Raw genomic sequence first — 144,179 nt, 5'->3', positions numbered from 1 at the left:
ACCTCAATTTGACCTTTCTAGATATTGGATTTTCAGGTTGTGTGAAACTTCTTTCCACAGTAGAACAATCACTTCTGAGAGAGAAGAGGTCATCTTCCTTACATATACTCCCTTAGCAAGGGAGCTCTAAAACAAACAAACAACAACAAAATAGTACTACGCACTGCCATGCTTAGAACTGTGTGGTATTGTCTTCAGCCTACCCTAGAAAGGTACCTGCAGCAGAAACCAATGGCCCAACTTATACCAAGCTTCCACCAACATCTACACAGTTTGTTTTATGCTCTGTGAGTTAGGGAGAGAATGCTTTCTAAGTGTCTCTTTGGAGTTCTCAGCTATCGGTACATGAAGTCAACCAAACTGAGTGCTGAACAATGAGAAAAATGTAAAGATTTATGGGACACTTTAGATAACAATCAGTTCAGCTAACAACCTGACCATTGTGACCTGACCATTCTTCTTCTAGCGTTTGCCCTTCTTCCGTAGCCAGTCAACAGCGTCAGGTTGAGCCTGATGTCTGCTTGTTGCTGGCTTTGAAAGTGACTGGGATCCATGTGGATTCAGTCGGCTAGGAAGGATCGTCAGTTTTCCCAATGAATGGGTACTCACGGGATGCACCACGAGAAGGTCGATCCAATGCATCCCATTATATGCATTCACGCACATTTATAGCACACACACAATACACAGAGATTTACATATACTAACAAAGACACACACACACACACTATTGATCATACATAACAATCACTATAGATCACACAAACACACACACATCAATCACTCATACAAATACATTAATATATCATATACATCACAAAGCAGTCACATTTACACACTCACACTACACTACACAGAATACACACTGATACTCATACACACACACACACACACACACACACACACATCCTCCCACCTACAGAACAGTCATATCAGGTCACTTAATAAGGATATATTCAAAGAAATTCATCATTAGGAGATTTGCCATTGTATGAATGTTACAGAGTGTACTTACAACATAAATGATATAACCTACCACACAAATGCACAGCATATAGGGACCACCATCTTATATATGATTCATCATAAACCTAAACATTGTTATGCAGAATGTGAATATTGCTGTGTAGACTATACTAGTTATGATAGTATAATGAAAGATTTGATATCATGAAAAAGAAGTATTAAAACACATAAAAATAATGTAACATTTACTACTACATATTATCCACAGACATAAATAGTTAATAAGTGCATGTATACTCCTTTACTAGCATAATCAAATATATTCATAATTAAAAGGAAGCTTTGCTCAGATAGACTGAATTCTACAAGGGATCTAGGAATAAAGCTCATTTCAGTAAATTATAGAAGTTTATGTGCACTACAAATTAAAGTGAACTCTAAAAAAGGGATTGGTGTAATTCTACTTAAAAGTAAATATTATATTTTGTTTAATAAAAGTAAAGCATATATTTTACATTTATGTGCATACATACTGCAGAGATAAGTTAATTTTCATAGGAGCAGATTTAATTAAGAAATAGCTTGGGTAATTTGCATAGTAAAATGCAAGGATTTTTTGTTGTTGTTGTTGTTGTTGTTTTAAATGTGTTGCCCTAGAATGAACTCTGAGCCTCCTGGACCCAGTTGCATATACTTTTGTTTTAGGGAGGGAACAGAAAGAACAAGAATGAAAGGACAGGCAATTCACATCACTCCACCATCTACAAAACTCCTCAGGGACAGTCCATGTTGTCCCTCTATTTGGTAGGGATTTGAACTCAGTGCTTCATATGGTAAAGCACATAACAGTTAATCTACCTCCTAGTCCCTAAATTTTAAGTTTTATAAAGTTTTATTCTAAGCCTTTTGATCAGAATAAAAAGAAAGTTTTACAATTTAGTAGAAACACAGCTATTTCCAGAGAGACACATTTACCACTGACATTGTGTAGAACTGCCTGTATATGTTGATAATGAATATCCTATAAGCAATGACTATTTGTCTATATCTGTTCTTACTATCCCAAACTTAGTCATGTGCTTCCCCTAACTGGAAAGCCTAGAATCACAAAATAGTGTTATTAAACTGCTTAGTTGACAGAGTTAACTTTCACATTATAGTTACTCCCATATTTGAATACTGTATAGGAAGTTCACATAAGAAAGAGAGTTGTGAGAACATCTTTCTATGGGAGATAAACATGTAATATCATTTTATTCTCAGACTGGATGAATCTGTCTGCAATGTGAGTTCACCAAGAGTAATGCCGAGGGCTCTAACACACACTTACATGATGTAGTTGGATCAGAGTGCACTGGAAACCTTCCTCTATATGACCTACTCAAGCTATAAAAGTTGTCCACATCAATCTCACTGTTAGGAATGTTTAGAGAACTCTTGAAGTGGCTTAATTTTATTCTATCTACTTATAAATTCTCCCCAAAATCTCCATGATAGTGGGGATATAATGCTATTTAATTCTCTTGGACAAACTGTACAAGAGACAACAAAGATGTTTTCTCTGTTAACATTTTATACTCTCAATAACCTTACGAAGAAGGCAGTCTGTACTTGATCCATTTGGAGTTGATTTTTGTTTCTGGTGAGATAAAGTTCTTCAGTTTCATTTTTTTGCATGTTTTAACCCGGTTTCCCCAGCACCATTTACTGAAGAGAGCTTCCTTTCTCCATTCAATACTTTGGGCCCCCTTAGCAAAGATTAGATGTCCATAGGTGTGGGGGTTTAGTTATGGGCTTTCAATTCTGTTCCCCTGGTCTGTGTGCCTATTTTTGTTCCAGTACCAGGCTGTTTTGATGATGATGGCCTTATAATATAGTTTGATATCTGGGAGTGTGATGCCTCCATTTATGTTTCTTTTCCTCAAGATGGTTTTGGCAATTCTAGGTGTTTTCTAGTTCCAGATAAATTATTGTAGTTTTTGTTCTATTCTCTTAAAGAAGCTTGGTGGGACTTTGACGGGTTTCAAGTTCAATTTATATATATCTCTGGGAAGAATATTCATTTATGTTAACTCTCTTTTCAGCCACCAGGTTCCAGGTGCTAGCAAGATGCCAACCAGACTTCCCTGAACAGACAACCCCACCAATATGTCCTGGAGCTCCTATTCCCTAGAACCCCACCTCACTAGGGAAAGAGAGAGGCAGGTTGGGAGTATGGATTGACCTGTCAATGCCCATGTTCAGTGGGGAAGCAATTACAGATGCCAGACTTCCACCTTCTGCATCCCATAATGACCTTGGGTCCATACTCCCAGAGGGTTAAAGAGTAGAAAAGCTATCAAGGGAGGAGATGAGATGCGGAGTTCTGGTGGTGGGAATTGTGTGTAGTTGTAACCCCCTTATCCTATGGTTTTGTCAGTGTTTCCTTTTTATAAATAAAATTAAAAAAAAAAGAAGGCACTCTGTATATTCCTTAAAAACAAAAAAACTGGGGCCAAGTGGGGTGCACCAGATTGAGTGCACCTCAATGCGCAAGGACCCAGGTTCAAACCTCCTGGTCCCCACCTGCAGAGGGAAACTTCACAAGTGGTGAAGCAGTGCTGCAGCTGTCTCTCTGTCTCTCTCCCTCTCTATTTACCCTCTCCCCTCTCAATTTCTGACTGTTTCTATCAAATAAATAAAGATAATTAAAACATTTAAAAAATCATTTAAAAAAAAACAAGAAAACTGACCAAAGGAGAAGTCAAATAGTTTGTGCAAGATTAGATAGCCAGGAAACTACTGATCCAGAATTCACTCCAGAGAGTCTGGCTCCAAAGTCTGTGTTCTTAACTAGCACACTCTACCACACACTTAGTGCCCTGTGGCTATTGCCAGAAACTTCCTTTACATGTCATATTGAGAAATTCCAGGGCCAGTATATAATCTCATGAAATAAAACATTGTACTTGCAGTTAAATCACTTACATTTGCTTATTTATTTTTAGCATCTGATTAAAAAGAATCACATTTTTCTGTATAGATGTTTTCCCAATGAGTTTTTTTTTTCCTTTTTAACATGTAGAAAAAGAAAAAGATATTTTCATTACCTACACTATAAGAACAGAAAGATTTACATGTCACTGGATGTAACTGTCATAACAATTTTGAAAGAGGTATTTTGAATGTTTTCTTTCCCACTAGAAATCTCGAAATTTAAAGAGAGTAAGCCATTTGATCAAGTTCCCTACAGTTATGAAAATTAGTAAATTCTCAGTAAAGTAAGCTCAGATATCAAAGGCAGATTCATAATATTTTGGTCCTGAAATCAAAAGACATAGGTTTAATGGATGAATTTCATACTAGCTATAGTCATAATTTTTCTCCACATATCTAGACATGGATCCAAATTTCCTACTCACAGCCTTCCCTTGAAATGATAAGCTACTATTTGAAGTATATATGGGGGGGGGGGTGAGGGGAAACAACATAATGATCACATCAAATATTCCCATGCCTGAGTCTCTGAGATTCCAGACTCAACCCCCAGCACCATCATAAATCAGAGCTGAGCAGTGCTCTGGTCTCTCTCTCTCTCTCACTCTGTGTGTGTGTGTGTGTGTGTGTGTGTGTGTGTGTGTGTGTGTGTGTGTGTGTGTGTGTCTTTCTCTATGTGTGTGTGTTTATATGTATGTGTTACTCTATGTATCTCTCTCATTAAAATAAAATATTAAAAAAAAGATTTAAAACATCACTTCTAAATGGACCACAGCTGAAGTGTCACTTTTAAGTAGTCCAGTTGCAGGCCACCAGGTGACCCAGGAAGGGCTCTAGCACAGAATCCTCTCACCTTTATGCTTGTTATGAATTAAATCAATCATATGGTGTTTCTGGAATATCAATGGGAAAAGTATACAGGAGAGACTTCAGTCATTCACAGGCATAGGCAAACAATGCATCCAGTAAGAGAGACTGAATGAAAAATGAGTGAGTGTGGGCTTGAGGGAAATCCAAAGGCAACAAGAATCCAAAATCATCTCCTGGTCCCTGATCCTACCCAGAGCTGCTCATTCATTCTCTTTGATGTTCAAAACACTTATGACTATTTTAAAGATTAATAAAATAGCAAGTCTTTGGTAATTTTTTAAGTCATTGATAATTTACACAATTATATGTCTCTGAAAGAATGTATTTAGAATCAGTTCTCAGTATCACCAGGTTCAACAAACTATAGTATATGAAAACATATACTTTGAGGAGGCTCAGAGTGGTGTACTTGATAGAATGAACACCTTTTAATTTTCTATTCTTTTAAATTAATTAATTAATTTTTATATTACAGAATTACATGTGGACAGGGGTTTGAATATTTTTAAACTCAATATCTGAGTTTAGGTTTCTAAACTTACTGTACCAATTACTTAAGAGAATAGCCTTAGGAACTGAATCTCTGCAACTCTTCTAACAAGAAAGGATACTATACATCTTTTAGAAGAACAGAAATGCAAGCAGGTGATGGCACAGCTGGTTAAGCACACAGGCTACAAGGTACAAGAACCCAGGTTCAAGCTCCTGGTCCCTACCTGCAGGGGGAAGCTTCATAAGTGGTGAAGCAGTAATGCACCTCTCTATCTTCTCTTTCTCTTTCAATTTCTGTGTTTTTAATCTAATAGATAAATTAAAAATACTCTACAAATGCTAAATGCTATCAAAATAAAAGTTTCCTTTATCATGTACAATAGAACAATTATAATTTTGCTATAAAAATTAGGCAAAGTGGTAGTGTAGAGGATCAGGTTCAGAAAGATGTGATTTAAAAATTAAAAGTTAAAAGATGAATGCTGGATATTTAAATAAAAAAAGGAGGTAGAAAGATAATTTCAGACACATGGGCAACACATATAAAAGGCCTGTCTGAAAACACTGGCATGGGAATTCAGCTAAAAGTGGCTTAAGAGAACTCATTATGAAATTTTAGGAAGCCAGGCAGTAAGCGCAGTGGATTAAGCACACATGGCACAAAGCACTAGGATCAGCTTAAGAATCCTAGTTTTAGAAGGCAATAGATAGTATTGCAATAATCACATTGTTTGGCAATTGGGTCAACTTTGAAAAATCCCTTTGTTAGGATTTGCTGTATGATACATACCCTTACCATATTTTATGTCTTTTGACATTATTTGCATATAGATATGCCATGGGTTGCTTTTGTTCTCCCTGGACTAAGCTTTTAAGAGAGTCAACATATCAAAGACTCAGCCTATGTATTAAAAAGACTCAGTCTGTGCTTTAAAAAGTTGGAGACATTCAATCAGTTTTTCCCCTCTCATATTACTTAAATAGTGATTTATGTGACTACAAATTAATAGGAGTGTACATAAACACCATGTTCAGTGGGGTTGCAATTACAGAAGCCAGACCTTCAACCTTCTGCATCCCACAATGATCTTGGGTCCATACTCCCAGAGGGTTAAAGAATAGGAAAGCTATCAGTGGAGGGGATGGTATATGGAGGTCTGGTGGTGGGAATTGTGTGAAGCTTTACCGTTCTTATCCTATGGTTTCAACAATGTTTCTTTTATTACCAGTCCCAGTTTGGGGTGCCAGATGCTGGATTAGCTTCATGGGTGGGAGAGAGACAACCAGGGACTCATGTTGAGCTGGGAATGCAGTTCAATCTTTATTGATGAGCAGGGATGCAGTTCAACAATATAATCTCTAATCACAGTTCTGTCCTATATATCTCCTGGGGGGGAAGTGTCAGGTCAGAAAAGGATGTACATAGGATGGGGGGGAAGGGAGGCAGAAGGAAAAAGTGCGCAAACCAGTGGGGGATTAAACCAGTGCGAACAAAACAGTGATTATGTAAATAGACCACAAGCAATGCAACAGAAGGGTCTTAGAAGCAGAATTTAGAAGCATACCAACATTTCCCCCTTTCTTTATAAGTAATGGCAATAGTATCAGGAGTGTGAGGTTAAAAGAAACCTATATAGTACAGGCATTTTCAAAAGAACTGGCATAAGACATGAAGGAACAAATAGGAGAGCATCAAGAACCAGTGTGATGCCAAGAGGATGCCTGAAGGGGCGTTTCCTGACTCAAAGGGCAAGGCCTATCAGGTGAAAGGCGTTTCTTGCCTCTGGGGGCATCTCTTGCCTCTGGGGGGTGTTTCATGCCTCAAAGGCTGTTTCCTGCCTCTTTGGGCAGGACCTAGTAAGGAGGGAGGTTTTCCTGCCTCTGGCAGCAGGTCCTGCAGGTGAGGGGGCATGGCCTATAGATTCCCAAGGCAGTTGGCTGCAAAGTCCATGGACTGCTGTGGTCAGTCTTTGAGAAACCCAGCAGCATAAAGGGAAGCTACTGTAAAGTTGTGTAAAGTGTCCAAGAGGTATACCAGTAAATCCGATAAAAATGTCAGTCCAAAGCAGATGACCATGGATGAAATGCCAGGGGACGAAAAGCTGCATGTCTGTCTCGATGGGGAAGGTCAGTCACCGGAATTCGCTTTTCTGTAGAGAGTGAGCTTTGGAGTCTGTGAATCTGTTTCTTCAGGTCGTGCCAGGTGACATCATTGGTTTCGGGGGCAGGGGGTGGGGGGGTTGCTGTAGTCATGCCATCTTGTGGGCGATGTCAGAGATCAGGGGTCCAAATGGATTTCTGGGGATTTCATTTGAGCAGATGCCTTTTCATGTGAAGACTTGACAGCTATAATTCACTTACTTGTCAAACAAAACTTGTAGCAGATTAGAAGTTTACTATAATTGATAACTCCATTATAATTGGAAGACCTTTATAGTATGATTTTAAGGTTATTTAAACAGTATAAACTCAATAAAAGAACCATGGTTAGAAGCCTCAGACATGAGAGTCATTAACATAACCATTGTGTTATCTACCCTGCCCATACTCCTACAGTTTTCAGGATTAAACATTTCCAAGACGTAAAAAATCAAAAGAGAAAAATAACAATTTTTTGGATTGTTTCTGGATGTCTCTAGAAATCATGGCTGCGTCCAACTTTTTTTTTTTTAGGTCAATGTCATAAAAAATTCAGTCATTCAAATCACTCTCTTACAAAATGCAACTGAAAGCAGACAGCAAACTTAAGATATTCAGATAGAACAAGGAGCAAGGAGCGGGGAATTGAGAGAATAGCAGTAGGCAGTTTTTGCTTCTTTCTCCTTGAACCAGATTATGCAGATCTCACCATGTAGTATCATGAGTCCCCGGAGGGCGTCCTAGTCCCAAAAGCTCCTCAAAATTCCATTTAGGGTGCTTCTGACGGTTCCTGCTGGATTGCTGTAGGCACCCATTTTTAAAAACATCTTCCCATCAAAGAAAGAATTGAATCAGAAGGGTAGAATTAACCATGTGTCTCCATTCTTGGGGACTTCCAGGGTACTGGAGAATGCTCTTCAAGTTAGAGTAGTCCTTCTCTGTGGGAAACATGTGAGAGGGAGTCTAGAAAGTCCCAGGGGAAATCTCTGTGTATCTCCCAAGTTCTACGATCACAGTCATAAGGAACCAAAGTTCCCAGTCAGGGAACCAAAGTGTGGCCCAGAGCAAAATGTTCCAGAGACAGAGAAACTCTCATGAAGAAAGAGTAGAGGCTTTGGGAAACCTCTTAATAAGTAGAAAGGTAGGCCGTGACAGATGGGTAGCCAAGTGGCTTTACTTATCTGGTCTTCTTAGGTCTGCTGTTTGTGTGTGGAGCCAAGGTTCATGCCCCACGTTGGGCGCCATATACCAGGGAGCCAGATGCCGATTAGCTTCACGGGTGGGATAGAGACGACTGAGGACTCATGGCTGAGCTGGGAACGCAGTTCAATCTTCATTGACGAGCGGGGATGCAGTTCAACAATCTAATCTCTAATCACAATTCTATCTTATATATCTCCTGAGACAGAAGTGTCAGGTTAGAAGAGTATGTATTTAGGATAGGGGGTGGGGAGAAGGAAAAAGCATGCAAACCAGTGGGGATTAAACCAGTGCAAACAAAGCAATGATTATGTAAATAGATCACAAGCAATGCAACAGAAGGGGTCTTAGAAGCAGAATTTAGAAGCAGACATTATTTATTTATTTTTTGCTTCAGGGTCATTGCTGGGGTTTAGTGCCTGCACCATGAATCCACTGCTTCTGGAGGCCATTTTCCCCCTTTTTGTTGCCCTTGTTGTTGTAGCCTTGTTATAGTTATTACTGTTATTGCTGATGCCTTTCCTTGCTCCATAGGACAGAGAGAAATTGAGAGAGGAGGGGAAGATGGAGAGGGGGAGAGAAAGACAGACATCTGCAGACCTGCTTCACTGCCTTTGAAGCCACTGCCCTGCAGGTGGGGAGCCAGGGGCTTGAACCAGTATCCCTAAGCAGATCCTTGGCTTTGTCCCACGTGTGCTTACAATGTTTCCTTTTTATAAATAAAAAATTAAAAAGAAAAAAAAAGAATCCCAGTTCGAGCCCTCTACTCCAGACAGACTGCTTCACAAGCACTGAAGCAGGTCTGCAGGAGTCTTTCTCTTACCTTCAATGTCTTCACCTCCTCACTCAATTTCTCTCTCCCTCTTTATCTCCTCCTCTCTCAATTTCTTTCTGCCCTATCTAAAAAAAAAAAAAAGAATAATACTCAAAATTCCACTATTATTTTTCTCTCTTTTCAGATATTTTTATTAGTGATTTAATGATGATTGATGAGATTTTTGGATAAGGTAGGTATAATTCCATACAGTTCCCACCACCAGAGTTCTGTATCCCACCCCAATTCCCCTAGAAGTTTCCATATTTTATCCCTCTGGACCAAAAATCTTTGTGGAGAGCATAGGGTAGAAGGTCTGGCTTCTGTAATTGCTTCTCCATAGGACATGGGCATTGATAGGTCAATCCATACCCCTCCCCAGCCTGTTTATGTCTTTCCCTAGTGGGGTAGAGCTCTAGAGAGGTGGGGTTTTAGGGTACATTGGTGAGGTGGTCTGGCCAGGGAAGTCAGGTTGGCATCATAGTAATAGCTGCAACTTGGTGGCTGAAAAGCCTTAAGGTATAAAGCAGAACAAGTTGATTAATAACCATAAACCTAAAGGTAAGAGTATAACAGATGAAATTTTGACTCACCATGTCGAAAAAGCTAGGAAATCTGTTTCAGGTAGATTTCTAATTTTTGCCTGAGCCCAACAGTTAGTCAACATGCAAGTCGGCTAAGAGTATTGTCTGGGAAGATGGTGCCAGAGTTGGGACTAGAACTAGAAAGCTGGGTCAGGGCAGAAATTAGTTCCCAAATATAGGAAAAGGATATAAATACCATTTACTGTAACCCCCATAGATCTGGCCTAGGGCCAATATCTATTCATATTTATCACAGGAGCCTGTGTGACCTCTGCATCCCTGTCAGTCTGAGTTTACATTCCATGGTCATAGCTAGGAACAGTCTAGGCTTCACTCATTCCAGGAATAGTCTTTCTCAAATGGCAGAGTGTGTTGACTCAGCTTCCCTTCAGAGAGTGGGACTATTTCTACCCCTGTTACTCTACATTGAAAGAAAGGTCCTGTAGAGGCCCACAAGAGAGGGATTATAACATTGTTCCTGATGGAGATGACCAGTGATAGTGGAGAGAAGGATCTGTTAGAGGTCTAGGGTTCTGTGTGTTTTTCATTATCTATGCACTTTAGATGATTTGCATCTCTGTCTTTGTACGGCTGAGGTACAGTATGATCAGTACTTTTTTTTTTTTCCAATCTTTCAATGGTGTTATATTGGCAGGATGAAATTAGTCACAATGAGAGTGTTTATACTGTGAAATAAATGAATTTAACAAATCATGGCTTGATTTATAATAAACATTTGAGAGTAAATTCATTACAGATTTAAGAAAGTGATGAAGAAAAAAATGTCCATGTGTATGACCCCACTAATCCTAGTAGACTCATTTTTTTCCCTTTTAATTTCAGATTGAGAAAAACAGACAAAGGCGAGGCACCATAGCAACATTCTCTACCTGTGAAGCTTCCACTGTGAGTGGTGTTCCTATGTGGGGCAAGGGGATCAAACCAATTTCTCTCTATCTTCTCAAAGCAAGAGAGAGAAAGAGAGAGGGAGGGAGGAGGAGGAGTGTTGGTATGCTTCTAATTCTGCTTCTAAAACCCCTTCTGTTTCACTGGTTTAACCCCCCCCTGCTTAACACTGTATTCTATTTACATAACCACTGTTAACTAAGCACTACCCTGCCTGCAGGGCATTGGTTTAATCCCCACTGGGTCATGATGTCTTTTTGCTCCGCCACTTCTCCTAGTACACCATGATTTCCACCAGTCTTTTTTCGCTCCAACCTCTCCATGTCACATCCTGTTTCCACCCTACTTGGAGAGTATATATAAGGACAGGATTGTGATTAGAGATACTTTAGCTTAGCTTAGATTGCGCTGCATTCCACATGAATAAAAAGATACTGCTTCCTAGCTCAGCCATGAGTCTCTGGTAGCCACTCTCTCCCACCTGTGGAGCTAGCCAGCAGAGGAGAGAGAAAGAGAGAGAGAAATAATGGCCACCATTAGAGGCAGATTCATCATGTAGGCAGATTCATCATGTAGGCACTGAGCACCAGCAATAACCATGGTGGAAATAAAAATATAAATTAATTAAAAAGTGAACATGCCTGTAGAAATTTGATTATAAAATACATACATAGAGGTTTGAGGTACTATTCAAATTAAATCATTTTGATAATTTAGAATTGTATCTGGCTCAAGAAAAAGTTTACTCATATTCTTGAGAATTCATTTGAGTTCCAGTAGACATATTTGGTTTTTTTTTTTTTTTTTTTTTTTTTTTTTTGCTGTCTAACTCTTTTTTTTTAATTTAAGAAAGAATAAATTAACAAAACCATAGGGTAGGAGGGGTACAACTCCAAACAATTCCCACCACCCAATCTCCATATCCCACCCCCTCCCCTGATAGCTTTCCCATTCTCTATCCCTCTGGGAGCATGGACCCAGGGTCATTGTGGGTTGTAGAAGGTGGAAGGTCTGGCTTCTGCAATTTCTTCCACACTGAACATGGGCATTGACTGGTTCATCCATACTCCAAGTCTGCCTCTCTCTTTCCCTAGTAGGGTGGGTCTCTGGGGAAGTGGAGCTCCAGGCCACATTGGTGGGGTGTTCAGTCCAGGGAAGCCTGGCCAGCATCCTAATGACATCTGGAACCTGGTGACTGAAAAGAGAGTTAACATACAAAGCCAAACAAATTAATGAGAAATCATGGCCCCAAAGCTTGGAATAGTGGAGAGGAAGTGTTAGGGGGAAACTAACTGCAACTCGAGTGTACTTCTGCTTTCAGGTATATATTTTGCAGTAGTTTATGGATACTTGTGAAGATATGCTCTGTCTCACAGACTGGTGTATATCTAGGTTTTGGGACTTTGTTAGAAAGTGAACAAACTGAGATGGAATTAGAGTATACTATTAAAATAAAGGTCTCACCTGAGTAATGAAGTAGAAGGGTTGTCATTCCACAAGTGAAGTCTCTGGACAGTCTGAAGTGAAGCATGTTGAGGTGGCCATCGTTGCCTTGATTAGGTTGTGATCGGCAGATGCAATATTATTTGATATGGATTGGGAGAGGCATACAGTAAAGTGGGCCCTATCCAAGGGTTCCAGGACTGGAGAAATAGAGGCTCTATAGTGGAAATGTGAGGTTCCTGCTGTCTTAGGGTTCCAAAAGACAATCGATAGTTAATGTTATCACATTATTTGGTAAGTGGGTTAACTTTGAAAAAGTCTTTTTGTTAGGGTTTGCTGTACAGTACCAAGTATCTTGTATATAGCTGTGCTATTGGTTGCTTCTGATCTACTTAGTCTAAGCTTTTGAGAGAGTCTGCCTATCAAATACACAGCCTATATATTGAAAAGATTCAGTCTGTGTTTTAAAAAACTTCGAGACATACAATCAATTACCCCCCTCTCATATTAATTAACTAGTGAATTCTGACTACATTTTACTAGGAGTGTACATAAACACCATTCCCACCACCAAAAGACTGTGACCCATCCCTCCCACTAACTCCCACCCTCCACTGGCCCAGGAAGCTGCATGTCTGCCCCTCAGAACAGGGCTTTTACTTTGGTGCCTAATTTACCATTTGGTCAGATCTTGCTTTTAGTTTCCCTTTCAGATCTTCTTCCTCAACTTTTGTTGATGTGTGGGATCATCCCATACTCATCTTTATCTTAATGACTTAACTCACTGAACATAATTCCTTCTAGCTCTGCCCAAGATGGGTCAGAGAAGGTGGGTTCATTGTTCTTGATAGCTGCATAGTATTCCATTGTGTGTATATACCACAGCTTTCTCAGCCACTCATCTGTTGTTGGGCACCTGGCTTGCTTCCAGGTTTTAGCTATTATGAATTGTGCTGCTATGAACATAGGAGTACACACCTCTTTTTGGTTGGGTATTATGGAGTCGTTGGGGTATAACCCCAGGAGAGGAATTACTGGATCATATTGAAGGTGCATGTCTAGCCTCTGAGAGTTTTCCAGACTGCTCTCCACAGAAGCTGGACCAATTTACATTCCCACCAGCAATGTAAAAGGCTTCCTGTGTCCCCACAACCTCTCCAGCATTTGTTGCTGCTGTCCTTTTTGATGTATGCCATTCTTACAGGAGTGAGGTGGTATCTTAGTCTTGTCTTAATTTGCATTTCTCTGACAATCAGTGACCTAGAGCAGTTTTTCACATGTTTGTTAGCCTTTTGGATCTCCTCTGAGGTGAATGTTTTGTTCATATCCTCTGCCCATTTTTGGATGGGGTCATTTGCTTTTTTGGTGCTAAGTTTGCTAAGCTCTTTATATATTTTGGTGATTAGTTTCTTGTCTGATATAAGGCCTGGGAAGATCTCCCATTCTGTGAGGGGTCTCTCTGTTTGTTTAATAGTTTCTTTGGATGTGCAGAAGCTTTTCAATTTGATGTAGTCCCATTGGTTTGTTTCTGCTTTAGTCTTCCTTGCAATTGGATTTGATTCATCAATGATGTCCTTAAGTGTAGGTGGGAAAGTGTTTTACCAATGTTTTCCCCTTAGTATTTGACTGTTTCTGGTCAGACATCTAGGTCTTTGATCCATTTGGAGTTGATTTTTGTTTCTGGTGAGATAAAGTGGTTCAATTTCATTCTTCTGCATGTTACAACCCAGTTTTCCCAGCAACATTTATTGAAGAGAGCCTACTTTTTCCATTTTATCATTTGGTTCCCCTTATCAAAGATTAGATGCCCATAGGTGTTGGGATTTATTTCTGGGCTTTCAATTCTGTTCCCCTTGTCTGTGTGCCTATTTTTGTTCCAGTACTATGCTGTTTTGATGATGATGGCTTTATAATATAGTTTAAGGTCTGGGAGTGTGATGCCTCCATTTCTGTTTCTTTTCCTCAGGATGATTTTGGCAATTCTAGGTGTTTTGAGGTTCCAGATAAATGATTGTAGTGTTTGTTCTATTCTCTTAAAGAAGCTTGGTGGAACTTTGATGGGTATTGCATTAAATTTGTATATGGCTCTGGGGAGAATATTCATTTTGATGATATTTATTCTTCCAATCCATGAGCATGGGATATCTTTCTGTTTCTTGGTATCAGTTTCTATTTCCTTGAGTAGCGACTCATAGTTTTCAGTATATAAGTCTTTTACTTCTTTGGTCAACTTTATTCCTAGGTATTTGATTGATTTTGCTGAAACAGTAAATGGGAGTGATTTATGGATGTCTTCTTCTTCAGATTTAGTGTTTGCATAAAGAAATGACACTGATTTTTGCACATTGATTTTGTAGCCTGATACCTTGCTATATTGCCTAATAACTTCCAGTAGTTTTCTGCTGGATTCTTTAGATTTTTCTATGTATACTATCATATCATCTGCAAAAGGTGAGAGCATGACTTCTTCCCTTCCAATCTGTATTCCTTTGATTTCTTTCTCTTGCCTTATTGCTATGGCAAGAACTTCCAATACTATGTTGAAGAGTAACGGTGACAGTGGACAGCCCTGTCTAGTCCCCGATCTGACGGGGAATGCTTTCAGCTTCTGTCCATTGAGTATGATGTTGGCTGTAGGTTTGCTATATATAGACTCCACTATATTGAGGGATTTCCATAGTCAATGACTGCCACCTCTCCAGATTCAAAGGAGGTCTCGAAACTTTACATCAGGCTCAACCTGATGCTGTTGACTGGCTACGGAAGAAGGGCAAATGCTAGAAGAAGAAGAAGAGGGACTTCCCATCTATTCCCATTTTTGTATAGTTTTGAGCATGAATGGGTGTTGGATTTTGTCAAAGGCTTTCTCTGCATCTATTGAGATAATCATATGGTTTCTAGCTTTGCTTTTATTGATGTGGTAAATGACATTGATTGACTTATGGATGTTGAGCCAGCCTTGCATTCCTGGGATGAATCCCACTTGGTCGTGATGAACAATCTTTTTGATATGTTGCTGTATCCAGATGGCCAAGATCTTGTTTAATATTTTGGCATCTATGTTCATCAGAGATATTGGTCTGTAATTTTTCTTTTTTGTTGTGTACCTATCAGCTGTTGGTATCAGGATGATTTTAGCTTCATAGAAGGTGGAAGGGAGTATTCCTGTTTCTTCAATCTTATGAAAAAGCTTCAGAAGTATGGGTATTAACTGTTTCCTGAAAGTTTTGTAGAATTCATTTGTGAAGCTATCTGGTCCAGGACTTTTGTTGTTGGGGAGATGCTTAATAATGGTTTCAATTTCTTTGTCTGTGATTGGTGCTTTTAGATTTTGTAGTTCATCTTGGTTCAGTTTTGGAAGGGAATATGCTTCTAGGAATTGGTCCATTTCTTCCAGATTCTCTAGCTTGGTGGCGTATACTTCTTCATAGAAGTGTCACAAGATTCTCTGGATTTCTTTGGTGTCATTTGTGATATCTCCTCCATCGTTTACAATTCTATTAATTTGAGTCTTCTCTATTTTTTTGTTTGGTGAGACTGGCTAGGGGTTTGTCAATTTTGTTTAATCTTTCTAAGAACCAACATTTGGCTTCATTGATCTTTTGTATGGTTCTTTTATTTTCGATGTTATTTATTTCTGCTCTAACTTTAGTGATTTCTGTTCTTCTTGTTGCTTTAGGGTTCCTTTGTTCCTCTTCCTCTAAGTCCTTGAGGTGTGCAGTAAGGTCGTTCATTTGAGCTTCTTCTTGGTGTTTAATATGTGATTGTATGGCTATAAGCGTCCCTCTCAGTACTGCTTTAGCTGTGTCCCAAATATTTTGATAGGTTGTGTTTTCATTTTCATTTGTTTCCAGGAACATTTGAATTTTCTGCTTGAGTGAGTCTCTGACCCAGTGATTCTTAAGGAGTATGTTGTTTAGTTTCCAAATTCTGTGTCTTTTAATAATTTTCTGTTTGTTGTTAAATGTTAGTTTTACTCCACTGTAGTCTGAGAAGATACTTGGGATGATTTCAATGCTCTTAAAATTATTGATGCTGTCTTTGTGGCCTAACATGTGGTCTATCCTTGAGTATGTGTTATGTGGTTTTTTAAAAAAAGGTGTATTCCAGTTTTTTGGGGTGAAGGACTCTGAAAATGTCCAAGAGGTCTAGTCTGTCAATCTCTTCATTCAATTCTCTTGTATCTTTGTTGGTTCTCTACTTTGAAGATCTGTCTAAGTGTGAGAGTGGGGCATTGAAGTCTCCCACTATTATTGTATTACTATTGATGTATTTTTGAAATTCGTTCAGTAGGTGCTTGACTTATTTAGATGGTCCCTCATTGGGTTCATAGATGTTAATAACTGTTAAGTCTTCTTGGCTGATTGATCCTCTAATAATTATGTAATGTCCTTGCCTATCTTTTATTACTTTATTTAATTTAAAATCTATCGTGTCTGAGATGAGAATGGCTGTTTCTGCCCTTTTTTGTGGTCTGTTAGCCTGTATGATAGTTTTCCATCCTTTCACTATAAGTCTGTGTTTATTTTGTTGTGACAGATGGGATTCTTGCAAGCAGCATATGGTTGGGTTATGTTTTCTGATCCATCCCCCCACCCTGTGCCTTTTGATGGGTGAGTTTAAGCCATTGATGTTTATTGATATTATAGATTTAATGTATTGTAGTGCTATTGTTCAAAAAATTTTTTTTGTTTGCTCTGATATATTGCAAGTATTATAGTGATGTTCTTGTTTATAAGAGGTCTTTTAGTACCTCTTTCTGTGCTGGCTTGGTGATGGTTGCCTCCTTTAACTGTTGTTTGTCTAAGAAGTTTTTGATACCTCCATCTTGTTTGAATGTAAGTCTAGCAGGATATATTATCCTTGTTTGAACCCTTTTTCATTCAGGGCTCGATAGATATCTTGCCATTCCCTTCTGGCTTTTAGAGTTTGATTGGAGAAGTCTGAAGATAATCTTATGGGTTTTCCCCTGTATGTGATTTTTTGTTTCTCTCTTGCAGCCTTTAGGATCCTTTCTTTATCCTTACTTCTTCTCATTGTGACTATGATGTATCTTGGTGTCTTAAGGTTTGGTTGATTCTGTTTGGAACTCTCTGGGCCTCTTGAATCTTTATGTCCTTTCTGTTATTCAGGTATGAGAAGTTTTCTTCTATTATTTCCTCTAGAATGTTTGCTTCCCCTTCCTCTCTTTCTTCCTCTGGTGGCCAATTATGTGAATGTTACTTCTTTTCAGATCATCCCATATGTCTCTGTTGTTGTTTTCAGTGTCTCTCAATCTCTTTTTAAGCTCTTTCACCTCTTTCTTAGTTTTCTATAACTCTTCTTCAGTCTGAGTAATTATATTTTCTGCTTCTGTTAGTCTGCTTTCCCTTGCCTCAGCTTCTTTCTTCATTACAGCTATTTCAGCTTTCAGTTCTCTAATTGCCTCAAGATAATCAGTATTTTCCTTGGGGGTCTCAACTGTTGTTTCTGTAATACTGCCATTCCTTTACTCCAATGTTGTTTTCATTTCTGTGATTAATAGGTTTATTATTGCTTGCATACTTTTCTTATCTATGGTTACTTCTGGCTGATTTGTAGTTTCTTCTGGGCTCTTGTCTTCATTCATTGGAGTAGCAGTTTTATTTGTTTTTGATCTACCCATTTTTTTTATTTATGTGTTTCTTTTTTATGCTCTGTTGTTCCTTAGTTTTGTGTCTTGAGTACAAGAAACACTGTACTAAATACCTTTATGACAATTGCACTCACCAACCTCAGGAATTACAGTAGCAACTGAAGCAAGTATTGAAGCAGTTTAATCTTTACCAGTTATCATACAATTTCTCAAGTTCATGAAAAAATAGTAACCAAATCCCAGTGAATAAGAAAGAGATAGGAAAGAAGGGATAGCAAGAATGCAAATCTACTATCCACTGTATATTCTAGGTGTAACAAGAGGGGAAAAGGAACTAGAGCAGAGATACACACATAGAGAGTCCACTCTGAGTCAGATTTCTTCCCCCAAATGAATCACAAATTCAGAAAGGCAAAGAAGAAGGAAGAAGTGTACGACAAGATAAGAAAAAAAAAAAAGAAAGAAATAAAAAGAAAGAAGAGACAAGATAGAGAAAGGGAAAGGATAAGAAAAAGCGCTGTAGTTAAAGAGCAGTGAAGGGAAAGGTTTTTTTATTGCCTTATTTTTAATTTAATTTTTTTGATTAGCTAGGAGGGCTGGAGGGGAGAGTCTGTAGAGAAGGTAGGATTAAGGATCAAGTTCCTCCCACAGTAGATAAGATGCCCATTACCCTAGCACTAAAATATATGCTAAGAGTTAATTCTGATCAACCTAAAGGGGGGAGAAGATATATGCCTTTATATAATATTAATATTAAAATAGAGCATTGTAAAAATAAAATAAAATAAAAACCCTGTCCCAGATTACCTCAAACCTGTGATCAGAGGCAGCTGATTGTTAAGAATGAGAAAAAAGAAGAAAATAACCTCAGGACTAGACAAGGATAGCTGAAATAGACAGTTGTGCAAATCTACTATCCACTGTATATTCTAGGGGTGGCTAAAGTAGGAAGGGAAGTTGAGCAGAGACACTCGCAGTGAGAGTCCACACTGAGTCAGAATTCTTCCCCAAAATAATTCCCAAATGTCTATCAGTGAATTCAAAAAAGCACACTGTTTGGTGATGTGGGGGCTGGGGGCTGTGGCTTTGGAAGCTGTAGGATTAAGGAAGAAAGGATGACAAGAATGAGAAAAAGAAAAAAAAAGAAAGAGAAAGAGAAAAAAAAGAAAAAGATAAGAAAAAGAACACTCATAAAAGAGCAGTGAAAGGAAAGCGTCTTTTTAATTTATTTATTTTTACTTAATTGGCTATGCGGAATGAGGTGGGGGGTTTGGCTACTTAGAAAGAAAATAGGCCAGATGTTTCAGAAGGGTATAGACTTAGAATGAATGATACTCCCTGTTGGGACAGGAATTTGGTAAAGAAAGAAGCTCCTAGCAGGGGAGCCTGCTAGGATCTGGTCCGGGGACTGGTGGGGGGTTCAGGGGGAGGAGGTATGCTTAAAAATTAAAAGGAAAAAAAATTTCCCCTTTTTCCTACTCTAATTCTTAACCCAAATTAAGTTATAGTCACCTCCTTGGTGTTACCACTAGGACCTCTTATTGACTGGCCTACTAAAGGCAGAAAATTCTACTGTTTCCAGGAGATGTGGTCAGAGCTCAAGCCACTAGCAGTTTCTCAGTCCGCCATCTTCTGAGAACCCTGAATTCTATAAAATCTTAAAAGAAGAAATAACATTTATTCTCTTCAAGCTATTCAGGAAAATTGAAGAAGAGCAAACAGTGGCAAATATATTCTATGAGGCAAACATCACTTTGATTCCCAAAGGAGGAAGGGATTCTATTAGTAAAGAAAACTATAGACCTATATGCATGACAAACATTGATGCAAATATCCTGAACAAGATCTTGGCAAATCTAATCTAACGACATATGAAGAAAATAATTCACCAAAACAAAGTGGTATTAATCCCAGGGAAACAGGCATGGTTCAACATCTGCAAATGAATCAATGCAATGCCTCATATAATAAAAAAGGATAAAAATCACATGGTTATATCAATTGATGCCAAAAAGGAATTTGACAAGATCCAACACCATTTATGATAAAGATCGTCCAAAAACTGGAAATAGAAGGACCATTCCTTAACATAATACAGACCATTTATGACAAACACACAGCTAAAATCATTCTCAATGGGAAAAAGCTGAAAAATTTCCCCTAAAATGAGGAACCAGATAAGGATGTCCACTAAGATCCACTGTTATTCAACATAGTTCTCAAGGTCCTTACCACTGTAATCAGACAAGAAAGAGATATCAAAAGCATACAGATTAGAAAAGAAAAAATAAAACTATAACTCTTTGTTGGAGATATGCTATGATACCTAGAAAACCTCAAAGACTCCACCAAAATAACTACTGGAAATAATACATTCAGTAGAGCAGCAAGATACAAAGTCAATATAATTAAGTCTGTATACAAACAAATAATCTGAGAAGAGAGACATAAACAGCTCAATCTCACTTACAATTGAACTTTAAAAGATAAAATATCTTGGGATGAATCTCATGAAGGAGGTAACAGATTGATACAATGAAAACTATAAGACATTGCTAAAAGAAACAGAGGACTCACAGAAATAGAAGAACATTCTAAAACTAATTTCTTTTTTTTTTTCAACATAAAACTGCTTTAATTTTTCTGGTTGCTTATTTGTATTTCAGCTATAATTTTTAAAAATTCTCAGGCTTTGCTTTTATAAATATTTATATGACTTTTTTTTATTTTTTTTATTTTTTTTTTATTTAAAAAAGGATTAATTAACAAAACCATAGGGTAGGAGGGGTAAAACTCCACACAATTCCCACCGCCCAATCTCCATATCCCACCCCCTTCCCCGATAGCTTTCCCATTCTCTATCCCTCTGGGAGCATGGACCCAGGGTCATTGAGGGTTGCAGAAGGTAGAAGGTCTGGCTTCTGTAATTGCTTCCTCGCTGAACATGGGCGTTGACTGGTCTGTCCATACTCCCAGTCTGCCTCTCTCTTTCCCTAGTAGGATGGGTCTCTGGGGAAGCTGAGCTCCAGGACACAGTGGTGGTGTCTTCAATCCAGGGAAGTCTGGCCGGCATCCTGATGACACCTGGAACCTGGTGACTGAAAAGAGAGTTAACATACAAAGCCAAAGAAATTGTTGAGCAATCATGGACCCAAAGCTTGGAAAAGTGGAGAGGAAGTATTAGGGAGGTACTCACTGCAAACTCTAGTATACTTCTGCTTTCTTACTTTGGTGCCATACTCCAAACTCAGTCAATTTCTGCTTTGCGTTTCTACTTCTTTTTTTTTTTTTTTACATGCATTACATTCCCCAGATTCCCATTTAGCAATACAACCCCCACTATTTCATTCATCATTTTTCATGGACCTGTATTCTAAAACTAATTTCTTTTTCAAGTATATTTAAAAGCAGCAGTTATATTTTTGTGTCAAATTTCTGCCAAGACAAAAATTTTGCTTCTGCTAGGTTTTCCTATATTCAAATTAAGAAAAAAAAAAGCAAAATTCTTTCAGACTATCATAGATGTTTGTACTTCTATAACAAAGTACCCATTAGTAGGTAGTTCATAAACAACATAAAGTTATTTTATTGTTGAGGAATTATACAGATGTAGTCTTTGCCCTCAGGTTTTGTCACTCCCTGCAATATCCTAGCAGTGCTCTTTTCAACCAATTCTGTCCTGACATGTCACTCCTGGTTGTTGCCCAATAAAGCCCTCCCACTTCCCCATGCGTTCTCTCTTTCTCCGGTGGTGAGGTAGCGGGGGACGGCCATTTTTTCGGCTGACTCCACATGGCCTGAGCCACCCTGTTTGATCCGTAATAAAGATTTGTGTACCCCATTTGCTCCGGATCTCCTCTCTCTCTTCTCTGCGGTGCAGCCCGACAATTTCTCATAGTTCCACAGTCTGGAAGTTCAAAAGCAAGGTCATAGTTTTTGGTGAGGACGCATTTGTGGTTCATAGATAACCATCATTTTCCAGTGTCCTATATGGTAGATAAATAAGGGAGCTCTCTGGAGGCTCTTTTATAATAATATTAATCGTGTTCATGGTGTTAAAGGGAAAGGGGAGAGGACAGCATCTGTCCTCCATTCTGAAGGTTCATTATACATTTTTCTTAGCAAAGAATTGGCAGAAAAGAATGAATTCCAGGTATAACAAACCTGTTTATTAGAAAACATATATACCTTATGGCATGAGAGGAAGAGAGAGAGTAGGGGAAGAGAGAAAGAGACTGACTTAGATTGTGATGATAACATGATCATCTGGAGAGAGAGTGAGAGAACAGAAGTTTCAGCCTTTTAAAACCAAAACCCCACGTACACCTTCTAAGCCACTCCTGTTTTCTGGTTGGTACCTTCTTGCTCAAAAATGGGAGCTTTACTTCAATCATACTCAAATTTTCCATTCCTATTACTGTCATTTTGAGAAGTAGGTTGCAAGATAGGTAGTAGTGGGATGGAGCATAAGCATTCAGTCTATAGCTAAGACTCTCAAAAATTTAAGGCTGTCGGAAAGCAATGGATTGAGATATAAATATCCTTTATCTATAGTTAGCCTCCACAAATTATTTTATTGCCTTGCTTCAAAAGCACCCCTCAGACAGCCAGTATATTGATTTGGGACTTAATAAAGTGTTCGAAGGAGTTGATCTTCAGTTTCTCTGATATTTCTAGGTACATGAAGCATGTATGATTTCATTGATGTTGTCCCAGGTGTTCTATAGGCACCTCTTAGAAAGGAGGGTAAGTTCCCAGAATGGTCAGGAGAAAATGAGAGCAGCTTCCAGAATGGAAAAAAAAAAACTGGCACAATTTTCACTCCATATGGGTGGTGTCACCCTTAGTGCTCCATTATTCATAGTGAACTTTGAGAAAGCTTGGAAGCCAGCTTTTTCTGGGAGCATGTTGTATCATCTTCTGATTCTGTAATTATATTCTGAAGTTTCCACATCTTTTGCCATTAAAGAAACATTACACCCTCTAACTGTGTCTGTTGGCTTCTTTCCATCAAACATATTACCATCCAAATGTGACAACCACACAGTTGATGCTATTGGGGACTGTTAGCAAAATATTTCCAAAGAGCTGGAGTTGAGTGCTTTGATGGAATTGTAACAGGCAGATGTTTTGGTTCACTGTCTTTGGTTTGTTTCACCTGTGAGTCAATCTTGTCTGTAGTTGGCATTTGCACCTTCACACTCAAATCACTCATTTCTTCTGTAAGCAACCCTACCTTCTTTGACATTTCTTAACATTTTGCAGCTAATACCTCTGCTTCTCTGAGAAGTATTAAATTCAGGGGTTACTGATGCATAAAGATATGCTGAGATGGCAAGAAGCAAATTGATTGCAAATGAGGTGCAGTCCAGGCAGAGTGAGTGTTATTTCATCCACAACAAAATCTAGTAAAGAGGCAGAGACACCCACCCAACCATATTTGCCTCATCTTGTGCATGGCCCTGACATATTGAAAAACAGGTTTTGTGTAGCAGAAAGAACACAAGACTTATAGTTGTGTTACTGACATAGAGTCCTTTGAAATATACAAAGTCAATTTCAGTTTGTTCATCCCATCTTTAAAATGGAAGGAATGCCGAGGGAAAAATAAAGCATCTGTACAACATCAAGTTAGTGTTTAAAATAACACTTTATGATTATTTTTGCTATAAACAAAAGAACATTTGCAATAACCTAAATTTGTTACCTAGCTGATATTTCTTTTTTACTTCAGACCTACTCTTCTCACTACTCATTATTGCTCACACCACAATAACACAATTCATATAACTAATACTTGAGAGAAAGTATCCTCATGCTGGTATGGAGAAAATCAAACAAGATCATAAACTCACCTGTGTTGTAGTTTTCTGATTCCAAATGTCTTGATATTTGTTGTTAGAAATTCTATTGATTTAACCTATAGCCTCCATGTTTACAAACCATGTCTAGTTGATTGTAAATAGGTGTCCAGTAAGTAAGAATCCAGGCATTTCTTTTTGTCACAACTCCCTCCCTATTAAGGCTGATTTCTGGAGAAATGTCAAGAATTGGAATAGTTAACCACAGGATTTAAGATTATGCAAAATGCATACCTGTAACTTTGACCTTTGGTTTCTTCCCTGAAAGATTTGGGATTCATACAAAATAGAGTGACCTGAATATTTCTTGAGGCATCAGAGAATTCCACCTGACTAATGAAATTCAGACAAAGACCATTGTAATCAAGGGTCAACAAGTTTTTGATGTCTCCCACACCTTGAAAGTAATTTGTACCTTGACAATAGTTCCTGAATGTTTTTTTTTTAATTTACAAAAATGAAACACTGACAAAAACATAGGGTAGGAGGGGTACATCTCCATACAATTCCTATCACCAGAACTCCATATTCCATTCCCTCCTCTGATAGCTTTCCTACTCTTTATCCCTCTGGGAGTACGGGTCCAGGGTCATTATGGGTTGCAGAAGGTGGAAGGTCCAGCTTCTGTAATTGGTTCCCCGCTAAATGTGGGCATTGACAGGTTGATCCATACTCCCAGCCTGTCTCTCTCTTTCTCTAGTGGGGCAGGGTTCAGGATTCTGGGGAAGCATGGCTCCAGGACACATGGTGGGACCATCTGTCCAGGGAAATCCGGTTGGTATCATGTTAGCACCTGGAACCTGGTGGCTGAAAAAGAGTTAACATATAAGTTTTTACCATCTTTTTTTTTTGCACCTTTGACCATTGATACTTTTCATGTGATATGATTTTATGATATAAATATTTTTCCTAGAGTTCTAACTACAAGTACATCTGACAGTCTCCTAATTCTTCTAGGTGCTGTCCTGCTACACTCTTCAGATAACTGTATGATGGTTGAAGTTATTTTCTCTCAACCCTGAGACACATTGTATCTCAGGGTCCTGGCTTCTGACTAAGATATATATATTCTGTGTGTATGTCATTCTGAAGCTCCTAGAGTTTTTGTAGCAGTTTCACTAAGATATACTGGATTTTTTAAATTTTATTTTGTTTATTTATTTATTCCCTTTTGTTGCCCTTGTTGTTTTATTGTTGTAGTACTTCTTACCATCATTGTTGGATAGGACAGAAAGAAATGGAGAGAGGAGGGGAAGACAGAGGGGGAGAGAAAGGTAGACACCTGCAGAACTGCTTGACCGCTTGTGAAGGGACTCCCCTTCAGGTGGGGAGCTAGGGGCTCGAACCGGGATCCTTACACTGGTCCTTGTGCTTTGCGCCACATGCGTTTCACCCGCTGCACTACTGCCTGACTCCCGACATACTGGATTTTTAAATGGTATGTCCTTTGAATGTTCTTAAAGGAACTGCTACTCAGTTCTTTTCCCAGAATGAGTATGAGGGTCTACTTCCTTTTGTGTTTTTTATTTTGTTTTGTTTTGCTTTTTACTCTTTTCTGTCCAAAAATTCCTCTCCTCTGTTCACTGATACTTTATAATCTTTATGATTATATTTCCTCATAGCTCATCAAATAAACATTCTCTCTTCTTCATTATAGCCTTTTCTAAGTATACTTTGCATTTTCACTTTCTGCTTTCACAAATAATATTATTCTCCCAACACCCAAGAATTTATTTTGAAATTGGTAATCTTATAAACCAAAGACTATCCTGATCAGTAATATAACTGCTAATCTAGAATGAGGTATGCATCTTTTAACTCTTTCAACTACAATGGAGGCTTCACGATAAAGGGCATATTAGCCTAAGTAACAAACATGGAACAAATTTAAGACAACAATTAATTTCTGTATAGACAGAATAGGGTTCCACTAAGGCATGTTACAAAATAAATGACATGTCTTCAAGTACTATATTGAAGTGGGCCTGAACAGAATCCTTTCTAAGGCTATTGAGCATAGTGCATATAATCTAGTATCTATTGCCTAACTCAGTCAAGATTTCTAGTTTCTAGATCTGTTTCAGAAAGGCATTTATATGTCTAGGTTATGTTTTTTCTGTAATAAAATAATGTAAGAAGGAGATAGGAGATGAAATACTTAATTATAACATTTATAACCAAACAATTCTCTGACACTATAAAAGCAATAAATTACATTTTTGATGAACACCTAAAGAACAAAGGCTGAAGCACATCCCCAGAGGGGCCTGTGACCTTCTTCAGAAGAGACTATAAAGCTTGGAAGACCAGGAGGTTCAAGGCATTTACCTTTCTCTCAGAGTCTGCATGCCTACATGGCTTCTACTTTCTTCTTTTCTGTTCATACTTTATCAAAGTAAATGCTTTCCCTGAAACATGACTGCACTCTTGCAGTTCTCCCATGTAGAAGTCAGTCTAACACCCCACAGGACACATTCCTTCAAGCAACATTCAGAATGAGGTGAAGAAGGTGAATTCACCATTTTTTAATAGATAAATTGTATTCCACTATGCACATGTACCACAAGTTGTTCAGTCATTCATCTGTTGTTGGACACTGGGTTGCTTCGAGGTTTTGGCTATTATAAATTGTGCTGCTATAGGTATAAAAAATCTTTTTGGATGGGTATGGTTGGTTCCTTAGGATATATGCCTATGAGAGGAATTACAGGGTCATAATGTAGATCTACTTCTAACCTTCTGAGTGTTCTCCAGACTGCTCTCCACAGGGGTTGGACCAACTGACTTTCCCACCAACAGTGAAGGAGGTTTCCTTTGTCCCCACAACCTCTCCAATATTTGTTGCTGCTAACTTTTCTGATGCATGACATTCTCACAGGAGTGAACTGGTATCTCAGTGTTGTTTTTTATTTGTATTACTCTGACAATCAATGATTTTGAGTATTATTCATCTGTTTGGTGGCTTTTCGGATCTCTTCTATGGTGAGTATTCTGTTCATGTCCTCTCCCCATTTGGGGATGTGTTCATTTGAGTTTGGTGAGCTCTTTATATAGTTTGGCTATTAGCTTGTTACCTGATGTATGGCATGTAAAGATCATCTGCAACTATGTGGGAGTTCTCTATGTTTGGGTATAGGTTTCTTTTGCTGTGTAGATTTTTTTTTTTGTAGTTCCATTCCATCATTTTTGTTTTAGTCTTATTCATAATTGGATATATATCATTGAAGATGTCTTTAAAATTTAGGAAAGAGTTCTGCCAATATTTTCCTCTAAGTATCTGGAAGTTTCTGGTCTAAGATCCAAGTCCTTGATCCACTTGGAATTTACTTTTGTGTTTGGTGAACTATAGTGGTTCAGTTTCATTCTTCTGCACGTTTCAACCCATTGTTTTTAACACCATTTGTTGAAGAGACTCTGCTTTCCCCATTCAATAGTCTGGGTACATTTGTCAAAGATTAGATGTCCATAGGTGTGGAGGCTTACTTATGGGATCTCAATACTAGTCCACTGGTCTGTGTGTCTATTTATGTTCCAGTACCAAGCAGTTTTGATTACAATGGTCCTATAATATAACTTGAGATTTGGGAGTGTGATGCCTCTAGTTCTGTTCTTTCTTCTCACGATTGTTTTGACAATTCTAGGTCTTCTCTGGTTCTAGAAATACATTTGTAGCACTTGTTCTATTCTCCTAAAAAATGTGGTTTGGATCTTGATAGGGATAGCATTAAACTTGTATATGGCTCTGGGTAGTATATTCATTTTGATGATGTTAATTCTTCCAATCCATGAACATGGAATAGCTTTCCACTTCTTTATTATTTTTCTATTTACTTGAATAGTGACTCATAATTCTCAATATAAAAGTCTGTCACTCCTTTCGTTAAGTTTATTTCTAGATTATTTATTGGTTTTGTTGCTATAGTAAAAAGGATTGATGTCTGGATTTCTTATTCTTAGTGTTTGCATAAAGCAATGCTACTGATTTATTTTTTGACCATGAATTGTATTGTTATTTCTTTTTCTTTTTTCTTTTTTTATTTATAAAAAGGAAACATTGACAAAACCATAGGATAAGAGGGGTACAACTCCATACAATTCCCACTATCAGAACTCTGTATCCCATCCCTTCCCCTCATAGCTTTCCTATCTTTAACCCTCTGGGAGTATGGACCCAAGATCATTGTGGGATGCAGAAGGTGGAAGGTCTGGCTTCTGTAATTGCTTCCCCTATGAATATGGGTGTTGACAGGATGATCCACACTCCCAGCCTGTCTCTCTCTTTCCCTAGTAGGGTGGGGATCTGGGGAAGAGGAGCTCCAGGACACATTGGTGGGGTTGTCTGTCCAGGGAAGTCTGGTTGGCATCATGCTAGCATCTGGAACCTGATGGCTGAAAAGAGAGTTAACATACAAAGCCAAACAAATTGTTGAACAATCATGAACCTAAAGGCTGGGATAGTTGCAGGTGAAGAGTTGGGGGGGTACCCTCCACTTTGTAGATAGCTAGTAGGCATATTTTAGTTATATGCTAAAGGGCCTGTGTCTATACTATTTTTTTTTTCCCCTGAGCCTGAAATCTGGTATGCAGGTGGATTCAAGTTATTGTCTGAGGAGATGATATCATGGCTGGAAAAGGAATGGAAAGCTAGATCAGGGAAGAGACTAGCTCCCTAATATGGGAAATGTGTATAAATATTGTTGACTGTAAACCTCATCGATTTGATTTGGTCTGGGGCTCATATTCAGGTTAGGAGCCTATGTGACCTCTGCATCCCTGTAGATCTGAGCTCACATTCTGTGGTCATGAGTAGGAATATTCCATGCTACCCCAGTATCGACCTATCTTCCTCAGATGTAGCATAGAGTATGTTGTCCAGCCTCTCTTCGGAGAATGGAACATTCTCTACCATTGTTAATCCAAGTTGAGGGCAAGGTCTTATGGGGGCGCCCACACAGGGGTCTATTTTGTTGTTCCTGATAGAGATGACCGGTAACAATGGAGAGAGGGATTTATTTGAGGTATAGGCCCATTATGTCTGTTTGGAAATCTCATTTTTGAATGTTAATTTTGTAGCCTGACGCCTTACTATATTTTCTGATAATTTCCAAAAGTTTCCTGCTGGATTTTTTGTTTTTCTATGTATACTATCATATCATCTGCAAATATAGAGAGTTTGACTTATCTTTTAATCTCTATTACTTTAATTCCTTGTTCCTACCTTATTGCTATGGCAAGAAATTACAACACTATGTTAAATAGTAATATTGATAGTGGGAAGCTATGTCTAGTACCTGATCTAATGGGGAACACTTCCATTTTTTCACCTTTTTTTTTTTTTTTGCAGTATATGGACTCCACTCTCTTGAGAAATTTTCCATCTATTTTCATTTTTTATAGTATTTTGATAATAAAGTAATTTTGGATTTTGTCAAAGACTTTATCTGCATCTACTAATATAATCATATGATTTTTTGGTCATGCTTTTATTGATGTGGTGGAACATGTTGATTGATTTACATATGTTAAATCAACCTGCATCCCTGAGAGAAACCCCACTTGGTCGTGATGAACAATCACTTTAATTTACTGCTGTATCTGGTTGGCTAGAATTTTATTCAATATTTTAGCATCTTTGTTCAGAAATATTGGTCTGTGGTTTTCTGTTTTTGTTATATGCCTATCTGCTTTATCAGAGTGATGTTGGCTTCATAGAAGCTGGGAGTATTGCTGCCTTCAGTCTTGGAAATCTTAAAAAAAGTTTTAATTCTTTCTTGAAGTTTCTGTAGAATTCATTTGTAACCTATCTGGTCAATGACTTTTATTTTTGGGAAGGTCTTGATAACAGTTTCATTTTTTTTTCTTTTGGCTTCTATTAGCCTGTTAACATTTTCTAGTTTTCTTCATTTAATTGTGTAAGTTTGTAGGTATCTAGAAACTCATCCATTTCTTCCAGGTGCTTTGGTGTCATATAGTTGTTCATAGAAGCCTTGATGATACTTTGCAATTCTATGGTGTCTGATGTGGTATCTTCTCTTTCATTTTCAATCCTGTTTATTAATTCTTCTCTTTTTTTAGTGAGTCTAGTTAAGGTTTTTTTTTATTCTTTTTATTTATTTTTTACTCTTTCAAAGAGCCAACATTTAGCTTTGCCAATCTTTTGAATGGTTCTCTTATTTTCAGTGTTATTTATTCTGTCTGATGTTATTTCATTCCACCTGGTTGCATTAGGGTTCCTTTGTTCCTCTTCTTCTAAATCTTTAAAGTGTGCAGTCAGGACTTTTACTTGAGCTTTTCCTTATTTCCTGATGTGTACTTGTATGACTATAAACTTCCCTCTCAATACTGCTTTAGAAATATTTTAATAGTTTGTATTTTCTTTTTTAAAATATTAGACACCAGCAGACCTACTTCACTGCCTGTGAAATTGGTCTTTGACATTTATTGATATTATTTATTTAAGATATTTTCTTGCCATTACTTTAAACATTAGAGTGTTCTGATATGTGTCATGTTTATGGTCATGTTGTGATTGTTCATAGGAGACCTTACAGAACTTCTTGCAGGTCAGGTTTGTTGATTCTTTCAGATGTTGTATGTCTGAGTTTTTTTGTTTGTTTGTTTTTCTTTTTTTTTATATTTATTTATTCTCCCTTTTGTTGTCCTTGTTGTTATTGATTGGTGTTGCTTGATAGGACAGAGAGAAATGGAGAGAGGGTGGGGAAGACAGAGGGGGAGAGAAAGACAGACACCTGCAGACCTGCTTTACCACTTATGAAGTGACTCCCCTGAAGGTGGGGACCGGGGGGCTCAAACCAGGATTCTAAGGCTGGTCTTTGTGCTTTGTGCCATGTGCACTTAACCCACTGCACCACCACCTGACTCCCATCTGAGAAGTTTTTTTTTTTTTTTTTTATGACAGCCTAGCATGATATAACAGCCTGGTTGAGAGCCTTTCTCAGTGAGCACTCACTATGTATTTTGCCATTCTCCTTTGGCCTTTACAGTTCTGATATGATTAGCTTGTTTAGCTATTTGTGCTCTTAATTCATCTATTTCAGCTTCCAGCTCTCTAATTAATTCAAGATAATTAGTGTTTTCTTTAATAGTCTCATTGTTTCCCCATTTCTGATGATATTACTTTCAAAAGTTTTCCTCACTCTTATAATTATTGCATCAGTTAATGTTTGGATGTTATCCTCATTCTTTTTTTCTTTTCTTTTCCTTTTATTCTTTTTTTAAATTTATTTATTTTATTTTTTTTTTATTTAAGAAAGGATTACTTAACAAAACCATAAGGTAAGAGGGGTACAACTCCACACAGTTCCCACCACACAATCTCCATAACCCACCCCCTCCCCTGATAGCTTTCCCATTCTCTATCCCTCTGGGAGCATGGATCCAGGGTCATTGAGGGTTGCAGAAGGTAGAAGGTCTGGCTTCTGTAATTGCTTCCCCGCTGAACATGGGCGTTGACTGGTTGGTCTATACTCCCAGTCTACCTCTCTCTTTCCCTAGTAGGGTGTGTCTCTGGGGAAGCTGAGCTCTGGACACATTGGTGGGGTCTTCAATCCAGAGAAGCCTGGCCAGCATCCTGGTGGCATCTGGAACCTGGTGATTGAAAAGAGAGTTAACACACAAAGCCAAACAAATTGTGGAGCAATCATAGCCCCAAAGCTTGGAATAGTGGGGAGGAAGTGTTAGGGAGGTACTCACTGCAAACTCTAGTGTACTTCTGTTTTCAGGTATATATTTTGCAGTAGTTTATGGATACGTGTGAACATATGGTCTCTCTCACAGAACCTGCTGTATATCTAGGTTATGGGACTTTGTTAGAAAGTGAACCACCTGAGATGAAATTAGAGTATACTATGAAAGGAAAGGTCTCACCCAAGTAATGAAGCTGAAGGGTTGTCATTCCACATGTGAAGTCTCTGGACACAGTCTGAAGTGAAGCATGTTGAGGTGGCAATTGTTGCGTTGATTAGGTTGTGATCGGCGGATGCAATATTATTTGGTATGGATTGGGAGAGGCATACGGGAAAGTGGGCCCTATCCAAGGGTTCCAGGATTGGGGGAAGTAGGGGCTCTATAGTGGAGATGTGAGGTTCCTGCTGTCTTAGGGTTCAAAAAGACAATTGATAGTTAATGTCATCATCACATTATTTGGTAATTGGGTTAACTTTGAAAAGTCCTTTTGTTTAGTTTCCTGTACAGTATCCAGTATCTTGTATATAGCTGTGGTATTGGATGCTTCTAATCTACTTGGTATAGGCTTTTGAGAGAGTCCGCATATCTAATACACAGCCTATATATTAAAAAGATTCAGTTTGTGTTTCGAGAAACTTTGAGACATACAATTGATTTTCCCCCTCTCATATTAATTACCTACTTATATATATGTCTACATTTTGCTGGGAGTGTACATAAACACTATTCCCACCACCCAAAGAGTGTGACCCATCCCTCCCACCCATTCCACCACCCACTGGCCCAGGAAGCTGCATGTCTACCCCTCACCACAGGGTTTTTACTTCGGTGCCCTACTTACAATTTGATCAGTTCCTGCTTTTAGTTTCCCTTTCAGATCTTCTTACTCAACTTCCCATACTCATATGTATTTTTCTGACTTAGTTCACTTAACATAATTCCTTCTAGCTCTGTCCAAGGTGGGTCAGAGAGGGTGGGTTCATTGTTCTTGATAGCTGCATAGTATTCCATTGTGTATATAGACAACAGCTTTCTCAGCCACTCATCTGTTGTTGGGTGCCTGGGTTGCTTCCAGGTTTTAGCTATTATGAATTGTGCTGCTATGAACATAGGAGTACACACCTCTTTTTGGTTGGGTGTTATGGAGTCCTTGGGGTATAACCCCAGGAGAGGAATTACTGGATCATATGGAAAGGTCCATGTCTAGCCTTCTGAGAGTTTTCCAGACTGCTCTCCACAGAAGCTGTACCAATTTACATTCCCACCAGCAATGTAAAAGGCTTCCTCTGTCCCCACAACCTCTCCAGCATTTGTTGCTGCTGTCCTTTTTGATGTATGCCATTCTTACAGGAGTGAGGTGGTATCTCAGTCTTGTCTTAATTTGCATTTCTCTGACAATCAGTGACCTAGAGCAGTTTTTCACATGTTTGTTAGCCTTTTGGATCTCCTCTGAGGTGAATATTTTGTTCATATCCTCTGGCCATTTTTGGATGGGGTCATTTGCTTTTTTGGTGCTAAGTTTGCTGAGCTCTTTATATATTTTGGTGATTAGTTTCTTGTCTGATGTAAGGCATGTGAAGATCTCCCATTCTGTGAGGGGTCTCTCTGTTTGTTTAATAGTTTCTTTGGATGTGCAGAAGCTTTTCAATTTGATGTAGTCCCATTGGTTTGTTTCTGCTTTAGTCTTCCTTGCAATTGGATTTGATTCATCAATGATGTCCTTAAGTGTAGGTGGGAAAGTGTTTTACCAATGTTTTCCTCTTAGTATTTGACTGTTTCTGGTCAGACATCTAGGTCTTTGATCCATTTGGAGTTGATTTTTGTTTCTGGTGAGATAAAGTGGTTCAATTTCATTCTTCTGCATGTTACAACCCAGTTTTCCCAGCAACATTTATTGAAGAGAGCCTACTTTTTCCATTTTATCATTTGGTTCCCCTTATCAAAGATTAGATGCCCATAGGTGTTGGGATTTATTTCTGGGCTTTCAATTCTGTTCCCCTTGTCTGTGTGCCTATTTTTGTTCCAGTACCATGCTGTTTTGATGATGATGGCTTTATAATATAGTTTAAGGTCTGGGAGTGTGATGCCTCCATTTCTGTTTCTTTTCCTCAAGATGATTTTGGCAATTCTAGGTGTTTTGAGGTTCCAGATAAATGATTGTAGTGTTTGTTCTATTCTCTTAAAGAAGCTTGGTGGAACTTTGATGGGTATTGCCTTAAATTTGTATATGGCTCTGGGGAGAATATTCATTTTGATGATATTTATTCTTCCAATCCATGAGCATGGGATATCTTTCTGTTTCTTGGTATCAGTTTCTATTTCCTTGAGTAGCGACTCATAGTTTTCAGCATACTAGTCTTTCACTTCTTTGGTCAACTTTATTCCTAGGTATTTGATTGATTTTGCTGAAACAGTAAATGGGAGTGATTTCTGGATGTCTTCTTCTTCAGATTTAGTGTTTGCATATAGAAATGCCACTGATTTTTGTACATTGATTTTGTAGCCTGATACCTTGCTATATTGCCTAATAACTTGCAGTAATTTTCTGCTGGATTCTTTAGGTCTTTCTATGTATACTATCATATCATCTGCAAATAGTGAGAGCTTGACTTCTTCCCTTCCAGTCTGTATTCCTTTGATTTCTTTCTCTTGCCTGATTGCTATGGCAAGAACTTCCAATACTATGTTGAAGAGTAACAGTGACAGTGGACAGCCCTGTCTAGTCCCCGATCTGAGGGGGAATGCTTTCAGCATCTGTCCATTGAGTATGATGTTGGCTGTAGGTTTGCTATATATAGACTCCACTATCTTGAGGAATTTCCCATCTATTCCCATATTTTGTAGAGTTTTGAGCATGAATGGGTGTTGGATTTTGTGAAAGGCTTTCTCTGTATCTATTGAGATAATCATGTGGTTTTTGGCTTTGCTTTTATTGATGTGTTGAATGACAGTGATTGACTTATGAATGTTGAACCAGCCTTTCATTCCTGGGATGAATCCCACTTGGTCGTGATGAACAATCTTTTTGATATGTTGCTGTATCCGGTTGACCAAGATCTTGTTTAATATTTTGGCATCTATGTTCATCAGAGATATTGGTCTGTAGTTTTCATTTTTTGTTCTGTCCCTATCAGCTTTTGGTATCAGGGTGATGTTGGCTTCATAGAAGGTGGAAGGGAGTATTCCGGTTTCATCAATCTTATGGAATAGCTTCAGAAGTATGAGTATTAACTGTTTCCTGAAAGTTTTGTAGAATTCGTTTGTGAAGCCATCTGGTCCAGGACTTTTGTTGTTGGGGAGATTCTTAATAACGGTTTCAATTTCTTTGTCTGTGATTGGTGCATTTAGATTTTGTAGTTCTTCTTGGTTCAGTTTTGGAAGGGCATATGTTTCTAGGAATTGTTCCATTTCTTCCAGAATCTCTAGCTTGGTGGCGTATAGTTCTTTATAGAAGTTTCGCAGGATTCTCTGGATTTCTGTGGTGTCAGTTGTGATATCTCCTGCATCGTTTACAATTCTATTAATTTTGAGTCTTCTCTATTTTTTGTTTGATGAGTTTGGCTAGGGGTTTGTCAATTTTGTTTAATCTTTCAAAGAACCAACATTTGGCTTCATTGATCTTTTGTACGGTTCTTTTATTTCGATGTTGTTTATTTCTGCTCTAGCTTTAGTAATTTCTGTCCTTCTGGTTGCTTTAGGTTTCTTTGTTCCTCTTCCTCTAAGTCCTTGATGTGTACAGTAAGGTCGTTCATTTGAGCTTCTTCTTGGTGTTTAATATGTGATTGTATGGCTATAAGTTTCCCTCCCAGTACTGCTTTAGCTGTGTCCCAAATATTTTGATAGGTTGTGTCTTCATTTTCATTTGTTTCCAGGAACATTTGAATTTCCTGCTTGAGTGAGTCTCTGACCCAGTGGTTCTTAAGGAGCATGTTGTTTAGTTTCCAAATTCTGTGTCTTTTAATAATTTCTGTTTGTTGTTAAATGTTAGTTTTACTCCACTGTGGTCTGAGAAGATACTTGGGATGATTTCAATGCTCTTGAATTTATTGATGCTGTCTTTGTGGCCTAACATGTGGTCTATCCTTGAGTATGTGTTATGTGTATTTGAAAAGAAGGTGTATTCCAGTTTTTTGGGGTGGAGGAGTCTGAAAATGTCCAAGAGGTCTAGTCTGTCGATCTCTTCATTCAATTCTCTTGTATCTTTATTGGTTCTCTGCTTTGTTGATCTGTCTAAGTGTGAGAGTGGGGTATTGAAATCTCCCACTATTATTGTATTACTATTGATGTATTTTTGAAATTCTTTCAGTAGGTGCTTAATGTATTTAGATGGTCCCTCATTGGGTGCATAGATGTTAATGATTGTTAAGTCTTCTTGTCTGATTGATCCTCTAATCATTATGTAATGTCCTTGCCTATCTTTTATTACTTTATTTAATTTAAAATATATCATGTCTGAGATGAGATTGGCTGTTCCTGCCCTTTTTTGTGGTCTGTTAGCCTGTATGATAGTTTTCCATCCTTTCACTATAAGTCTGTGTTTATTTTGTTGTGACAGATTGGATTCTTGCAAGCAGCATATGGTTGGGTTATGTTTTCTGATCCATCCCCCCACCCTGTGCCTTTTGATGGGTGAGTTTAAGCCATTGACATTTATTAGTATTATGGATTTAATATATTGTAGTGCCATTGTTCAAAATAATTTTTTTGTTTGCTCTAATATATTGCCAGTATTATAGTGATGTTCTTGTTTATAAGAGGTCTCTTAGAACCTCTTTCAGGGCCAGCTTGGTGTTGGTTGCCTCCTTTAACTGTTGTTTATCTAAGAAGGTTTTGATCCCTCCATCTTGTTTGAATGAAAGTCTAGCAGGATATATTTCCTTGGTTGGAACCCTTTTTCATTCAGGGCTTGATAGATATCTTTCCACTCCCTTCTGGCTTTTAGAGTTTGAGTGCAGAAGTCTGCAGATAATCTAATGGGTTTTCCCTTGTATGTGACTTTTTTTTTTCTCTCTTGCAGCCTTTAGGATCCTTTCTTCATCCTTACTCCTTTTCATTGTGACTATGATGTGTCTTGGTGTCTTCAGGTCTGGGTTGATTCTGTTTGGTACTCTCTGGGCCTCTTGAATCTTGATGTCATTTCTGTTATACAGGTCTGGGAAGTTTTCTTCTATTATTTCCTCTAGAATGTTTGCTTCTCCTTCCTCTCTTTCTTCCTCTGGCTGGCCAATTATGCGAATGTTACTTCTTTTTAGATCATCCCATATGTCTCTGTTGTTGTTTTCAGTGTCTCTCAATCTCTTTTTAAGCTCTTTTACCTCTTAGTTTTCTCTAACTCATCCTCTGTCTGACTAATTCTGTTTTCTGCTTCTGTTAGTCTGCTTTCCCTTGCCTCAGCTTCTTTCTTCATTACAGCTATTTCAGCTTTCAGTTCTCTAATTGCCTCAAGATAATCAGTATTTTCCTCGGGGATATCAACTGTTGTTTCCCTAATACTGCCATTCCTTTACTCCAATGTTGTTTTCATTTCTGTGATTAATAAGTTTATTATTGCTTGCATACTTTTCTTATCTATGGTTACTTCTGGCTGATTTGTAGTTTCTTCTGGGCTCTTGTCTTCATTCATTGGAGTAGCAGTTTTATTTGTTTTTGATCTACCCATTTTTTTAATTTATGTGTTTCTCTTTTTTTATGCTTTGTTGTTCCTCAGTTGTTGTGTCTTGAGTACAAGTAAGACTGTATTAAATACCTTTATGACAATTGCACTCACCAACCTCAGGAATTACAGTAGCAACTGAAGCAAGTATTGAAGTAGTTTAATCGTTACCAGTTAGCCAAACAATTTCTCCAATCCGTGAAAAACTAGTAACCAAATCCCAGTGAATAAGAAAGAGATAGGAAAGAAGGGATAGCAAGAATAGACAGTTATGCAAATCTACTATCGACTGTATATTCTAGGGGTAACATGAGGGCAAAGGGAACTAGAGCAGAGATACACACATAGAGAGTCCACTGTGAGTCAGATTTCTTCCCCAAAATAATTCACAAATTCAGAAAGGCAAAGAAGAAGGAAGAAGTGTATGACAAGATTAAAAAAATAGAGAGAGAGAGACAGACGAGAGAGAAAGAAAAGGGAAAAGATAAGAAAAAGAGCTGTAATTAAAGAGCAGTGAAAGGAAATTCCCAAATGTGTATCAGTGAATTCAAAAAAGCACACTGTGGTGTGGGGCCTGGGGGCTGTGACTTTGGAAGCTGTAGGATTAAGGTAGAAGGGATGACAGGGTCTTTTATTTGAGATTTTATCTTAGTTCATTTCTCCTATGTTTCTCCTTGGTTTAACCATTGTATCTGGTGTGTTATAAAGCCCCTCTATCACTACTTTTTAATCCTCTAGTCACCCTTGCCTGGATTTAATTGTGTCTAAGTAAGGTATTTAAGAGTTCAAAATTTAAAAAATTAACAGTTATTTCAATGTTATCTCAATCTCTGAGGTTAAACACATAGGCTGTTACATCTTATTATGATATTTATCATCCCTGCAGGGTATGGGAGCCTGGGAGCTTTTTAACTACAGATTTTTTTAGCTTAATCACTCACTTGTGACAAAGCAATTAAACTGGGTGATGTATAGATAGCATAGTGGATTTACAAAGAGTCTCCTATGTTCTGAAGTTCAAAAGTTCAGGTCCAAATCCCTGCTACACCACCAGTCAGAGCCTACCCAAGCAGCACTCTGTCACCCTGTGTTTCTGAGTAAACCCTGATTTATGAAGGAACTATTCATCCTTTTTTCTTAATTTATCAGGAGAATGTTGTGAAAAGGCTCCTCTTATCTAGCCACACCTCCAGACCACCAGGAGTGCAGATTTTCTTCTGAGTCACCTGGCTAGTTATGTGCCTTCCTGATGTCAGTATAAAGGTCCCCTGCCCCTAAGGGACAATAGCAATGGAGACCCACAGTTGTAAATTGGTTAGCTTTAAGTGATTTTCTCCTCCCGTCAGCAGTCTTTTTGTTGATAAAACACAGACTGGAGGAAGTACATCAACTGGCAAAGTCCCAGATTGGCATGAGCTGTTCCTGAGTAGGTATAGACTTTAGCCCCAAGAATTTCTCCTTAGCCCTTTTCTGTCCATGAGCCACATATGTTTGCATTCACCTCTGGCTTGGAGGGTTCGCAAAGTAATCCTAGCCCTATCTTGTTGCATTCTCAGGTTATCCTCTGTGCTATTCCTAGTTGATCAGGGGGAGCAAAACGCAGCTGCTGCTACTCCATAAACACACCTCCAGAAGTCCTTCCATATTTAAATTTCTAATGCTTTAAATGCATTCCACAAATTAATTTAAGAAGTCTGAACTTGTTATCAATCAAGAAAAAAAGCACTTCTAAATTGAGAAAGCTTTCTTAAATTACCAATCAGGACAGAAATCCATGCTAATTTAAGATCAGTATTCAAATAAGTAAGATAATCAGCATAAGGCTATGTCAATATGTATTAATCATCTTTTAAATTATGTTCTAAAAAGTGAGTATATTTGATATATGTGAAAATTATGTGCTATATACTGTTTATAATACCAATTTTATATTCAATTTGGTCAGCATAACCAACACATTTTATTTTCAATTTTAATAAAGAATATTTTAATAAAGAAAAGTCCAATATTAAGTATGTATAGTTAAAAAAAGAAATTTTAAGCATGGTTAAATTAAATATCATGAGATTTTCACTGTATTATATAAAAATTTGATTTATTAATTACATCATTGACATATTATGTCATTATAGGATGTGACTATTGAATTTTCAGACATGACAAAATTGTATAAACATTCAAAAAATACTGAAAGAAAAAGAAAAATTAATGTTTGCAATTTGTACTTACTTTATAGTTATTATATGCAAGATACTATTGTGGGTACTAGAGATGCAACAAGGAAATATAATTTTTTAAAAAAAATTTAAAAATTTATTTACTTATAAAATGGAAAAACTGACAAGATCATAGGATAAGAGGGGTACAGTTCCCACCACCAGAGCTCCGTATCCCATCCCCTCCGTTGATAGCTTTCCTATTCTTTATCCCTCTGGGAGTATGAACCCAGGGTCATTATAGGGTACAGAAGGTAGAAGGTCTGGCTTCTGTAATTACTTCCACACTGAACATGGTCACTGACAGGTTGATCCATATACCTATCCTGTCTCTTTCTTTCCCTAGTGGGCCAGGGCTCTGAGGAATCGGAGCTCTAGGACACACTGGTGGGGTCCTCTGTCTAAGGAAGTCCAGTTTGCATCATGGTAGCATCTGGAACCTGGAGGTTGAATAAGAGTTAACATATAAAGCCATACAAATTGTTGATTATTCATGAACCTAAAGGCTGGAATAGTGCAGATGAAGATTTGGGGTCTTCGTTTTGGAAATAGCTTGTAGGTCTATTTTAGGTATATTCCAAAAAGCCTATGACTTTATCAGTTTTTGCCTGAGCCTAGCATCTGATATTCAGGTGGACCCAGGTTATTGTCTGGGGAGATGATGTCATGGCTGGAAAAAGGGCTAGAAAGCTGGATCAGGGCAAAGTAGCTCCCAAATATGAGAAAAGTATATAAATATTGTTGACTATAAACCCCAGTGATTTGATCTGATCTGGGGCCCATATTCAACACAGGAGCCTATGCAGCCTCTACATCCTATAGGTCTGAACTTGCATTCTATGGTCATCAGTAGGAACATTCCCAGTTGCACCAATTTCAGGACCCATCTTCTTAGGTGGTAGATAAAGTATGTTATCCAACCTCCATTGGAGGATGGAAAATTATCTACCACTGTTGATCCACATTGAGAGAAAGGTCCTATGGTGACCCTTAAAAGGGTCCATTATGTTGTTCCTGATGGAAATGATCAGTGATAGTGGGAAGAGGGATCTATTCTAGGTCTAGGCTCATCATGTTTGTGTGAGAATGCCAGAACTCCCCAACTAGGGCCCCAGTTGATGGGGTGGCCTCATAGTGACTAAAGAGTCATCATTAAAGTATGCCAGTATCTTGTCCTTATTCAGTTTATGCAGTCCTTACTTTGATCAGGTTAGCTTTGGAGTGACTGTCAGAAGTGTAATAGGAAGTAGGTGAGGAGGGTATCTAGGTTTAAGTTGAACTATTTGATTAGGTACTTTAAGGTGTTTTTCTTAGGTCTTTCTTGCTTCATTTTTTGACTCACTGCAAACTATTGCGCACTTTTGCTTTTGGGTATACATTTTGCCCTAATTTATGGATACATGTGTACATATGCCCTATCTCATGGGACCTGGTCTATATCTAGGTTTTGAGGCTTAATTTTTAGGAAGTGGACTACCCAAAATGCAATTAAGGAGTCCTATGAGAATGAAAAGGTCTCATCTGAGTAATGATGCTGAAGGGTTGACATTCTACACTTGATGTCTCTGGACATATTCTGAAGTGAAGCATGCTAATGCATACTCATTGCATTGAATAGGTTGGGATCATCAGATGCAGTTATCAGTTGGTATGCATTGAAAGAAGCATGCTGGAAAGTGAGCTGCACTCTAGAGGCCCCAGGACTGGGGGAAATTTGGGCTTTATAGAGGAAGTGGGAGCTTCCTGCTATCTTATGGTTTAGTGATTTTTTTTTTTTTTTTTACCAGAGCACTGGCCAGCTCTGGATTTTGTTGATACAGGGGATTTAACCTGGGACTTTGGAAACTCAGGCATGAGAGTCTCTTTGCATAACCCTTATGCTATCTGTCCCCACCCAGGTTTAGTGATTTTTTTCATGAAGTATAGATTTGAGTGAGGGGGTCATGTCAAAAATGCTAAGGATATAAAAAAAAGTAGAATAAAGAAAATAAAAAGCAATATGGTAGAGTTTATATTTTGATATTTGCTTTTTACTTTTTAAAACTTTTTGTTCCTAGAGTTATCAATGGGATTTGGTGCGTGCACTAAAATTCAACACTTCCAGTGACTTTTTCCCTAGCTTTTCTTTTGCTAAAAGGTAAAAGACAAGAGGGATGGAGGGAAAGAGAAAGAGAGAGAGAGAGAGGGAGAGGGGGAGAGAGAGAGAGAGAGAGAGAGAAAGAGAAAGAAAGAGGGAGAGAAAAGGATAGTTACCTATAGTACTTCTCTATGACTCATTTGTTATGTTTCTCTCCTGCAACTGGGAACTGGGGTTTTAAGCCTGGGTCCTCACACATGTGATATCTATCAGGTGTGCCACCACTTGTTCCTGATTTTTTTTTAAATATATATAGTGCAAAATTTGACCAGAGACAATGAATTTTAAGTAAGAAGCCACTGGAATTTTGGAGAGGTGTTTTTTTTTTTTTTTTTTTTTTTGGTAGTATTGCACTGAAAACAGTAGTCAGGATGTAAATAAAAGAATGGGGTTTGGAGAGGGAGAGGGGAACTTTCGGACACTGATATGTTTACTTGATCTAGGAAAGAAAGGAAGTCATTGGTGTTTATTGAGAATAAAGTGCCATAAACTGTTTTCCCTTGACAATATCATTCTCAGGGAGGCAAAACTGGATGACAGGGGTCAGACGGTGGCACAACCATGTGTACATGTTACTATCTTCAAGGACATGGGTTGGAGCCCCAAGCTGCAAGGGGAATTGCTTCATGAGTGGTGAAGCAGGTCTGCAGGTGTTTCTCCCCCTATCATCCCTCTCCTCTCAATTTATCTCTGTCCTGTCAACAATAGAAAGGAAAATATCTGTGTGTGTTGGGGAGTGGGGGAGGAAATGGTTACCAGGAGTGGTGGATACCTAGTGCAGGCACCGATTCCCAACAATAACCCAGGTGAAAAAAAGAATGGATGAGAGTTCTGTAAATAGATGGTTATAATAGTTCTTGGATGGAGACATAGTGGTAAAGGAACTCAAACTTTAACATATCTTGGAGATAAATATATTGAAATACTTTGCTGACTATTTGCATACTTTAAATTTTTTAGATTGAAAGGAGTTAAGGCACCAAAATCACAGATCTGCTATCATGGAGTTCTGTTCCTTTTTGTCTTTGGTGCTCTTTGGTGGTGACAATGATTGAACTGAAGTCTTCATGGAAGATATGGGTTCCATTGCACCTATAATTTGCCACTTTGTTATTGTGTAAGTGAAGTGATAACATTGGGATTCCCTAAATGTGGGAATGGAAACTAGAGTTTCTATAGTTTCATCTTCTTTGATGTTAGCATGGTATAGGAATTTGTGAAGTGATAGCTCTAGCTTATTTGTGGCAAGGGGGATTTGAATTTGCCATATAAAACCATTGGACCTCAGGCTTGAAAGTTTTTTTTTTTCTTAACCTTTTTTTACCGTCTCAATGAACCCTAATATATGTACTGAGTATAATTCAATTAATGAATCAAGAGTGTTCTAAATTTCTAAAAAACCTCAGTGATGATAATTTATACAAGTGAATTATAGTCATAATAGAACATACAGCCATGAGTCTTCAATATCCACACTATGATAGCTTGTCTTTAAATATAAATGCATTTCCATAATTCTCTCATATAATGTTCATTATATAATGAGCAGTATTAGTTATATGAACTGTAAAATGCATTTATATCAATTTAATACTTATATAAATTAAATATACATGTTATTTAACTACCCATCTTCCTCAAGTGGTAGAGAATGTTGCCCAACCTCCCTCTAGAGAACGGAATAGTCCCTACCATTGTTGATCCACATGGAGGGCGAGGTCCTGTAGGGGCCCACAAAGGGATACATTATGTTGTTCCTGATGGAAATGACCAGAGTCAGTGGAGAGAGGGATCTGTTATATATCTAGGCCTATCATGTCTGTGTGGGAATTCCAGGACTCCCTGACTAAGGCCCTGGGTGATGGGGTGGCCTGGTGGTGACAAGAGAGTCATCATTAAAATATTCTAGTCTCTTGCCCTTATTCATCTTTTGTAACCCTTACTTTGTCTGACAAGGTTAGCCTTGGAGTGATGGAGGGGAGTGGAATAGGAAGTAGATGAGAAGGATGTCTAGGTCTAAGTGAAAACTAATTAGGTACTTTATGGTGTCTTTTTTTAGGTCTTTCTACTTGCTTTCTGCATGTATTGACTCATTGTAAATTATTGTGTGCTATTCTTCCCTGATCTAGCTTTCTAGTCTTTTTTCCAACTATGACGCCATCTCCCCAGACAATAGCTCAAGTCCACCTGTATGTTAGCTGTCAGACTGAGGCAAAAACTAGTAAAGTCATGGACCTTTTGGAATAGATCTAAAATAGACCTATGAGCTTTTTCCAAAATGGAGACCCCAAATTTTTAACTGCACTATGCTTACCTTTAGGTCTCTAATTATTAAACAGTTTGTGCTGCTTTATATCTTAAAGTTTTTCAGTCACCAAGTTGAAGATGCTAGTATGACACTAACCTGACTTCCCTGGGCAGATTACCCCAGCAATAGGAAAGAACCTTGCCTCCCCAGAGCCCTGCCCCACTAGAGAAAGAGAGAAAGAGAGGCTGGAACTATGGGTCGACCTGCCAAAGCCAATATTCACAGGGAAGCAATTACAGAAGCTGGATCTTCCACCTTCTGCACCCCACAATGATCCTGGCTCCATATTCCCAGAGGAATAAACAATAGAAAAGCTTTCAAAGGGGTAACCTCATGACCTCATCTAACCCTCTCTGCCCCCAACCCCAAATAAAATTTTAAAAAATAGAAATAAAAAAAGTGGACTGAGCCCTAGAGGCAAAAAGAAAGAAAGAAGAGAAGAGAAAAGAAAAGAGAAAAAGAAACAATAAAGTTGCTGGTCCAGAAACTTTGATCTATAAATTTCAGGTCTGTTTATGCCATTAACTGATTCTGTAGTCCATTAAATCACCACAGAGGCAGTCAAAGTTCGCTTTATTGATAGAATTTGAGGGGAAAAAAATCTTCATTGAATCAGTGAATGAAAAAAAAATACTATCAATTTTACAATCTTGAAGATTTTGTTTACGTCAAAGTGTTCTGTTATGATTTTAAGTGTGTAAAAAGTAAGTTACAGTGACTATCATTAAGAACAAGGGAATTGTATTACAGAACCAGTGTTTGGATTTTTTCTTTGTAGGTTTGACATTGGTTCCCTCAATATATTAACTCCTCTTATGAATAAAGAAATCATAGGTCAAAGGAGTGTTCTTGCTCTGTATAATCAAATTATTTTTCACTTTGTTGCAGGTGAAGCAGGTCATAGATGAATGTACTGGTGAAGAAGCACAGAGATACCATGAGACCTCAGGAAAAGCAAGCATTTATTGAAGTGAATTCAGAAATAGAAATAAGAGCGATAAATATATAGATACACCTAGGTCCTGAGAGTTAGAGGTACCTATGTTTCTGAGTCCATCTAGTTTTATAATGGGTTCAGTGTTTGGAACAAGTTACCATGAAAGGTGAGTTATTTCCTGAGACATTGGTAGGAATAGCTAAAAGAAACACCTGAAACCTGGTGCAATTGCTGTGATTTTTCATTGTGGCATTCATGGACTACTCAACTAGTTGAGGTTTTTCTTTTATTTTTTCAGGTTTCTTTATTGTTTTTAAATTTATTTATAAAATAAAAAATTAAAAATATTGACATGACCATAGGATAGAGGGGTAAAATTCCACACAGTTCCCACCACCAGAGTCCCATATCCTATTCCCTCCACTGTAAGCTTTCCTATTCTTTATATGTCTGGGAGCATGGACCCAGGGTCATTATGGGATGAAGAAGGTGGAAATTCTGGCTTATGTAATTGCTTCTCTGCTGAACATGGGCATTAGCAGCCTGTCTCTGTCATTCCCTAATGGGGCAGGGTTCTGTAGAGGTGTGGCTCCAGAGTGCACTGTTGAGGTCTCTGTTCTGGAAGTCACGGCATCATGGTAGTGTCTGCAACTTTGTGGCTGAAAAAGCATTTATATATAAAGAAGAACAAATTGTTTAATAATCAAAAACCTAAAGGTAAGAATATAGCAGACAATATTTGCTATCTCTATTTTGGGAGAAGCTAGTATGTTTATTTTAAGTATATTGCAAGATGTCCACGACTTTATTACTTTTTGCCTGTTTCTGACAGCTAACATGCAGGTAGACCAAACGTATTGTCTGGGGAAATGGTGTCAGAGTTGGAAATAGGAGTAGAAATTTGGATCGGGGAAGAGAGTAACTTCCAAATATGGGATAAATATATAAATATTATTAACTATAAACCCCATTGATTTGATCTAGGGGCTGTATTCTATGCAGGAGCATTTGTAACATCTGCACCCCTATAGGTCTGAGCTCACATTCTGTGATCATAGCTAAGAGCATTCTAGGCTGCACCCATTGCTGGACCCATCGTCCTTGAGTGGTAGAGGATTTTGCTCTAACTGCCCTTCAGAGAATGGGGTAGTCCTTACCATTGTTAATCCACATTGAGGGCAAGTCCAAAATGAAACAGGTTGTGGTGGTACTGGTTGCACTGATTATGTTGAGATCAGCAGATGCAGTATCAGTTGGTCTGAGTTGAGAGAAGCCTGCTGAAAAAGGAGCCGTGCTGCTCAGGTTCCAGGACTGGGAGAAATAGGGAGTTTAAAGAGAACAGGGAGGGTTCTTGCTGTCTTAGAGTTTAAGAAGGCAATAAATAGATATTACTATAACCAGGTTATTTGGAAATTTGGTTGACTTTGAAAATTTCATTGTTAGAATTTTCTGTATCATGCAAGACCTCACCATGATATCTGTCATTAAATGCTATTTGCATACAGCTTTAGCTAATATAGTGACAGAGCCAGTTGCTTCTGCTCTGTTCTAAGATTATATGTGATTTAATATTTCAAGGAAAAAGTCATTATTATTATTAGAAATGTATTATCAATTTAAGCCCACTGTTAAAATTCAGTCGAGTTCCCAATTTGAAAAAATAGTGAACGCTTCATGAGGTTGCATGTTATCCTTGTGCAGGGGCCACGCTAATCTTCTCTCTATCCTTGCAATGTCAGTATATGTGCTGCTGAAGTGAGAACTCAACCAGTGGAGTTTTAAGGGGGATCCGTACGTAAGGGTAACCCACATCTAGGACAGTTTCTCAGATTGTCAGCCTCTTCCCCATCCTATGATGATTAACCTTTAGTCTTCTTCCTTTAGTATGCACATCCACATACTATGGCCTCAACCTGGATAAAAGGGGAAGATACTGGTGCAACTCTGAGACATCTTGATGTCTGGTCTTTTTTTAATTCTGTATGATGAATGTGTAGTGAACCATGGTATGGGGAGGCTTATTCAGTCAGTCCAGTCAGCTCAACCAACACTCTTCATAACCATTCATGTCTGACAGATGGGGGTCCCTGTCCCTTAAGCTAACTAACAATCCCAGCTAAATAAGTTTCTTAAGTAATAACCCCACTGAACTGTTATCACTGACCTAGGATAACTCAATTTCTTTTTTTTAATATTTTATTTATTGATTGATGAGAAAGATAGGAAGAAAGAGAGAAAGAACCAGACATCACTCTGGCACATGTGCTGCCGGGGGCTGAACTCAGGACCTTATGATTGAGAGTCCAACACTTTATCCACTGGCCACCCCCTGGGCCACAACTCAATTTCTTAAACTAGGTATTATCCATAGATTTGACAGGTCTCAAATCTTCCTAATAGCAGTTACATTTTCTTTAAAAGCTTAAAACTACTGAATCTCCTTTTATCCAGAAGAGAAAATTGAAGAATAACGGGAGGAATCTTTTAGTATGTAATCTTCCCCAGGAAACACTGATGTTGACTCTGGGAAATCAAGTTTCACTCTCCTAAAAAACAAAACAAAACCACAAAAAAAAAAAACTAAACAACTTTTGCTGAGATTTTTAGGTAATTATGGTAAAAAAAATAAATAAAGACTCAATATGTTAGCAAATGATACAATTACAGTATCATTGTCAACAGTGACACATACAATGTGTCAATGGCCAATAATTTTCTAGATTAACATCCTTACTTCCTATTAGATTTTATGTTTTAGTTCAAATATATCAACATTAGTACACTAGTATTTTTCCCCTTTGAAATGTCTTATTTATGCCATTTTTAATGGAAAATAGCATTTAAATTTCATTTTGAGTTGATTAAAATGTATTTATACTCATGTTTACATGGGATATGAATTAACTCCATCTGCCTTAAACTAGAGTTAAATGCCTAATACAATTTGCTTCCTATAAAACCCCAAACAGTAGCTGTTTTATATTAAAATAATCTATATAACATTTACTGTACCAATTTTCTGAAAACAGTATGGTCAGAAAATTACAAGCAAGCGAGTTCACCTAGTTGCTCATTAAATGAAAGTCCTGTTTAGTAGAGTACCAGTTTGTTTTTATTCTTTTTTATTTATTTGTTGTGTCCCTTTTTTAATTGATAAACTGAATTGAATCATGTATTCTAGTTGAATGTTAGTCTTGAATACAGCCAAATTCACTCCAAAATCCTCCTCAGTCCTCTGTTTCGAGCAGTTAATTCTTACATGCTTGATAGCTCTCCTTGAACCTGTTCACTGCATCAACACATTTATCAGTACCTCTGCCAGGAGAATTCACTCTAAAGAAACATTTGAGATGGGAGGAGTCAAAAAGGGAATGCAAAATAAATATACAATGAGTAATAAATAATTACAGGAGATATGTAGTGTATGCATATATACATATATATGTATTTCAAAACTTGTACTTGCAAAATTTCATTTTGGGAAAAAAAGCCTATCAAAGCATATCATTTTAATTATACTTCTATTACCAGGGGACTATGAAAGTGTATATTAAATTAATGGAATGGATTGCCTTGGTTCCACAGTGGTTATTAGCAGGAAGAGCTCCCAGTTTTCTTATTATGTACATCACTAACTTTAATTGCATTAGGCTGAGCTGGGAGAGCTATTTTTAGGAAATATTTCATCCACAAAACAATTTCTGTTGGCTGTCTGCCTACCACAGCTTCAGGACTGAGGTTTCTCTCATAAATGTTAACTTATTATTTCTGTCAGTCATGCTTTAGCACATACTACCCAAAATGACTCTGGCTCTCAAGAATATCCACTCACACCCATCTGTAAGAGGAAACTGGTGAAGTAACTACAACCAGCTTATTCTGTTAGCATTTTATGACAAGTGCGCCAACATACCATACCTGAATGCACACATATATACCACAGTCCTGGAGTTCTCCAGATAGGGAGGGGAGATTATTGTCCACAAAACGCAAAATGTGAAGATTTTATAAACTAAAACGTTCAGTCACAGAGTAAATTAGCTCTAAGCTACTTGCACCCAGCCACTCATGAAGTCATCTGAAACTGATCTCAAATCACAAATGAACTATGATGGTAAGTACAGGGTAATTTACTAATATTATATTTCTCATGCCAAGGTCTTAAACAGAATCTAAAAATTACAAAATTTGAAGAAAATTTAGAAATGATGCACTCTAAGACTTTTATTTGTTACATAAATCCACTGAGAACAAGTGACATAGCCATTGAGAAGTAAAATTTGACAGTCTTGCAAGACTAATGACATACCAGTCATTTGCTATAAACATATATGGATATGTTCGTGTGTAGAGATATGTGTAGCAGTCAGTGTTTTTGCTTTTAAAAATTAGAAATAGCCTAAGTACTTCTTTATAGTTTAAATTAACTAAAATATATTCATACTATTAAACATCATAAAGTTTTAGGAAATATGATGTAGACTGTTTTGTCAATTTAAAGATTCTAGTATATATTAATTGAAAAAAATCAGTCCATAATGTATGAAACTAATGTGACATTAGTTGTATGAAATAAAATATGATACAATTGATAAATTGTATAATTTGTAGGAATACATAAGAAATCTATTTTCTATATATTTTTCATATATTAGACAATGCATATATAAGTATATGCACACATAAACATAGCATTTTATTATTATTAATTTATTATTATTATTTTAATTCAATTCCTTTTGTTGCCCCTGTTGTTACTGCTGTTGTCATTGTTGTATAGGACAGAGAGAAATGGAGAGAGGAGGGGAAAACAGAGAGGGAGAGAGAAAGATACAATACCTGCAAACCTGCTTCACCACTTGTGAAGCGACTCCCCTGTAGGTGGGGAGCCGGGGGCTCGAACCAGGATCTTTAACGCCTATCCATTGCACCATCTGCTCTTAACCCACTGCACTACCACTCAAATCCCTTAATTTTTTTTTTTTTTAACGAGAGATACAGAAAGATACAGAGAGATCAGAGCACTGCTCAGTGAGGGTTTGTAGTTAGTGCCAGGGACTGAACCTGAGACCACAGAGTCTCAGACATAAAGTCATTAGCTACCATTATGGAATCTCACCAATGCACAAACATAGCTGAGTTCAAAGAGATGGTCATGTAGATGATATTATACTTTGTATTACATACTATATGTTTGTTTAACACTAATTATGCATTCATATATTACATGCTTATACTAAAACTAACTCGAATCAATAGGAGAAGCAAATTGTCCTAGGTACTCCACTAATTTGTATTGTAGAGTCAAAATAAGATAAATATACAAACATTTCAGAGTAAAATCATTAGTGTCATGGATTTTACCACTGAGGTACACCAGAACTGAGTAAAGATGGCAAGCCCTTATTTAATATTTACTTTAGTTGGGACACTGTATTAAAGGCATAATGCATATTAATTTGTCTTCTTTTTTTCACACCACCCTATTAGACATCTGTGCTGTTTGAGGCACTAAATTTCCACCACTTAACTCCCCACCCTCACCCAGCACAAACACCTTACAGCTATTCCCTTCACTTTGAGTTTGACTTTGGTCAATGGAACTGTTGTAAACTGAAACTAAGCAGAAGCTTCAAAAGTTGGTGAGGTCTTGCCAGGTCCAGCTAGTGACTTCTTCCAGCAACCTCGATTACCTTTATGCAGCAAGAGTAGACTCATGAAAGGGAATGGAGCTCTTTTCCTTAGCAAGGTAAGGCCTTTGCTGTATAAAGCAGTCCCTCCCAGATTTCAGCCTCTTCAAATTCAGCCATCATTGCCCATTTACTCAGTTTACACTTCACTGTTGCAATAGATGGAAGTAAAATTTGTTTCCATTACCTCAGAGACAGGAGAGTGTACTTTACCTCTGATAGTTTCTACATTACAATCCCTCCTCTCCACTCTTGTTTTATAATTAAGCTTTAAATCTAAGTTAATATTGTGGCAATGTTATCTCCACTACAAGTGCATTTTGTAATTTGATTTAAAAAAATGCGGGTAGAGAATTTTGTTATTTTTTTAAAAAGGGTAGTTTTTGTTTTTTTCCCCTGAGTAGATAATAAATCACAAAGTGAAAAACAGACAAACCAGACCTGAATGCAAACTCAAGTCCCCAAGTAGTGCTTTTTCATGATTTCCAGATTTGGGGTGGATCCTTGACATAAAATAAATTAGCATGTATATTGTTTTGAGCTGCAGGCTATAATTTACAAATGAAAGGGATGATAAAGTATTCAAACTTCTTTATGCTGGTCTCACCTAGATCATTCTAGAAAGCAACTGACTCTTAGCAGATTTATGCCTAGATTTTCATTCTTGTCTCTCCAAGATAGATTAAATGTATTCACTTTTTTTTTGTTGTTTATTTGTTTTTGTTTTTTGCTTTCAGGGTCATCTCTAGGGCTATAAATCCGCTGCTCCTGGTGGTCATTTTTCCATTTTATTGCATAGAACGGAGAGAAATTGAGAGGAGGGGGAGAGAAGGGGAGAGTGAAAATGAGATAACTGCAGACCTGCTTCTCAGCTTTTGAAGTGTCCCCTCTGTGGGTAGGGAGCCAGGGATTCGAACCCTGATCCTTGCACACATCCTTATGCTTCCTGCAGTGCACCACTGCCCATATGTTTTGTATTCCTTCACTTTGTATGTCTTTCTTCTATGAGTGGAGTTAAGAGGCAGTGATAATCACTACTGGTAACCTAATAACCAATCATTCACATGGGCCCTTCACATATGAAGTTTACTGTAATTTATTTTCCTCAAAAAAAAAGAAAAAGAAAAAGAAAAATACTTAACTCTGGCTCTAAGACTTTAAAGGAACTATGGTGGGGTGAGGTAAGGGCAAAGAACTTTGGTGGTAGAGGTGGTGAAGGACTATATTTCTAAAATCTTGACAGTCTTGTAAATCAACATTAAAATAAATTTTAAAAGGAAAATAAATATAGTAATCTAGTCTACTATAATGACTTTTTTATTAGGAATGAAGGCTAAGGGTACAGAAGCCAGAAGGCAGTATTTAGAAATTTTTTTTTAATTTCTTTATGAGGGATTAATGTTTTGCAGTAAATAGTAAATATAATAGTTTGTACATGCATGACATTTCCTAGTGTTCCACACAACGTCTACTAGGTCCTCTGTCATCATGTTCCAGGACATGATCCCTCTTCCCTACCCCTCCCCCGCCCCAGAGTCTTTTATTTTGGTGCAATACACCAACTCCAGTCCAAGTTCTGCTTAGTGTTGTCTCTTCTGATCTTGTTTTTCAACTTCTGTCTATGATGTTTCTGACTTATCTCACTTAACATGATTCCTTCAAGTTCCCTCCAAGATGAGCTGAAAACAGTGAAAAATGTCATTTTTAATAGCTGAGTAGCATTTTATTGTGTATGTAGACCACACCTTGCTCTGCCACTCATCTATTGTTGGTTACCTGAGTTGCTTTCAGGTTTTGACTATTACAAACTATGCTGCTATGAACATAGGTATACACAAATCATTTTAGATGGGTGTGTTTTGTCCTTTAGGATATATCCCCAGGAGAGGAGCTTCAGAGTCATAGGGTAGGTCCATTTCTAGCCTCCTGAGAGTTCTCCAGACTGCTCTCCACAGAGGCTGGACCAATTGGCATTCCTACCAGCCATGCAGGAGGTTTTCTTTGTCCCCACAACCTCTCTAACATTTGTTGCTGCTATCTTTTCTGATGTATGCCATTCTCATCGTTGTCTTTATTTGCATTACTCAGATAATTAATGACATGGAACATTTTTTCATATGTTTGTTTGCCTTTTGGATGACTTCTATGGTGACTATTCTGTTCATGTCCTCTAACCATTTGGGGATGGGTTCATTTATTTTCTTGTTGAGTTTGGTGAGCTCTTTATATATTTTGGTTATTAGCTTATTGTCTGATATATGGCATGTAAAGATCTTCTCCCATTCTATGAGGCATGTTTTTGTTTGGGTGGTGGTTAATGTTGCTGTGTAGAAGCTTTTTAATTTGATGTAGTCCCATTGGGCTATATTTCTTTTAGTCTTCTTCACAATTGCATTAATTTCATGGAAAGTGTCTTTAAAATGTATACAGAAAAGAATTCTGCCTATATTTTCCTCTAAGTATTTCATAGTTTCTGGTCTAAGATCCAAGTTCTTGATCCACTTAAAATTTACTTTTGTGTTTGGTAAAATACAGTTGTTCAGTTTCATTCTTCTGCATTTTTCAACCCATTTTTATCTAACACTTTGTTGAAGAGAGTCTGCTTTCCCTATTTAATAGTCTGGTCACCTTTGTCAAAGATTATATGTCCATAGATATGAGGGCTTACTTCTGGGCACTCAATTCTATGCCACTGGTCAGTGTGTTTATTTATGTTCCAGTACCAAGCAGTTTTGAGATCAGGGAGTGTGATGCCTCCAATTCTGTTCTTTCTTCTCAAGATTGTTTTGGCAATTCTAGGTCTTTTCTGATTCTAGAAAAACATTTGGAGCTTTGTTTTATTCTCCTAAAAATGTATTTGGAATCTTGATGGGGATAGTATTAAATTTGTATATGGCTCTGGGTAGTACAACAATCACTACAACAATAAAATAACAAGGGCAACAAAAGGAAATAAATAAATAAATATTTTTAAAAAATAATACTCTGCAGACAGGGAGGGTCTTGAGGGTAGAAAAAGAATATATCAAATGAGCAGAATGGGTGGGGAAATAGGGAGGAGAGTCATTTGTTAGACAAAGCAGAACATTTATATGTAGATAATAAGACAGCCACCATTGTATGGGGAATGCAGGGTGAGGCAGGCAAGCTGGCTTAATGTTTTAAGGAATGCCAAGTCCCTTGAGGCAGAAAAATACAAGGTCTCTGGAGACAGGGAGTAAACTAACAGGGATGCAGAAAACTGAGGTTCGTTCCTCTCCCAAGCTCAACCTCAGAACGAGAGTCTGACAGGGAGATTTGTTTCCTCAGTTCCCCATTTTTCAGTGGGAAAAACCTCACCATGCTCAACCTGGTTCTCACAGTATTCCCAGCAATTGTTAAGTAGTGTACTGTTGAGTTTCCATATTTTGGGACTTTTACTAATTTTTATTTATTGTTAAGTGTTCATTTGATTCCACTGTGGTCTGAGAAGATGCTTGGGATAATTTCAATGCTCTTGAATTTGCTGATGCTTTCTTAGTGGCCTAACATATGGTCTATCCTTGAGAGTGACCTATGTGGACTTGAATAGACTTTGTATTCCTGTTTCTTGGGGTGAATGACTTTGAAAGTGTCCAAAAATTCTAGTTCACTTTCTCTTCATTTAGTTTTGCCATTTCTTTATTGGTTTCCTACCTGAATGATATGCCAAACTGAGACAGGGTCATATTGAAGTCCCCTACTATTACTGTGTTGCTGTCAACATATTGCTGTAGCTCTTTCAGTAGATGTTTGATATATTTGGATGGCCTGTCATTGGTTGCATAGACATTAATAAGCATTAAGTCCTCTTGATTGATTGATCTTCTGAAGGCTAAGTCATATCCATCCCTATTTTTTTTATTTTATTTATTTTAAGATCTATTGTGTCAGTTATGAGAAGAGCTGCTCCTGTCCTTTTTTTGTGGTCCATTGGCTTGTATGATAATTTTCTATCCTTTCATTTTGACTCTGTGTTTGTCTTGTTGGGTTAGGTGGGATTCCTGCAAAAGACATATGGTTTACTTTTGTTTTCTGATCTATTTTCCTACTCTATGCCTTTTCATAGGTGAATTCAGGTCATTGACATTGATATTATAGATTGAAAATATTATAATTCATTTATTGTAGACTTTTAGAGTGTTCTGACATATGACATGTTTATGATGTTCTGAATGTTTATAGGAGATCTTTCAGAACTTCTTGTAGGGCTGGATTTGTGATAGTTGTTTCCTTCAACTGTTGCTTGTCTGAGAAGGTTTTTATGCCTTCATCTAGTCTGAATGACAGTCTAGCAGGATATAGTAGTGTTGGTTGAAAGTTTTTCTCATTGAGCACTCAATAGATATTTTGACATTCTCTTCTGACCTGTAGTGTTTGTGTGGAGAAATCTGCTGCCTATTTTATGTGTTTTCCTCTTTAAGTGACCTTGGTTTTTCCTCTTGCAGCCTTCAGGATCCTTTCTTTATCTTTATTTCATTTCATTCTAAATATGACTTGGTGTCTTTAAGTCTGGGCTAATTCTGTTTGTGACCCTCTGGGCTTCTTGGACCTTTATGTCTTTGCTGTTGTCTAGACTAGGAAGTTCTCAACTATTATGAACACTTTCTTACCCCTCCTTTCTTCCTCTAGTAAGCCAATAATGTGTATATTATTTCTTTTGAAGTCATCCCATATATCTCTGTTGTTGTTTTCAGTATCTCTTAATATCTTTTTTGAGACCTCTTACTTCTTTCTTATTTTTTTCTAATTTTCTTTGATCTCGCTAATTCTGTTTTCTGCTTCATTTATTCTATTCTCTCTCCCCTCTGTTGTTTTCTGTAGTTCAGCTATTGTTTTTACCCTGTTCTGATACTGTATTAGGTTGTTCAGTTAGTTGTGCTCTTAGCTCAGCTATTTCAGCTTTCAGCTCTCTACCTCTACTTAGTGTTTTCTTTCATAGTCTTATTTGTTGTTTCACTATTTCTGATGATACTTGTTTTCTTTGTTTAACCATTTTATATGGTGTATTATGAGGCCCCTCTCTCAGTACTATTCAATACTGATCACTCTTGCCTGGATTGACTTGTGTCAGATTAAGGTACTTCAAGAGTTCACAGTTGTGAAAATTAACAATTATCTCAATGTTTTCTCAATCCCTGAGTTGAAGCACAATGGCTGTCAAACCCTCTTATGTTCTGTTTCTTCCCTGTATGGTATGGGAGCCTGTGAGGGTTTTTAAACTTTAAGTAGGTTTTTAGCTTAGTCACTCCTGAACAAGAGATGAAGCAGGGTGGGGGAGAGATACAGTGGTTATGCAAAGGGACTTCCATGCCTGAGGATCCAAAGCCCCAGGCTCAATTCAACTGCTCTGCCAGCAACCAGAATCAAGTGGGGCAGCACTCCTTTGTCCTGTGAGTGTCTAAAGAAATCCCATATATACTCTGTGGGTTCTGTGGCAGTTATTCACTGTGTCTCCAATTCTTCAGGAGAACAATGTTGAAAGGTTCCCACTATACAGTCCCACCTCTAGACCACTGGGGTATAGATCTCCTAAGTTTCCTGATCAGTTCTCTGCCTCCCAATGGCAGCACATGGCCTCCTCACTGCTGCTCCAGCCTCCAAGGGATAGTAGTAATGGAATCTCACAGTTACATTTGGTGAAATTTAGGGGGTCCTCTCCTCCATACAGCTAGGCTGTTACCAGCTGCTCAGGAGTAGATATGGGCTTTGGCCCCAGGAATCTCTCTTTAGGGCCCTCTCTGTTCACAAGTCTCACATGTTTGCACTCAGAGGTGACTTAGTGGGTTTCCAAATAAGTCCTAGTCTTCCCTTGCTGTGTTCTCAGGTGATCTTTTTTGATATTCCTAGTTAACTGGAGAGAGAAGAGGAGAGAAACACAGCTGCTGTTTACTCTGTAGCCTTACCTCTGGAATTCACTTTTTTTAAATTTATATTGTGAAAAAGAGGATAAGTAGAGGAAAAAAAATCAGAATCATTCAGTATCCTATAAAGTAGCAGTTAATAATATTAAAGTAGATAACAGTAAACTTATAGACTTAATTGGAGATTTTACAAAACGCTCTAATGATAAAATAATATACTATTATGTACCACTGCATAGATGACAGCCAGAAATAAAGTAAACAAATGTATGCAGACATAAACATGCACTTATTTTATGAATCTGAACATAAATTTTGAATTTAAATAGTACGAATTTATGTTGTTAGAAGTTAAAAGTATCAGTTGCCTTGGGGAGAAGGTGAGTAGTGTATATGAGACATAAATAAAGGTCTGTTAATTTTACATAACTTAACCCAGATTTGGTTTAAATCATGAAAAGCTATCTAAATGTAGTCTTTCAGTACAAGCATAATTCTATGCATCTTTTATATTTCCATAATAGACAAATTGTTTCATCTTCATCTCTGAACCCACCTTCCTTAAAAAATGTCTCCATGGAGTAAATAAAATTGAAGAGGCAGGTTTTGACTGCAATTTCCCTCTAATAGCTCTTTTTATCCTATTTTTGATTAATTAATTAGTTAATGAATCAATTAATCAATTTTTGCTTAGAGAGACAGAAGGAAATTGAGAGGGAGGGGAGATAGAGAGATGGAAAGAGGAAAAAAGACACCTGCAGTACTGCTTCACTACCCAAGAAACTACCCCTTGCTGGTGGGGACCCAGGGTTTATGTATGGCAAGGTGTGTATTAAACCAGGTGTGTCATCTCTGGTCCCATTTCTCCATCCCTCTGATAGCTCTTGATGAAATTATTCTTTCATTTTTTTTCTCTGTCATGTATATGATAATTCTGAAATTTCTATTTCCTCTTTTAAGAAGGTGTTTTTCCCCCAAAAGATTTCATTAATTAAATCAAATTTAATTAATTTTCAGGGAGCAAGGCTTCACACTTGCAGGATTTTACTACTCCCTGGACACTACTGTCACTCAGATAAAGATATACACACAGAGAGAGGGAGAGACACCACAGTCCCAGAGCTGCCCTGAGTGTGGCAGCAATTTCATGAGGTGCCGAGACTCAGCCACTGCTTCCTGCATATCAAGGCATATTCCTCCAACCCCTAAACATTTTAATTGTCTGTTTCCTTTTTCAAATTGCACATGTCACATGATTGAAAAGACCATTTCATAATTATAAATATAAATAGAGAGAGAGAGAGAGAGACCTGCAGCCCTGCATCACCACTCAAAGATTTCCCTCTGAAGGGCTCCAACCTGGGCCCTTATGCATGTAACTTATGTGCTCAACCAGATGTACTACCACTCTCTCTCTCTCTCTCTCCCTCCCTCCCTCCCTCCCTCCCTCCCTCTCTATATCTCCCTTCCATTTTGATTTCTGGCTATCTATCCAATAAATAAGAGATAATAAAAAAAATTAAAAAAATAGATTGTCCCTTCAGATTTTTTTTCCTTGCTCTGTTTTACTGTTCTTCACAGAATGGATCACTCTGTAGTTACACTGCCAGTTTGTTAATTTTGTGTTCTCCTTCTAGGAATTAATTTCAATAGGGAAAACTATTATGTGACTTTTTATTGTTGCAATCTCAGTACTTGGAATACTAACTATTGAATAATTGGATGGATACATGGCATAAGCAAAAGTCCAAACTTCTATTATTAAAGTTCATAGTAAAGACCTCAATATTATAAAAACAGTTTTTTAAGTAGAACTAAAATCACAAGAATGAACAAAATTTGGTGAAATGAAACTAGTTTTTGAGGATGAGCTGGAGTTAGAATTATGTAAAATGCAGCATTATTGCTTATCTCCCTAGTTATCTTCAAATCATGTACTATTGAGTTACATGCATTATTATGCTTCTAGTTTAAAGGAGGAAATATGTATAAGATCATTTGTTTCTACACTAACTTATTTTATACTAAATTATCTCTCTTTTTAAAACTAATCTGCCAACTTTTCTGAATCATTGTTTCTAATTACTCCTTTTCTTATCCAGTGTCTATTATTCAATTTTTATCCGGTCTATCCCTTTATCTCACTTTGTTTTTTAATCAGCACTTAACTCTATTTGCAAGTCTTTTAGTTTTTAATTTTATTAGTGATTTAGTATTGATTTACAAAATTGCAAAGGAACCAGAGTACAACTCTGCACAGTTCCCACCACCAGAGTACCGAATTCCCATCCCCTCCATTGTAAGCTATAGTAGGTCTCCTAAGGTTGCAGATATAGGTTAACTACTATTTCTGCAACTATCTATCTATATTTGTATATATTTATTTACAATTATTTTCATTGATTGTCTTATGTATTATTTCTCAAGTACGATGAGATTTATGTGGGTAGAAACTATTTTTGTTTTTTTTAAATTTTATTAATTCGTTTTTTGGATAGAGACAGGCAGAGAAAAATTGAAAGGGAAGTGGGTAGATAGAAAAGGAAAAAGTAAGAGACTCCTGCAGTACTGCTTCACTGCTTGTGAATCTTTCCCTCTGCAGGTGGAGTCTGGAGGCTTAAACTGAAGTCCTTGTACATTGTAACAAGTGCACTCAACCAAGTGAACCATCTGGCTCCTTTCTACCTTTCTTTAATTTCCTTTTAAAAAATCACTGTTTGTTTTCTTTCTTTCTTTTTTCTTTGACAAGACAGAGAAATTGAGGAAGGAGAGATAGAAAAGAGACACCTGCATCACTATTTCATGGTGCTTCCTCCCACAGCAGGCAGGGACTAGGGGCTTGAACTCTCATCCTTTTGCATGGCAATGTGCTCTCAACTGCCTGTGTGAGCACCCAGATTCTTTCTGCTGCTCTGCCCCTGACAAAATGCATCCATAATGTTTAGCAATTCTTCATGCCACACTAATTCCTAGTATTCCAAAGTGATTGTCCTAAAGATAAGTAATGTATATTTACTGTTGAGGTGGAATCCCTAGTGTATTGTGCCTGAGCATGTTCTTGAATGCCTAGTTGGGTATAAAGAATATCTCTTGACCTCAAAGTAGATTGAAAGAGAGTGAAAAGTAATTCAAGGTTTTCTCTATCTTCATGCAGTTGTCTACTTTCAGTTCAAACATCTGGCAGGAATGCAACATCATCACTAACATACAAACAAACAAATGGCAATTGTCCAAGCAATTCCATTTAAGGATTGAGTAAGATCAGATACCATTTTCCCCCGTAGGAAAGGAGGTGTTATCTGTAGTTATGCTGGCTTTTAATCTAAATAAGACATTATTTTTTTTAACTTAAAGGTAACTTTGTATATATTTTGAATGGAAAATGGCCTGACAATATACATTTTGTTTGTTTTCATATTAAATATGTCATATATAAAGATCTAAAGAGCATTCTGTGTTTTATTTTATTTATAAAATTGAAGTATTGTGGTCCGGGAGGTGGCATAGTGGGTAAAGCAGTGGACTCTCAAGCCTGAGGTCCTGAGTTCAATCTCTGGCCACACATGTAACAGAGTGGCATCTGGTTCTTTCTCTCTTGCTATTTCTTTCATAAATAAATAAATAAATAAAATGGAAGTGTTGACAAGACCATAAGATAGGAGGGGTACAATTCAAAACAATTCCCACCATCAAAACTCTGTATCCTATCCCCACCCCACCCTTGATAGCTTTCCTATTCTTTATTCATCAGGGAGTATGGACCCAGAATCGTTATGGGGTACAGAAGGTGGGAGGTCTGGCTTCTGTAATTGCTTCCCCACTGAACATGGGCATTGACAGTTTGATCCATACTCCCATACTGTCTCTCTCTTTGTCTAGTGGGGACGAGATCTGGGGAGATGGGATCCAGGACACATTGGTAGGGTTGTCTGCCCAGCGAAGTCAGGATGGCATCATGATAGTGTCTGGAACCTGGTGGCTGAAAAGTGTTAAGATATAAAGCAGAACAAATTGCTGACTACTCATGAACCTAAAGGCAATAATATGTCAGATGAAGATTTGGGGTGTCCATTTTGGAAATAGTTAGTAGGTCTATTTTAGGTATATTCCAAGGAAGGGTCCATGACCCTACTAATTTTTGCCTGAGCTTGACATCTAAAATGCAGGTGACCTATGTTATTGTCTCGGGGGATGGTGTCATAGTTGGAAAAAGTACTAGAAAGCTGGACCAGAGAATAGCTCCCAAATATGGTAAAAGTATATAAATATTATTAGCTATAAACTCCATCGATTTGATCTGGGGACCAATACAGGACCCTATGTAACCTCTGCATCTGTATGTCTGAGCTGGCATTCTGTGGTCATTGCTAGAAAAATTCCAGGCTGCACTAATTTCAGGACCCACAATCTTCATTTGATAGGTAGAATATGTTATCCAACCTCCTTTCAAAACAGAACATTCTTTACCCTTGTTGATTCACACTGAGGGCAAGGTCCTATAGGGTTCATAAAGGGATCCATTATGTTTTTCCTGATGGAGATGATCAGTGACAGTGGTGAGAAGGATCCTCTAGAAGCTTAAGCCTACCATGTCTTTTTGGGAATCCCAGGACTCCCTTACTAGGGCCCCAGGTGATGGGTGGCCTGTTGGTGACTAAAGAGTCAACATTAAAGTATTCCAATTTTTTTCCCTTATTCAGTTTTTGGTAGTCCTTACTTTGACAAGGTTAACCTTGGCGTGATAGAGGGACATGCAATATGAAGTAAGTGAGGAAGGTATCTAGGTCTAAGTAGAATCCTCCTACACTGATGGTGGGACTGTAAATTGCTCCAACCTCTCTGGGCAATCTGGGGAAGTCTCAGAAGGCTAGAAATTGACCTCCCATATGACCCAGTAAATATATATATTCTTAGGAATATATATCCTAAGGACTCCATAACACCTGACCAAAAAAAAATATGTGTACACTTATGTTCATAGTAGTACAATTCATACTAGCTAAAAACCTAGAAGCAACCCAGGTGCCTAACAACAGATGAATGGCTGAGAAACCTATGGTGTATTTACACAATGGAATACTACACAGCTATTAAGAACAATGAACCCATCCTCTATGACCCATCTTGGATGGAGCTAGAAGGAATTGTGTTAAGTGAGCTAAGTCAGAAAGACAAGGATGAATATGGGATGATCCCACTCATAAACAGAAGTTGAGAAAGAAGAATAAAAAGGGAACATCAAAGCAAAATCTGACGAGTTTGGAATATAGCACCAAAATAAAAATCTCTGGATGGATAGTGAAGGTGGATGTTCAGCTTTACGGGGGGAGGGGGAAGTGGGTCAAAGACCTTTGGTGGGAGTAGTATTAATATACACTCTTATTAACTTATAGTCTCACAAATTACTATTCAATTTATATAAGAGTATAAAAATGGATAGAATATCTCAAACTTTTTGATGCATAGACCATAGCTCTGAGTATATGTTCCTTCAATCTAAGCAATTAAGACTTCAAATTGTTAGTCAGATTGGATTTCAAAAGTGGGTTCAAACTGTTAATACATTTCTAATAATGAGTAGTTATTTGAACTATTAAATTACCTAAAAGCTTAGACCAGGGAGAAAAGAAACAACTGGGCATGTTCTTTTATAAGATATAAATATATGTAAATAGTATAAAAGGGCATACATTATGATGAAGTCCTGTATGCCACAGCAAATCCTAACAATGGAATTTGTAAAATGAACCCAATTTCCAAATAATTTGGGTATAGCTGTAACTAACCATTGCCTTCTTAAACCCCAAGACAGCAGAAACCTTCCCCTTTATCTATAAAGACCATATTTCTCTTAGCCCTGAAACCTCTAGGGTGGGGTGCACTTTCCTGCATGCCTCCCTCAATGCATACCAAGTGACACTGCATCTGCTGATACCAGCCCAGTTAATGCAGCCAGTACCACCTCAGCATGTTTCACTTCATAATGCATCCAGAAACATCAGTCATGGAAAGTCAGTTCTTCAGCTTCATTACTCTGGTGAGATCTAAAGAACATTCAATTGTTTTGTTATTTGTTTTACTACAAATGTACCTTTGATGATTTGTTCTATAAAGTGTGGCAAGGCCTTGAAAATTCCTTAGGTCAAAGTTCACCTGGGAACAAAGCTGAATCAATACAAATATCACAGCCTTATGTTTCCTCAGAGGCACATGTGTTATAATTTGTACTCTCACTTTCTGTACAATCCCAACTTTGGTCAAGCAAGAATGATCTAATTGTTCTGTTAAGACATATGATATGTTACAAATGAAAATAACAGAGATGTTATGTTTGTCATGTTCTAGAAAGGAGGGGCAGAAGGACTTTAGGTCATTGCTATCACATGCTCTTCAGCAAGTATGGCATAGTGTCACCGGTTTCCTTCAAGCTCTTTTAATATATGCATATGTGTTCCCAGAGGGTACCTTTGCAGTTTCTCTCAGTTCTTAGAATGCCTGTATCCGTCATTTCACTTCACTTCAGTATCTGTTCAGGATTCAAGACTTTCCCCAAAGGGAGTATTGTTGACCACCCCATCTAAAATACACATCCATTGTCTATCTCTCTGTCTCATTTTTTTTTCTTATCAGCAATTAACTCTTATTTGCAATTAGCTTCTTAATTAATTCTCTTCTGTATTAATTCTTGGTGTACTGAGACTTTCATGTGGTTAGGAACTATTTCTACCTTTTCTTTACACTCCAGTCTTAAATCTATACCTAGTAACTGAAGGGAAGTTAATAAAAGCTTGCTGGTTAATACAAGTAAAAAAAAAAAAGAAGAAGACCTATAACTCATAGAAGTAACAGAAACCATAACTACTTTTTTAATGAAATGGTATTTTTGTATTTGAAAATAGCATCCCAGTTTGAAAAGTGCTTTTGGATTGAATATCTCACTTGATTCCATCAAAATCTCTAAATCGCAGAAGAGATATGTACCACATGTGAAAGAATGGCTTCTTAATTATTCAGTTGGGAAATGCTAAAACTTGAGATCCTTGGCTACTGATTCCTGTCTAACATATTTTTTCTCATTATTTGCCTATTTTCAAAGGATGATTCTATTCTTTGGGTACCCCAAAATATTTGTAATCTCTGATGGCTTATTTTACTACATTGGTATTAATGTTTAGACAAAATAAGATCATCTAATAAATATATTAAATCTAGATTGTAGATGTGCTTTGGATGTTCTCATCATTGTCCCATGTGCTATGTTATTTTACCAAAAAAAACTTCATATAAATAGCACATTTTTATATTAACTAAACTTTTAGTTACATTTAAACTTAAAAATCCACTTGCGTGGTCTGGGAGGATAAAGCATTGGATTCTCAACCATGAGCTCCTCAGTTCGATCCCCAGCAGCATGTATATCAGAGTGATGTCTAGTTCTTTCTCTCCTCCTGTCTTTCTCATGAATAAATAAATAAATTCTAAAAAAATAAATTCCATTTGAATTGGATTCAATCAAGGTTGAGTTATTTTTTATTATTTTTCCCTTTTGTCACCCTTGTTGTTTTATTGTTGTAGTTATCATTCTTGTTGTTGTCATTGTTGGATAAGACAGTGTAATGGAGAGAGGAGGGGAAGACAAGACACCTAAAGACCTGCTTCACTACCTGTGAAGCAACTCTCCTGCAGGTGGGAAGCCAGAGCCTCTAAATGTGATCCTTGCGCTTCGCGCCATGTGTGCTTAACCCGCTGTGCTACTGCCTGACCCCTGCATTTTTTTTTAAATTGAAGCTTTACCTCTTCTGATTTCTTTGGATATTCACATGTTCATTACTAACTGGATTCCTATATAAATTTGCAAAAATTAAAATGATTTTCTGGTACTGTGGGTATCTTCCTGAGATAAGGTTAAAAGCTTACTTAAATCATTGGGACCTGCATAGCCCACTTCTTCTGGGATTACATATGCCAGAGTGATGATGTGATTATCTTCCTCCCACTCTCATTAACAAATAAAAGATACTATTTAAAATTACTTATAGAGGCCAGGTCATGGTGCAACACACACACTACCATGTGTAAGGGCCAGAGTTCAAGTCTCGAATTCCCACCTGAAGGGAGGGAGTTTCACCAATGATACAGTGCTGCAGGTGTGTTTCTCTCTCTTCTTCTCTATTTCCCTCTGTTTTTAATCTGGAGGGAAAAAAAAAAAAAGAAAGACTGCCAAGAAATGTAGATTGGCCACGCTGGCACTTAGCCCAGTGATAACACTGCTTATAGACTTATACATGCGAAGACAAAATGAAATGAATTCAAGAGTCTGATTCGTGATGATTATCTGATATGGTGTTTGGATTTCTAAAAATCTAACTACATAACATGAAAAGGTATTGCTTTTAGAACCAACTATTAAATAACAAACTGAGTCTATTACACACACACACACACACACACACACACACACACACCACGCTTAGTTATAATGATCTTTCACCTGACCACATAAGAAACATGACAAGAGTGTCTCCTCCCCCAAGTGACAGAGTATGTTTTTTCTCTAAATCTTCCTTTCCTTTTTAGAACTGTGATACTGACAGCAAGTCACTAACTCTGTCCAGCAGCAGCTGTGTGGGTTTTGCATAATTAATTATTTATACCAAGGCAGACACAGTAATTAACATCCAGATGAATATTATATTCTGATCAGAAATACTTTGCATTTCAGCCATCCCTCAAGCAAGTAACTGTCAAAACTGGACTGTTTGACAGAGTGGGGCCTGCCAAAAACCTCCCAGACATCTGTTCTGTAACAAAAAGAACAGATTCTCAAAGCACTGTGTACATATATTCACTGGTTTCAGTAGTCAAGGAATAGTTGATTACCTTTTCACAAATTCTGGTCAATTTTGTCTGGTTCCAAGAACATCACTCAGCATCTCACAGAAGGGCTGAATTTTAAATGAAAAGTCTACGTTTCTGAGTGCCAGCCCAGCAAATGCAGTCAGTTACAAGACCCTGTTCAGTTACTCTTCATATCTGTGAATGGAAGTGTCATGAAATTATTTTCATCCTTCCACACTAGGAAACCAATAGTGCCTGTGAATTTTTCTTAACAAGCAAGTAGTTACTTGACACCAAATTATATCACCATTTACATGAAAACCGGAAATGCATAATATATATAAAAAGTCACAGATTTCTCTAGAGTTGTAAGGAAATGTCACAAACCAGAGACTAGATCATGCTATGCATATTAATGGATGGTCTCCAATATGGTGTATGTTGCTTCCTGGACAAAATTGGATTGAGATGCGTGCCTGGTCATTTTCCAATTCAAAGCAGAAGTTTATTGCCAAGAAATATAATTACTGCCCAAGGCTGGTCATTATGACTAATATGACTATAGGGTTGGGATATTTATAATACAATTAATTATTTTGAAGGCAAGCAGAAAAAATGGACAGGAAATCAGAAGGCCTATGTACTAGATTTGGTTCCATCTCTTGGGCCTACTTTGATTTGGGGACAGTCTTTTTTACCTTTATGAGCATCCGTTTTCCTTATCTGTAAAATGGGACCTTTTCACAGACTTATGCAAGTTTTACTATTATTACTAGATAGGACAGAGAGAAAATGGAGTGGGGAGAGAGATATAGAGGTAGAGAGGAAGACCTCTGCAGAACTGTTTCAATGCTTAAAAATGAAGATTTCCCCCTGCAGATGGGAAGTGGGAGCTCGAACCCAGGTCCTTGTGCATGGCAATGTGTGCAGTCAGCTGGGTGTGCCACCTTCTTCTCTCCAAAAGGTTTTTTTTTCTTTAACTCAGCTCCTGAAATTTAGCTTAGAATATCAAATGATGACAATGGTTCCATACTGCAAGGCTGCTATTGTTTTGAAGATACTGAATCATATTTTGCTTTAGGCACCAATTGATTCAGTTTTAGAATTTTTTCTCCAGCTAGGTGTTCATTTTTATTACTTCATTATTTTCCCTTAGTGAATTCACTTTGTTAGTGAAATTATAAACTGGATATCACTTTCATATACATTTTTTTCAAGATGGGAGAAGTACTATTTATCCATTTTTAGTCACTCAAGTATAAAACAATTTCAACCATTAAAAATAATGATCATTATTCATGTCTTTGGTGTTTTCTTCACTTACATGACATTCTCACAATTTATTTTAAGAGCCCCCTGACAAGGTGAATATCATCCACAAGACATGCACAGTGTAAAGAAGCTGGGGAGATAATTGGATGGGCATGAAAGAGTTATGAATTTCTGAATCGCTCATCTGGTATGTTCACAGAGCATTGCTTTCCATATTAATTTAGGGATATAATCTACTAAGCACATTTCTGAGACTAAAACCTGTGATTTGGGAAACATGTGACTAATCCTCTCACATGCAAATAAACACATGTGCAGTGATGGGAAATGATGTCTCACAGCATTAGAAACCAATCTGTTGAGTGCCTCGAAGCAGTAAGCATCATTATTTCACTCCTCTGAGAAACCACTCCATTTGCTAACATTTGCTAAATTTCAGGGTTTGGGGTGTTTTTTTTTTTTTACAGTTCTTAAGAGTATAATATTTTATTTTATTTTATTTTATTTATAAAAAGGAAACACTGACTAAACCATAGGCACAATTGTGGGTCATATGTTCAACTCTGACCTTTAGTAAAAGAACACCTTTGACCTTAGTGCATTGTTTAGATGGTTTTTGTCAATCCCAAGTGACTGAAAACAGAGTGGATTGTTCTAGGAATTATTATTTATTGGTTGGTTTGGGCAAGATTATACAATTAAACACAAATTTAGAAACTGGCAGAGTTTATCTTTCATTTGAAAACACTAAAAGAGACCATAGTTTATTAATAATCTACAATTATTAAATACATGTTCATGTTGCTTCCTTTTTAAATGTAGAAACTTGAGAGGCAACTTTCTTATCTCCTAGTTCTGCCATACCCATGTTGAATAGAATTATGCTTTGCAATGAGTAAGCCCTTAGGATATGCAAAGCCAATGAATAATGAAAGATTTTGCTTGTATAACACTGTCTAATCTGGGATAGTTAAGTTATTTCTCTACACTCATAATGGTATATTTCAAAATCACTAGTCTACTAATCCATATGAACATCTTACTACGAATTTGATATAAAGCATTTCAACCTTAATGTCTAAATTTGAGATTAAAGCATAGATGTTGAAAACCAGGAAATAAACAAAGGCTCTATTTCAGTGATTAAAAAAAAAAACCCTGATAATCAGAAAAGAGATCAGAGAAAAGCCATACACACACACACACACACACACACACACACACGTCATCACTTTTAAAAGGAAAACACAGTAATGTGATGCTAGCGATTTTTCATTTGCTACTTCATTTAATTTCCTCTAACCAATTGAGGGAGCAACTATTGCCCAGAGAAACTGAGCAGATTGTACAAAGTTAAAGTGTTGGTAAGTAGATCCAGGACAATAATCATTGTGTAGTGGTCCTAAAATCTATTTGTTTTCTAAGTAGTTAAAGTGAATTTGGGGCTATTGACTAGTTCAGATCAGAAAGCCTTATACACTCAAGACATTTCACCATTTATTGACTTACCAAGACACATTATCCAGTGCTTACTCTTTAGCATTATTCAGTGCTATGTGTATATACAGAACTAAGACGAGAGGAACTTAGTCCTCAAGGTTCTAATTTCAGAACGGGAAAAATAAACAGTTGTCAACTTGTGTGTTTATGAAATATTGACATTACTAAGTGTACTTGAATAATATATCAATTTAAAAATGTCAGATACATTTGAACATTGCACCAAATTACAAATTTATGTTAACTTTCATTTCTATATCCTGTCATAAATCTCAAGGAATTAGTAAAAAAAAAAAAAAGGCATGAGTGAATGCAAAGGAACTAAGTAACAACATAAGACTTGTGGTCTAGGGCTAGCAAAATAGCTCATTTGAATAGTATGCTGCTTTGCCACTTATGGAGTCCGGCCTCCACTCCATAGAATAATCTTTGGTGCTGTTCTCTCTTTCTCAATCTCTCTCCATTCTCTCTCTCTCTCTCTCTCTCTCTCTCTCTCTCTCTCTCTCTCCAGACACACACAACTCTGTTTCTATCTCAAGCAAAGCAAGCAAAATCTTTTGGTTTATTCTAACACAATTTCTTGCATTCATTTGATACATGTCTTCATGTGCTAATCTATACTCAGCACAGTAATGGGTGCTGACTATCTACAAAGATCCATTAGTATGATTTCTGTCCTACAGTTTACTATTTTTCAAATTGATGTCTTTGATCCCTGACATTGTCATAGCTCTAACTTTAGGAAATTACCCTCAGCAATCTCAAGTTCTCATTTTAATAGTGTAACCCACTTGGATAGTGCCCTGCTTTGTCATGTGAGTAACCAAGGTTCAATCCCAATTGCCACTGCATGGAAAGAAGCTTTGATGCCTTGGATACTTTCTTCCTCTCCCCCTCCCCCCTCACACCCCATCTGTTTCTATCTACAAATAAAAATAAAATTGAAATTTATTTAAATTAAAAAAATAGTTTAAGCATTTTATTGGGGAAAATAACATTTTTACCAGACAGGTGTTGATACATGGGCAAAATTTCTTATTTCTCCATGATGGGTATCTTTACATCACTAGTATCAACAACTTTAGCCCTTCTTCACAGTCAAATTCCCAGGGCCCTGTCTGCTCCATCCATAAGTCCCACTTCAGAGCTCTTTGCTTTCCTGCAATATAACAAAGACAAATAAATTTTAACAAAATTTTTTTTTAAAATCACATTATCAGGCAAATCTTACCTACTAAAACTCTTAAATCATAAACATAATCAAACATTATTATTCATATTGAAATATTAAATTCACTTTGAAAGCAGGGATACAATTAAAAATGCTATTCAATGCTTATTTTCAAAGCAGTTTAATAGATCTTTCCAATCCAATTAGGTCAAGAACATAATCAAATTTTAAATATTAGAGACATAAAACTACTTTTAAAGAGAAAGAACATACACAAAGAAACCATTAAATTTGATTGAAACAATAAGTTGGAAGGTGTGATCTCCACATATACCAGCAGAGTTCAGTCAGCTAAACATACACACCTCTGGGTATCTCAGACAGACGACAAATCACATCCTTGTGGTTGCCATAACAAATGATCACAACAAAATGGTTTTAAAAAACAGAAATTTATTATTTTTCATTGCCGAATGCTATGCATGCAATATAAGTTTGTCATGAGCCACTGTCTCGCTGAAGTCTCTATAAAGTTATCCCTCTTTGTCTCCAGCTTCTGCTAATTTTTGACAGTTCTTTGAATTTCTTGATTTGTATATGCATCACTTATTCCTAGTCTGTGTATTCTGACCCCACACTATCTTCTTCTGTCCTCTGGTACCACTCTCTATCTCATCAACCCCCACTCCTGCTCACCCCTCCCTCCCCATCTCACACCCACTCAGTATACTCATTTCCCTGCCCGCCCCCAATCCTGCATCTCTCAATCCACTTAACCCCTCTTCCTCACACCTCTACCTTAGTGCCAGGCCAAATGCTTCTCCTTGCCTACTACCCCAAGTCCTGTGCACTTCTGCTTCTTCTGTTTCTTAAGAACACCAGTCATACTGTGTTTCAACCTGCTCCGCTTCAATTTAACCTCAATTAATTAAGCCTGAAAAGAACTTATTTACAAGTAAGATCACATTTGCATATGTTAGAGATCAACAATGTATCCTTTTGAAACACATACTTTAGCTGATAATAGAGGTTCATGAAGACATGGGACAGGGGAACTCAGAGTTTCTTGAAGACAAAGAAAGACAGTCAGAGGGGCTGGGCGGTGGCACACCTGGTTGAGTGTACATGTCTCAGTGTGCAAGGACCGAGGTTCGAGTTCCCGATCCCCACCTGCAGGGGGAAGGTATTACAAGTGGTGAAACAGTACTATAGGTGTCTTTCTGTTTCTCTCCCTGTCTATCACCCACTTCCCTCTCAATTTCTGGCTGTGTCTATCCAATAAATAAATAAAGATTAAAAAAAAAAAAAAAAAGAAAGACAGCCAGGGAACATTTCTACATGTGAAGCCCAGAAGTTATGTTGATGATTTTAGCCACCCAAAGTACCACTCAAATCTACTAACAGACAACATCAGCCTAACAGTCCATGGTTTCCATGGGAGCAATCAATGCACTTGTTTATCTTAACAGGGATGATTCTTTCTCATGCACAGGATCTAATCTGGTAACCTTCTGCTTGGCAAGGTATTTGGGGAAATTTAGCTTCTAGGTCTCCAGTTACTATAAAAACTTACAATACTAGGACTGTGGTGGATATCAACAGACACTGTTAAGTATGATTTTTAAAATCAAATGAATTTAAAAACAGGAACAAACAGAAAAAAAACAACTAAAAATTCAAAAGTAGCATTTGTAATAACAGTATGTATAAGGGTTAAATGCAATGTTAAATACAACTATACAATGCATTTACAGAGGAAGTCAAGCAGTGGTGCATCTGTTGAGTGGACAAGTTACAATGCACAAACACCCAGGTTCAAGCCACTAATCTCCACCATCAGGGTGAAGCTTTGTCAGCATTGAGGCAGTGATGCAGGTGTCACTCTTTCTCTTTCCTTCTCTGTGTCCCCCTTGCATCTCAGATTCTCTGTCTCCATCCTATAAATAACAAGGAAAATGCATTTACAGAGGAAATATTTGCTTACTGAAATTTTAGTTTAATGACTTTAAGAAAGATCTCCTAGTAAAATGTTTCCTTAGCCTTATGTATGTGACCTAAGCTCAAGCTCCGGACATTTTGAAAGTAGAGGTTATTTTTACAAGTAGAAAGGAGAAAATAGTCAGTGATGGGAAGAATGGAGTCAAATAAGTGTGATCAACAGTGATATGTTACATAATTTTAAAAATATTAGTGGATTTGCAGAATATGTGGGACAAATGAAGAGATACCCAGAATGATCTTGGAAACGCAAAGAGTCAGATGGTGATGACTGTTTATGTCAATTATGTTTTTCGAATTTTGTCACATGGGAATGTGACATTTGAGCATTCTGAAAAAGCAAATTTTAGCATCATAAATGCTTATCAGAAAGGTGATTATTAATAGCAAGAAAATAGCTTACATAGAATCTGTTGAGTGATTTACTATAGTAAATGGAGAGATAGCTGAACTATGTGATGGCAAGAAAAAGAAATGAGCAGCAGAGATATCTGACAGAAGGCAACAGACACAACAGAATGTGGGTATGAGCTGGGAATGAGGAAATGGGAACCGTCACAACTGACTTCAGTGTTTTTAGATGAATAGCAATGACATTCACCAGTGTCATGGGTCAGCTCCCCCAGATAAGGAGATTCCAGTACAGCCTTCTGCAGGCAAGAAGTTTATTGTGCCAAGCACTCAAGATCATTGCTAGTGTGGGACACAGGAGAGGAAACAGGCGTGGATAAAGGAAGAAGTTGGTCTCCTGATAAAGCCCTATAATGAGCACCTAACTTAGTGTCTGAGGTGGATGGTCCTGCTGAGTGTGTCCTCCAAGAATTTTAGGCTTTAGGGCCCTAGTGAGTCATCACTCATGATAGCTTCTACCTGCTAAGTCATAAACAAGGGCAAAACAATTTTCTCCAGCTGAGATAAATAATGCAGAAATAGTATGTACTTATTTGCTGTCACTCAAGAACTAAGCAAAACAATCATCTCATCTGACCTACAGGTGGGAAGAGGGAATGTATGGGTTCATCACCTGATTATCAGCTATAATCATGGTTTTTAACTAAGAAGGAGGAAGCGTTTCATAGAAAAGTAAATGAATGTATATATACTCAATACCGTTGAGGTCTTGTGGGTCTTCTCAGTGGAGGTCATTTAGGCATTTGATAATACAACCCTACTAAAAGATGATATGTATTAGACACCGGACTCAGAAAGTGAAGTTTTAAGAAGAATAGGTTGAAACAACTGCCAAAGTACAGTTAAAACATCAAGATCTTTACTTTATCCCCCACAAATGGCTAACTACCTTCCTGTATAGCTTAAGACAGGATAATAACTATGAGTACATTAGGTATAGCTGATGACTGAAGTCAGCAACACAACGGAGAGGTTAACATGACAGTCTACGCACTCCATGTTCCTTACCATTTGTGGCTCCTAAACAAAAACAACAAAACAAAACAATAAAAACAACAGTAGATCTCTAGGCCCTAAATACAGAAACTTTGGAACTTCCCTGTCAAGAAACACAAGAACCAAAGTTACCTTTAACATAAGAAGTACTAAAAATGCTTAACAGGGTTCATCCAGCTGATGGCTCACCCAGTGGAGAGCACAGGTTACCATACACAAAGAATAGATTTCAAAAGCCTGGTCCTCACCTGTAGGTGGGAAGCTTCATAAGTGGCAGAGCAGTTCTGCAGCTATTTCTTCTCTCTCTCTCCTTCCCTATTTCTATCTCACTACCTCTTATCTTCTAGAAAAACAAAATACCCACCTCCAAACAGTGGAGTCATGGAGGCACTGACCCTCAGAGAGAACCCTGCTAACAAGATATAAATGGTTAAACAAATACTAGAATACTATAAATAAATAAATACACATTTTGGAAAGTAAAATATCACAATACTTTTAAAAAAGATAGAGTGCAGGAAGAAGTACCTTTAGATATAATATATCTTTAGAGATTTAAGAATGCACTCTATAGTAGGGGAGAAAGGACCTGAAAATTATTTTCTTCACAGAGAATAAGAAACAGTTATTCAGGAGACCAGGTGGTGGCATACCTGGTTGAGTGTACATGTTGCAATGTGCAAGGAGTTGAGTTTAAGCCCTCATCCCTACCTGTAGGGGAAAAGCTTTGCAAGTGGTGAAGCAGTGTTGCAGGTGTCTGTCTCTATCCCACTCTATCACCCCCTTTTTTCTTGATTTCTCACTGTCTCTAACCACTAAACAAAGATAATAAAAAATAAAACAAGAAAGCAGAGCAAAGCTCTGGAAGGCCTGCCTTGAACACCCCATGCACACGACTCCATTGACCACCAGAGAGTTGTTATAGAGGAGGAGAAAAACAGGCTGTGATGGGGGTGAGTGTGCAAAGTGAAGAGCCTCAGGCATGAGAATCTCTTTGCATAACCATTATGCTATCTACCCCTGCCCTGGACCAATCATTTTAAAAGTCAATATTATGAAGCAGAAACAAGCTGGGAACAGGGAAGTTGTGGTCTTACCAGGAACTGTCTGGGGGAAAGGCTGATGGAATCTCAACCATTAAGCTCTTTGTGACTTGGAGAATCTCCACACCCTTTTGCCTGTGGGAAATGGAAACCTAACCATAATCTGTGCAGCAATTTCAGTTAACAGCTCCCACCCTCAGGCCAGGTGCAGAATGCTGGCCACAAGGCCCTCTGAGGAGAGGGAGGAGGAGGTCAGGGAGGCATTTTGGGTGAACTCCTACCAGTCTCAGAGAGATGATCAGGGTGTCAGCCCCGCTTGAACTGCCATATTCCCACAGTTCAAACTTTAAAAAGTATATGTCAAAATATTAAAAATCAATAGGAAATCAGAAGATATAATTAATTAAATATCCTAGATGCCATATGATATATGCAAAAGAAAAAATATATAAAGACACTAAATCAGTATTTAAGGAATGAAACATTTTATAGAAATAAAAAATAAAACAAAAAATTAAAGAGGATAAGATTGATAGCATAATGATTATACAAAAAGACTTTCATGTCTGAAACACTGAAGTTCAAGATTTAATCCACCATACCACCATAAACCAGAGGTCAGTAGGTTCTGACAATAAATAAATAAATAACAAAATAATATTAAACACACACACAATTGAAAGAAAAGAATGGCACACCCACCAAAAGCACACTTGTATAATTTCAGAATATCAAAGAGGAATAAAAGATCATAGTCTTCCAGACAGAAAAAGAAAATCAAATATACACATGGGATTTGAAATGTGAATGAGTTAATATTTCCATAAACATCAATGCAGAAAATTTGGCATTACCTTCAAACTGTGTGAGAAATGATAACTGGTAATACATTTTCTACCTATTCAGAAATTTAACTAAGCTAAAAGGTTACATTTTTTTCAGGTCTAGAGTATTTCTTTTTAAAGGTTTATTTATTAATTATATAATTAATCAATTAATTTTGATAGGACAGAAATAAATTCAGAGGGGAAGAAATAAAAAAATGCAAAAAAATTGCTGGCATTCACATGGGTGGCCTCACAACCCGAGGAAGCTGCTGGCTTTCCTGTCAAGGACTCAAGGGGTCACAAGATGCAGAAGGAAACAACCAGGAGAAATTCAAGTATGAACTTCTAACTTTTTTTGAGAAGGACAAGTTTATATAGCAAGTAGAACAAAAGACATTTTTCACATGAGGTAATAGTGGTAGGTTTTGAAGGTCAGAATCTTCATGGCAAAAGTTCTAAGAAATTAAGAGAATTGATAGTGGTAAAGGGGAGTTCTAGAGTGATTAGCAGCAAGAGAGAAGCAGACAGAAAAAGGCTTTAATGGCAGAGAGATGAGATAGAGGAGCTAGACCAAGAGTGGAGAAGGTGAAGGGAATAGGAAGAAAGGCCTTTTAGTCAAGGCAGAATGGAGTATGTGTGATCAAGAGCAGGGGAACTATAGTGAACTTTCAAGCAGGGAGCCATTTGGTCTGCAGCAGGGGAATGAGTTAACTGTGAGAGATTTCAGGTCTTTGTGAAGCTTGGGAAACCAACAAGAGGAAACTGAGTCAGGAAAGTGTTTCCCTCCTAGCTCTATCCCTTAAAGGGAGAGACTGACAGATAGGGTGTATTTTCAGACTTCCATCTTCATGATGGGAGTTCCCCTAAGCTCTTACCATGCTTTCACAATTAATCCTACATATACTGACTCACTGCAGACTATTGTGTACTTTTGCTTTCAGGTATATATTTTGCCCTAATTTATGGATACATGTGAATGTATGCTCTATCCATAGGACCTGGTATATATTTAGGTTTTGGAACTTTGTTAGGAAGTGAACAATCTAGAATGGAATTAGAGAATCCTATAAAAGGAAAGATCTCACCTGAACAAAGAGGCTGAAAGGCTGACATTCCATGCCTGATGTCTCTGGACACAGTCTGAAGTGAAGCATGCTGAGGTGGTACTCATTGCATTGATTATGTTGGGATCAGTGGATGCAATATCATTTGGTATGAATTGAGAGAAGGATGCAGGAAAGTGAACCCCACAGTAAAAGTTATAGGACTGGGGTAAATATAGGCTCTGTAGAGGAAGCAGGAGGTTCCTGCTGTCTTAGGGTTTAAAAAGAAAATAGTTATTACTATAATCACATTATTTGGCAATTGGGTTAACTTTGAAATATCCCTTTGTTAGGATTTGCTGTATCATACACAACAACACCATAACTTATGTCCTTTGACATTATTTGTATATAGCTCTGTCACCCTTTTCTTCTGTTCTCCTTGGTCTAAGCTTTTAAGAGAGTCAACATATCAAAGACTCAACCTCTGGATTGTGCATTAAAAAGTTTATAATGAAATAGTGTCTACTTAGATTTAGATACCCTCCTCACCTACTTCTTATTACACTTCCCTCACTCACTCAAAAGCTAACCTTATCAAATCAAGAACTGCAAAAATTGAATAAGGGCAAGAGACTGGCAAACTTTAACAATGACTCTTGAGTCGCTATCAGGCCACCCCATCAGCTGGAATTATATTCGGGAAGTCCTGAGACTCTCAAAGAGACATGATGGGCCTTGACCTTGAATAAATCCTTCTTTCCATTGTTACTGGTCATCTCTATCAGGAACAACAAAATAGACCCCTTTGTGGGCCCCCATAGGACCTTGCCCTCAAGTTGGATCAACAACGGTAGAGAATGTTCCATCCTCCAAAGCCTGAAGAAGATAGGTCCTGATACTGGGGCAACTTAGAACATTCCTACTTATGACCACAGAATGTGAGCTCAGATCTACAGGGATGCAGAGGTCACATAGGCTCCAAAGCTGAATATGGGCCCCAGATCACATCAGATAGATGGGGTTTACAGTCAACAATATTTATACACCTTTCCCATACGTGGTAGCTATTCTCTTCCCTGATCCAGCTTTCTGGTCTTTTTTCCAGCCATGACATCATCTCCCCCAGACAATAACTTGGATTCACCTGCATATGCCATTTCAGGCTCTGGGGAAAAAGAAAATAGTATAGCCACAGGCCCTTTGGAATATATCTAAAATATGCCTACTAGCTATCTACAAAATGGAGACCCCCCCCCCCAACTCTTCATCTGCACTATTCTAGCCTTTAGGTTCTTGATTAGTCAACAACTTGTTTGGCTTTATATGTTAACTCTCTTTTCAGCCACCAGGATCCAAGTACTACTGTGATGTCAACCAGACTTCCCTGGACAGACAACCCCACCAATGTGTCCTGGAGCCCCAATTCCCCAGAACCCCACCTAACTAAGGAAAGAGAGAGGCAGGCTAGAGTATAGATAGACCTGTCAATGCCCATGTTCAGCAGGGAAGCAATTACAGAAGCCACACCCTCTGTATCCCACACTGACCTTGGGTCCATACTCCCAGAGGGTTAAAGAATAGGAAAGCTACCAAGGGAGGGGATGAGATATGGAGTTCTGGTGGTGGGAACTGTGTAGAGTTGTACTCCTCTTATCCTATGCTTTTGTCAGTGTTTCCGTTTTATAAATAAAAAAAAAAGAAAGAAAGAAACACAATCCAAAAGAAAGACAAACAGAAGCTTTGGGTAACTAGCTGGAACAAAGTATTCAAAGCCAGTAATGCAAACAAAGGGCAGTGACAGCTACTCTAATATCAGATAAAATGGACCTTCAGGCAAAGAAGGTGAAAATTGACAGACATGGACACTACATATTGGTGATAGAATCAATCCAACAGGAAGACATAAACATCCTCATTATGAGCTCCCAATATGTGCACACTCAATGACTTCAAAGGAGACATTGACAACAATGCAGTATTAGTAGAAAACCTCAATACATCACTCACAGCATCAGGACATAAAGTCAACACAGATGGGAGTTGGGCAGTAGTGCAGTGGGTTAAGCACATGTGGCACAAAGTGCAAGGACCAGCTTAAGGATCTCGGTTCAATCCCCCAGCTCCCCACCTTCAAGGGAGTTGCTTCACAAGTGGTGAAGTAGGTCTTCAGGTGTCTCTCTTTCTCTCCTTCTCTCTGTCTTTCCCTTCTCTCTCCATTTCTCTTGATCCTATACAATGACATCAATAACAAAACAATAATAACTACAACAATAAAACAACAAAGGCAACAAAGGAATAAATAAACAATTAAAAAACACACAGAAATAGAGGACTTAAGTGAAGTCACAGATGTGATGAATTTAACAGATATATTCACACTTTCATTCTTCCCCCCCAAAAAAAGAATACATATTATTTTCTTTCAAGTTCACATGGAACATTTTCAAGGATTGACCATATGGTAGAGCACAAGATATCCTTAATCAATCTGTGAATATTGAAATCATAAAAAGTATCTTTTCTGACTATGAGATAGTTCAAAATTTGTAAGATTTGCAAGTAATTCATCAATGAAAAGGAATATAAAAATTAGATGATCATATTAATTGATGCCAAAAAGTCATTTGATAAGATCCAATACACATTTATAATAAAGACCCTCTAGAAACTGCTAATATAAAGATAATAATTCAATGTAATAAAGCCATTTATGACAAATCCATAGCTAACTTAGTTCTGAGTATGGAAAAGCTGAAATTTCCCCCTTAAAATTGGGAACCAGATAAGGATGTCCACTATCTCCACCATTATTCAACATAGTCCTCAAGGTTGTCATCACCTCAATGATACAAGAAGGATACATCAAATTTATATATATTAGAAAGGAAGAAATTAAACTATCACTATTTGCTGATGACATGATAATATACCAAGAGAATCCCAGAGACTCCACCAAAAACTATTGAAATTAATTAATAAATTCAGCAGAGTAGCAGGATATGAAATCAATGCACATAAATCTGTGGCATTTCTGTATACAAATGAAGAATCTGAGGAAATAAAAGATTTAATCCCATTCACAATTTAGCCCAAAGAGATAAAATATGTAGGGTGAATTACACGAAGGAAGTAAATCACATTTATAACAAAAACTATAGGGTATTGCTAAAAGAAATAGAGGACACACAGAAGTGGAAGAACATTCCTTGTTCCTGGATTGGGAGGATAAACATTATTAAAATTAACATTCTACCAAAAGCAATCTAAAATTTCAATGCAATCTTTATCAAAATTCCAAGGACATATTTTTAGTCAAATTGTACAATGTATCCAAAGAGGGTAGGGAATATGAATGGTCAAAACAATTCTGAAAAATAAACAAGGAAACTTATGGAGGTTTCATATTCCCCAAGTTCAGCAATAGTAATCAAAACAGTGTGGTAGTAGGATAAAAATAAACACTCAAATCAATGGAGCAGAATCTAAATGAGCCCACATATACAGCCACCAACACAGTGGCCTAAAACCATTCAGTTGGGTAAAGAAGGTCTCTTGAACAGGTGCTGGGAAAAATTGGACAGCCACATGCAGAAAAGTGAAACTAGAGCACCACCTAACACTACATATTAATGTCAAATCAAAATGAAACAAAGATATGGAAATTAGATCAGAAAATCTAAAATCTATAGAAGAAAACATAGGTGAAACTTTGTAGGATCTTCATGTCAGAAATGTATTTGGAGACTCAGCCACATGGGCACAGGGAATGAAAACAAGAGTGAATAAATGGGGTTAGATGAAATTAAAGAACTTTTACAAACAGAAATCAAACTACAAAAGGATAACCAGGCAACTTAATAAATGGGAGAAAATATTTGCACATCACACATCTGATAAGTAACTGATATCAAACATTTATACAGAATCAAAAAGTGGGCCAAAGAACTAAACACACAGTTTTCTAAAGAAGAGATACACATGGCACACAGACACATGAAGAAATGCTCCACTTCACTTATCATTAGAGAAACGTGAATGAAAACTACCCTGAGATTCCACCTCACACCTGAGAGAATAGCTTCCATCAATCAGTAAATAACAAGTATTCGTGATGATGTGGATGAAAAGGAATTCTGCGAACCTGCTGATGGGAGTAAAAACTGTTACAGCCCCGTGAGAAGACTGTATGGAGAGTCCATAAACAAGTAAAAATGGAATTACCTTATGATCCAGCAATATTACTCCTAGGCATTTATGTGAGGACACTGAAATACTGATTAAAAGGGACATATGCATCCCATGCCAAAGAGTGAAAGCAGAGTAAATGCCCACCAAAAGAAGACTGGATAAAGAAGTTATGGTGTATATATTCCATAGAATACTACTCTGAAATAAAAAAAAAATATTGTGTTATTTGTGACAAAATGGGTGGAATCAGGGGTGATTATGCTTAATGAAATAAATAAAGAGATGGAAGACAATTACCGGATGATTTTACTCATATATGGAATCTAGAAATCTGATAAATGTGAACTTCAAAAAAAATCAGAAACAAGCAAATTATTACTAAGTCTTGTGAGTACTAAGGTGGTTGTCTTTGGGAAGTATGAGGGTGCTAATTCATAACTTTGATGATGAGTGTGGTGTAAAACTATACACTATACTCTTACAATCTTGTAACCTACTATGAATCACAAATAAAATATTTAAATAAAAAAACAATATTATTCATTATGCTATGAAAATATATACTTCATGAAAATAAGAAAATAAAATTTAAAAGGCATGGTATATGTAACCCAGAGAAAGACAGAAATGCAGGTCAGGAGTTATCTTTTTAAAATTATTTTTATTTATTTATTGGATAGAGACAGCCATAAATTGAGAGAAAAGGAAGAGAGAGAGAGAGAGAGAGAGACCTGCAACACTGCTTTACCACTAGCAAAGCTTTCCTCTTGCAGATGAGGACCAGGGGCTTGAATCTAGGTCCTTGTGCATTATTACCTGTGCACTCAACCAGTTATACTACCACCCAGCCCCAAGGAGATATCTTATCTAGTAGAGTACATAGATTACCATGTGAGAGACCTTGGATTCAGAATCTAGCTCCACATATGAGCATCACGAGTAACACCAAGTGAACCCCAAGGATAGCAGAGTAGTAGGGTTATACTGAACTCTCTCTCCCATAGAGAAATTGGATCAGGGAGGCCATTTTGCAGTATCATGCATGTGAAAGTCCTAAGTTCATTCTGAGCACTGCATAAAAATAATTAAATGAGTAAAAGAATGAAAACCCTATAATTATGGTTAAGGGAAGTCGTTGACCCACATCTACACAGTGGTTCTAGAAAAGACCTATCTTTAAAGCTAAAGTAAGGTTTATGGCTCATTTGATACATCTGAATATATTAAGAGGATATTTACATTTCTATCATTAAATTTGTGGGTAAATTAAATGATGGCTAATATGAGCAAAAGCTAAATGGGGAGCCCAGTAAACAAACTGCTGACTACTAGGAAAGCAAGATGCAATGTACAAGGAAGGAAAGAATGTTTTGTGTACTGCATGCTTAGATAACATAGCATGAACTTTACTGACTTTGCAAAAAGTATGGTATATTGGGATAAGCAATAAAGAAGTGGAGGAGGAAAAACAATATATATATTTTTTAAAAAATCAGCTTCTACGGTGGAAAGGTAATAAATAAGGGCTGGAAATATTATCTGGCAGAGAATAGAAGTGGCCAGAACTTGGCCAATATAATTTATTCAGGTATACTTCAGGAAGTCATGTGTTCATTAAAAAAAAAAAAGAACTGTTTTAAGCTCAGAAGGGTCTTCTAAAGTTATCTATCTAAGAAAATTTAAGATAGAGGGAATAGGTATTATTGAGTTAATCAGAACGGTAGAGAGAGCAGGAAAATAAGGCAATAGGATAATAACAGAACTATGCATAGTTCTGAGAGAAAGGGCACCCTTTCAACCCAGAATTTGTAGAATGACTTTGAATGACAAAAGGTGTGGTTAGATCTAGGATTCTGAGAGAAAGAGAATTTCAAATTTCCACTAATATTTATTTTTAAAGATACATAGAGGATTTCCTCCCTCATTCCCCCTTCCATCTCAGTTTCTGACTCCATATCCAATAAATAAATAAAGGTAACAAAAAATTAAAAAGAGGGGGCCAGGTGGTGGTGCACCTGGTTGAGTGCCCATGCTTCAATGCACAAGGACATAGGTCAACCCCCAGGTCCCTGCCTTCAGGGATAAAGCTTTGCAAGTGATGAAGCCATGCTGCCAGGGATCTGCTTGTCTCTGTTTCTCTCTATCTTCCATTTCCCTCTCTAATTCTGACTGTCTCTATCCAATACATAAGTAAAGATAATAAAAAATAAATTTTAAAAAATGATAGAAAAATGAAAGGTGGCAGTCAATCTTATATGCTGAAATCAGAATCAAATAATTAAAATATAGTTCTATATTTTCATGTTGGAAGCAATATAGAAAAGACAGTAGAAAATTGGGGAGAGAACTACTTGAATCGGAGCTGCCTGGTTCTCCTCTTACCAGCGTGCTTATCACTTGCCATTTTATCTTAGCTGTGATGTTTTCCTCTTTGTCTCTATCTGGAAAAGTTGTCCTGGAATAGTGGATCCTCAATGACAAGAACAATAATCATAGTCTGAAAAATTAGCAAGCTTCTGGTAAATTACCCTCTTACTGGATCCATAGACAAATAATCATATCCATGGACCTAACTTTTAACAGTAACAATAAAACAATAATTATTATTTAATAATAGTAACTATGTAATACTCAATTATATACTTACATGTTTACCATTTTTTAAATTGTTACTTTATTTTCCAACTTTCCTTTTCATTTGATAGTGATACTTTCAGGTAACTTGAAGAAAATTATTTCAGTGGGAAAACAATAATACTAGTAGTATACCTCTCAAAATAATACTAGTTGATAAATTCTATTGTTATAGCTACTATATAGAGGGAACTGAATTTTAGACTAGTGACTTGAAGCTTCTAGTGTGACAAACTAATAAATGTATATCCACGATATTAAGAAAAAATACCAATGAGAACAGCATCATAAGCCCTTCTGTGGGGTTCCTTAGGACTGTACCCTCATTATGAAGTAGCAATGATAGAAAATGACCCACCCTCTAAAGAGAGGCTGGGTCATTCTATCTGCCAGCAGAGGACATCTGGTTCTGAAGTGACTGTAGTTTAGAATGTTTCTAGCTGTGATGATAGACTGTGAGCTCAATCTGTGAGGGATTCAGTTTGTAGAGGCTTCTGTGCTAAATGTGAGTGGATATGGGCCCCAGGTTATATTATGGCGGTAAAAGTTACTTGAATTTATATATTTTCTTCAAGTTTGTGAGCAACTCTTTGCCCTAATCCTGCTTCCTAATTCTGGTTTCAACGTTGACCTCCTCTTCCCAGACACTATTTCTAGTCCACCCACATGTTAACTATCAAGCTCAAGCATAGATTACTAAGACATAGCCTCCTAGGAACATTCCTGAAATAGACTTCCTAATTTCCTTCCACCCTAAGGCCCCTACTTTCCTCTGCTCTATTCCTAATTTATGGTTCCTGTTCATTAAACATTTTGTCCTGCTTGATGTTTTACTCCTTTTCAGCCACCCAGTTACATATATTACTATGATTCCATCCTGATTTCCCTGCCTTGGGTGGTCAGAGGATCTCACCAATGCATCCTCAAACCTCACCTTTCCAAAGCCCTACTCCACTAGGGAAACAGTAGGAATAAGCTAGGGCTGTGGATGCTACCTAAGCCCATGTCCTGCAGAAATGCAGTTATAAAAGCCAGAACTCCCTTCTGAACCACAAAAATAACTTTGGCCTCTACTTCCAGAGAAGTAAATAACAGGGAAAGTAAATCAGAGGGTTCTGTACCCCTATTACATCTGGTCACCAGGAACCTAGTTTTTATAGCTTCAATGAAAGGGAAGCAAATCTGAAAAACATCAGAGGAAGCCAGGCACAATTTTGCTTATCTGAGATAGAAGAGGAAAAAAGGAAAGACATTTGGAAGTAGTAATAAGTATAAGGATCCATTAGAGAGGAAGTGAAGGGAGGGTCATTGAATAAATGGAATATATATATATATATATATATATATATATATATATATACTATATTGGTGACCTTGGAGAAAGTATTGCAGTTTTAAATGAAGGGATTGGGACACAGAAATCTGGTGGTGGGAACTGTATGGAATTATACCCCTATTATCTTTTCAATATTGTAAATATATATATATATATATATATATATATATATATATATATCCAAGAAGATATCATTTGGGTAAATTCAGCTTAATATCATCTTATCTGGGTTATAAGAAGAGAAGAAAAAAATCATCTTACACAAATATAAACACATGCATGTTTTTGTTGAGACTTGAATGTACTGCAAGTAAATGGGATTCTTAAGGACTCCTTTTCTAAGATATTCTGTTAGAGGAAAGTTCACATAGATTTGTGACTCCACTTCAGAATCACAATATACTCTTTTTGGTGCCTTTAACATCTGGTCAGTTTTGCAGAAAGGCTTTAAGCCACAAGTGATGCAGATCATTTTGCAAACAAACTTCTCCTTATGCACATTGGCTGGTTATAGATTACCTTCCTAGAGTCTCCAGTGTTGTGACTTAGCATGTGAATAGGATTTTGGAACATACATCTGACTACAAACTGTAAGAATATAATTATCATACTTTAGCCTAGGAGCATAGTACAATCTTATGCAAACCCACAATGGATTGTGGGTTCATCCTAACTTATTTAAGTGCTGGCTAGGAGGAAGTTGGCCTTTTTCTTGAGAGCTTTTTTTTGCCCTCAGGCCCCTGCTTCCCACTATGCTGTCTGTCCTGGGAGACTGAACACTTATAGCTGAACTCTGAATCAGTCTCCTTTGCCTGGCTCCTTCTCTTCATGCATGCTCGGTGCCAGCTCTGCTCCCTAGGACACCCATGGTGCTCCTCTCGGAACCTGTACACGTGTAGCTGAGCTCTGGTAAAACTAGCTTAAGAAAACTTGTGCCTCCTTGCCCATAAGGAGTAGGCAATATTTGCCTCTTTACCGAACCTCTTAATCGCCATGTAATAAATCTTGCTTATTTTAAACCCGCACCAAGCCATGCCTCATGAAGTCTTTTATTTATTTTTTTATTACTATACTCCAATAGAGCCTTTTTTTTTTTTCCTCCAGGGTTATCGCTGGGACTCCGTGTCTGCACTAGGAATCTGCTACTCCTGGAGGCCATTTTTTTCCTTTTTTTTTTTTTTTTTTTTTTTTAACCAGAGCACTGCTCAACTCTGGCTTATGGTGGCGTGGGGTTTGAACTTGAGACTCTGGAAACTCAGGCACGAGAGTATCTTTGCATAACCATTATGTTATCTACCCTCCATGCATTTTTTCCCCCCGTTTTGTCACAGTTGTTGGATAGGACAGGAAAGGAAGACAGCAAGGGGAGAAGAAAGACACTTGCAGACCTGCTTCAACACTTATGAAGCAACCGCCCACTGCAGGTGGGGGACCGCCTAGAGGTCCAGCCAGGATTCGTATGCTGGTCCTTGCACTTTACTCCATATGCATTTAACCCCCATTGCACTACCACCAGGCTCCCTCCAACAGAACTTTCAATTCTACCTATTCTGTTTCAATTCAACCTGCTCATCTAGAAGTCACTGGGTAAATCATTTTTCATCTGCAAATATGAGAAATAGTGTAGATGTTTTTAAAATTCATCTTTTACATAGAAACATTTAAGACTCAGAATAGTGTGTGTGTGTGTGTGTATGTGTGTGTGTGTGTGTGTGTGTGTGTGTGTGTTATCAGAACCTCCTTCTACTTACCTCTAGTGGTTATTCGTAAAGGTCAAGAGAAACAACCTCTGCATCTTCTTAATGTGTTTCATAAATGCTGTTTCTCCTTGTCCTCCTCCACCTTAAAGTATTAGCTAGCACCAATTAGTTCATATGGTTATGTGTTTAAAACTTTGTGGTAACAAAAGTGTTCTGTCAGTTGCTGTCATTCCATTGTCCTAGAACAAACACTTTGGTCAAAATAGTCATTACGGTATGTCTTATTTAAAATGAATTATTTTGGGGGAGGGGCAGTAAACTGCATGCCATTAACCATTAACAATATACCTCCAGGTACTCCGAGGTGATAAAAAAAAAAAAAGCTGATTAATAGAATCTCACTCTAAAACCTTGAAATGTGCATTAACATTCTCTAAATCTGTCAACAGGAGCTGCAAAATTGAATTCTTCCTGTTTCAGATTTCCTTTTTTCCTGTTCACTTAGGACTCTCACTTGCAACTTCCCATCTGGCAGAAAGTGAGAAGCAATTTGGTTTCTCCACTTTATACACAAAGAAACTGCAAAGTAGAACTGATGAATGGCCGCAATAGTTCTTTGCATGCTCATGGCAATAGTTCCCACTCCACCATACTTCATCTTTCCCAGGAATCGCTTGAAAAACTTCATCAATCTGGGAAAACCAGTGAAACTGGCATGTCTGAACTCCATAGAAACAAAGTCAGGATTATGCTTGAAATTGATGATTTTGGTGAGGAGAGGAAGGGAAGTGCAGACATAGTTCTAGCATAACCATAGTAATAAATTTAAACAGAATGGCACTTGCCAGACTTTTCATTCAGGCCATGAGGTAAAACTCTATCCTCTGGTTAATAGATTCAGCACTTTTCCTCACAGTCCACACAATTGGTATTTTCCATGATTCTATAAATGCATTTATTTAGTAAATAATTTTCTGCTTGACTACTATTTTACCACAGAACCCTGGCAGTGTGCCTATTAAACAAACACAGGTTATTTTGTTAATTCTTAATTTAAGGTTTATAAATTTATCTCTTAGTTATTTTTTAATCAATTATATCTACTTACATGGCAGAGTCACAAACCACATCAAATATGTGTCCTTCTAGCAAAGAGCATCGAATAAAGCACACCAGCAGCATAATATTTATTTGCTTTATGTATGCAGCTTTCAAGTCAATTCAAAATAAATCTTGGAAATAGTGGAATGAAGCCTCTAATCTTCAATAATTCAGGCCCTAGTCCAGCTTCAGTTTCAGGCCATCACCTCAGGATGCAGTCATTAGAAATCTATTTTTAAGATGAAATAAGACTTCAAAGAAATGACCAGGGTTCAAAAAGTAAATAAATGTCCTTCCTGAGTTTTTGTTGTTCAGTTTTTTCACCCTTTCCTATAACCCTTCCTCTGTTTGTGAATTTCTCACACACCAGCCTGATGGGTGGGGGATATGGGAGTGGTCTCTTTTCATTTCCCTTGCATGAAGGGTGAAGGCCACCACTGAGGCATTTATTACACTGTGAAGAGCAGTCATTTACAGTAGAGGTTCCAAGATGCTGAGACCATAAATAGTTCTCGTTTTTCCATATTTAATAAAATCATGCTCCAGGAACAATCCAGGTACAGGTGGGAATTATCATGTGTTAAACAGTGTTTCAGGTCTGTCTCCTTCTCTCTGCCTCTGCATCTGCCCCTTCCCTCTCAATTTCTCTCTGTCTTATCAAATAAAACAAAGGAAAGACAAAACCAAAAACCAGATGACCACCAGGAGTGGTAGACTAGTTATCTAGTTATGCATGCACCAACTCACAGCAATAACCCTGGGGCAGTTAGAAAAAAAAACATTTTTGTAGTAAATTCCTTCCCTTAAATGATTCAAGAAAAGAAAAAAAATCATGTATCCAAATATATATATGTCAGATTAGGACAAAGGGAGGGGGAGGCTAAGAAAAAGATATTGCATATTTAGAGATTGATCAAAACTCACCCCATCATCTGGGTCCTTAGTTGGGGAATCTTTGGATTTCCACACAAATATTATGGGTTTAGACCTCTAATTGATCCCTCTCTTCAGCATCATTGGTCACTTTCTTAAGCCCTCACTATAATGTATTAAAGTATAAAGTATCTGAAGGGAGACTGGTTCATCTTTCCCTGTTACTGGAGGAACACTGGCCCTGAAATGAGTACAGCCTAGAATGTACTAAACTGTGGCCATGAACTGTGAACTCAGACCAACAGAGACTCAGTTTACACAGGCTTCTGTGCTAAATATAAATATATATAGGCCTTAGGTCAGGTGGATGGCATAAACAGCTCATTTTATTCATAGATTTTCTTCAAGATGGGGAGCTACTTTCTCCCCTAATCCAATTTTAATCACACTTTATATTTTACTTTTGTTCAACCACCCAGTTGCAGGTGCTATCTTGAGTCCATCCTGACTCACCTGGACACATGATCAACCTTAAACCTTGCCTCTCCAGAGCCCTACCCCACTAGGGAAAGATGAAAACAGGCTGCCAATGCCCATCTCTAGTAAAGAAGCAATTACAGAAGCCAAAACTCTCTTCTTATGCACCCCCAAAGTAATTTTGGTCCATACTTCAAGTGGGGATCAAATGATAGGGGCAAGATGACCAGAGGGCACTGAACTCCAACTCCATCAGGGCCTGGAGAGAGAACAGGAAAAGAGAAGGAACATTTGGATGTAGTAACAGGTACATGCATGACTTGAAAAGGATGAGAAGATGGGGCCCTATGAGAAATGAGCAGATATGTACAAATATAATGTAGCTAGTTCTACAAATAATAGTTAACACATATCGGCAACCTTATGAAAAGCGCTGTAGCTTACAATGAAGGAAATGGGGATACAGAGGTCTGGTAGTGGGAAAAGTATGGAGTTGTACCCATTGCCTTGTGATTTTGTAAATCAATACAAAATCACCAACAAAATTTAAAAAGAAAAATGATTCTATCTTCTCAGAAGAGATAAGGCCATAGGCCATACCTTCTCTAACTCAGTCATTCCAACTGTTGACTAGATGTAAAAGTACATGAGATATTAATCCCTTAGTAAGTAACAAGTTCTACCTATAAAATGTATAAGTTTTAAAGAGGACAAGGGAAAAAAATCACTAGATATAACACTTTGAGTAAGTCAGTACATTAGATTTTGGAAAATCAGTAAACCTTGGTTAGAATTTTATTTCTGCACATATAGGTAATATTGTCACTGTTTTCCAAGTTTTATTTTCATTATTATATGAGGAAATTACTATCAGAATCTATGGGTATCAAATACCACTGTTAAGTGCTATATAATGCTAGTTGTGTATATAATCATTACTCTTAAGCAGAATCATTAGTCTTATATGCAGAAAGAGCAACAGTACGTATTATGAAGAAATAATAAGTACAGATACCCATACTCCGTTTCTCTTCAATGAGATACATATTTCACTGTTCCTAAAAGAAAAAAAAATCCTTAGAAATGTATCCATTTGTCTTTCGCTTGTGCAAAACACCCAAGTTCAAGTCCTTCTGTGTATAGTCTGGAGAGTTTCATAGAGGTTGGTAGAGGAAGCCTGTAGTGGGGACTCTGTGGCATCTTCCAAGTCATAAGCAGCATCCCAGGCCACGATAAGGAACAAAGGTGAGGGAACATTATAAATATGAATTTCAATAGCATGTGATCCTAACAGATATGATTAGTCACTTTTGGGGGACCTAAATGATACACCACAGTAAACAAAGTCAGTGGTAGGAAAGCTAAACACAGGTTAAGATTCCATTTTGACTGCATTTTATAAGCTGTAATTAGATTTGTTTAAATCACCTGTGTCTCCCTTTGGTCACTTTCTTATTAAAAACAGGTGACTTGGGTTTCTAGGCCAATTAAAACCAAGAACATCTAACTGAATAGCTGTAAAAAAAATATGAAGTGTTTGCAGGTTTCCTTTTAGGAAATACTTTAGCTTCTGCCTTTCCACAGTAAGTAACACCACAAGGAATCCACTCATGAACTAGCTCAAAAAATAAAATAGGAAGAAGATATGTCATTACTATACAGTATTGGATAACTGACACATATCTGGGTTTTAGAATTTAAATTGGGTAAAATAACTACACACTACATGTATGCACATGCACACATTTGTATAGATGCACATACTGTGTGAGAATACAATATAGTGTTAGTAGAAAGAACTTTGGTTTAAACCTGAAGAGAAGTCTTTTGGCTCTGGCACTAATTATTTCCATGGTCTTGGCAAATTCACTTACAGTTTACTCAGGCAAATTCACTGTGAAGATGATGAATAACTATTAACACGACTATGGAATTAACAAAGTGATCTCATGTAAATTATCTCATTTAACCTGCAAAGAGTTCTATCATACAAGAAAGCACAATTGCCAAAAAGGCAGATTCTTGGGTTTGAGTCTGGAATCACTGAATTGAGTACTTGAGGGTAGAGCCCAGATTTTGTGTCTCAAGTCACTTCAGATGGCAAATATGTTTAGTTAATATGTTCAGAAAATACCACCTCTTCTGGATGTTTTATATGCTATTTTGGGGTCTTTTCAGAAGTTTTGTGATTGGCATCCTCCTTCCAGATGGTTATATTTGAATCCCTCAATACAGTTGTATTTAAAACCTTGCTTACCTCTGAGCTTTCTAGTTGTATGCATAGACTTTTTTTTTTTTTTTTTTTTTGCTTAATTAGCTTTACTTGGATGCCAGTGGCATGTAAGAGTTTGGCTGTTACAATATTAAGAGGTCTCTTAGGTCTCATGCCCACCAAGAAATCTGTATTAATATAAATGGGAACCTTTCGTTTTTGTATCCCTCCTCTGAAGACTGACCCTCTAATTCTTGATGGTTCTTCTGCCTAAAGCTACACAACACACATATAATCCATCTTCAACATGACAGCCTATTAGGTATGTGAACACCTTGTCATGTTCTCTCTGTCTGCCTCTTTCTGGGCTAAAAACTGTCAGGGGTTCAGAAAAGAACAGTAATGTGTGTTTATGTGTATAATGTTGAAGTCAGCTTTAGAATTGATCTGGCATTGTGAGTTACCTTATAAGAGAAACCAATTTCTTTTTATTCACCTCTGGTAGATATTTAGATATTTTAGTCTTACCTTCTGGTAAGTATGCTTCTGCCTGAGCTGAAATATGTAAATATGAGAGAAATTCTACAGTGATAAAGCTGCACTGTGGCAAAGGTTCAGCTCTCTGGCACTCCTGTGCTCATTAAGAAACAGAGTTATCGACCAAAACAAAAGAAATGCATTTTATTCTTTCATCCCTCAAGGAGAATGCATGTTACATTTTCTCTTAAGATTTCTCTTTAAAATGACTAGTGGACTGCTAAGTTTTTAATATAACAACTTTCTCTCTTTATCTTTGAAATACTTGCTTTGGGTTTTCAAAAGCTTTCCTAGCTTTGGAATATGCATCATCTATAATATGTAGAGGCTTTAGTATGAATCTCTCCATTTAATGTGCTTTTTTTTTATAGAGCATTTCTATTTTTGTACTGAGGGAAAACTACCAATAATGACAATGCTCACAGTACAAGAATAATAAATCCTGTACCTCCAAAGACTTATACCTTCCAGTCTACTTAGATGTTATCATAAAATAAAGTAAAACTAGTTCCATACAGAGGAAAGGGCCAAGATCTCTGGGGGCTTAAAACCATGTCCTTGAACACTGTAATGTGTGCTTAACCAGGGACGTCACCACCTGGCCTCCTCTCTCTCCCTCTCTATCTCCCCCTATCCTCTCAGTATCTCTCTGTCCTAGAGAATAAAATGGGGGGGATGAAATAATGACCACGAGAAATGGTGGATTTGTAGTCCCGGCACCGAACCACATAGATAAGAAAGAAAGAAAAAAAGAAAGAAAGAAAGAAAGGGAAGGGAGAGAGAAAGAAAGAAAGAAAAAAAGAAAGAAAGAAAGAAAGAGAGAGAGAAAGAAAGAAAGAGAGAAAGAAAGAAAGAAAGAGAGAAATAAAGAAAGAAAGAAAGGGAAAAAGAAAGAGAAAAAGAAAGGAAGGGAGAGAGAGAGGAAGAAAGAAAGAGAGAGAGAGAGAGAAGGAAAGAAAGAACTGGGACTATATGACTACTAAAACAGTGCTATATTTAGGGAGCAAGTTACAAAGAATGCCTCTGAGAACTGAGATATACATTATGGTCACAAATTGGGCTCAATCTGAGCATGCCAGATATCCAGAGATTAGGAAAATAGATATCTCTACTCTAACTGATGGTCTCAAAGTTAAATTTCACTTCCTTCATTCTGCTACAGTTAGCTATGTTACACAAGCAGTTCTTGGCATGGTGATTTTTTTGTTTGTTTTTTAAATTTATATATTTATTTATTTTCCCTTTTGTTGCCATTGTTTTTTTATTGTCATAGTTATTATTGTTGTAGTTATTGATGTCGTCATTGTTAGACAGGACAGAAAGAAATGGAAAGAGGAGGGGAGGGACGGAGCCAAGATGGTGACTGAGAAGAAGCTACTGGCCTGAGTTCCAACAACATCTGCTGAAAACCGTCAGATTTTTTTGCCTTCAGCAGGACAGTAAATTCAGGGTCCTAGCTGTGAAACCAAGAGGGTGAATATAGCTCAGTTTGGGTTAGAATATAGAGAAAAAAGAAAGGAATTTTTTTTTATTATTCCCAAAGTGCACCCCTCCACCCCCATTAACCAGACCCTGGGTGCTAGAGAGCTGCTCCTAGCAGGCTCCCCTGCTGAGCTTCTTTCTTTACAAAGATTCCTGGCCCAACAGGGGTTTCATTACAATCCTATTCCTTTCTGAAACCCTTGGCCCTTTTTCTTTTTCTCTAAGTGGCCAATTGAACCTACAAAGGGAAAGACTGACCTGAGGTGTTTTTTTGTTTTGTTTTGTTTTTTGTTTTGGGGGTTTTTGTTTGTTTGTTTTACTTTCTTAACAATCAGCTGCCTCTGCTCAGGCGGCTTGAGGCAATCTGGAGCCATCCAAGCTGAAGAAAGGACAGATTTTTTACCCTGCTCTATTTTATTATTAATATTATATGTAGGTGTATCCCTTTCTCCCCTCCTTCAGGTTGACAAGAATTAACTCTTAGTGTATTTTCCATTGCTAGGGGACTAGGTGACTTATCCATTGAGAGAGGAACTTGTTTCACTACTCCTACCTCCTCTACCCACTCTCCCCTTCTCCCTCCTCCTAGCAAATTAAAAAATAAAATAAATAAATGAACTCTTTCCTTTCACTGCTCTTTTATTACAGTTCTTTTTCTTATCTTTATTTCTTTTCTCTCTCTCGTTTTTCTTCTTTCATTTTTTTTTTTCTTATTCTTGTCTTCCTTTCTCCCTTCCTCCTTCTTTGGCTTTCTGAACTCATTGATACTCATTTGTGAATTAATTTGGGGAAGAAATCTGACTCAGAGTGGACTCTCTATGTGTGTATCTCTGCTCTACTTCCCTTTCTTCTATTGCTACCCCTAGAATATACAGTGGATAGTAGATTTTCAGAATTGTCTATTCTTGTTATCCCTTTTTTTCCTTTCTCTTTCTTCTTCACATGGACATGGTTGCTATTTTTTCATGGGCTGGAGACATTTTTTGGCTAACTGGTAGTAGTTAAACTGCTTCAATCCTTGCTTCAGTTGCTATTGTAATTTCTGAGGTTGGTGATTGCATTTAGTATAAAGGTATTTAGTACAGTGTTACTTGTACTCAAAACACAACAACTGAGGAACAATAGAACATAAAAATAAGAAACACATAAATCAAGAAAATGGGTAGATTAAGAGCAAATAAAACTGCTACTACAATGAATGAAGACAAGAGCCCAGAAGAAACTACAAATCAGCCAGAAGTAACCATAGATAAGAAGAGTATGCAAGCAACAATAAACTTATTAATCACAAAAATAAAAACAACGTTGGAGGAAAAGAATGGCATTATTAGGGAAACAACAGATGAGACCCTCAAGGAAAATACTGATTACCTTGGGGCAATTAAAGAACTGAAAGCTGAAATAGCTGAATTGAAGAAAGCAGCAGAGGGAAGGGAAAGCAGAATAACAAAAGCAGAAAACAGAATTAGTCAGACAGAGGATGAGCTAGAGAAAACTAAGAAAGAGGTGAAAGAGCTCAAAAAGAGATTGAGAGACACTGAAAACAACAACAGAGACATAGGGGATGATCTCAAAAGAAGTAACATTCGTATAATTGGAAAGAGGAGGGGAAGATATAGAGGGGGTGAGAAAGACACCTGGAGACCTGCTTCACAGCCTGTGAATCAACTCCCAGGGGGCTGGAACCAGGATCCTTCTGCCGGTCCTTGCACTTTGTGTCACATGAGCTTAACCTGCTGCACTACTGACCGAGGTCACCTACCCAGAGAACTCAGGATGGAATCATAGTAGCATCTGCAACTTGATGGCTGAATGGAAGATATAAAGCAAGAAAAACTGTTTAATAAACAGGAACTCCAAAGTAGGAATATACTAAATGAAATTAAAGGTCTTCGTATGGAAAGAAGCTAGGAAGTCTATTTTAGGTATGCTATTTTTTAAAATTTATTTATTTATAAAAAGGAAACATTAACAAAACCACAGGATAAGGGGGGTACAACTCCACACAATTCCCACCACCAGATCTCCACATCCCCTCTGCTCCCCTCATAGCTTTCCTATTCTTTATCCCTCTGGGAGTATGAACCCAAGGTCATTGTGGTATGCAGAAGGTGGAAGGTCTGGCTTCTGTAATTGCTTCCCCACTGAACATGGGTGTTGACTGGTCGATCCATACTCCCAGCTTGCCTATGTCAGTCTAAGCTTGCAGTCCATGGCCACAGCTAGAAACATTCTAGGCTGCAGTCATTTCAGGACCAGTCTTTTTAGAATGGCAGAGAAGGATGACCCAATCTCCCTATAGAGAGTGGGGCAGTCCTTATCATTGCTAGTTCATAGTGAGGGTATGGTCCTCAAGAAGCCCATGAGAGGGTTAATGATTACATTCCTGGAAAAAGTAACCAGTTATGGTAGATAGAGGGATCTATTAGAGGTGTAGACTTATTCAAGGATTCCTCCCTGACTAGAGGCCCAGATGATGGGGTGGCATGGTATTGACCAAAAAGGCCATCATTAAGTTAACCAGTCTCTTGCCCTTTTCCAGCTTTTGTAGTCCTTTATCTGATGGGCTTTCTAAGCAATATGCCTTCACTACTTGCTCAGTACCCTTCTTTTCTATAAAACTATTATGCCCCAAAGTTCTTGAATCAAGTTCAATTATACATTTCATTGTTAGAACCTAAAAGATTCCTCAGAAATCATATTACCTCTTTTGCATGAAAGTTGGAAGAAAAATGAGTAGGTCAAAAACTACTCATGGACACTCTAGTTCCCTAGGACACAACTACAATTTCTAGTCAGCCTATGTCTGTTGCTCCCCAAGCATATTATAAAGATGTGCACAGGCTTAGATTTGGCCCAATATTCTACAGCTCTCTTTCATCTAGACAGAATAGTCTCACGGGGGAAGTCTCAGGCTTATTTAAAGCCTCCTCTCTATCTCTTTTGAAAGCAAGGCAGGCTCGGCTTAAGTAAACCACACAGGGGGAAATTTCCATTGGCAAATTATCTTTAATATGATGTGCCTGGAAATAGATATTAGCTCCACACCATCCAGATATGCCACAGGGTAACATCTCAAAAGAGGTAATGCTATGAAGACAACCCTTAATATTATACATCAATATTCAAATATATTCCAATAGCTGGTATATTGCAATGACTATCAAGTGAAAGTTCTTGACAAGGTGTATATTTTAAAATGCACACTAAATCCAGAACTGTATTATTAGATTTCACATGAATTTTCCATTTTTTTTCTTGCTAAAATATACCGTATACCTGACGCTGAGGAATTATTCTGATGCAGTCTCCGACCCCAGGTTTTACCATGCCCCATGAAATCCTAGCAGTGCCCCCTTCAACCAATCCTGGCCCCACAATCACCCCTGGTTGTCGCCCAATAAAAAGCCCCCTCAACCCCCCTCTGGGTTCTTGGCTCCCCCTCTCGCAGATCTCTCTCCCTTCTCTTGCCCCGTGGTCAGGTAGTGGGGATGGCCATTGTTGGCTGACTCCACGTGGCCTGAGCCACCCCCCCCCTTCATATAATTAAGATTTGTGTACCCCCTTGCTCTGGACTTCCTCTCTCCTCTCCGCGGTGCAGCCCGACACCTGGCCACAAAAACAACATCTGGCACCCATCGTGTTCTGCACCCATGCCCCGCTGGACGGCCTGGCCTGAGGTCCCTGAAAGCCACCCAGACACAGGTAAGTGGCATCCGCCCACCTCTGTGGCCCCGTGTTTCCCTCCACTATGGGAAATTTTTCGTTTTATGAGGAGGTGTCCTAGTCATTATCTCCTTCTGTCCTGGGACAGATTCGCACTCTCAGAGACGGTTTAATTTTTGCTACACCGTGGGTTCTCATAGCTATAATCGTGACTTACAAGATATGTACAATGTGGTCTGCCTTGAGGATACGCAACCTTGAGGCTGAGATACAAGAGTTAAAGCACATGTGCTTAAGACGTAGACACCCTAAGCGATCAGTGGCTAGACCCAAAAATTCCGTTCCCACAGACACGTACACGTGTTCAGATGCTCCTCCTCTGACCCTGCCCCCTGCCGCCTGGGTTCAGCTTCACCTGAGGCTTCCACTCCCCTGACCCCGCCCCCTGCCGCCCCGGGTTCAGCTTCTCCTGAGGCTCTGACCCTGCCCCCTGCTGATACAGCATCATTAAGGGACCTTGTGGCTGAGATACGAGAGTTAAAGGATATTTTTTCAGCATTTAAGGACTTTAAACCATGTGCAGTCCGCCCTGAGAGCTCCGTCCCCATAGATATGTGTTCAGTTTCCCCTGCGGCCACTACAGCAGTTTCCATGGCACCTTCCAGTTCTGTAGCTCCCTCTCCCATGCCATCGGACCAAATCCACACCTTCCCAGTAAACGTGGTCCCATCTAAACAAAACCCTCAGCCGTGGCAGCCATACACATCTAAAGAGCTCGGACAACTCAGACAAGCTGTCAGGGAGGACGAAATTCACGCTCCATGGACCAAGTCCATTTTAAGGAGTTTTTACCAGCATCTTAACACGCCCCATGACTGGAAAGACCTGGCTCATGCTGCACTCCCAGACGCCCTCTACCTAAAGTGGAAGGCATGCTTCTGTGATGAATGCTCTAGACAGTTGCAGGAAAATAGTAACAAACAGGTAGAATGGAATTCTGATGCTTTGTTTGGAGCAGGAGCTTATGAGTCTGGAGCTCAGCAGGCAGAAGCCAGGTTTCCAACCGGTTATTTTGAACAGGTACGCATCTGCGCAACACAAGCATGGGAAAGGGTGACCCCACCCGATATAGATTCGTCAGTTCCCATTAACTCTCTTCGCCAAGGCACTGATGAATGATTGGCAAGCTTCATCTCAAGGGTGAAGACAAGCTTAGAGAGAAAGGTTTATAATCCTGACGTCCGCTCACTACTCCTGCGCTCTATTGTCTGGGAAGGCATGACACTACAATTCTGTCAGGCATGCCTTAATCTTAAACACCTACACCCAGATAATTGGATTTTAGCAACACAGGAACTTACATCAGGCAATTATGGGGCACCCACTATGACACAGGTTTATGCAGTTACCCCACGTAATAAAAACAGGACCTGCTTTCAGTGCGGTCACCAAGGACATTGGTACCAATGTCCTGATAAGCTGCGACCATGCCTCCAGTCAGGGAAGCCATGCCTCCAGTCAGAGCAACCCCTCTTTCAGTCAGGGAGCCAGAGGCCATGTACTGTTTGTCCAAAATGTCATAAGGGGGTTCACTGGAAGAGAGATTGTTGGTCCCAATTTCATAAAGATGGTTCGCCCCTGAATGGTACAAATTCGGGGCCTGAGATTTTGTGGACCACTCCTGTTTTAGAACGGAGTCACCCTTCTATGACAGTAAAGATTGGCAATATTCCTTTTAAATTTTTGATTGACATGGGGGCAGAAAAGACAATTTTAAGGCAAGAAGAGGTTCTCCAAGATTGGGAACTCCTTCCTGGACCCAGTATACATGGAGTAGGAGGGATGACCCCATCATTTCGCACATGAGATTCACTCATGTGGGAAGACTCGGAAGGCTCTACCGGACACTTCCGCCCTTTGGTAGCTAATATTAGCACCAACCTACTGGGCAGGGATCTTCTGGAATGTCTTGATGTTAGGATATCCACAGATGCTTCTGCAGAGCCTAACACTCGCTCCTGCAAAACCAGGTCTAATCAGCACCCCCAATACTAAATGCCATTGTTCGTAGCCAAACACCCCGCTTAAGCTGACTTTCTAATGAGCCTGTCTGGGTGGAACAGTGGCCTTTACCTAGGGATAAACTAGAAATTTTAAAAGAGCTCATCTGAGAGCATTTGTCCTTGGGACACATTTGTCATTCTCAAAGCCCATGGAATACTCCTGTCTTTGTGATTAAGAAGCACTCGGGAAAATGGTGCCTCCTTCAAGATCTCCGTGCAGTAAATAAAACCATGCAGGTCTAGGGCTCCCCCCAAAGGGGTTTGCCTCTTGCTTCTGCAATTCCCTCGGGAATTCCAATCTTAACTATTGATATACAAGATTGTTTTTTCTCTATTCCCTTGCATCCGCAAGATTGTAAACGTTTTGCCTTCTCTGTTCCTTCTATTAATAACGCCAGTCCTGCTGATAATTTGAATGGATGGTGCTACCCCAGGGTATGGCCAATAGTCCTACAACTTGTCAGGAGGCTGTTAAATCTTCCCTTTTCCCATATATTCATAAGGGCCTTCATGTTTTTCATTATACAGATGATATTTTAATATGGGGAAAATCAGATACAGATCTCTATGCCTTACGTGATTTTCTCATTCCTGCATTAAAGAAAAGCGGCCTTAATGTAGCCCCTGAGAAGATACAATATCCTTCCTAGGTTCAGAGATTTCTCTAACGCAAATTCATCCCTTAATACCTAATGTCACCTTCCCTTCTAACCTTACTCTTGCTTCTTTACAAAGTTTTCTAGGAAATTTAAATTGGCTTAGGCAGTATCTCTATCTGCCTACAAGCTGCCTCCAACCACTGTTTGACCTGTTGAAAGGAAACAAACAACCCTCTTCAAAACATAAGTTGACTCCCGAGGCCTCCTCGGCATTGGAGAGGGTTAACCAGGCCCTCCAGGACATGCACCTTGTTCGATTCTCCCCCTCCTCTCTGGTAAACCTTCTAATCTTCAACTCCACCCCCCAGTAGTAGGGGCATTGTGGCAAGACCATGGGGTTCTCAAGTGGCTTCACACGCCAGTAGGAGGAGCTCCTAGACTCCTCACTGAGATAGATGCATTAGCATTCATGGTTCACCAAGGGAGAAATAGGTCTGTGCAGGTCTTAGGGAAAGAACCGGATTTAATCATTCTGCCCTTTTCTCTCACAGATAGAGTGGCTTATATGCCATAATTCCCGCTTTGCCATAAGCTTCATGGGGTTTCCAGTACAAATAGATAACCATTTTCCTTCTAATAAATTGATAGCTTCTTTACTTCTTCTGCCTCTACTAGCACCTAAACTTTTCTCTCGGGATCCCATTCCCTCTGCTCCTACAATCTTTACTGATGGTGGAAAAAATGGAGCTGCTGCCTTTATATATTACCCAGACAAACAATCTCCTAAATCTCTCTTTACTGAGCTTCCTGAGAATTCCCCTCAGTACAAAGAACTTTATGCTGTTTTTCTTGCATTAAAAGCTGTACCAGAATCCTTCAACCTTTTTTCTGACAGTGTGTACACTGTTAACTTACTTCCATGGCTTGCTCATTCTTATGTGAAAATTGATGACAACCCACTTTCCCCTCTCTTGATTCAAATCGCCTCTATGCTCTGTTCTCAAACCCAACCACTGTATATTCAACACCTTCGTTCCCACAGCCCTCTTCCTGGTTCCCTGTCCAAAGGGAATGCCACAGTTGACCGCCTTGCCTCCACAGGAACTTTCTCAGTCTCTGTCTCTGATCCTGCTAATTTTCATTCTCTAACCCATGTTAATCTTAAAGGCTTTCGAGCTCAATTTCCTGATGTTCCTGTACCACAGTTAAAACATATCTTTACTACATGCTCTTCTTGTGCAAGTCTCATCAAGACACCTGCTATCCAGACCCTTGGGGTTAACCCCCAAGGTTTAAAAGCTAATGCTATTTGGCAAATTGATGTCACCCACATACCAAACTTTGGAAAACAAAAATATGTGTTTGTCTCAATTGATACCTTTTCTAAATTTATGTGGGCTACAGCTCAGACAGGAGAAAGTGCTAAAAAGCTTAAAAGCCATATGCTCTCCTGTTTTTCTGTGATGGGTTTACCTCTTCAACTGAAAACTGACCATGGACCGGCATTTACCAGCAAACAATTTGAGATTTTTGTTCCCTCTGGAACATTACTCATACCACAGACATTCCCTATAATCCACAGGGACAAGGCATTGTCAAGAGGGCCCATCAAACCCTTAAGGCTCAACTAAATAAAATTAAAGGAGGAATGTACCCCCGAATATCCAGCTAGCAAAAGCCTTAACTACGTTAAATCTCTTTAATATTTACAATAACTCGGACCTACCTCCTATCATTCTTCACTGGCAAACACCATCTACCCTCCCATCTATTAAGGTCAAATGAAGAGACCCACTCGATAAAATTTGGAAAGGACCTTACCCACTATTGACCATGGGAAGGGGTTTCGCATGCTTTTTCCCTCAAAATTTCTCTAAACCAGTCTGGGTTCCTGCCCGCCATGTCCGACAATACCCGCAGGATGGCACTGTTATCCCTGAAGAACAAGAAATACTACAAGAGGACCAGATGCAGGATACATCCCAGGACCCATAATACAACATGGCAGTACCTACAAAATCTGGCTCACAGAGACCTCTCTCCTACCCTTTCCCTGAATGTCTTATGTTATAACTGGCCAGTTGTTTTTGTGAGTGAGTGTGTTGAATGATGAAAATTTTTTTTTTGCATGACCCATCTGCTCAGAGTACTCTAAAAGGTAATTGGCTTTATATAAAAATGCTGGATGCAGCCAAAGTTTCTGGAGACTCCTAGAAACATTCCAAAATTTTTGTTTTTCTCCCTCTTTTGATTTTTATATATAGTTTTGGTATATATGTAAGTGTTTAGTCTTAAACTGTGTGACTAATAGTGGATATAAATTTGTTTTTAAAAATAATATGTTTTTATAACAAAAGTTCTTTTTCCTCCAGTGTGTTATAACTAAATGTTTATGGGTATGTCTCAAGTTTGGTAACACTAACTTAATAGTCAAAAGTGTAACCCTACAGCTACACTATTACCAGACAAGGTAAATATTAATTTGTTAAGGTAACTAACTATTTAGGTAAAAGTCTAAATGTTTAACTTTACTATACATTCCCAAAACTAAAATATATAAATTTTATATACAGGACACCTTTGAAGGGTCCCCAAAGGTGCCCTGTAAACTATCTTGTGGAAATTAATCCACAACAGATCTGGCATCAATCTGGCACTGTAAATGTTAAAATCATTATCACGAAAATGCCTTAACTCTCTAAGCAATTTGAGTCTGTTTAAAATACATATTTTAGCTAAAATTGGTCTCAAGATCCTGCAGTGGAGACTGCTACAGGAGGTCACATTAGATGACCTTTAAATAAAATCATAAAGAGATTTTAAACCAATTATAATCATCGAGGTATCAACTATAACAAACATATAACTTGTTACAAGTTCAAATTAACCACGAGAAGCAGATTGTTTGTGTTTCTTTCACAGGAATCCCGGAAAAACCATCTGAACCTCTGCACACCAAGATGTCACACACTAGAAGGCACAACTAGAGTGGCACACCTCCCGAAACCCTAGATGTCACTTAACGCGATCTGAAGAACCTGATACACAGACTCCAAGGACAGAACTTTCTTAATGCCTGCTCACCATTCCTGCTTCTGATCTGCCTGTCACGTGTTGGCGGTTCCAGCTGGCTATCTACAGAAAAGCAGAATTCCAGCGGCTGACCTCCCTCATGCAGGGTCTCATCCCCTGCCAATTCTTCCCCTAGCCATCTACTTTGGACTGAGACTTGTATCAGACTTTCTGACATACCCTATAGACATTTTACACAATTTTAAAGCAGCTTATTTCCCTTCACGCTACTGGTTTTTTATAGACTGATCCTGAGTAATTCATAGACTTTACAGACTGTTGCCTTGAGGACTATACAATGCCAAATAGCCCCTCTGTTTGGTGGGTCATGCCATCCCGCCTCCCCCTCATTATGTACCCTTGCCCCTTCCCTCCCAAGCAGGGAACGTTCCTTTACACACCAATCCTTCCCTTCACTTCACACTGGCTTTTACTACTCCCCTACTTGTCCCTTCCTGTTTTGTTATATCATTTAGGTTTATGCCCAAAAGGTTTCTGCTCCATGATAGTCTTTTACAGACTTTGAACCATCTTATGCTATTACTAGATAGAAAGATAGAAAAGATGTAGAGATATTGTGAAGAGATGGTTGAGCAGGCTGCGCTTAAACCTATGAGATGAGTCCCTCCAGGTAAGTCTCTCTCTCTAAAGAGGGTTTGAGCACAGGAGGACGCATAAATCTCACAAGGTTGGCAGTCATTTAAGACTTCCCTCCTCCATAGAAAGTCCTACATCTTCCCACCTGAGCACGGCACTCTTCAATAACATTTAAGCCTGCTCCATTCCATTTTTCTTTATTGTGTCCATTTAGATATAAAGGGAAAGGAGGAGATGAAGCTGAGGAACTATTCTGATGCAGTCTCTGCCCCCAGGTTTTACCACGCCTGCGAAATCCTAGCAGTGCCCCCTTCAACCAATCCTGGCCCCACATGTCACCCCTGGTTGTCACCCAATAAAAAGCCCCCTCAACCCCCCCCCCGGGCTCTCGACTCCCCCTCTCGCAGATCTCTCTCCCTTCTCTTGCCCCGTGGTCAGGTAGTGGGGACGGCCATTGTTGGCTGACTCCACATGGCCTGAGCCATCCCCCCATCCTATAATAAAGATTTGTGTACCCCCTTGCTCTGGACTTCCTCTCTCTTCTCCGCGGTGCAGCCCAACACCTGGCCACAACAACAACATATACCAAATAAAATGCACAGAGTCTTAATGCCATGGAGTGGCCACAGAATGAAAAGGTGTACAAAATGAGGGCTGACTACTGAGTGACAGTGTACACTCTGGCTTCTCAAACCAAAGTGTGATAAAGTTTTTACTCTGAGGATCCTATAGAGCATACACAAAACCATCTAAAATTAATTTTATATTAAATCACAGGAAAGGATATTACAAAAATTTTTTAAACATTTTATTTATTTATTAATGAGAAAGATAAGAAGAGAGAGAGAAAGAACCAGACATCTTTCTAGTACATGTGCTGCCAGGGATCAAACTGAAGACCTCAAACTTGAGAGTCCATTGCTTTATCCATTTTACCACCTCCCAGATCATACAGACAAAACATTTTTAAATGAAATATAGCCCTCTAATTTTTGAAGTTGACAATAATAACTTCCCATAATGGGCTTAGAAGAGACCCCTGCCCCCAGCCACACTAATCCTCACCTCTACCAGTATTAAATATCCTTTCTCTTTGTCTAGAGATGCTTCTGTAAAAATTACTGAGACTAGCTACACAACATTAAAATGGGTGCAGAGAATATCTTACTTGAGGTCTGCTAACCATATTAGTGAATTTCTATTCTGCATCAGATTGAAAGAATATATAAATGCAATTTTTGTTGAAAATTATCCAAATTATTTTTGTGGAAACTGGGTCTTCCATGAGTTTACCATGCAGGTCATTTTCTCTTTTAGATAGAGAGACAGAGAAAGGGAGACACACTGACAGAGAGACACCAAAACACCAAAGTATCTTCCAGTGATGTAGCAGCTCTCATTCAATGTCAGGGTTTGAATCTGGACTGTGCACGTTATACCTTACTGAGATCCAAAACAGTGAGCATATTGTAAGAAAAGCATCACAAACATCCATGGGCACTTCAAGCAAATCTTTTTACTACTACATTGGCATACTCTTAAGGTAGGTTTGTTTGTTACTCTGTCACAAACTATTGATAAATCCAGGGGATATTTATACTTTCACTCCAATTATTTACCCGCGTGTACAGAAGTGCTCAAACAAATTTAAATCATCACGTATTACATACCCCCTACCTAAGATGTTGTTAGGCAATATTAGAATGACAGTCCTTTGGTCTCATGAAAATGTTTAAATAAAAATAAATTCACTTTTAAATGATTATGCTCTTTTATAATATTTTGTTTGTTTAGTGGAGAAATCAAGAAGGGAGGAGGAGATAAAGAGGAAAAGAGAGGCACCTGCAACACTGCTTCATCACTCATGAATCTTCTCCACTGCAGATGGAGACAAAGGGCTCAAACTCAGGTCCTTGCCTTTGTAACATATGCATTCAACCAGGTGCACCACTACTTAGCTCCTAATTACTATTTTCTTTGTATTCTAGTTTAGTATTTTACTATTTTCTTTGTATTCAATTTTAGTAGCTACTGCTACCTCTGAGATTTAAAAAATTATTCTAATATGAATCATGTCTAGGTTAAAACTGCCCAGAACAGACTTGTCAGTTTGAAAGGAAAGTTTTACAAATTGCAACATTCAAAAACAAAGATTTGTATTTTGATTATAGTCTACAACATAAAAAAAATATCCATAATGGATTTTTGCTGTGAATTGCTTTGAAAGAGACACATCAAACTAAAGAGAGAAAATTCATAATCCTCTGACAATTAAGTAAACTACATTAAGGGTTCACCCCCCAAAAAGGACAAAGAAGTAAATAAATAAACAACCAAAAAAGACCCCAAGAAAAATGCTTTCCAAATATCAGTGTAGCATTAATTTTAGTATTGTCTTTGAAACCTTCAAGATTTATAAAATATTTCTTTGTCAATAATGCTGTGCCAAGAATGATGTCAAAATACTGGCATCCTGCCATCCGAGGGCCACCTGGTGATCAATTGCACGAGTTCTCAAGGACAAGACAAGGAGAACATGTTTCATGACCATCCAGCCCCAGGACAAAAGGAGACATTTGATGATGGTCATGCTGGGACCAGAAGCTGTGGGGCCATGTGGAAGTATGCTTACCACTCCATGCCATTTATATCAAACAGCCAACAGCAGAAACCCCACCTGTGGCTAATTATAACTTCAGCAGTTGCATGCAGGCATGAGGTATTTATTTACTAATCTGTGCTTTGCAAAATGCTAGCCAAATACAGTGTTTTATTTCCTGGTATCTCTCTGATTAAAAAAAAGAAATAAAGAAAAAGAAGAAGAAAGAAAGAGAAGGAAGAAAAACAAGCAAGAGAGATGGGAGGAAAAGAAGAGTCCTACTTCACTGCTTAGAAAACTCAGAATCTATTCCTCTGTTCATTGTTGTATTCTGTAGGTGTTTTCAAGTCTTTGTGTCTGAAGAATGTGGCATTCTGTGGTGACTTTAAGTGTCACTAAATGCTCCCTTTTAAAAAATAAATTCAAGAAAAATCCATTTAAATCTACCATACCCAAAGTGTTGTTCTGTCTACCTAGGCATGATGTGTATTAAAACAGTCCACATCATATTGTCATAAAAGAGGAAATAAGTGGCAAAGGAGATAGCTTTAGAAGTAGTGTGTTCAATGCCAGTTTCTCTCTTTCAACAAGAATACATAAATTACATAATACCTTTTCTGAAATCCCTAGGTATTCCTCGCTGGTATCTATTACTTTATCCACATGCATATTTTTTTCTGTTTGTTTTGTGTCATAATTGTGAGTTGTACTAAACAGAACAAATAAAAAAATCAGTGCTAGGCTAGTAAGAGAGCTCACCTGGGAAGGCCTCTGTTTAGCTACCCTTGCAATCCATGAATCAAGCTCTAAGATTCCACAAGCCTGGAGGAAGCTCTCATACTTTAAAGTCTCATGCATTCTTTCTTACTCTCTGTTTCCATCTCTCTCCATCAGAGAGAAATAGTTGGACTGGAGTGGTAAACCCCCAATAACAACAAACATAGCAAACAGCAATAAAGTAACAAATACCTCATCTTTCTAGAAATGAAATTATACTTTTACTTTTGTTTGACTCCAAAATAAAACAAAACTTCAAAATCCATAAAATAGAAATTAGCCTTAGTGGTTACCTGATTGCATCCTATTATTATATTGTTAATAAAAAATGTTTAAATTTTACAATATATCACTATATCCAGAGATTTTTATGCAGTGCCATTCTGCTACCATGATGCCAACCAGACTTCCCTGGACAGACAACACTACCAATGTGCCCAGGAGCCCCGATTTGCCAAAGCCCCAACCCATTAGGGAAAGAGAGGCTGGGAGTATGAACCAACCTGTCAATGTCCATGTTCAGCGGGGAAGCAATTACAGAAGCCAGACCTTTCACCCTCTGCATCCCCATAATGACCTTGGTTCCATATTCCCAGAGGGTTAAAGAATAGGAAAGCTATCAGGGGAAGGGAGGGGGTATGGAGTTCTGATGGTGGGAATTGTGTGGAGTTGTACTCCTCTTATCCTATGGTTTTGTCAGTTTCTTTTTTATAAATAAAGAAAAGATATTTTGAATAATGCTACCAAAATGTTCTAAGGAAAATATTGGTTTGCCAACATATTATTATTTTATTTTATTTAAGAAGGGATAAATTAACAAAACCATAGGGTAGGAGGCATACAACTCCACACAATTCCCACCACCCAATCTCCATATCCCATCACCTCCCCTGATACCTTTCCCATTCTCTATCCCTCTGGGAGCATGAAACCAGGGTCATTGTGGGTTGCAGAAAGTGGAAGGTCTGGCTTCTGTAATTGCTTCCCCGATGAACATGGGCGCTGACTGGTCAATCCATACTCCAGGTCTGACTCTCTCTTTCCCTAGTAAGGTGGGTCTTTGGGGAAGCTGAGCTCCAGGACACATTGGTGGGGTCTTCAGTCCAGGGAAGCCTGGCCGGCATCCTGATGGCATCTGGAACCTGGTGGCTGAAAAGAGAGTTAACATACAAAGACAAACAAATTGTTGAGCAATCATGGACCCAAAGCTTGGAATAGTGGAGAGGAAGTGTTAAGGGGGTACTCACTGCAAACTTTAGTGTACTTATGCTTTCAGGTATATATTTTGCACTAATTTATGGATACGTGTGAAGATATGCTCTCTCTCACAAAACCTGGTCTATATCTAGGATTTGGGACTTTGTTAGAAAGTGAACCACCTGGGATGGAATTAGAGAATACTATGAAAGGAAAGTTCTCACCCAAGTAATGAAGCTGAAGGGCTGTCATTCCACACGTGAAGTCTCTGGGCACAGTCTGAGGTGAAGCATGTTGAGGTGGCAATCGTTGAGTTGATTAGGTTGTGATTGGCAGATGCAATATTATTTGATATGGATTGGGAGAGGTATGCGGGAAAGTGGGCCCTATCCTAAGGTTCCAAGACTGGGGGAAATATAGGCTCTATAGTGGAGATTTGAGGTTCCTGCTGTCTTAGGGTTCAAAAAGACCATGGATAGTTAATGTTATCATCACATTATTTGGTAATTGGGTTAACTTTGAAAAGTCCTTTTGTTAGGGTTTGCTGTATAGTACCCAGTATCTTGTGTGTAGCTGTGCCATTGGTTGCTTCTGATATACATGGTCTAGGCTTTTGAGAGAGTCTGCATATCAAATACACAGCCTATATATTAAAAAGACTCAGTTTGTGTTTTGAGAAACTTTGAGACATACAATTGATTTTCCCCCTCTCATATTAATTAACTACTGATTTATATGTCTACATTTTGCTAGGAGTGTACATAAACACCATTCCCACCACCAAAAGACTGTGTCCCATCCCACCCACCCATCCCCACCCCCTACCAGCCCAGGAAGCTGCATGTCTACCCCTCACCACAGAGTTTTTACTTTGGTGCCCTACTTTCAATTTAGTCAGATCCTGCTTTTAGTTTCCCTTTCAGAACTTCTTCCTCAATTTCAGTTGATGAGTGAGATCATCCCATACTCATCTTTATCTTTCTGACTTATCTCACTTAACATGACTCCTTCTAGCTCTGTCCAACATGGGTCAGAGAAGGTGGGTTCATTGTTCTTGATAGCTGCATAGTATTCCATTGTGTATATAGACCACAGCTTTCTCAGCCACTCATCTGTTGTTGGGTACCTGGGTTGCTTCCAGGTTTTAGCTATTATGAATTGTGCTGCTATGAACATAGGAGTACACACCTCTTTTTGGTTGGGTGTTATGGAGTCCTTGGGGTATAACCCCAGGAGAGGAATTACTGGATCATATGGAAGGTCCATGTCTAGCCTTCTGAGAGTTTTCCAGACTGCTCTCCACATAGGCTGTACCAATTTCCATTCCCACCAGCAATGTAAAAGGCTTCCTCTGACCCCGTAGCCTCTCCAACATTTGTTGCTGCTGTCCTTTTTGATGTATGCCATTCTTACAGGAGTGAGTTGGTATCTCAGTGTTGTCTTAATTTGCATTTCTCTAACAATCAGTGACCTAGAGCAGTTTTTCATATGTCTGTTAGTCTTTTGGATCTCCTCTGAGGTGAATGTTTTATTCATATCCTCTGCCCATTTTTGGATGGGGTCATTTGCTTTTTTGTTGCTAAGTTTGCTGAGCTCTTTATATATTTTGGTGATTAGTTTCTTTTCTGATGTATGGCATGTGAAGATCTTCTCCCATTCTGTGAGGGGTCTCTTTGCTTGTTTAATAGTTTCTTTGGACGTGCAGAAGCTTTTCAATTTGACGTAGCCCCACTGGTTTGTTTCTGCTTTAGTTTTTCTTGCAGTTGAGTTTATTTCATCAAAGATGTCCTTAAGGTGTAGGTGGTAAATTGTTTTACCAATGTTTTCCTCTAAGTATTTGATTGTTTCTGGTCTGTCATCCAGGTCTTTGATCCATTTGGAGTTGATTTTTGTTTCTGGTGAGATAAAGTGGTTCCATTTCATTCTTCTGCATGTTACAACCCAGTTTTCCTAGCACCATTATTGAAGAGAGCCTCCTTCTTCCATTTAATGCTTTGGGCCCCCTTATCAAAGATTAGATGTCCATAGGTGTGGGGAACATATTATTTTAAATATTAAAAATTAGTTTTATGGGAAATTAATAATGATATTTCTAATTATTCTATGTGGTATTCCTTCAAAATGTTTTCCATGTCTGATTTCCAATGATTCAAAGGTTCTTACAAGTTTCCCTGTTCAAACTAAACAAGGTTGTCATCTGTCTGAAATGTAGAGAAAGTGGTGATATGCAACAGAAATTCACAAGAAAATTGCCTAAAAGATATGTCAGAATTAATTCTAATCAGCTCTTTTTCCCATTATTGGATTAAAGTTAAAATATATTGTGGAAAGTGGCCAAAGTTTAAAGTTAAAGACAATGATGAATTACAACTCTATTGATTTTATTTGAATAAATTTATTAAAGTTAAAGAATTTTAAAATGACATAAAGTATTCTGGTGTACATCACAGTTAATTAAAGTTAATCTAAATAAAAAACAGCATGTTTTTGTTGTTGTTGCCATCAGGATTTTAGCTCTTCAGGTTGAGCTGACTTTTTCACATAAAACAAAATAGGGACAGAGGAGAGACAAAAGACACCATACACCAAAGGTTCTTCCAATGTGCTGGAGGCTTGGGTTGCACCTCTGTCATGTGCATGACAAAGCATGTATCCTCCTAGGTGACTTATTGTTGGGGAACATTTGTATCAGATGTATGTAAGCTAACACCTGAAAGACTCTGTTTCCAGTAAACTATCTGAATATTCCTCAAACAGCTGGATTAAAAGGTCACAGCCTGAGGGTAGCCAATGCTCCTGGACAGTTAATATCTTTGTTGTTAAAATTCGGAGGCTCCAGCTGGCCAGGCTAGCTTCATGGGAGAGTAACAGAGATGACCAGAGACATACGGCTGGTCAGGGAAGCTGTATTTCTTTATTTAGGAACAACAATTCATAAACTAACCCAGACTAATCACCAGACAGAACTCTCCTGCCTCCTTCTCACATGGCGGTGCCTAGCACTCTCTAACTCTCCAACTCTGGAACTCTGGTAGGGTTCCTTGGGGCAGGGACAAGCGGGCCCGAGAAAACTAGCAGGACTGAACCAATTTTCTTGGCAGGGGGAGAGCTAGAACAACCCAATGTAAAGCATACAACAATTTCCCCTTTTCTTTTTAACTAAATGACCACAGTATCAGGGGTGTGGGGTGAACAGAAACCTATATCATACAGGCATTTTTAAAAAAGAAACTGGCACAAACATGGAGAAACATTTAAGCAAGTAACAAGAACCAGTGTGCTGCCAAGGGAAGGCCTGAGGGGGCCATTTTTTTGCCTCTGTGGGCAAAACTTTATCAGCTTAAAAAAAACATTTCTTGCCTCTGGGGGCCGTACTTGCCTCAACAGGCATTTTCATGGGGGTGGGGAACGGCCTAGTGTCCCAAAGGCAGCTGGCTGCAATTTACTTACTATGAAACAAAACTTGTCATTAGCATAATCATAGCGCAACCTAACGTTTCTAATAGAGAAGGAATTTGATACTTTTACATATCAACAACATCTTTTTAACCTTTTGTTACACCCATTCAAGATGGAGACACACCCTAGGTGTGTGCAGGAAAGAAAACCTCAGGCATGAGAATAATTAGCATAGCCATTGTGTAATCTACCATTTCTAATAGAGAAGGTAATCAAGAGTTTTACATATCAACAAGTCTATTTAACCTTTTGTTATAGCCATTCAAGATGGAGACACACTCTAGGTGTGTGCAGGTCTTATTTAGACCAACTTAGTTAAAATATATTGATTGTTAACTAATTTTTATCTCAGACTTTAAATGTAAGTTAATTTTATCTTTATGAGAATTACGTTGAAAACCTTTTTCATTTAACTTTGCCTAGTAAGAATTTAGCCTTAAAGTTACATTTTTAACCTTAAAGTTACTGTTTACCAAACTTTAAACACACACATAAACATGGTCATTAATACACAAGGAGAGAAACCTTTGTTACGAAGACATGTCATTTCAAACACGAATTTAGATATGTACTGTCTTAGTTGTTGGGGGGTGCGTTGTCCAGTGGTGGTCTCTTGGGCAGCTTCACTTCTAGGAATTGCAGGTTGTGATCTCTGGATGAATCTCTGCGTATTTTAGTTCATCTGCCTTCAGACCCAAGCTGGAGATCTCGGCCAGGATGTCCAGTTTCGGCAGGGAGCCCAGGGGGTCTGGGAGGTCCGGGATCTGTATAGAATTCATAGCCTGAGGACGGGCGGGCCAGCCTTGTAGAAGGCGCGGGCCGAGGTGCCCTGGGGTGGTGGCCATGATAGGCCGCCGTGGCCCTGCCCCATGGCCCTGCCATGTCTGCTGTCCTGCTCACAGTGGCTGAGCAGCATGGAGGGATCACGCGTCCAGTGCCCTGCGCCACACAGTGGAAAGCCGGCTCTTGTGGGCTGGCCTCAGGCTCCTGTGTGTTGGCATCAGGCTCCTGCATGTTGGCATCGGGCTCTAGCGTGTTGGCATCGGGCTCTTGTGTGGTGGCATCGGGCTCCTGCATGTTGGCGTCAGCCTCCTGCGGGCTGCAGGGCTGCGGGGCTGCGGGCATGGTGCGCGGGGTTGTCTGGGTGCAGCCGGCTGGCTGGCTGTTTAACCAGGTGGAAACAGCAGCTCCGCGCCTCGCCTCTGGCCCACTGGCTCCTCCCGACTCCGCTGGCTGTTCTGAGTGTGCCCAAGCGAGTGGAAACCACAGAGTGGTCCAGAGATAAATGTTCCAGAAACAGCGAAACAGACTCGTGAAGAAAGGGCAGAGGCCTTTGGAGATCTCTTCACAAGCAGAAGAGAAGGCCATAGTACATTGGTAGCCAAATTGTCTTCACTTATCTGAGAGATGTGCAGGTCAGGTCCACGTGGGCGCCATTTGTTGTTAAAATTCGGAGGCTCCAGCTGGCCAGGCTAGCTTCACGGGAGGGTAACAGAGACGACCAGAGACATACGGCTGGGCAGGGAAGCTGTATTTCTTTATTTAGGAACAATGATTCATAAAATAGCCCAAACTAATCACCAAACAGAACTCTCCTGCCTCCTTCTCACATGGCGGAGCCAAGCACTCTCTAACTCTCCAACTCTGGAACTCTGGCGGGGTTCCTTGGGGCGGGGACAAGCAGGCCTGTGAAAACTAGCAGGACTGAACCAATTTTCTTGGCAGGGGGAGAGCTAGAACAACCCAATGTAAAGCATACAACATATCTTAACCTTTGATATGAAAGAGGATTTTCAGGAGTTACCTATAAAAGTCATTCCAATGCTGAGTTTAAACCTACTGTCTTTAGATTCAGTTACCACACCCTATGTTTAAAGTATCTTTAATCATTCACCCAACTGTACAATCTGATTCCTTTCCAGAACTACCTCTTTGTATCTGAAATCTCTGATGATTTGTAAACTTATTTATAAAATAACCCTGACCCTGAAGGGAGCACCTTTTAGTTGGCCAGTTCTCACTTATGTTATGGTGTAAGTCAGTGAAGTTCACCTCCAGGCTTTCAGTTAGATGCAGAACTCTCTAATCTATCTGAGTAATCTTTTGGGTATCCTGCATCTTTGGTCCTGGCAACACAGCAAGCTCTCTTGGCCACCCACATGTATATCCTAAAGAGGAAACTGTAGAATTAATCTTTACTAAATGTGATCTATGAGCAAGTCTTTCCATTTTGTTTTTGTTCTCAATTTTCTTAGATGAATTCAACTATACATCTCTTTAAAAACTGTTCTCATTTCCTGCTATTGGAAACATAATAGTATAGGATTCCAAGAAAGCAATATGGCAATGCATTCCTATCTTAAACAGATAATTGCAGTTCTAAGAATCCATCTAAGAAAATATTTATAACTCTATGCTGTGAATTTTATACAGTGAACTATTCACTGAAGTTCAGATTTTCTAGTAGTAGGTTACTTTGGAATCTTCTTCTTAGGTACAAATAAAGACTAAAATCCAGGGGGAAAAATTAGGGATTAAATGTACCCCCTCCTAAAGTTGAATCTCTTCAACTCTCTTGTTTCTTCAGACTGACTCTGATAGGAACAAGTTTTTTTGTAAAATATAACTCCAAAAGGAGTTTCTCTTCTCAATGCATCTATATGAAGGAATACATATATGTATTTTTCTATTATGAGATGATAATATTTTCAGTGACAATGCATCTGGTTAAGGAGTTTGCATTTTCCATGGGTAGTCTCTGCTTTTTTTTAAAAGTGTACCATTTTAATCATGTTAAGTGAGATCAGTCAGAAAGAGAAGAATGAATACGGGATTATCTCACTCATAGACAGAAGTTGAAAAACAAGAACAGAAGGGAAAACACAAGCAGAACTTGGAGTTGGTGTACTGCATCAAAGTAAAAGAATCTGGGATAGGTGGGGGAGGGTTTAGGTCCTGGAATATTGTGGCAGCTGAGGACCTAGTGGCGGTTGAACTGTTATATGAAAACTGAAATATTACACGTGTACAAACTATTGTATTTTACTGTCCACTGTAAACCGTTAATTCCCCAATAAGGAAAATATATATATATACCACTTTAGTTGGTGAATACATTACATAATGTTAGCTTACAACTGGTACATATGAAGAAAAGTAATTTCCCTCAAACTTCAAAATATTTGGTGCTAGACATGAAACTATCTTCTTCCCAAATGTTGGACCAGTTCTAGAACTTCATTTCCTTCATGAAACCTCCTCAGTTTCCAAACTTTCCCATCTATCCAGGGCTTAGTCCTGCCAGTTGTACCTATTTGATGAGTGTCCTCTGGTTTATTTCAACTGTTTATGGAATCTACCTCTGCCACAATCATAAAAGAAGAATGTGTCCTTGCAGGTGGCAAGTATCCCTGCATCTTCTTTGACTATCATGTGGCATGAAGTTGTCAGGTGATAGGAGGCTAGAGCATGGTTTTTGAAGGTAGAACTGCATGCATATGCCCTCTATAATTGATTAGCAGAGAGGACTTTCACATCAGCTGCAGGTTTTAGTTAAGTTGCTAAAGAGTAATATAATCCAATAACAAAACACATATGGTTGAAACAGAAAACTGTTCATCAACTTTATGAAACAGTTATTGCGGGTCACAGTTAATGCTAAGTACTTCATAGGACACTTAAATTAGAAGTATAACAACTGCAGAAGACAGTTATTATTTCCCTTTTACAGGTGGAGAATTGTAGCACAAACTAGAGAAATACCACATACAAAGTCATGTGAGTTAAACAGAACTAAGATAAAACACATAGATTATATTAAGATTAATATACCTCGAAATGGATGGCTCTGGTCCATTTTCCAGTTCCTGAAAATTCACGTTCTATGGCTTTCAGGAATTATGCCTCCTATATATTTACGGGTCTTTTGGCACTGTGATTATGATTCACCAAATAAATGGAGCAAATGGGCTGGTTGATAGTTAAATCTACAAAATGAGGAGACCCAGACTTCAACTTCTACCTTCCTGAAAACTGAGGACCTAGTCCATGTCCTGGAGTATGATATAGCTCAGGAAGTGGTTGACAGATGTTGAGTGAAGCCTAGTACTTGCATGTAGAACTAAGTGCCAGCCCTATAGTCTAGCAACTTGATGTGTGCACTGTTTTTGTCCTCCCCAAGCTGCATTCACATTCTCAGTCTACACGCCAAAGGTCTATGCATTAATGCAACACCTGCATGAACAATCCACATCTCCCTTGTCACTGTCACATTTACCAGCATGCACAGGACACAGGACTCCAGATAGCTGCTAGTAGTGTTGTCATGTTAGACTGAAAACACTTCTGGGATCCTTTCTCTGAACGCAACTCCTTTTGTACAGAAACGACAAAGGATTTATACCTTAAATCATAAAAAGGAGTGGGAACAAAAATAATGCTGTAATACAAGCATCCTTTGCAGTAGCTTGTAGCTTGGGTATTCTCAGAACAGCAGGGGAAAGAATCCATGAATATAAAGGAGTGCCACTGCAGCCTTCAGAAAATGTAGCTATAAGAGTTAATGAGCTGGTGTTTGACTGCCAGCATGTTAATCACCCAAATCTTCACAAAGTAGCTGATGTTGTGGTTAAAGACAGGTGTTCAACTCCACAACCACACCTTCTTCATGTTGTCAACCTTGCCAAGAAGGCTGACTCCAAAGGACAGTTTAAAAGCCTTTGTTGTTGTTGTTGTTAGGTACTGCTTTTCTAAGACAAAATAGCTGGGGACTTGTGTATAAAAGACCTTTGGTACTCTCTATGGTGGTCCAGACTTGCAAGCTTCTGCATGCCTGGGGAGAAATGTGGTGTGCTACTAGGTGCTGGAGCAAATCACCTCATGAATATCTTTATACCAAGGCTTGTTTATGCCTGTTAGGTATATGCAACTCAGCAGGGTCTCTACTGCTCCTAGAAATTGTGGATTAAAAATTCTGCTGAGTGAAAACACAGGCTGCAACTCCAGATCCCCAGATACCTTCCAACCATATAATGATTCTGCTCCCCCTCATCAAACTGAATTGGTAAATGGAATCAAGTTCAGAATAGCAGAAGAAGGCAAGAATAGATCTGCTCATGCATCTATTTTTTTCCCAAGTGTTTAATCAACCCAGGCTTCTCAATTTGGGTCAGTGAAGACCTATTGGAGGGCTCCAGCTAAATATTACATATGTGTTTCAGCTTATTCCCTCAACAAAGTGACTCTGCCTCTGCCCCTTGGGTAAATATATTACTATCCAGTATATATATTGAGTTTACTACAAGCAAACTTAGCCCTAGGATTTTTAGATATATCTTGGACCTCAAAAAAAAAAAACCTCTAATAGTGGGAGGCTAGGTGTGACAGACAATGAATAAAATAAACAGTTTTGGAAAGTCAAGTGTATGGTGTACGCAAATATAATGAATGCCATGTTAGAGAAAGAATGAGAGAAGGGATGAAGGTAATTGGAGGTGCATGTGAGTAAACAGATTGTTGAATGAGATTACAGGCTTCAATGACTTTGATTTTCCTGCAGTGAAAAAAAATAAATGCAGTACAGCTCAATGAGAAAGAGTCTCAGAGAAAGAGGTGGGGTTACCCTAATATTCAGACTATGGGATTAAGATTCTTGTAAGTGAACATGACACTTGTAAGTAAGTGAATGATGCAAAACCAAACAAAGTGAACCAACAAACATGTCATCAGTGACAAAAATTATTCTTTCTTTTTCTGACCACCAGAGTTACTATCACTGGGGCTGTATGTTTTTTTTTTTTTTTTTTTTTTTTATGATAGAGTCAGAGAGAGATAAGAGGAGTGTAAAGAGGAGAAAGTAACACTGCTCCATTACTCTTGAACCCTCTCCCCTCACCCCACACACATATAAGGGGGCCAGAAATTGAACTTGGGACAGCAATGATCATTTGAGTTTTAAAAGTATATATTTAGTACTACACCATTATGTATGCACAGAATTTTTTGATAGTCAACCTTTATCTGGTTAAAGAAGCTTTTGTATTTCTAGTTAACTGGGAGGCTTTTTTTAAACATATAAGAATAGAATTATTTTCTTCTTTTAAAGTATATTTTATTTTAATGAGGAAGAGATAAAAAGAGAAAGAGATTATAGTGCTGCTTAGCTTTGAGTTATGGTAGTGAGGGGGATTAGACCTGGAATTTGAAGCCTCAGAAATGAAAGCCTGTCTATATTTCCACTATACTCACCCATAGCATTATTTTCACAGCTGAACTCGATGAAATGGTATGCATTTATTTTTAATTTTTTACTGCCTTCAAACATGGACATCAGTTATTAATTATTGAATAGTTTAAACTAGGCCTCATTTGAAAGATACCCCTTACATCTCTATTTATTAATATTGTTAAATATTGGTATATATCATGTAATAGATGTTGGTCATGAATTGGCTTTTCTTATTTGATTATTTAAAAGATCTTCAGAGATCCTAAATCTTCATCTGTAATATTCCAGCCTTTAGGCTCATGATTAGTCAATAATTTGTTTGGCTTTACATCTTAGCTCTCTTTTTAGCCACCAGGTTCCAGACACTACCATGATTTCAACCAGACTTCCCTGGACAAACAACCCCACCAATGTTTTCTGGAGCCTCACTTCCCCAGAGGCCTGCCCCACTAGGGAAAGAGAGACAGGCTGGGAGTATGGATTAACCTGCGAAAGCCCATGTTCAGTGGGGAAGGAGTTACAGAAGCCAGACATTTTACTTTCTGCACAACAAAACAACCCTAGGTCCATACTCCCAGAGCATTAAAGAATAGGAAATCTATCAAAGGAGAGGATGCGAAACAGAATTCTAATAGTGGGAATTGCATGGATTTTTACCCCTCTTATCCTACGGTTTTGTCAGTGTTTCCTTTTTATAAATATTTTTTCTTAAAAATATATCTTTTCTAAGAATTATGTTGATTACATAAAAGGAACTGAAGCAGTGCTTCTATTTCACTTCATTTTATAAAAGACTTGTGGATTATTTGTTATTATCTGTCTCTTAAATTTGTTATGGAGTCAGTCACTAAAATTTTTGCACAGGTAGTTTTTCATTTGCTTGCACTGTAGGATGGTACCCTTTCTGTTCCAATTTATATTTGATAGTCTAACTTGGACTCCTTCTTTTAAGTACCTTAAGGTTTCACAGGTGCATGGAATAAAGCAAATGCTATTTAAAACCAAGTTTGAGTAATAATAGTTTATGACCTAATAGTCAAGCTTAAATTCAGGACTGGGAAAGTTTGTGTTATTTTTGTAACCTGTCATATGTTTTTTTTAGAAAAGGAACTAGGCTGAAATGAAAGATTATCCACTTTGATGAGTTGAACACAATCATCAATCTTGAAATATAGATATTATTATAACTCTTACCTTATAGCTGAAAATAGACCCACAAGTATGATATCATGCTATAAAGTCAAAGCCAACCTTTGGCTATTGTGAATAATGCAGCTACGAACATAAGGGTGCATATGGCCCAATCAAATTAGTGTTTTCAAAAGTGGTTGGGGGGTGGATAATAGAAAATTTTCTGCCATGTGCGCTTAACCCGCTGCACTACCGCCAGACTCCCAATAGAAAATTTTCTAAGGAAGAGGTACACATGGGCTACAGACATAATAAATGCTCTAGTTCATTGATCATTATAGAAATGCACATTAAAACTACATTGAAATTCCATATTACACCAGTAAAAATGGCCCAGATCAATAAAACTAGAAACAATATGTGCTGATAAGGACATGAGGAAAAGAGTAATTCTCTGTTACACTGTTGGTGGGGATGTAAACCGGCGCCCATCCACACATGACTCGATCAAGAACTTATTGGACATATTTTCAATAGAGTTCTACTGGGCAACTATAAAGGTTGATATTTTGTCCTTTGCTGCAAAATATATGGAACCGGAGGTGATTATGAAGTAAGTAGAGAAGTGAAAAACAACTAACGTGTGCTTCACACATAAGCTAAATATAGAGAGATGAAACACATGAACTTGCAAAAAATAAATATAAGTAGCCAACTTATATCTAAGACCTAGGGAGAAATCTGGCAGTTATCATTAGAGGATAGAGGGGTACAGAACTTTGGTAGTTGTAGTGGTGTAGACCTATACCTCTATTATTTTATAATCTTGTACACTAGTAAAACCTTAGTGTTTTGTGTCATTTGGATATCTGCCGAGCTGTTGTCGTATGGATGAAACATAAGATATTTCCATTTTATTTGTTTGGTGACTCCTTATACTGTCTTCCATAGGGGTTATACCACTTTATATTCCCACCAGCAGTGTACCAGAGCCTTTTCTCCACATCCTCAATAACACTTGCCATTTTGTGATTTGTTATCATGAACTATTCTTACAGGTGTGAGGTGGTATACAGTTGTGGTTTTAATTGATATGAACTCAAAGTAATACTATTATGCAATTTATGAAGATGATATCTTGTGCTTCTGTAATTGGAAATAATTATGCTTAGCAAAGTAAATGAAGGGGCGACAGACAATTACCAGGTTGTTTTGTTCATATGTGGACTTAAATTAAAAGAAATAATTGAATTTTATCTAAAACTTTGTCAGAACTGTGGTGTTTATCACTGGATGAGGGTGAAGGGAGTGCAGAGCTTTGGTTGTAGGGTGAAACAATTCCCCTGTTATATATATATATATATATATATATATATATATATATATATATATATATATATATATATATATATAATTTTTATTTTTACAGCCACCAGGTCATTGCTGAGCTTGGAAACTATCACAAATCCAACACTCCCAGTGCCAATTTTGGTTTTCTTTCTTTTTTATTTTTGATAGACAGGAGAGAGAGAGAGAGAGAAGAGGGAGAGAGAAAGAGAGACACCTGCAGCCCTGCTTCGATGTTCATGAAATTTCCCTCGTGCAGGTGAGGAACAAGGACTTCAACCTGAGTCCCTGAGCATAGTAATGAGTATGCCTTACTGGGTGAACCACCACCACTCTCTGTCCTGTGTAAACTTATATTGTTACTCATTATTAAATAGCCAAATATGTATATTAAACAGTCAAAACCAGAACTAGATCCATGGTATATCTCACACATTGCTGCACTCAATATGCTCAAAGAAGATAAGTCTCTTATAAGTCAGTTTGGATCCTTGAAAGAGGTAAAATAGAAAACCAAGACACAATATTACAAAAAATTTGCTCCAGTATTATGGCATTAATTTTTTCTGCAGTATAATAAAATAAAACATTTTTATAAAATACACTGAAATAGGAGAAAGAGAAACTATACTAAGTAAAGAAAGGCTGCACTGAATAACTGGACCTGAGATTATGAAAATAATAGGAACAAGTAAGAATAAATGGATGAATTCCTGGTGAGTTAAAAAAAATCAGGATGCGTGAAAGTAAAATATGAATTATACACAGAAGCAAAGCAAATTTACTAGCTTCACATGCCTAGAAACTATTCTCTGGGGAAAAGATGTAAGTGTAAATCTTACCTGATAAAACTAGTTTAACAGAACAAGTAACCTCTAGTTTCTGATTATTCTGGTTATATTTAAGGGTCTTGAAATTCTTATTTCAAAAGTTTTATCAAGTTCCTAATTACTACCAACAATACTTTTAGCCCAATAAAATATGGAGACCTCATTATGTATCTTTTTTTCAAAATTTCATTAATAAGATGGAAGCACTGACATAAACCATAAGATAAGAGAGGTACAACTCCACACAATTCCCACCACCAGAACTCAGTATCTCACTCCCTCCCTTGATAGCTTTCCTGTTCTTTACCACTCTGGGAATATGGACCCAGGGTCATTATGGGGTGCAGAAGATGAAAGGTCTGTCTTCTGTAATTGCTTCCCTGCTGAACATGGGCATTGAGAGATCAGTCCATACTCCTAGCCTGTCTCTCACTTTCCCTAGTGGGGCAGGCCTCTGGGAAAGTGGAGCTCCAGAACACATTGGTGAGGTTGTCTACCCAGGGAAGTCCAGTTGGCATCATGCTAGCATCTGGAACCTGGTGGCTGAAAAGAGAGTTAACATATAAAGCCAAACAAATTGTTGACTAATCATGAACCTAAAGGCTGTAATAGTTCATATGAAGAGTTGGAGGGTCTCCGTTTTGTAGTTGTCCTACCTTAGTTATATTCCAAAAAGCCTATGACTATACTAGGTTTTTTGTTTGTTTTCGTGAGCCTAACATCTGATATGCATGCGGATCCAAGTTATTGTCTGAGGAGATGATGTCATGGCTGGAAAAAGGACCAGAAAGCTGGATCAGGGAGGAGAGTAGCTCCCTAATATGGGAAAGGTGTATAAATGTTGTTGACTGTAAACCCCATGGATTTGATCTGATCTGGAGCCCATATTTAGCTTAGGAGCTTATGTGACCTCTGCATCCCTGTAGATCTGAGCTCACATTTTGTGGTCATGAGTAGGAAGGTTCCAAGCTGCCCTATTTTGAGGACCCATCTTCTTCAGATGGAAGATAGAGTATGTTGTCTAGCCACCCTTTGGAGGATGGAACAGTCTCTGCCATTGTTGATTCACATTGAGGGCAAGTACACATTAGAGAACAAGAAAAAGCTTAAGTAAACGACTTTATTGTACACCTTAAGGACTTAGAAGAAGAGGAACAAAGGAACCCTAAAGCAATCAGAAGGACTGAAATTGCTAATATTAGAGTAGATATAAACAACATAAAATAAAAATATTGAAAATAAGTGAACCATGCAAAAGACCAATGAAGCCAAATGTTAGTTCCTAGAAAAATTAAACAAAATTGACAAAACCTTAGCCAGATTCACTAAGAAAAGAAAAAAGAAAGAAAGAGTAAAATAAATATAATAAATGGGAATGTAAACCATAGAGGAGATATCACAACAGACACCACAGAAATAAAAAAAAAAAATCATGTGAAGGTTCTATCAACAACTAAATGCCACCAAGATAGAGAATCTGGAAGAAATGAAAGAATGCTTAGAAACATATAACCTTCCAAAACTGAAGCAGGAAGAACTACAAAACCTAAATGAACCAATCACAGACAAAGAATTTGAAACAGTTATTAAACATCTTCCCAACAACAAAAATCCAGGACCAGATGAGTTTACCAATGCATTCTATAAAACCTTCAGGAAACAGTTAATGCCTAAACTTCTAAAACTCTTCCACAAGATAGAAGAAACATCAACACTCCGTTCCACTTTCTATGAAGCCAACATCACCCTGATACCAAAAGCAGAGAGAGACACACAAAAAGGGAAAACTACAGACTAATATTTCTGATGAACATAGATGCTAAAATATTAAACGAGATTTGTATACAGCAGTATATCAAAAAGATTGTTCATCCCTACTAAATGGGATTTATTGCAGGAATGCCAAGCTGGTTTAATATATGTAAGTCAATCAATGTTATTCACCACAACTATAAAAGCAAAACCAAAAGCCACATGATTATCTCAATAGATGCAGAGAAAACTTTTGACAAAATCCAACACCCATTCATGCTCAAAACACTACAAAAAATGGGAATAGATGGAAAATTCCTCAAAATAGTGGATTCCATATATAGCAAACCTACAGCCAACATCATACTCAATGGACAGAAATTGAAAACATTCCCCCTCAGATTGGGAACCATACAGAGAAGTCCATTATCACCATCACTTTTCAACATAGTATTGGAAGTTCTCACCAAAGTAATCAGGAAGAGAACGGAATCAAAGGAATACAGATTGAAAGAGAAGAAGTCAAACTCTCACTCTTTGCAGATGATATGATAGTATACATAGAAAAACCTAAAAAAAAAAATCCAGTACAAAGCTATTGGATATCACTAGGCAATATAGCAAGATGTTAGACTACAAAATTAGTGTACAAAAACCAGTAGCATTTCTTCATGCAAACACTAAGTCCAAAGAAGAGGATATCAGACATCACTCCCATTCACTGCATCAGCAGAATCAAAAAAAAAAAATCTAGGAATAAACATGATCAAAGAAACAAAATACTTGTATACTGAAAACTGTGAGTTATTATTAAAAAAAATATAAAATGATACAGAAAAGGAAAGATATACATTGTTCATGGATTGGAAGAATTAATATAATCAAAATGAATATTCATTTTTTTAATTTTACTATACTTTTATTAAAAATATTTCTATGTCTTTATTATTGGATAGAGGCAGAAATTGAGAGGGGAAGAAGAGATAGAGAGACAGAGAGACATCTGAACCCCTGCTTCACCCTCATGAAGCTTTCCCCCTGTAGGTGCTGAAGCTGGGCCTTCCTACACTGTAATGTGAGTGCTTAATCAGGTGTGTCACTGCCTTGTGCCTTACTTTACTTTTATATAAGGAAAAGGAGCTAAAATTTATGGTGACTTCAGTTATGCCTGGGATTTTTTATTTATTTATTTATTCATTTATAAAAAGGAAATACTGACAGAAACCATAAGAGGGGTACAACTCCACACAATTCCCACCACCAGAACTTCCTATCCCACACACCCCCACCCCCGATAGTTTTCTTATCCTTTATCCCTCTGGGAGTATGGACCAAGGGACATTATGGGGTACAGAAGATGGAAGGTCTGGATTCTGTAATTGCTTCCCAGCTGAACATTGGCATTGAGAGGTCAGTCTATATGCCCAGCTTGTCTCTTTCTTTCCCTCATGAGATGGGGATCTGGGGAAGCGGGGCTCCAGGACACATGGTGGGATCATCTCCCCAGGGAAGTCCAGTTGGCATCACGGTAGTATCTGGAACCTGGTGGTTAAAAGAAAAGGTAACAAATAAAGCCAATAGAGCAGATGAAGATTTGGGGTCTCCATTTTGTAAATAGTTAGTAGGCCTGTTGTAGTTATACTCCAAAGGGCCCATGACTATACTCATGTTTTTGTTTGTTTGTTTTGTTTCTGAGCCTGACATCTGATATGCAGGCCAAAGTTATTGTCTGGGGAGATTAAAGCTGCAAAAAGGACTAGAAAGCTGGATTAGGGAAAAGAGTAGCTACCAAATATGGGGAATGTGTATAAATATTGGGTGAGACCTTTCCTTTCATAGTATTCTATAATTCCATTCCAGGTGGTTCAATTCCTAACAAAGTCCCAAAACCTACATATAGACCTGTCCTATGAGACAGAGACTATGTTCATACATTTCCATATACTAGGGCAAAATATATACCTGAAAGCAAAAGTACATAATAGTCTGCAGCTAGTAGCCCCCAATATTTCATCTGCATTATTCCAGCCTTTAGGTCCATGATTGTGCAACCGTTCGTTTGTCTTTGCATGTTAACTCTCTTTTCAGCCACTAAGTTCCAGATGCTAACATGATGCTGACCAGATTTCCCTGGACAGATGATTCCATCAGTGTGTCCTGGAGCTCCATTATCCCAGAGACCCACCCTACTAGGGAAAGAGAGAGGCAGGCTAGGAGTATGGCTAGACCAGTCAATGCCCGTGTTCAGCAACTACAGAAGCCAGACCATCCACCTTCTGCATCCCACAATGACCTGGAGTCCATACCCCCAGAGGGATAAAGAATAGGAAAGCTATCAGGGGAGGGGATGGGATGCTGAGATCTGGTGGTGGGAACTGTGTGGAGCTGTACCCCTCTTGTCCTATGGTTTTGTTAATGTCTCCTTTTTTAAATAAATAAATTTTTAAAATGAAGGAAGATAGGAAGGAAGGAAGGAAGGAAGGAAGGAAGGAAGGAAGGAAGGAAGGAAGGAAGGAAGGAAGAATTAGCTGAGAATTACCCCATATCAAAGGAGTTAGACCCCTACATCGAGGATGCTGAAAGGGTTCCAAGAAAAATGAGTCCAAGTCTTAGTGCACCAAGACATACAATTAAAATGGCAAAGAACAAAGACAACGATAGTATTGTGAAGGCTGCTAGAGAAAAGCAAAGAGGTACCTCTAAGTTAAATCCCCTAAGACTATCAGTTGATATATTCAAAGTTTCATATGAAAAGACCTTCACCCCAACGCAACGATTGCCATCTCAACATGCTTCAGCTCAGACTGTGTCCAGAGACTTCAGGTGTGGAATGACAACCCTTCAGCTTCAATACTCAGGTGAGACCTTTCCTTTCATAGTATTCTCTAATTCCATCCCAGGTGGTTCACTTTCTAACAAAGTCCCAAAACCTAGATATAGACCAGGTTCTGTGAGAGAGAGCATATCTTCACACGTATCCATAAATTAGTGCAAAATATATACCTGAAAGCAGAAGTACACTAGAGTTTGCAATGAGTAGCCCCCTAACACTTCCTCTCTACTATTCCAAGCTTTGGGTCCATGATTGCTCAACAATTTGTTTGGCTTTGTATGTTACCTCTCTTTTCAGCCACCAGGTTCCAGATGCCACCAGGATGCTGGCCAGGCTTCCCTGGACTGAAGACCCCACCAATGTGTCCTGGAGCTCAGCTTCCCCAGAGACCCACCCTACTAGGGAAAGAGAGAGGCAGACTGGGAGTATGGACTGACCAATCAACGTCCATGTTCAGCAATGAAGCAATTATAGAAGCCAGACCTTCCACCTTCTGCTACCCACAATGACCCTGGGTCCATGCTCCCAGAAGGACAGTGAATGGGAAAGCTATCAGGGGAGGGTATGGGATATGGAGAGTGGGTGGTGGGAATTGTGTGGAGTTGTACCCCTCCTATCCTATGGTTTTGTTAATTTATCATTTCTTAAATAAAAATGAATTAAAAAAAAGAAAAAGAAAAGACCTCCACCCAAGCATTTTTTTATCCTACTAGCCTATCAGTCAAGTTTGAAGGAAGAATGAAGAATTTTTCAGACAAACAACAGCTACAGAAATCTATTAACACTAAAACAGACAAACCAGAAATACTGAAAGGACTTAGGTAAAGTGAAAACAGAAGGAACTTTGGTGTATTGCACTAAAGTAAAAGACTCTAGGGTAGGCGGGAGGGTTCAGATCCTGGAACATGATGGCAGAAGACTTGAGGTTGTATTGCTATGTAGAAAACTGGGAAATGTTATGCATGTACAAACTATTATATTTACTGTTTACTGTAAAACTTTTACCCCCTAATAAAGAAAAAGAAGAAGTTAAAAAAAATAGAGCAGTGTAATTTTGGAATGATAAAAAGGATATAAAAACTGGAGCTGGGTAGTGGCACACCTGGTTGAGAACACATGTTACAGTGTTCAAGGACCTAGGTTTGAGTCCCAGTCCCCACTTGCAGGGTGAAAGCTTTGCAAGTGGTGAAGCAGGGCTGCAGGTTTCTCTCTGTCTCTTTCCTCTATCACATCTTTCTCACTTGATTTCTAGCTGTCTCTAACCAATAAAGAAATAAAGATAATAACAAAAAAGGTTTATTTAAATAAATTAAAAAGGACTTATAAACCAGTGGAACAGAATAGAGAGCCCTGGATTAAACCCACACTTATATAGGCATATTATATATGATAAAAGGGCCAAAACTGCTCAGTGGGGAAAAGAAAGTCTCTTTAACAAATGGTCTTGAGTGAATTGGACAACCATATGTAGAAAAATGAAACTAAACCACCACCTAACACCTTGTATCAAAATTACCAAAATGGATCAATGAGGTAGATAATAAAATGAAACTATAAAACACATATGAGGATATATTGTTGAAATATTTCAGGACCTCTACATTAAAGATTTATTTGGAAACTCCACCCCATTGGCAAGAAAAACAAAAACAAGAATGAATAAAAGGGATTATAACAAGTTTAAAAGCTTCTGCACATCAAAATAAAATTCCAAAAAGATAAACAGGAAACCCAGCAAGTAGAAAAAGGTATTTGTACACTATACTTCCGACAAATGGTTAATATCAAACATCTATAAATAACTCCTACAGTTCAACCAAAAGAAAAAGAATACCCCAATAAAAAGGTGGGAATAAAATATAAATAAATGATTTTCTAAAGAACATGGCCCAGGAACATATGTAAACGTGTTCTGCTTCACTCATCCTTAGGTAAATACAAATTAAAACCACACTAAGATTCCACCTCACACCTGTGAGAATGGGCACCATCAATAAAATAAGAGAAGATAAATGTTCGAAAAAAGATGTGGAGAACTCTACTAGACTGCTGGTAGGAGAGCAAATTGGTGCAGCCATTATGGAGAACAGTATGAAGAATATGTGAAAAATACAAGTGGAAGTACCTCGTGATCTAGCAATTTCACTCCTACTCTCCTCAACATTTACTCAAAGGATATAATACACTGGTTTTAAGGGATATGTGCACCCCTGTCTTTATAGTGGCTTTAATCACCATAGTAAAAATTTGGAAACAACAAAAGTGACCTTCAACAGATGTTTGGATAAAAAAGTTATGGGACATATACTCAGTGGAATACAAATACTTAGCAATAAAAAGATGATGTTGTGTCCTTTGGGATAAAGTGGACGAAACTAGAGAAAATTTTACCTAGTAAAGCAAATAAAAAGGTAAAGGACAACCACAGAATGGTTTTACTCATATGTGGAATATGGAGAACTGAACATACAAATGTGAAGAAAAAAAAAAGTACCAGCCTATATCCAAGACTGCGAGAGAACTATAGTGATTATCTATGCAGGTGAGGAGTGGGGACAAAGGCCTTTGGTGATTTGAGTGGTGAGCAAAAACAAAGATGTAGTGATATCCACAATATTCTTCAGTATTGTGTTTTAGTACTGATTTTTGAAACATAAAAAGCATAAGAAAAGATGCATTTGAAACAATGGAAAAATGCTTGTGTAAAGCCTTTTTTATAAAAAAAAATTATATGCATGTATACAAATACATATGTCATTTGCTTCTTAAAAGGGGGGGGGGGCATTTGGGCCCTGCTTCTGTTCAGACAGAGCTCAGCTGAGGGTGTTTGAGGTGCCCTCCATGGTTGCCTCTCCTAGGAACTGGACACGTGACTCAGCTAACTCTCAAATAAACTCTTATGACTTTCCTCAATAGGCATGATGAGTAGTCAATAATTGCTTATTTTGTTGCACCTAAAATATAATGTCCCATGCCACTGTACTATAACAAAGCTTTGATTGTTTGAACCTGCTAAAAAAAGAAAGAAATTAAGAAAGAAAGAAAGAAAGAAAGAAAGAAAGAAAGAAAGAAATGAAGGAAGGAAGAATGAAAGAAAGAAAGAAAGAAAGAAAGAAAGAAAGAAAGAAAGAAAGAAAGAAAGAAATGAAGGAAAGAAGGAAGGAAGGAAGGAAGAAAGAAAGAAAGAAAGAAAGAAAGAAAGAAAGAAAGAAAGAAAGAAAAAAGAAAAGGGGGGTGGGCGGTGATGCACCTGGTTAAATGCAAATATCATCATGCGAAAGGACCCAGGTTCCAACCTGAGCTCCTCAATGGCAGGGGGAATGCTTCATGATCAGTGTAGCAGGTCTACAGGGTGTCTTTCTTTGCCTGTCTCTATCTCTATCCCACCTCCTCTCAATTTCTCTCTGTGCTGTCAAATAAAAATAGAAAGGGAAAAAAATGACCACTGGGAATGGTGGATTCCTAGTGCAGGCACAGAGCCCCAGTGATAACTCTGATGAAAAAAAAGGGGGGAGGGTTTTTTTTGCATGCGTGTGTGATTGATATATGAATAAAATAAATCTTAAAATAAATAAAATAAATCTTAAACGTATCTTAAACGTTTAAGCTCCTTTGAATATGTATCTTCAATGTTTTTCAAGTTTTAGGTCAACAGACATATATATATATATATATATATATATGGAATTAGTGACAGAGAGATTTACAAGAGAGAGAAATAAGTCAGAGAAATACTATTTTTTTATTGATTTAATAATGATTGACAAGACCTTAAGATAAGGGGTACGGGAGTCAGGCAGTAGCACAGCAGGTTAAGTGCACATGGCGCAAAGCTCAAGGACTGGTTGGAGTAAGGATCCTGGTTTGAACCCCTGGCTTCCCACCTGCAGAGGAGTTGCTTCACAAGCAGTGAAGCAGGTCTGCAAGTGTCTATCTTTCTTCCCCCCTCTCTGTCTTCCACTCCTCTCTCCATTTCTCTCTGTCCTGTCCAACAATGATGACATCAAGAACAAAAACAATAATAAATACAACAATAAACAACAAGGGCAACAAAAAGGAACATATATATATATATGTAAATAAATAAATATTTTTTAAAAAGATAAGAGGGGTACAATTCCATGTAATTTCTACCACCAGGGCTCCATATCCCATCCCCTCTAATGGAGGCTTTCCTATTCTTTATTTCTCTGTGAGCATGGACCCAGGACCATTATGGGGTGCAGAAGGTGGAAGATCTGGCTTTTATAATTGGTTATCCACTGGACATGGGCATTAACAGGTCAATACATACAGAGAACCACTTCTATACATGCAATAGAAGTTGAGCCAGGAGCCTCAGGCAAACAAATCATCCATTTTGACAATGATCAATTTCCCTGGCTGCTGAAGCCACATTTTTAAACTAAAACCTTTTATGACTATTTTTCCTTGAAGTCCAAGAAGAAAAAACAATATACATTCTGTCAATATATCTCTTAATTCAGTCCAGATAATCCCTGGGTTTGCAAGACAATCTTATAATTTAATTTAATTTCTCTGGAACTCCAATATATTGTGCCTAAGATAATAGAGATATTTATACCAGGCATCAGGGTACCTGGTAGAGTGCACACATCCCCAGGCACAGGAAACTAGGTTTAAGCTGCTGGTCCGCACCTGAAGTAGGAAGCTTCACAAGCAGTGAAACTTATACTTATATGTTCTCTTATATACTTATATTCTCTCTTTCTGTCTCCCCCTCTATCCATTCCTCTCAATTTTTATCTTCCTCTATCAAAAGCAGAAAAAGGAAGAAAGAAAAAAAAAGAATGGGAAGGAGGGAGAGGGAAAGGGGTGAGGATAGGGGAGGGGAGGGGAGGGAGGAGGGGAGAGGAGGGGAGGGGAGGGGAGGGGAGGAGAGGAGAGGAGAGGAGAGGAGAGGAGAGGAGAGGAGAGGAGAGGAGAGGAGAGGAGAGGAGAGGAGAGGAGAGGAGAGGAGAGGAGAGGAGAGGAGAGGAGAGGAGAGGAGAGGAGAGGGGAGGAGAGGAGAAAAAAAGATAGGAAAGGGAAGGGAAGGGAAAGGAAGGAAAGGAAAGGAAAGGAAAGGAAAGGAAAGGAAAGGAAAGGAAAGGAAAGGAAAGGAAAGGAAAGGAAAGGAAAGGAAAGGAAAGGAAAGGAAAGGAAAGGAAAGGGGTAATAATGGGTTTATTATGCAGGACCTAGTCACAGTGATTATCTATGATAATAAAAATTAAAAGTGAAAATTTAGATATAATAAGGGGATTATTATTATAATACAGGATCATATTCTTATATTTGTTGGTGTTTTTATTATATCAAAATATATAATTAAAAAGGTTTCCTGATGATAAAATCATAAGTTTCACTCAGGTACTTGCTTATTTAATGCAGATGCATTACAATTATACCAGCAGACATGATTTACTTCACATAATTTTCCTGTGAGATTTCCAGTGTCAGAGAGATGAAAATAAAAAATTCAATGTCAAAAATGGAATGCAATTTGATTCTATAAATAAATGGATGAACCTCATAACTATAGACAGTACTCTAAGTCTAGTAGTGTCATATACTTATGGCATTTTCTCCAGATGAAATGTGATTACTTCCTAGAGACCTGCACGATATTTTTCTTCTCATCACTAAAGAGTTAGTGTATCTGTTCTGGTTATTATTGGGGCTTTACCACTCTTAGTTGAAATCCCCAGGTAGAGAGATACAGAGAGAGAATTAAAGGGAGAAAAGTAAATAAACCAAATGACCCAAGTTTCCTTCAATGTAGTGGGAGCTGGACTCAAATTTAGGTCACATTTATGACATAGCAGCACACTATCCAAGTAAGCTATTTTGCTGACTCTCTCTCTTTTTTTGTCTTATTTTTCCATCATTTTCTTAAAGGGTCGAGGTTAATGGCTTACTGTCTAACTGTTGGCACATGGGTGCAATTTCTCCTCGCCCAGTGATAGATATTTGCAAAACAAACTCATCTCATTTTATGCTTTTCAATCTTTAGTTACCGATGGTCTGAACTTCTTAGAAAAATGGGCTGCCTAAGGGGCTGGGTGGTGGCACACCTGGTTGAGTGCACAAGCTACAATGTGCAAGGACCAGGTTTCAAGCTCCCAGTCCCCACCTATAGGGGGAAAGCTTTGCCAGTGGTGAAGCGGGGGTGCAGATTTCTCTCTCTCTCTCTCTCTCTCTCTCTCTCTCTCTCTCTCTCTCTCTCTCTTCTCTCTCTCTCTTCTCTCTCTCTCTCTTCCTAGCTCCCCCTTCCTTCTTGAATTCTGGCTGTCTCTATCCAATAAACAAATAAATATAATTTAAAAAATGAAAAAGAAAAGTGAGCTGCCCAGATGAAGTGAGCATAGTTTGAATCCTAGGAGTCAGGCAGGGTATTCTTGGTGATTTAGGTGAGGAACCTGCTGGGTAATTATAACCAGAAGGCCATAGCAAAACTGCATGTAAGAGGTGATTCTGAAGCAGAAGGGGAGGTGAGCATATACATGGGGGCATTATCTGGGATAAAAGGATGAAGCCAGTATAAAGAAAAACAGATGTTCTAGGCCAGAGTGGAGGAGCCAAGAATATTTCTAGAGTAAGTAAGACCAAATTCATTTTTTTTTCTTGGATGCCAAACTTCAGTGTGGACTGGAGTGGACATGGCTTAACGGGAAAGGGTTTTCAGCTTCTGAGATGATATTCTCCCTATTCTTATAAATATAACTCCTTTGCACTCAAATTCCTGCTCTCAACCTAGCAAGTAAGCAGTGTTGGTTTTTAGGTTTTTTAAGTAATTAGTAAGCATCTAATGTATGCTCCATTTATCCTAAAATGTTATAAAACACATATAAAAGAACAGTACCATACTTCATAATCAAACTTCATATCCCACTCTGATTACATATTGAATTAGAAAATTATATCACTATTGAGGACTATCATATGTTATTGTCCAAATTCAGATTTACTGTGCTCTAAATGAGGAGGCAGAAGCTCATATAGATCAAGTGTTTTTCATGAATCTCACCAGTCACTCATTGTGCTGATGAAGAGTTTTCTACTTTGTACTTTAGTACAGATACTCTCCCAATGGCTTGATATGATATACATATGTAGAATAAACACAATTAAAGTGAACTTACAAAAACCAAAATAAACAGAAGTAAGCAAAGACATGATGACATGTCTTTTTTATGAAGTATAAACTTTATAATCAGTGCTAGTGTTTGTAGTACATTTTTAAATGTTTATGAAGAGAGAATATCTATGCAGAGATAAACACAAATCCACAGCTAACCTTGAATTTACAAAAGAAATCTAGCCCAACAGAACGGGAAAACATAAGGTGAAACTTAGACTAGGTGTGGTATATTGTACTAAGGCAAAATATTCTAGCAAAGCAAAGAGAAGGGGAGGGATGAGAAGAATTGAGTCCTGATGTGTGGTAAAGGAAAAGGATCTAGATCAGGGCACTAACCTAGACATCTATCATGGAAACAGGAGAGGTTATACTAATGCGTCAACAACTGCAGTGTAATCGCCCCCCAAGAATGTATAACACAAAATATAACATTAAAAAATAAAAAGAAATATGGTCCAAGAATGAGAGGCATCAATTTGAGCTAATGAATGGAAAAAACTAGTTTTCAAAGAAACCAGTTTTCTATGAGAGCATGTTGACCGGTATCTATGCTAGGTGGCAGTGCTCAGAGCAGACCTATTCACAGGTGAAAAATGCCTTGCAGATATCTCAGTGATTTTTTTAGAGTCTTCCTGGCTAATGACTAATCACCAAGTTGACATTTATCAAGTTACTCAGGTTAAGTTGATCATTAAAACTTCTATGTTCTTTCTCCAAGTGTCTCCTGGGTTTTGTTTAATAACATAGACAGATGGTTATAAAATTTTTCAGGTGTATTTTGATGACATTTTGGTTTTCTCAATATGGCTCCCAGATTTTTTTCAAGGATATTATATCCAACTGTAAATCACATGTGCTTCTCTGCAACATAATCTTACTGGTTCCCTAATACATGCATCAAATATTTGAACCTTCAACCATAATCACACTTCCTGCTCCACCTACAAATTCTGCCCTTAGAACACTAGGCACCATCTGTTAAATTGATATGAAGAGAAAATGAGAAACAGTTTTATGAATTTTTCAACTGATTAGTTATCAAGTGGTATCTAATTAGTTCACCTCTGATTATAATATAATTAAAGATATTTATCATATTCTCAGTTTCACTATAACACCAGCTATTTTTTCTATGTCAGGGAGTCCGGAAGGACAATGCTCCAAGTAGGCATAGTCTGGGAAGAACAGTCAAGCCTGCAACCCAGTTTAGTTTCAGCCCTAATCCTCTGGAAAGGTAGCTGAGAGTTTGAGATTCTCTACTGCAAAACTCTGCAGAAAATTCTGCCTTATATTGTAATGAAGCAAGAGGAAAGTAAGTGAAGATTGTGCTCTCTTGGCTGTGTTTATATTCTGGCCTCAGCTTCTGGCATCTCTCTGAGTAGAAAGATAGAGTGAGGCAGACTGTCTCCTCTCCTTAGCTGTAGAGAGAGTATTTGGCCCTTTGTCTATAAACATGGATGTCTGGAAGAAAATAGATGACATCAGGAAATCTGTCATGTCTTTTTCAAGTAAAAGTGTATTGATTTCCCATTGGCTTATAATGTTATGTGTCTCAGGAGTGCATATTTACACCTCAGTATGTGTATATGTCTTACTATATCTGCCACCAAAGTTCTAGTAACCTTGCTATCAAACTGAACTCTGCTAGCCATTCCTCCCATGTCCCTCCCCCTAAGGTAGCCACCATTTTCTTCACGGTCACTAAGAGTTAGAATTTGTATGCTTTGTAAGCTTATTTGCTTTATTTATTTAAATTTCATATGTGAATCAGTAATTTTATCAATTTCTTATTTGCTGTATGAGCTATAATCACCTCAGTTTCTATCCACGTTGTTACAAAAAGCAAAGTTTTATCTTTTATCTTTTTACATAGCTGAGTAATTTCCCAATTGAGTAAATACCACAATTTCTTTATCCAATCTTCCAAGAATAGGCATGCAGTTCCCACCACCAGAGTTCCATATCTTCTCCACTCTACTGGAAGTTTCCCTGTTCCTTATCCATCTGGGAATATGAACCAAAGGTCTTTATGGGGTACAAAATCCCCCCTGTCTGGCTTCTGTAATTGCCTCTCCGCTAGACATGAGCATTGGCAGGTCGAGTCATACACCCAGACTTAATACACAGATTTATTACTAAAGAAATGACTCAGGAGGTAGAATTTAGTCTTTCCATGAATGACTTTCCAGGCTCAAGTGGCTGGTTCCGACCTGCAGGTAAAAGCTTCACAAGCAATAGAAGAAAATGTGTATTCATTGTGCAGGCATCTAACTCCACTGATAGCCCTAATTTAAAAAAAGGGGGGGGTAAATGAACATATTGACTCAAAATGATAACTTAAAAGATTAATACTCATTATTTAGCTGATTTATAAACTTATACAAATACAGGAATGTAATTTCATACCCGCATATGTTTGGGTTTACCCACTACCAAAATTCTAGTCTCCTCTCTAATAACCATCATAGTTCTTAAAAAGTTGAAGACATCTTTTGGATACTATTTTTTTTGCAAGTGTGTTTGCTTTAATTATGTCAATTCCAAACATGAACAAAGTAATTCCATTGTTGTCTTTCCTGTTTCATTTCACTTAGCAGTTCCATCCATTTTGTTCAGAATGACACAGTATCATCTATTCAATAGCAGACCAGCATTTCATTGAACATAAACCTTCTTGAACATAGCAGATTCTTTACCATGTTAATGAATAAAGTCACTTGTCAATGATCACCTAAACTGACTCCATACTTTGGCTATTGTGAACAGATCACCTGTAAACACAAGGGTGCACATCTACTTTCAGATTAATGTTTTCACATCCTTTTGAATTATGTCTAGGTGTGGTAATTATGGATCATAAGGTATTTCCACTGAGCTCTGTTTCAGGATCAAAATGATATTTTTTAAAAAGGGATCTTACTATAATTCTTTCATTAAACACAAAGGCAAACTCCAAAATGACTTAGTAAGAAAGTAACAATTCATTAAAATATTTATTTCAATAGCAGGGAAGTCATGTGTCTTAAGCTGCTGAGTGAAGGTCAGCCTAACAACTTCATATAAAGTTTATAAATCTGTTAATAATTTCTGCTTGGAGTGTTTTAATAGCAGGGCATCAAATTTGATAGTGGCATTTTAAACCTGTGGTATTTTTTTTACTGTATATGTTTAAGAAACAGATAACAGCTCATAAAGTATAGCACTAAGAGGGTCGATTTTCAAGTCAAAGTGGAACTTTGGGACTATTATTCTACAGGACCATATTATTGTTTATTTTTATATTTGAGTCTGGATACTCTTTTTTAAATATTTACCAGACCCACACTTGCTTCTCTTTCAAAGCCTATTTACAAAATGACCCCTCTACAGTCCCTGTTCAATCTCCAGTAAGACATTTAATGGATTCTTTAATTCTTTTGATCTTTTGATAAATAATCATTTATTACATTCTACTTGAGTTTTCAGCACAGAATTCATTCAAACTTGTATACAAATCATTCAGAGTAAAGCATTTGAGGAAAGTACTTTCATTCTCCACAATGGCATTAGTAACAAAAGTGGACAAAATAAAACAAGGTAAACTCAAATGAATTAAATAAATAAATAAGGAAATAAAATTACAACAGAATTTTTGACTGTCTGTCAGATACAGGCTTACTAGGCTATTAGAAGTGACCATGTCTCTTTAGGATGATATATTTACTTAGTCCTGCCTTAATCTGGCCAATTCCTGAGTAAGAGAACTAGTTGATCTTCTTAGTGAAATAGTGTTGGTGCATGAATGAGTAAAGCCTTATGAATCTGTGTTTTATTGCGTTTAAAGAAACAACAATAATATAACACTAAATAGAGATAATAGCAAAAGGCATGTTTTTATTTTAAGATTATGATTACTATAGTGTTAATTTCCATTTAAGAACCCTTGCTTATGAAATTATTTTAATGCTAAATAATTGTAATTTCACCATATACATTTATATTTAATTAATTTTAATATTTTTTTTTTTAAGATTTTATTTATTTATGAGAAAGATAGGAGGAGAGAGAAAGAACCAGACATCACTCTGGCACATGTGCTGCCGGGGATCAAACTCAGAACCTCATGCTTGAGAGTCCAAAGCTTTACCACTGCACCACCTCCTGGACCACTAATTTTAATATTTCTATGTACACAGTTTTTGAAGCTTTTATCTGTGCTTTTTCTGCTAGTACTTAAAAAATATTTGTCTTGTTTTATAATTCCTTATGCTAGTTATTATCATAATCCAGGAAATTTATAGATTAGAAGTTATAAGAGGTCATAATGTTTCTACAAACATGCTCGATTTTCATAGCTTAAAGAACTATTTCTCAAATTTCTGCACAATTAGCAGGACATAAGGGGTCACTCACTCAATGATAACTTCATTCAACAAATATTTATGTGTCAAATGTTTGTTATTTAAGGGATGGGCATGATTCAAGTCCAGAGAAATTAAGAGTTCAGAAGATGATGTTATTAATTTTAAAAAGCTTAATCATGTATATAAAATTATATGTATTCATATATAGATAGATAAATACTGTAACAGATATTTATTCTTATTTTTTTGGAAAAAACATCTATTATACTTATTGACCTTAATTAGAATACCACATTTACTGGTATAATACTCCTTTCTTTCTTCCTTTCTCTCCCCTCCACCCTCCATTTTTAAAATATTTATTTATTTATTCCCTTTTGTTGCCTTTGTTGTTTTATTATTGTAGTTATTATTGTTGTTACTGATGTCATTGTTGTTGCATAGGACAGACAGAAATGGAGAAAGGAGGGGAAGATGGAAAGAGGGAGAGAAAGACACCTGCAGACCTGCTCCACCACTTGTGAAGCAACTCCCCTGCAGATGGGGAACCGGGGACTGGAACCAGGATCCTTACACCGGTCCTTGCACTTTGTTCCACCTACACTTAACCCACCTTCCATTTTTTAATGCAGAGTACTCTTCAATCTAGCTTACGGTGGTGCCTGGCATTGAACCTGGCACCCTAGTATCTCAATAACCATTATGGTATTCTCCAGACTTATTCTATGTTAAATGAGGTAGGAAAAACTGCCCTGACTGAGATTTCATGTAGAGAGAAAAGCTTAACATACTGGCGTAGTGGATAAAATGAGCAAAGCAAAAGAATGTGTTGATATTCAGAGTAGTTATTTTTATTTTTGTGAAAGCCTGGCACTGCTTGTGAATATAGGTTATGAAGAAAAGGCATATTTTTCAAATATGCCTTGATAAAATGTCTACAGTCTATGAAGAGGACATTTTATACTGATACAATTCAGTAAAAAGTGTTTCAAAGATTAGAAGAGTGGGCCTAAGAGCATATATAATGGATTCATTAAATGAGCATTTGGTGACTATATCCTGTGTATCAGAAACTAGGTAAGTCCAATTGTGAAGGTATGAACAAGAACTAGTATACTCAAAAGATTCAATAACTAGTGATTTTACCTACTGTTCAAAGAAAAATACTAATTCTCAGCCCATCTAAGGCAGATGGACCAAAGGTGCCTCACTAAAGGAAATTATGTTTGCTTTCTTATAATGGACCAAAGTTATAAATAAAGGAAATTGATCAAGTGTAAGTCGTAATGAATGCAGGTTAAAAACTGTCTATTTCTGTGTTCATGAAGCTTCGTGTTTGGTTTATGTAATAATCGGAATATATTTATTTCTCTGTCGTAATAGCATGGATACATCAATAAAGATTATTGTGTACTTTTCTTCCACTATTGTGTTTCACCTTGTATTCCACATTCACATGGCCCTATGTGTTCTTCTCAAAATCTCTTCAAACCTACTGATGTTCATCAAAGTAGTCTACCAATACTACTTAAGTACAAGTGATACTCATGTTGCTCAAAATTATTAGCAATAGCTTTCTATTTTGCTGGTCCTCACTAGAAGCTTCTCATTCAAGTACATCATTCAAACTACAATAGATGATTTGTCTAAACAGTATACTAAATCATGTTTCACCTCTACTGAAAATCCACCAGTAGTCTCTTTCTTCTTCCATTAGTGATTTTGTAATGATTAACTCATTGTAAGATAGCATGGGTACAATTCCACACAGTTCCCACCACCAGATTTCCATGTCCCATCCCTTCTATTGGAAGCCTTCCTATTCTTTATCCCTCTGGGAGTATGAACTAAAATTATTTATGTGGTACAGAAGGTGGAGGTCTGGATTCTGTAATTGCTTCTCCACTGAATGCGGATGTTGGCTTGTTTGTCCATACCCCCATCCTGTTTCTATCTTTTCCTTGCCTGTTTCTTCTAAATCCCTTTAGCTTTCAGTGTCCTACTTACATGCTTTATATTAGCACTGAGCTATGTGACCTGGTCCTATCCTGGTCTTGTTGTCTACTTGTATCTTTTCTACTTACTTGGCTTAAATATATGTTTTCTTGAAAATTTCCTTTTACATGGGTTGTTTCCACAACCAACTGGCTCCTAGAATATTATGCCTATTTCTACTGCAAATCTAAGTTCATGCCATCATTTTCAGAACAACTTTCATCAGCCACTGACTGAATTAAATGATTACGGGGTTCCATGATACCCAAGTAGATATATATGTGTTACAAACTTTCTTTCTATGTCATATTCATTAAATTATCCATCTGTTATTCCATTAAAATGTATGGAAAGACATGTTTTTTTCTTTATTTTTTTAAAGAGCTTATTATGATTAACATATGAGGGAGAAAGAGTGAAGGGGAGAGAGAGAGAGCCAAAGCATCATTCTGCCACATGAGGCAGGGGATAAACTCAGGACCTCATGGTTCCAAGTTCAGAGCTATATTCACTCTGTGACATCATTTACTCAAAAATATATAGTATTATTATAACATTATGTGTGTGTGTGTGTGTGTGTGTGTGTGTGATGCAGTAATGCAGTATACCAACATCATGTGCATTATTGATAGTTTGAATGTTAATGACACTATTCAATATCCCCCAGCATAAGAAAATAGATAATAGTAGGAAAATATAGGTGGAAAAATTAGTAAGTATCTAGTCACTCTTCCTTTCATTTCCTTTTATCAATGGTCAAAACCTGAAAAAAAAAACAATAATTAAGGATCTCATAAATCTACTCTGATAACTTCCTTCATTTCTAGAAAGCATTCTGTTGTCTAGAGGAACATGCTTTCTTCACCCTGATTCCAATGTCTCATATTTCCTGACAGAGAGCAATGACTCATAGAGGATTATGTAAAGCAAACCACAGCCACAAGGATGGGGTATTTTGGCTTTATCTCAGAGGATCTACAGTTGAGCTGAATAAATGTTGCAACTTTATGTTATCTGATTCATGAAAGCCTTTTAATATTAAGATTCTTCTGAAACCTGAGTATAGGCCAGTCCTATGTCCCCAGGACTTTTATTTTAACTGAGCTCTTATAACACCAATGCTTAGAATATGCATAAAACATATGAGCCTTCTTCCTTACACCCTGAATTTCACAGAATTAGGCATTGTTCTTCTTTCCTAGGGAGCTGCAAAATCTATTATATCAAGTTCTCAGAAACATTCAGTTAAGCATGACGCTTTTTATTATGTGTCATTCTGACTCCTATCAGTACTTTTCTAAGTTTCCAATGAGTCAGATAATAGTAATAAATTTACTAAAATTTTACCATCTCATATTTTGTCCATATAACAGTCAGTGAAGAATGCCAAGTTACTTGACTAAATCTTGAAGAGTATTCAGTTGAGTATTTAGTGGGATATTGATTTTTAAAAAATTATTATTTTATTTTATTTTTGCTTATCCTCTAGGCACAATCTCCAGTTACAAGATTAAACAATAGAAAAGCCAAATTCTTTAGCCATAAAGTACTACAAAATCATTTTATGCAACATCTCTGCATTGTAAATTTACTTTATGCCCACTTTGTGAAATGGACTAATACCAGATGACCTCACTCATAGGTTGAAATTAAAAAACAAGGAAAGGGAAAACTGAGGTAAAATTTAGATTAACTGTGGTCTAATTCAGCAGAGATAAACACCAAAAGGAAGACGTGAGGGGGAATTTAGTGGACAAGGTGGACCCAGAGCATGCTAGTGAAGGGGAGCTGCATTTGATGATAACAGTGTTCACAAACATCTAACATGGGGTCTTAAACAACTGAATTAATGATGCCCAGATGGTAACACATCCAGTTGAATGGACATTTCACCATGCACAAGGATACAAGTTCAAATCCCCATTGCCCATCTGTAAGGGGAAGTAAAGGTCTTCTTAAATATATACAAACTAAAGGAACTTGCCACCAACAACCCTACTTTGCAAGAATTACTAAAAGGAGTCCTATCAGAAAAGTACACATTCTAAGTAAAGTGTTCAGTGATAAGACATAACTAAGAACATAATAGCAGTAGGAAAGAGCAATATAATAAGGAAAGGAGGGGAATGATGAACAGAACAATACACTCAAATGTCAGTTTTCAAGACAAAATTTTAAAAAAGGGTTTTGGATATAATAAATTAGATATAACACTTATAGTAACCACGATACAAAATATTGGGATAGAGGCACATAGAAAGGCACATAGATAGTGGAATCAGTGATGTGATCATCATAGAAACCCATCCACATAAAGTGACATATAAAAGCAAATGGGAGAAGAATTAACAACAATTTAATGCAGTCTCAAAACAGAAACCTGAATGGATATATCTAAATTAACCTGGATGTAGATGGCTTAACTCACCTGCCAAAAACTCAGAGTAGATAAATGGATTAAAGAACAATTTTCATCTATCCCTTGTCTCCAGGAAACACACACCCAAAGGAAAGACAAACAGAAGCTCTGGGTGTGAGATTGGAACAAGATTCCATGACAGTAATGTAGAGGAATAAAGCAGGAACAGCTACTCTGCTATCAGATAAAATAGACTTTCAAATAAAGAAATTAAACAGGCAGGAAAGGACACTGTATAATGGTCAAAGGATAAATCCAACAAGAAGACATAAGCATCATATATATTCCAAATAGAGGGCACCCAAATATATAAGACAAATATGTACTGAACTCAGTGGAGGTATTGACAGCAACACAGTAATAGTAGAAGATCTAAACATACACATTAGGGTGGTAATGCAGTGGGTTAAGTGCATCTGGAGCAAAGCACGAGGACCTGAGTAAGGATCCTGGTTCCAGCCCCCCTGCAGGGGAGTAGCTTCACAGGCAGTGAAGCAGATCTGCAGGTGTCTTTCTCTCCCCCTCTCTGTCTTCCCCTCCTCTTTCGATTTCTCTCCGTTGCATCTAATGAGGACATCAAGAACAACAACAATAATAACTACAACAATAAAAAGGACAACAAAAGGGAATAAATAAATATATATTTATTTTTTAATTTAAAAATATCTAAACATACTATTCACAGCAAGAAACAGATCATCTGAACAAAAAAATCAACAAGGAAATGACAGTCTTAAACTTTAGACAAGATGGGCCTAACAGACATACACAGAATTTTCTAAACCCCCCCCCCAAATAAATACACATTATTGTCAAATGCCTATTAAAACAGTGTGGCACTTGGACCAATATAATAGAATAAATAGCCTTGAACTAAACATGCAAAAATACCTAATATATGACAAAGAGGCCAAAACTATCCAAAAGGGAGAAAGAGAGGCTCTTTAACAAATGGTGCTGGGAGAACTGGACAGCCAGATATCTAAAAATAAAACTAGTCTACCATTTAATAGCGTACGTCAAAATTATCTCAAAATGGACTAAGACCTGAATTTTAGACCTGAAACTATAAAATACGTAGGACATATTGTTGAAACACATCAAAACCTTAACATCAAAGAAGTACTTGGAAACTCAGTCTCATGAATGATGAAAACTATAATAAGATTAAAGAAATTGGACTACTTTAGACTAAAAGCCTCCACACATTAAAAGAAAACTTCACAAGGTTAAACAGGCAACCCAGTAACTAAAACAAAATATAGAAACATCACACATCTGCCAATATCTTGATATCAAACATCCATTAAGAACTCATCTAGCTCAACAAAAAAGAAAAAGGATAACCTAATAAAAAGGTAGGCAGGGAATATGAATACATAGTTCTCTAAAGAGGAGATACACATGGCCCACATACTTTTGAGGAAATGGTTCACTTCACTCATCCTTAGAGAAATACAAATTAAAACCACATTGAGGATCCATCTCATACCTGTAACAATAGCCTTCAACAATAAAAGGAGAAAAAAAAAATAACTGTTGAAGAAGATGTGAAAAAAGAGGAACTCTATTCTGTTGCTGGTAGGAATGCAAACTGGTGCAGCCATTGTGGAGAACAGTATGGAGAATCATAAACAAATATATATGTTATTACTTTATGATCCACCAATATCATTCCATTGTGCAGAGACAGCCAGAAATCAAGAGGGAAAGTGGAGAGAGAGACCGAAAGACAGCTGCAACACTGCTTTTCCACTCACAAAACTTCCTCCCTATAGATGGGTTCTTAGGTGTCTCAACTCTGCTCCTTGCACATAGTAACATATCGCCCACTATGTAGCACTTGAATGGGCAACATCTTTACTTTCAATAAAAAATTCTGCTAACTCGGATTTTGATTTCGTTTATATCCTAAAACCATAATAAAGGTTTATGCCAGTTGAGCATAAATCATTGTTAATAAGAAATAGTAACTTTGTGTACTGGATTCACTGAACTAACTTTGAGATTTTATTTTAATAGTTTAAAAGAGTATTCAAAAAGAGGACATAATGACAGGGTATATAACATGTCATTCGGTTAACTGTATGATGGACCTGATATGTTAATTATAAATGAATCTTTTAGGGTCCAGGTGGTGCCACACATGGTTGAGCATACATATTACAATGTGCAAGGACCCAGGTTTGAGCCCCTGGTCCACACCTGCAGGAAGAAAGCTTTGGGCATGGTGATGCAGGGCTGCAGGAGTCTTTCTCTCTCCCTATCTCCACCCCATTCTCTTGATTTCTGGCTGTCTATCCAATAAATTAAAAAATTAAAATAATGACTCTTTTACAAAGTCACTGGGAGGGAAAGTAAGCTGTAACTTTTATGTTCAAGAGAACACAAAACAGCACCTGACCACTGGTTTTCTGAGATAGAGACATTGAACTCTGTAGTCTTGTTAAGATCTCTTCCACTAATGTAGTTATCATCTTTCCTTCTCATTTAACTATTACTCACAGATCTATTACATTCCAAACAGTCTGCCAGCTTCTGAGGATTCAGGAATGAAACCTAATGTGTGACTGAGGACAAAAAGAATTGGGGTCACAGGACAGGAATCACAGGAAGATTTATTTATTTATTTATTTATTATTTATAAAAAGGAAACATTGACTTAACTATAGGATAAGAGGAGTACAACTTCACACAGTTCCCACCACCAGCATGCTGTATCCCATCCCTGATAGCATTCCTATTCTTTAACCCTCTGGGAGTATGGGCACAAGGTCATTGTGGGATGCAGAAGATTGAAGGTCTGGCTTCTGTAATTGCTTCCTCCCTGAACATGGGTGTTGACAGGTCGATCCTAGCCTTTCTTTCTCTTTCCCTAGTGGGGAAGGGCTCTGGGGAAGCAAGCTACAGGACACATTGGTGGGGTTATCTGTCTAGGGAAGTCTGGCCAGTATCATGCTAGCATCTGGAACCTGGTGGTTGACAAGAGAGTTAACATACAAAGAAAAACAAATTGTTGACCAATCATGGACCTAAAGGCTGGAAGAGTGCGGATGAAGAGTTGGAGGACCTTCCATTGTGTAGATAGCTAGTAGGCATATTTTAGTTATATTTCAAAGGGGCTGTGGTTATACTAGTGTTTTTTGTTTGTTTGTTTGTTTTTGCCTGAGACTGAAATCTGATATGCAGGTGGATCCTAATTATTGTCTGGGGAGATGATGTCATGGCTGGCAGAGGACCAGAAAGCTGGATCAGGGAAGAGACTAGCTCCCAAATATGGGAAAGGTGTATAAATATTGTTGACTGACTGTCTCAAACATTTTAAAGCACAGACTGAGTCTTTTAAATACATCTGCTGAGTCTTTGATATGTTGACTCTCTTAAAAGCTTAGACCAGGGAGAATAGAAGCAACCGGTGGCACAGCTATATACAAATAATGTCAAAGGACATAAATTATGGTGATGTTTTGTATGATACAGCTAATCCTAACAAAGGTATATTTCAAAGTTAACCCAATTGCCAAATAATGTGATTATAGCAATAAATATCTATTGACTTCTTAAACCCTAAGATAGCAGGAACCTCCTACTTCTTTAGAACCTACATTTCCCCCAGTCCTGGAACCTTAGGGTGGGACACATTTTCCTGCATGCTTCTCTCAATTCATACCAAATGAAATTACATCTGCCGATCCCAACCTAATCAAAGCAATGAGTACCACCTCAGCATGCTTCACTTCAGACTGTTTCCAGAGATGTCAGGCATGGAATGTCAACCGTTCACACTCATTACTCGGGGGAGACCTTTCCTTTCATTGTATTCTCTAATTCCATTCCAGGAAGTTCACTTCCTAACAAATCCCAAAACCTAGATATAGATCAGGTCCCATAAGATAGAGCATGGGGGTCGGGCGGTGGCACAGTGGGTTAAGCACATGTGGCGCAAAGCGCAGGGACCGGTGTAAGGATCCCGGTTCGGCCCCCGGCTCCCCACCTGCAGGGGAGTCGCTTCACGGGCGGTGAAGCAGGTCTGCAGGTGTCTGTCTTTCTCTCCCCTTCTCTGTCTTCCCCTCCTCTTTCCATTTCTCTCTGT

General features: G+C 37.9%; 1 non-coding gene across 1 annotated transcript; it reads right to left on the bottom strand.

The window, feature by feature from the left end:
* Window positions 1-46,479: 46,479 nt before the first annotated feature.
* Window positions 46,480-46,586, bottom strand: LOC132537855 (U6 spliceosomal RNA). Its single transcript, XR_009549280.1, has one exon. It is a non-coding gene; the product is annotated as a U6 spliceosomal RNA (small nuclear RNA).
* Between the last annotated feature and the right edge of the window lie 97,593 nt (window positions 46,587-144,179).

Source organism: Erinaceus europaeus, chromosome 3 (assembly GCF_950295315.1).
Source record: "Erinaceus europaeus chromosome 3, mEriEur2.1, whole genome shotgun sequence".
NCBI lineage: Eukaryota > Metazoa > Chordata > Mammalia > Eulipotyphla > Erinaceidae > Erinaceus > Erinaceus europaeus.
The sequence above is the reverse complement of the archived record's forward strand: the minus strand, read 5'-3'. Positions and strand labels throughout refer to the sequence as shown.